Source organism: Girardinichthys multiradiatus, chromosome 5, assembly GCF_021462225.1.
Source record: "Girardinichthys multiradiatus isolate DD_20200921_A chromosome 5, DD_fGirMul_XY1, whole genome shotgun sequence".
Classification (NCBI taxonomy): domain Eukaryota; kingdom Metazoa; phylum Chordata; class Actinopteri; order Cyprinodontiformes; family Goodeidae; genus Girardinichthys; species Girardinichthys multiradiatus.
This window is the reverse complement of record NC_061798.1, coordinates 42212776-42341987: the sequence shown is the minus strand read 5'-3', so window position 1 is coordinate 42341987 and position 129212 is coordinate 42212776. Positions and strand designations below refer to the sequence as shown.

Below are 129212 nucleotides of genomic sequence, written 5' to 3'. Positions count from 1 at the left end.
GATTTATTTAACTTCATATTTTAGTTCTTATGCTCTGCTAATCTGGAATAAACTCCCAGAAAACTGTGAAAGCGCTGAAACCCAAAGTTGCTTTAAATCAAGATTAAAAACGTATTTGTTTAGAGTGGCCTTTGACTGTGCTATCTAAACATTATTAATTAAGTTTTCAGTTCAACTTTCATTTTCTTATCAATCATTATCTTATCATTAATTTTTCTTTTTTTATCTTTTTTATTATCATCTTTGCATTTTAATTATTCATTTTTATTCTCTTTAATTATTTGTGTTTATTTATTTGTGTGATTATTTAGTTACCTTTATGCCACTGTAATGTACTTTTCCTATTTTGTCTCTCTCTTTTTTCATGTACAGCACTTTGAATTGTCCCGCTACTGAAATGTGCCTTATAAATAAACCCGCCTTGCCTTCATAGTTGTTTTATGTCGTCTACTTTGTCTACAATTATGTCAGAGAAGAGAAATTTCGAGGAGGGACCGTCGGTAGAATAAAAATAGTTTAATGAAGATGTTGCTGCTTTTAAAGAGCAGCAAGAAGCAGCAGTTGGAAAATGTTGCCATTTTGCGCCCTCTAGTGGTTACTTTTAAAATAACAGCAGCAATTTCACAGTTTGTATAACTCCCTGAAAGACCCGCCTACTAGGCCGCAGCTTATTGGTCAGCCTTTCCTGTAGAGGTACAGGACTGGTCCGAATGTGCTATTCGTCAAGGAACCCGGAACATAACGACCACAGTCTGCAGTAAGTATCCCCTCAAATGTCACATTTAATGAATTTTCGTGTAGAGGAGCGTTTGCGTAAAGGAGGAAAAGCAGGTTTAAAAAAAAAAAAGGTATAACATTTTTGTTTAAACTTTCTGCAGAAATGCCGACATCTCCTGTTAAAACCCGGATCCCCCTCACCAGCATCGGTCTTCTTATCACAGAGGTGAAGGTAGGATCCCCAGAAATAAAATAAATTGTGTGTGTTGGAGTGAAGGAAAACATGCACACGTTATTACCTGAAGATTCAGCTTATAACACTAATTCCATTATATTTTTATAATAATACGTGCATCTAAAAAAATGTAAAATATCTGAAAGGAAAAAAAAAAAAAAAAAACCGTAGTTATTCAATTTAAAATGTGAAAGCAGTTAAAAATCCAAGTTTCGAGTCTCCAAAAAAATTACAATATTACATAAGCCCATGGTTCACACAGAAATGTGATGCTATGGGCAAATATGGCCTGCAAAATATCATGAGAAGGACTGCTTTCTCTATAGTTGTCCAGCAGACAGTCTCTGATATCCTCCGCATGAAGGGTATACCACCAAAGGCCACTGTTAAAACGCTAGCTGTTCAGTGTGCCTGATGCAATCATACGGAAAGATTAGTGGAAGGAAAAAGTCTTGTAGAAATAGCTGCACATGCAACAGTGATAACCTCTGCTTTGAGAAGCCTGTTCAAGACTAGAAAACATTCACAAAGCGTGGACTGCGGTTGGAGTCGGTGATTCTAGAGCCACCACACACAAATGAATCCAGAAGACAATAGGAGACAACCTACCCTAACCCAGGACATGGGACATGTTAAACCACTCTTGAACCGGGACAGCATCAGAAGCGTAATACCTGGGCTAAGCAGAGAAAGGACAGAATTTTAGCTTGGTGGTCCAAAGTCCTGTTTTTAGATGAGAGTAAAGTTTTTATTTTGTTTGGACATCAGGCTTCCAGAGTCTGGAGGAAGAGTCAAGAGGTATAAAATCCCTGTTGCTTAAAGTCCAGTGTAAAGTTTCCATTGTCAGCGATGATCTGGGGTGCCATGCCACCTGTTGGTTTTGGTCAACTATGTTTAGTTCAGTCCCCATTCAAAAGAACCGTCTACCGTGAAACTTTAAAGCGCTTCGCTCTGTTGACAAGCTTCATGGAGACGCTTCTCAGTAGAATCAGAATCAGCTTTATTGCCAAGTTTTATACAGACAAACAAGGAATTTGACTCTGGTACACTTTGCTCTCAATAATAAAGAGTATATTTTTTAAATGTACATATATACACAACTGACTTTACAATGGAATATAATGTGAGATCAGTCAGAGTATGCATGGTGGTGTTCTGGAACTTTGACTGTCAAGTGTTCGTCAGAGTAACAGCCTCTGTGGCAGTTGGTAGCAGACAGCGCTCTGTAGCACAGACTGGAAGGTCAAAGCCTAAACAGTTTGTGTGCAGGGTGTGTGGGGTCTGCAGAGATTTTAGCTGCCCGTTTCCTGACCCTAGACCTGTATAAAAACAAACAAAAAAAACGTGTAAATGTTCCTTCCTTTTCACAGTTATGCACTACTTTCCTATCTCACAAAATTAGCATATCATTAAAAGGGTCTCTAAACGAGCTATGAACCTAATCATCTGAATCAACGAGTTAACTCTAAACACCTGCAAAAGATTCCTGAGGCCTTTAAAACTCCCAGCCTGGTTCATCACTCAAAACCCCAATCATGGGTAAGACTGCCGACCTGACTGCTGTCCAGAAGGCCACTATTGACACCCTCAAGCAAGAGGGTAAGACACAGAAAGAAATTTCTGAACGAATAGGCTGTTCCCAGAGTGCTGTATCAAGGCACCTCAGTGGGAAGTCTGTGGGAAGGAAAACGTGTGGCAGAAAACGCTGCACAACGAGAAGAGGTGACCGGACCTTGAGGAAGATTGTGGAGAAGGGCCGATTCCAGACCTTGGGGGACCTGCGGAAGCAGTGGACTGAGTCTGGAGTAGAAACATCCAGAGCCACTGTGCACAGGCGTGTGCAGGAAATGGGCTACAGGTGCTGCATTCCCCAGACCTGGGCTAAAGAGAAGCAGCACTGGACTGTTGCTCAGTGGTCCAAAGTACTTTTTTCGGATGAAAGCAAATTCTGCATGTCATTCGGAAATCAAGGTGCCAGAGTCTGGAGGAAGACTGGGGAGAAGGAAATGCCAAAATGCCAGAAGTCCAGTGTCAAGTACCCACAGTCAGTGATGGTCTGGGGTGCCGTGTCAGCTGCTGGTGTTGGTCCACTGTGTTTTATCAAGGGCAGGGTCAATGCAGCTAGCTATCAGGAGATTTTGGAGCACTTCATGCTTCCATCTGCTGAAAAGCTTTATGGAGATGAAGATTTCATTTTTCAGCACGACCTGGCACCTGCTCACAGTGCCAAAACCACTGGTAAATGGTTTACTGACCCATGGTATCACTGTGCTCAATTGGCCTGCCAACTCTCCTGACCTGAACCCCATAGAGAATCTGTGGGATATTGTGAAGAGAACGTTGAGAGACTCAAGACCCAACACTCTTGATGAGCTAAAGGCCGCTATCGAAGCATCCTGGGCCTCCATAAGACCTCAGCAGTAGAGGCTGACATTTTTTCGGGACTCCCACGGGTCACGGGATTCCCACGGGAAACCCGCGGGACGGGAGACGGCATCAGTAAAGATCCCGTGATTGGGACGGTACAGGATAAAAAATGAACGGGAGCAGACGGGAGCGGGAGCTAACTAATAGGAGGGAAAATAAACTAGGATCAATTGTCCTTGGAAATGTAAAACTGAGACTTTGTTATAACCTTTAAGAAAAAAAAACTTGAATCGTCGCCGCCATTGTGTAGTTTTTTTCCCAAGAAGCCTATACTATAATGTGAGTCAAACGAACTACACGACCCACAAGCCAACAGTGCTTCTGCTCGATGTTTTCCACCTGCATTCAGAATGGAGGGAGCAAACGCAGGTGGAGAACTGGACGTGGTAAAATTGGATTTGTAACGTAAAGTCAGAAATAAGGACGTATCTATTAAACTCATAGAGCTGACAGGAAAGTCGCAAATATGACCGAACTTCAGAAGAGTTGAATGTAGCGGTTTTAACACGCAGTCTGCTGCTTGTAAAACGTGTTTAGTTGTAATCAAGTTCACCAGTGATTAAGGGACACTTGTAAGACAGATTCTGGATTAAATCAACCCTGCATCTCTTCATTCATCAAACCAAAAGTACCATCACATGTGTCAAGTCTCATCTGACTAACAAAATTGCTGCATGTGCTCTAAAGATTTAAGAGGTAAGGTACGGAAGCCCGTGAGGGGACATGGGGAAATTTATTACTTTTGCGTCTCCACGCAATACTTTTGCGTTCGGCATTTTGGAGCAACAGCACAGATGATAAACTGCTCATAAAACAAACACTGATATGTCATTGATATGGTTTATTTGTCATATGCAGGTTAACACGCAGTAAACAATGCGATAAAATGCTTAGGATAAGAAGAACCGTTCAAATCACGATAAAAACAAAAACACTAATGGCGTACAAAAAAAAGTACACATCATGCAGCAGTAATAAGGAAACAAAGTGTCACAGATGTGGTTTCGTGCAGTTTTATGGTCCAGAGTTCAGTAGTTTGTTTGACAGCTTGTGGATAAAAACTGTCTTTTAGTCTGATTTGAAGATAATTTTATTTAAGGCTGATTTTAAAATAAAACTCAATAAATCTCAAAACGAGTGTAGTGTTTGTTTCATTTTTGCAGTTATCTGGTTTGGAAACTATCCCACAAAGTATTGCGAAATAACGCAAAGACTATTGCGTGGGGACACAAAAAAGAGAAAACAATTCCCCCATGTTCCCTCGCGGACCTTGTAGAAAGTCTTCATTAAGGGAAGATATTGAATAAATATGTTGTGAAAAAAACAAAATTGAATGTACCATTAAATGTACAATTTATTTAATACATCATTAAATATTAAGTGTACCACTAATTACGTCATGTCGTCTTTAAAATTATACTTAATTATTCAGTGGCATATTTAATTGCATTATAGTCCATTTCATGATATAATGGTACATTTATTGTTTCTAATGATGTATTAAATAAATAAATGGTACCTTTAATTTAATGGCACATTTAATGTTACATTTCTTTCATGTTACATTTACTTCACTTATGGGACATTCACAACATTTATTTATTTAATGATGATTTTATTGTATTAATTTTGTCCAGTTTGACCCTCCATTCTTGATGCCTGTATAGGAGGTCATGTCAGAATTTGAATCAGGTGTTCTGGAGCAGACACACATCTAAAACTTGCAGGGAAAGGGTCCCTGAGGACCAGGGCTGTGAACCATTGAGGTACAGTTTCTAAATTATGAAGATAATGCCTTTTTGTCCTTTTGTTCAACAAGTACAGTTCTCTTACTAGGTGCATTTTTCTTTCGTTTCAGCAACTTGAAACATAAAAGTAATGTCATTGTTCAAAGGAAACAGTCACTTAATAAATAAGTAAAATACAACTATGTACATTTTGTTTATTCAACTAAGATAGGCATGGTCTGTTTCCTTGTTTAATATTTTATTATTTCTTCATTATTATTCTTTTTACTTTAACTGGCCTTTACTACAGCTAAAAACAGGGACCTAACTGGTCCTTCAAAGAAAGAAATTGCCAAAAGACTAAATGAAGAAAACAAAAATGGGAGTGGCACAGGAGTGGGAGTCGTTCTGAATGGGAGCGGGACGGGAGTGGGAGTCAATTTACCAGGAGTGGGACGGGACAGGATTTTTTTCGTTATGCTGGCCTGGGATTGGGATGGGCCAAGACATTTTTCTGTGGGAGCGGGATGGGACAGGAGAGAAAATCCACTCCCGTGTCACCCTCTACAGGTCCTTCTCAAAATATTAGCATATTGTGATGAAGTTCATTATTTTCCATAATGTCATGATGAAAATTTAACATTCATATATTTTAGATTCATTGCACACTAACTGAAATATTTCAGGTCTTTTATTGTCTTAATACGGATGATTTTGGCATACAGCTCATGAAAACTACAAACTTCCTATCTCACAAAATTAGCATATTTCATCTGACCAATAAAAGAAAAGTGTTTTTAATACAAAAAACGTCAACCTTCAAATAATCATGTACAGTTATGCACTCAATACTTGGTCGGGAATCCTTTGGCAGAAATTACTGCTTCAATGCGGCGTGGCATGGAGGCAATCAGCCTGTGGCACTGCTGAGGTCTTATGGAGGCCCAGGATGCTTCGATAGCGGCCTTTAGCTCATCCAGAGTGTTGGGTCTTGAGTCTCTCAACGTTCTCTTCACAATATCCCACAGATTCTCTATGGGGTTCAGGTCAGGAGAGTTGGCAGGCCAATTGAGCACAGTGATACCATGGTCAGTAAACCATTTACCAGTGGTTTTGGCACTGTGAGCAGGTGCCAGGTCGTGCTGAAAAATGAAATCTTCATCTCCATAAAGCTTTTCAGCAGATGGAAGCATGAAGTGCTCCAAAATCTCCTGATAGCTAGCTGCATTGACCCTGCCCTTGATAAAACACAGTGGACCAACACCAGCAGCTGACACGGCACCCCAGACCATCACTGACTGTGGGTACTTGACACTGGACTTCTGGCATTTTGGCATTTCCTTCTCCCCAGTCTTCCTCCAGACTCTGGCACCTTGATTTCCGAATGACATGCAGAATTTGCTTTCATCCGAAAAAAGTACTTTGGACCACTGAGCAACAGTCCAGTGCTGCTTCTCTGTAGCCCAGGTCTGGGGAATGCGGCACCTGTAGCCCATTTCCTGTACACGCCTGTGCACGGTGGCTCTGGATGTTTCTACTCCAGACTCAGTCCACTGCTTCCGCAGGTCCCCCAAGGTCTGGAATCGGCCCTTCTCCACAATCTTCCTCAGGGTCTGGTCACCTCTTCTCGTTGTGCACCGTTTTCTGCCACACTTTTTCCTTCCCACAGACTTCCCACTGAGGTGCCTTGATACAGCACTCTGGGAACAACCTATTTGTTCAGAAATGTCTTTCTGTGTCTTACCCTCTTGCTTGAGGGTGTCAATAGTGGCCTTCTGGACAGCAGTCAGGTCGGCAGTCTTACCCATGATTGGGGTTTTGAGTGATGAACCAGGCTGGGAGTTTTAAAGGTCCCAGGAATCTTTTGCAGGTGTTTAGAGTTAACTCGTTGATTCAGATGATTAGGTTCATAGCTCGTTTAGAGACCCTTTTAATGATATGCTAATTTTGTGAGATAGGAATTTTGGGTTTTCATGAGCTGTATGCCAAAATCATCCGTATTAAGACAATAAAAGACCTGGAATATTTCAGTTAGTGTGCAATGAATCTAAAATATATGAATGTTACATTTTCATCATGACATTATGGAAAATAATGAACTTTATCACAATATGCTAATATTTTGAGAAGGACCTGTACACCAAAGCTGTCAGCACTCATACATCTATTTTCAAAAGGCAACCTCTAGATGTGAAGCTGGGCACTCAGTGGAGCCTTCCTGCTAAACCGTAGCATTGCCACTAGAGGGCAGCAGAGCTGTTTACAAATTCTTGCCCGATGATCCCCAGGAGAATAAATGTATGAAGGCCAACATTTAAATCCTGCTGATTAAAAAGCACACAACCTTGAGACGGAGCATGTTAATGCAAAGTATAAATGATTTATAATGTATAAATAAGATAAATTACTCTCTGCAACATGCAGCTCTTCATCTCTCTTAAAGTCACCAGATTGTGTTTACTGATCTGGAGAATTGCTGAAGCTCCTCCATTGCAGGGCTGTGCTTTTCAGCGAGTCGTCAGTCACACCAAACCTCCTTCAGTCTAAAGAGAGCCGGCTATGCATCCCATAGTGCTCTGGTGTGGTTAACACACTTACACTGAAGGCAACTAAAGACACAATATATGTTTCCTTAGAAAAGTATTCATACCCCTTGGACATTTTTACTTTACAATTACAAACTTGATTTTATTAGGTTTTATGAGACACAACAACAACAAGTTTGCATAAATGTGAAATGCAAGTAAATCATTCATGGATTACAAATAAAAAATTTAAAAAAGTGTGGTATGCAACTTTTTTTTTTAGCCCCCTGATACCCCTAAAAAAAACTGTGATTATCAGAAGTCACCTTAGTCCATCTGTGAGTAAAAAAAGACCCCAAAAGTACGGAGTCAGAAGGGCTGAAATGTACGCCACACTTTTCAGATTTCAGATTCAGAAAAACATTTTGTAACTTTTACTTTTGCAGGGCTATGTAGAAACAACATAAGTTTTAAAAACTGCACTTTCAAGATTAACACATTTTGAGGATTTTTGCATTAACTTATTGAAAGAAAGTATTTTAAGAAAATATTCAACTGATAAAAAGGTTTTATTGGATATATTTGAAAACCCATCACATAAATTAAGATGCAAAATAGACCTTAGAAATGACAAATAAAATCCAGAACAAAAAAAGGTTGATGCTACAGAGAAGCCGCTCTCAGTTTGGAGCTCTGCTTCACTCTAACTTGTTTATTTAGACAAAACAGAGGGTGGCGTTACGCAACTTACACGCCGGAGTCTCAGAATGAAAGAGGTGAAAACAAGACCAGCCACTAGAACAACACGTTAATGTGTGTTGGCCATACCTGACAATCACACAGACACCGATGTGGTCCTCGACAGCCTGTCCTGTCAACTCAGAGGTGCAATAAAGAGGCCAAGGAGAATAAACTAGGGCCTTTGCATGCAGCAGAGGCACCAGTATCGCCAGTGGCAAATTCCTGATCTTCATGTTGCGATAACCTTTTCTGAACCCTGTTTCTTTCACTTTCATTTTGACTGCTTGGCTTGACGGTAATCTTTCTTTATTCTGTTCAGGAAATGGTCATGTTACTTCTTTTAATTGCTGTGGTTTACATTTGTACTTTTGTTAGTGCTTTTTATCTTGTGATTGTATGTATGGTTTCTCTTTTCTTTTAATGAGCACAGGAATCTCTTATGTATGTATGTGTGTGTGTGTGTGTGTGTGTGTGTACGTTGGTGTTTTTATGTGTTTCAGAAGCAGCTCTTTGGCATCAATGAGCCCTTGTCTGTGCAGCTGACCGGGTGGAGGAAGCACTTCAATAGCTACACTCTGCAGGGGCGTAGAAATGTACATAATTTACCTAAATGCAGCACCTAACATATAAAACCAAAACAGATACCCAGTGGAATAATAGAGTATTTGTATACCTTGAACATTTTCACATGTTGTCACACTGTAACCAGCAACTTTAGTTGATTTTATTGGGATCTGATGTGAAAGACCAACACAAATACTTGTAAAGTGCAAGGGAAAGGGTACATGGTTTTATAATAGGTTAATTTTTATCTAGTCCTTGGGTGTAAATACTTTGTAGAGCTTCCTTTCAATCCAGTTCCAGCTGTAAGTATTTTCGGTTGTGTCTCATGGCTTCTGACCCCTGACCTTCTGCTCTAATATGCAAGTATAAAATATAGAGAAAACAATATTGGTTGCTCCAATAGGTTAAGAAAAGAGAAATATTCAAATTTGTGGCATATCTTCCGACCGTTAGCCAAACCATTGCAATCAGGAACAGTTTGGTCTTACCCAAACACACAGAACCAACTGCACAGAAACCAGGAACCCAACTTCTCAGGTGAAAGTTGACCCAATAATCAAAATAACAACCCACATTTTATTAAATGTAACCCAGTTTGATTAGACTGCTTAGATTCAAGTAAAACATAACACATCAGTTTACCAGAAACTGCTAGAAGTTAGTAAGAGCCTCAATGTAAAGACAATTCCTTTATGTAGAGGAAGCCTTCAAAGAAGGAACAGGATATTGTTTCTGTGCCTGAGCCCCACCATACAAAGTCATAAATGTCGAAATATTTTAAGAATTCAAAGCGTAGCAGTTTTCTTAAATAATCTACAAGGGTTGGACAATGAAACTGAAACACTTGGTTTTAGACCACAATAATTTATTAGTATGGTGTAGGGCCTCCTTTTGCGGCCAATACGGCGTCAATTCGTCTTGGGAATGACATAAACAAGTCCTGCACAGTGGTCAGAGGGATTTTAAGCCATTCTTCTTGCAGGATAGTGGTCAGGTCACTACGTGATACTGGTGGAGGAAAACGTTTCCTGACTCGCTCCTCCAAAACACCCTAAAGTGGTTCAATAATATTTAGATCTGGTGACTGTGCAGGCCATGGGAGATGTTCAACTTCACTTTCATGTTCATCAAACCAATCTTTCACCAGTCTTGCTGTGTGTTTTGGTGCATTGTCATCCTGATACACGGCACCGCCTTCAGGATACAATGTTTGAACCATTGGATGCACATGGTCCTCAAGAATGGTTCGGTAGTCCTTGGCAGTGACGCGCCCATCTAGCACAAGTATTGGGCCAAGCGAATGCCATGATATGGCAGCCCAAACCATCACTGATCCACCCCCATGCTTTACTCTGGGCATGCAACAGTCTGGGAGGTACGCTTCTTTGGGACTTCTCCACACCGTAACTCTCCCGGATGTGGGGAAAACAGTAAAGGTGGACTCATCAGAGAAGAATACATGTTTCACATTGTCCACAGCCCAAGATTTGCGCTCCTTGCACCATTGAAACCGACGTTTGGCATTGGCATGAGTGACCAAAGGTTTGGCTATAGCAGCCTGGCTGTGTATATTGACCCTGCGGAGCTCCTGACGGACAGTTCTGGTGGAAACAGGAGAGTTGAGGTGCACATTTAATTCTGCCGTGATTTGGGCAGCTGTGGTTTTATGTTTTTTGGATACAATCCGGGTTAGCACCCGAACATCCCTTTCAGACAGCTTCCTCTTGCGTCCACAGTTAATCCTGTTGGATGTGGTTCGTCCTTCTTGGTGGTATGCTGACATTACTCTGGATATTGTGGCTCTTGATACATCATAAAGACTTGCTGTCTTGGTCACAGATGCACCAGCAAGACGTGCACCAACAATTTGTCCTCTTTTGTACTCTGGTATGTCACCCATAATGTTGTGTGCATTTCAATATTTTGAGCAGAACTGTGCTCTTACCCTGCTAATTGAACCTTCACACTCTGCTCTTACTGGTGCAATGTGCAATCAATGAAGACTGGCTACCAGGCTGGTCCAATTTAGCCATGAAACCTCCCACACTAAAATGACAGGTGTTTCAGTTTCATTGTCCAACCCCTGTAGCTTCTTAAGCACTTTTCTCCATGCATCCTGTTGCTCTTCTTTCAGCAACAGAAAGAAAACGATCGGTTTACCAAGATACAGAACATCATAACACCCAGCTTTAAGTCTTCTGTAGCCTCTAAAAGGTTTTCTTCCAGGCTTTCCTTCTTTTTGGTTTAATCTATCTTCACATCAACTTTGACCAGCTCCTCTGTCTCCACTAAAGCCTCCCCACAGCATGATGCTGGCACCACCATATCACACCATAAGAATAATGTCTTGGTCTTCTTGATGCTGTTTAATCACTAATGTTCTCTAACAAACCTCTGAGGCCTTCACAGAACTGCTGTATTTATACTGAGATTAAACTGCACACAATTACCCAGTGCATGATGCTACCACCACCGTGTTTCACCATTTCACCTTAATTTTGGGCTTATCTGACCAAAACACCTTGTTCCTTGTGTTTTCTATTTTTTTTCCTATTATTATTTTTAGGGTCAAGTGGTCTTTATTGTTTTTCATTGTATTTTTTCGATAGCAATTAGAAAGAAAAGGTGTGAAAAGAGGGTATGAGAGTGCAGAAAGCATCAACGGGCCGGGATTCGGGATTTGATCAGTTTGGATCGAGGACTGAGGCCTCCATACAAGGGTCAGCAGCACTGCGTCCGTTCCCTGTGTTTTCCAATCAAGTGACGTTAGAAAGCACTTGATGTAATTGAGGAGTATCACAGTAAATGGGGCGGAACACAAGTACACGTTACACAAAAAAACAAAGTTTGAAAACCCAGCATAATTTTTCTTCCACTTCACAGTTATGAGCTACTTTGTTGGTCTGTCACATAAAATCCCAACAGCATGCATAGTCTATGGTTGTGATGTGATGGAAAAGTTTGAGGGGTCCTAATACTTTTGCATGTTACTGTGTAAAAAATAACTTCTCCTCTTTCTTGCAGTGTGTCTTGGCTACTTATGGGATCTTGGTGATCACGGCTGCTGTTTACCTGATGCACAAACGAAACAAAGATGGAAAACAGACGTCTGCTTCCACGCACTGAAGCCATTAACTGAATATTGTATCATGTCAATATAAGCTACACTAATACCTCCCTGGTCATTGTGTTATTTAATTCAGGCTGAGCAGAGCGACATTTAAGTGTATTTAGCATTTTTCTCACAAGATGATCATCCTCTGGAATGAGTCTGCAGCGCATGATTGTATTTTCTCATGCCAATCAGTGACCTTCAAACTGAAATGGGAATGGAGCAATATTGCATGAGAAGGACTTGTTGAGCAAAAATGAAACTGATAGTAAGAACACTCTTTGTTAAAGATCAGTCTATACATGGTTTGCAGACTTTCAAGAAAGTACCAAGTGAAAAGTCAATGTTAATTGTCTTGTGTGATTTTTCTATTATAAACCATGTGCAGCACATTGGTCATGAGGAACCTCTGACGTGATCTGGAAAAACTGAGAACAATCACTGTTCTCAGAGTGTACTTCTCGGCAATTTTGAAAGGGAACCAGCTTAAAATAGTAATTAAAACAAAGAAGTCACCTTAATGCCAGCACTTGATATCTCAAACCACAGCGTTGAGTGTTTATTTCACTTTTCATGCATATTTGTGGCCTTGTGGTTATATTTCTTTGGGCCAAAAGCGTAAACTACATAACTGTAGAAAACTGGAACTGAAAGGGATCATTAGAACCTCAATGAATTTTAAGAGGATTTTCTGAAGTCAAGTTCTGAGTTTGACTCACTGAGACATAACAGACATAGCTGACCATAAAAAAAATCACAGCTTGGTTCGTTTTAATTCACTGATTTGTATTTGATATACATGCATTATATAAAATTATTTCTAAGTCTTAGAGTGGCATAGACATTTGCACACTTTTTGTTCCACTGCCTTATCTCACATTTAGTGGCCAGTTTCAGTCTGTTGCAGACAGTCTTGGTTTTGAAAAAAATGGACCCATTTTTAATTAATTCCTGGGTTTCTCATATCAGAGCTGCATGTTGGAGCAGTTGCTAGCAATGTTGCCTTGCACCAAAAGGTGCTGGGTTGAATTCTGGCCTCTGCATGGAGTTTGCATGTTCTCATGCCTGAGTCTAAATTGTCCGTAGGTATGAGTATGCACATTCATTGTCTTCTGTGTCTGTTTGTTGGCATGTGATGGACTGGCGACCTGTCCAGGGTGTACTCGGCCATCTGCTCAATGACGGCTGGGAATAGGCGCCAGTCCCCCGTGACCCTGCAAGGACAATAGGGTACAAACAATGGAAGGATGTTTTCGCATATCGGGGCATTTAAAAAATGTATGGGCTTTATCAGTTTCAAACTGATCTAAATCTAACCTCAAGTGTGGAAGAAAATAACAGATTCCACACTCAATATTTATTCAACAATAATGGAGCCAAAATAGAAAAGGTGTGCATCTTGAAGACCACTTGTTGCTACGTCTTAAGCTGAAAAGGGTTAATTTCCAAACTATTAGACATATACAAGTCCAACAAACTTAGTCTGCATTTAAAAAAAAACGCTTTTTAAAACCTGTTTTCTCCCTTTCCTCAAGAACCCTTGCTTTGTCAGTTATGGTCACAAAACACAAAGTAAAAATGTATTATATATTTATTTATTGTATTTTTTTATTTTTCTCTGTGCCATAAATGTCTAGTTTGTGTAGCAGCGTGACATTTTTAACTGATGGAGAAGTTTATTTTTTACCACACACACATATACGCTTAGGGCTGCTGGCAGATCACGTGATTTATAGGAATCAGGCCTGCCGATAGAGAAAGTGAAAGCAGTAACACCTGATCTGCGTTCATTTCTTCCGTTTGACTCCGCCTTTAGAAATATCGTAACCGAGTCCACGGCGTTTCTGTGAAAAGTCATTCCACCTTTTGCTTGCAAGAGAGAAGCTGCTGTTTCAGACTCCTGCTGTCGGTAAGTAGCTCCGAAACTTTAGTTGTTCCCATTTTTAATCAACATTCTGTAAAAAAGGTGTTTTATTTGCGTCAAACGTGTGAGTAGTGACGCGTGGAGCCTTGACAGTTTGTTAAATTGAGGTTATAGCAGCGCTCATAGATTCATTATGTTTCACATTTAATTGGAAAGTTACTGTAATTATTTACTAATTTCTGACTGAAGTTACCAACTCCGTGTAATTCCGTTCTCCTACAGCATTTGAACGCCTCGACAATTTGTAAGACAACACAAAAATACGCATCAGTTCCAGCAAGGCGATGGGGAGAAACATTGTTTCCACGTTTAATCCCATTTATTTAGCAGAAAAATTTTCTTTTCTTTTTGAAAGAAGGACGGAACCATTCAGACTGACAGAAACCTCACAGTCTTATTCAAAGCTAAAAGCTTTCTGAACAAAAGTCGTTACACAAATGGGGGATCTCTGGATGTGGCAAGGTTACTGTAAAAGCGATGAAACGCTGATAAAAATATGCAGCTGTTTAGTTTGACTGTGTGCAAATAAAAGTGAAACCAAAGTAGAAGTCATAAAATCAAAACTTTATGGTTTAACGCTCCTGTCACCACATTAAACTTACTGTTAGACATGCACACTTCAAGATAAAATCAGTACTTGTGAAAAGGTTAAGGCTGATACTGTTTGTGTTGTTACTGTTTTCTTGTTTAGTTGATTTGGTAAAAAAAAAAAAAAAAAATGCTTGTGTGGCCATTGACTGTTATTATGCATTAATAACTGGGGGGTGGGGGGGGGGTTCCTCCTTCCTGCCTCTATCACTTAATAATCCATGTTAAATACTACCCCCATTCGATTTCCTTCAAGATGTGAATACTTTGGATGGCTCTACATTTTTTTTAGCTTCAATGAAAGCAGTTTATTTTATTTAGGTCTAATATCACCTCACATATTCTGCTTATTAATTTTTGTTGCCTCGAGTCATACATTCAGCAGGGTGTAACAAATCCGGGTGTAATTATGGAGTCCGATTCTAATTGAATAAACAGATCAGCTCTTTTTTACTTAGTTAAGGCAAATAGAAAAACGTAAGCCAGTTTTGTGGAGGCATGACTTGTGGAGAATAATACATGGCTTTATCTCAACTCTTCTTAACCATTGCAATGCAGTTTATACTGGTGTCAGTTAGGCGTCCCTTTCAAGTGTTCAGCTAGTTATATGCTGACATACCTTTCTGATTTACTCTGGCCTCATCTTCCTTCCCTTAAAACAGTCAAACAGCTGATTTTAATTGTCCCAAAAATTAGGCGGAAACTGAGATGAGATCGGGCTTTTTCTGTTGTGGCTCCCAAATTTTTGAATACATTGCCCATGTAATGCAGGCTTCTTCGCTTCCTGTTTTTAAGTCTTTTCAAAAAAAAAAAAAAAAAATGTGGGTGTTTGTCCCAGTGTGAGTTGACATCCTCTTTTTTAATGTCTGTTCTATTTTATGAGTTATAACACATATAAAAAAGAGAAAAAATGGGCTGTAAGTTTGTTTGATGGGTGTTTTTATGATAGTTTTGGCTCCAATAGAAAAATAAGAAATTACCAGATTAGCAGCATATGTCTATAAGCTTTATCTGATCCTTGTTAAACTCATGCTGTTGGTTGTTGCCTTTGTTGTGCAAGAAATCGTCGGAGGTTTTAGTTTTCATATTTATGCCACTTGAAAGGGGGTGGGAAAGAAATTTAAATTTTCAGTGTTTAAACCAATGAAGGAATATTGGGCCAGTTCTGATCTTTGCCCAATTGATCGGTGCTACAGTTGTCTCTACTTATTTTGGCTGCAGCATAATGATGTTAAAAGGTCAAAGTTATTGGTATTTAAGTTTTTATCATAATTTGAACATTCACAATCAGTACAGAGCCAAAGTTTATCTAAATCGCAATGTTTGAAACAATTTATTTACTGTTTTTCAGTGTTCAAGGTCTGGGAAATTTATTTAAACAGTAGAACAACATTGTTATTTATTGCAACTCATAACCTCTCCAACTATGTGAATAATGTCGGACATCGCAGATTTCCTGCACATTCATTCTGCTGAACGGAGTGAAGAAATCAGCAGCTAAAGGTTTTTGATTGTTGAAAAACCAAAACTGAAATAGAATAAGCACCAGGTGACACAAAAAAAGGAATGACTTGTGTTTAAATAAGCAGTGATTTGTGGTCACATCTTGTTGCTGCCAGTTTTCAACTGTTGAAGTTGTTTTTGTAATAGGATCAGGCTGCAGAATTAGAGATTATCTTTGTTTATGCTTCTGTGACAGATGACAGAAGACATCCACGCTCTACCCTCCTTTCAGAACTTTGTGGTCCTCATAATTCATCCCAATTCAAATTAAAGCTTCATGGAGCCTCAGAGGAAACCTGGTTGCCGATGACCAAACAGAGAAGAGCCGATGATGGAGACCCTGCCTATGAAAAGAGAAGGAACCGGTGCAGCGGGAGGTCTGGAAGAGGATTCTCCATTCTAGGATGGTCAGAGACAGTCTGGACAGAACATCTGATCAGAACCATAAACGGGAGCCAGCAGCTGAGACGCAGAGCCAGAGTCACAACCCAGAGGAGTCCCGTTGGCCTGAACAAACACCAGGAAGAGTTAATGCAGAAAGCGAGGACCCTGCAGGAGCAAAGCTAGATTTTCTGCTCTGGTGCAAGCTCAGATTTGAGGAGGAGCCTGAATCCTGGAGCCTGGTAAGTATGCACTCTGGGTTCGCTTTCTGTAAATCGTTTATTGGCTTTTATTACTGCTGGCTGCTTATTTTATAAATTTTGACAGATGGTGAAGGTCAGATAAAGAAAGTAAACACAAAAATGTGTTTCTTGACTGTAACAAGCAGTAAGAACAACAACAAAACAGATAAAAAGTATAAACAAAAGAAAGCAACAGGTAATATAGCAGGGTTACCAATTTTGTTTTGACAAAAAATATAATTTTATATATGTAATGATCCATAATGCATTAATATTAAATATTTATCTCAGTGCTGCCGCTGGTGAAGATGTGGTAATTTTTTTTTTTTTAATTCTAGCTGATTTGTCCAGCATTCAGGCATTCAATAACATGTGATTGATAGAGTTCCTAGTTCCTTGACTGTTTTGCTCTGCAAAGAAGGAGTCTTAAATAATTCCCCTGTTGCAACCTTTATTTATACAGACAGAATAACTGACAACAATAGCAACAATAATCAGGCAACTAAAGCCACAGGAGTTTAAAACTAACTTGGAAATTAGCTATTAACAGACAAGGCCTGAGCACAGGCACATGACTTGTACATAGGAATAAACAGGTGGTTCATGCATACATATGTATTGTCATCCATGTTTGAACATATGTGACCATGAGTCCATATGTGCAGAGAAGGGAAAAAATTTAACTTTTAGTTGCCAAGAGTAGTACTTTGAGCGGCCCTAACAGCACCCAAGCTACATCAAGTGAGCAGAGCCAGACCCGCCCCGCAAAGGCCAAAACGCTTCCTGGAACCGGGATAAGCCAAAGAAGCCTTCACCCCAGAGAGACCGCAATGAGGATCCCAGGGGACGGAGGGATGGATAGCGCACATGAAGATTTAGTCGCATCAGGGTCCACCTGACGAGAGCAAGGAGATCTCTGATTCAATGCCATCGGATGCCCGCGTAGCCCTGGGAGCCCACAGCGTACCAGGAGGAGATCAGGACACCAGGGAGGCCGGGAGGAGTCCCTTGAAATAGCCCACCAGCTACCCCAGGACAGAATCAGAGATAGCAGGGAACCACCGCACAGGCTTCTGCTTATGTGAATGTTATTATATGCAGTGTAGTGTCTAAAATGGGAGTCTAGCTGGACTGCCCAGACGTCAGCACCCCAGGGAGCCATATCAGCCCCAAATGCCCTAAGTGTCTGGGATGCAATAAAAGTTGGGGCGTGGTGGAATGACAGCGTAGACATATTTAGGTTTAATCTAGTCTTAATTAAATAGAAGATATTCCAGAAGGTTGCAGTCTGTCAAGTTATGTCCTTTTTTAATTCTTGAATTCCTAAAAGGTTTATTGTTTTTTTTAGCTGGAGGTGATGTGAGGGTTGTCCCAGAGAGGTGTGAATTTGCATGGAGTGGTAGAATATTGTTGCATTTCCAAAATTCCCACCAGGCTGTCACAGAAGTACTAATATTTATATTTTTTTTAAAACTTTGGATGTTTAATGGAAGGTCTGATAAACGGAAAATTGTAAAATTTGGATTTCTTTACAGAAATGTCTTTCAATGTCTAACCAGCCTTCATCTTGACTGTTTTGACCTTATAAATTTCAAGAAATATTGCAATCTGCTGGCCAGATAGCAGTTATGAAAATTAGATAACTCCAAGCATTTTGTAAGTTTTTTGGCTTATCCGGGGTGATTTATCTTCCAATAAAAATGGTAAAATACACAGTTTTTTAAACTAGGTTTGGGGGTTTTATTTGGAACCACTGAAAATATTTGAAAGGACCACCACTTTAATTGTCCTTATAAGTGATATGGGTAGTGACTTCCATCAAGTGAGATCTATTGTCTTGAAAAGGGGAATATGGTTCTGATTTATTAATTCTGACCACTTAGTGGAGATATTTATACCCAAAACTTTGATACTCCCGAGTTGAAGTGGAGCTGAGACTGTGCGTACTTTATTTAGTGTCTCAGTTCCTACATTATCTCCAGAACTATGGAGAAGTATGAAATTTGGTTCTTCCAGATCTGGCTGATAATATAAAAACATAAAAACTGAGTTTGGAAAATTCCTCACATCTTCAACCCATATTTCTTATTACCTTTTTCAAAAGACAACATTTTTTTGAAGAGATTGCTTAAAAAACGGCTTTTTAGATTTCCTCCCCAGGTATTTCTCGAAATATTTAAATATAAATGTATTTCATCCCATCAGTTCAAAACATGAAACTCATAAATATTTCAGCACGCACAGAGTAATATATTTCAAAAGCCTTTTTTTTGTAGTGTTGATGATTATATCCTACAGCTAATAAAAAATAATAATTCTGTTTCTCAGAAAAATTTGATTATTACATCAGACCAATGAAAAATGATATTTGATACATAAATGTTATGAACTTCACAATCATGGGTACTGACTTGACAGCTGTACAAAAGACAGCTATTGACAAGCTCCACAAGGAGAATGAGCCATTGCTAAAACATCCGATTGTTTACAGAGTGCATATTAATGGAAAATTGAATGGAAGGCAAAAGTGTTGTAGAAACAAGAGAAGTTATAATACTGGCTCATTCTTTTCCACATTGTTGGGTCTGATGTTTCTTCTCTTCCTCTTGGCAATAGCCCATATTGCCCTACATGGAGTTTGCCAGCGAGTCCAGCATGGATGCGTCTGTGTGTGGTGGCTCTTAAAGCACTGACTCCTGCTGCAGTTGCCATCTTGTATATCTCCCCCCAGAAAAACCTCCTCTTGAGGCTGCTGTTGTTCCTGCTGCTGCTACTTCACTTTTTCCTCCCATTAAGCTTTCCATTAATGATGGTGTCAGTGACTGTCTGCTGGAAAAAAAACTAATTGCTATTTTCATAACAAGCTTGTCATTTACTGCTCAGTAAATCTCTAATGTTTAAGTAGCACTTCATAGTTTTACTCTAATAATCTAATCTGACTTTAAACTGAGGATTAAGACCAGAAAAGAGTTGTGGGCTGCACAGTGGCACAGTTGGTAGCGCTGTTGGCTAGCAGTGAGAAGGTCCTCGGTTCATCTCCCGGAATGCATGGAGTTTGCATGTTCTCCCTGTGCATTCGTGGGCTCTCTCCAGGTACTCTGCCTTCCTCCCACAGTCCATAAACATGACTGTTAGGTCACTTGGTCTCTCTAAATTGCTCTTAGGTATAAATGGGTGTGTGCTTGATTGTGTGTCTCTGTGTTGCCCTGCGATGGACTGGTGACCTTTCCTGGGTTCACCCCGCCTCTCAACCGTAGACCTCTGGAAATGGGCACTAGCCCCTCCTCCAGTATAGAAAATGGATTGAAATGGATATAAATGTTGTTGCCTCCCTGCATTGCATTAAATATTTAGGAAAATGTTTTAATTTTTAGTCTGGAATCCTAAAATAGGAAATCTGTAATAGATTTTTCTTACATTATTCTTACAGCAATGCAACAAGAATAATTAAACTGTTGTTTTTATTTTTTTGTTTGAATGTTTGAAGCCTTTATCGGAGTGGATTTTGAACCATATCGTAGAGGCTTTCGTCGGCAAACCTTTTAGACCTGTGCAGAAAATAGTGTTAGTATTATATTGTTTTATTGCCGTCAGCAATAAATGTGATCTCAAAACGAACTATAAAAATAAAAACTTAAACTTGATTCATTGCTTAAGGGATAGGTGAAAAGTGAAAGTAGAAATCAAAGCCTGTCTTTCTGCTGTGAGTTTCTGTTAAGGTTTAAAAGAGAGTATTTAAGATTTCACAGTTTGATAGACTCCAGAAGGTCATTCCAACATTCCAGGAGGCTGCTTTTGTTGTTCTAACAAAAGGAAAGTAACATGTAAAGGTCTGAAGAAGCTAAATGGAACGATGATGGATTGAAAGACTATTTCATATCAAATTTACGAACAAGGACTTGAAGAGCAGCTTTAAGGAGTCACAGCAACGAGTTTAAATACTTTGTAAAAAACATTAGAAGTTCTTGCTGGAGCTTTCACAAAATGATTTTTATTACTCAGATCATTCTGCAAATTATTAACGTCAATAAACAAACCCCTCGAGGCTATGGAGGTAAATTTGTCTCAATATTATTCAATCAAACAAAAAACTAATCTCAATCAAAAAATATTAAGTTGTGATCAAAACTTTCAGAGTTGTAACAATTTATTTTTTTTAAATGGAATATTTTATTTTGGGGAGAAAAAAAATAGTTTGAAAAAACGTTTTTTGATTAAAATTACTCGTTTTTTCTCACAAAGAGAAAAAAGTTATTTGCAAAACATAAACTTTTATTTGCGCAGGTCAAAAATCTTTGGTTACGAGTCTCGCTCTTTTGGTTTTGACGCTCTCTGTTTTTGGTTTAACTCATCGAATTTTGAGTTCTGGAAACATGAACTTCCTGGGCGGGGCCTAAAGACGAACGATGTAAGACGTTTCCCTATTGGTTAGCGCTGACTAAAGCGGCCGCTCGAACTGCAGAGCTTGCAGCGTCGCTTCACTGAGGAGACATTAACTGTACAGAAGAAAACTGCGGTCAAGTGAGCCGACAGTCAGAAATACGCGGTCATGCCAGCCGACACCAGTTCTCTTTTAAAGATTAGCGTCGCGCATACAAGGTTCATTACAGTAATGGAGCAGAAAGGACGCCGATCCTGGCAACGGTTGAGAAAATAAGAGGAAAACAGAAAAGTAACCTACAGAACATTTATATTAATTACATTTTTTACAACTTTCACATTCATGTTTTATGTAAAAGAATAAATATTTAATATTTTACTGTACAGTTTTGGAGAAATACACAACTCAATGTACCTCAAAATGCTCAACCATTATATGCATTTGTCCCACTTTCAGGAATTTATTTCTCCAAAACCAAGAGAGGTGACAACACAATCTCTTCAGATTATATTAGAGGGTTATCTATATTATAACCAGAATTAGTATTTCATAATTTCACTGTAGATTTCTGGAGAAATACACAACTACCCCAACAAAGTACCACAAACGCTTCTTTTTGGTGCGTTCGATGAGGTCCTGTGAGAAGTGGTCTGGACAACTTAAAGTGCAAGAGCATCCAGATCTCCTCTGACTTCTCCTGGACCGGAAACGCCCCTCGCCTGTTGAAGAAGGTACAACAACAGCTCTTCTTCATCTCCTCAGCTGCTTACAGATGTCTACAGGGCCACGGTGGAAAGCACTCTGTGTCTCAGCAGGACAGTGTGGTGAGGGAACTGCACAGGAGAGGAAGGAAGTATCACAGGTTGTGAGGACAGCACACAGGATTATGGGATGGCGTCTGCCCGACATGGATTCTGTTTTATACTACACTTGGGGTAGTTGTGTATTTCTCCAAACCTTTACAGTAAAATGATGAAATATTAATTCTGGTTATAATATAGATGACCCTGCGCCTTGTATGCGCGACGCTAATCTTTAAAAGAGAACTAGTGTCGGCTGGCATGACCGCATATTTCTGACTGTCAGCTCACTTGACCGCAGTTTTCTTCTGTACAGTTAATGTCTCCTCACTGAAGCGACGCTGCAAGCCCTGCAGTTCGAGCGGCCGCTTTAGTCAGCGCTAACCAATAGGGAAACGTCTTACAGCGTTCGTCTTTAGGCCCCGCCCAGGATGTTCATGTTTCCAGAACTCAAAATTCGTTGAGTTCAACCAAAAACAGAGAGCGTCAAAACCAAAAGAGCGAGACTCGTAACCAAAGATTTTTGACCTGCGCAAATAAAAGTTTATGTTTTGCAAATAACTTTTTTCTCTTCGTGAGATCAAAAAAAGTTTTTTCAAACTATTTTTTTTTCTCCCCAAAATAAAATATTCCATAAAAAAAAAATAATTGTTACAACTCTGAAAGTTTTGATCACAACTTAATATTTTTTGATTGAGATTAGTTTTTTTTTTATTGAGATTAGTTTTTTGTTTGATTGAATAATATTGAGACAAATTTACCTCCATACAAGGCGCCCTGACAGAGACATCTCTTAAAAATAAATGGAAATAATTCTTAACATACTTATAAATACTGTGCTGTGAAAAGGTATTTGCCTCTGAGAGTTTTCATTTTTCTGCCGCAGATCATAAAGGACAGCTTCAGTAAATACAAAATGCATTTTTTTAACAATTAATTTACTCACTTGCTAATGCGTTGGTACTCCAGTGAATCATTGTGGGAGCCATTAAATAAATACTTTTTCACACCACTGTGAGAGATGTTTTACTTAATATAGTTACTTAATGTTGGAGAAATATCGAACAGTGTGATTTTGTCCCCATTCAGCTGACCTGGAGGGTCTTGTCAGGTTATGAATAGAGTTGTACAAAAAAACATGAAATAAAGACAAAAACAAGCCAAGCATCCAGGAAAACAGTTTGATTATCTAAGCTAGAAAACTCATACTTACTGTAAACTACAAACTATGTTGAGCTCTGAGTACTTTTTTTTCATTGTAATGTGTGGCTGGAAGTTCCTCTGCAGCAGTGATTCAATGTTTGGACAAAGCCATATGTGGTTGGCAATAATGTGGGGATTTTCAGGCTCGCTTTATCATCAGCTCTGCAGATCTTGGGTTTGGATGGAAAATGAATTAAAGTAGTTCCTTCTGACATGCTCGACTTTGCATAATGTTGCTTTCTGATAGGTGCAGAAAACCAGATTTTTCACCAGATATCTGTTGTTATTTTTCACTCCCGATTGTGGATCTCTGCTAAAATACACATTACAGTTTCAGAGCAATAATGCCTCAAGTCACTGCATAGAGGCCATGAAACACTGGAGCAAGTCACAGTTTTCTAGTTGCTGAGAGTGACTCAAACATGCAGCTGGATGTAAGTCAAGATTTAGCAGCTAGCAGGTCTGATTCTGAGAGAATCACCAATCAGATTCAGATCCTGGAGTCCAGAGAACAAGTTTATTCCTTCCATCCATCCATCCATCCATCCATCCATCCATCCATCCATCACTAAACTAGCCACTAGATGTACTCTAAAAATCTCATAATTCTGATTTAGAAGGAACTTTCGTACATCAAAGTGGCAAAGACTGGGTCCTTTGGACAATAAAGGACATAAAAATACTTTAGGTGAAATTATGTTATGAAATTATGTTGGCTTATCTGAGATAAATGTGATTTTCAGAAAATATTTAATCACCTTCAACTCTACTGTCTGTTGGTCCCTGCATTTTACGATCAAAATTTTCAGAGAAACTAAATTACTGCATTCTTCTAATGCAACCTAATACCTGTCCCTCTGTTATCTGAGAGGGAAGTAGCTGGTTGAAGGAAGTCAGGAATTCACCCTGTTTATTCAGACTAAAATGAGTCCCTGGATTCTTCCGTTCAGGGATGTGACCTGTGCTGTTGCAGGGCCAGCTGTGAGGAAAGCCTTTTGTTAATGGCTGTAAGGACATGTTTGATTTATTATTCATTTTGTTCTGCTGCAGCCAGAGACAAGTGCTGACGCTGACAGCTTGCCTACACACCTCCGTCCATTTACCAGCTCTGCAGAGTATCAGCTGGTAAAACTCACCTACCTGCAGCTGCAGCAAAGTGGTTACTACTGGGGGCCGATGACCATGGAGGAAGCACACAAAAGACTCACTCACGCACCCCTGGGAACGTTCCTCCTCAGGTACCATCACACCTTACTTTCACTTCGTTATCCTGGTTTTACTGCAGTTTTTCTGTTGTGTTTGTCTGCTGGTTTTTAGTCGGATCAGTTGGAGGAATACCAGGAGCAGAAATCCCAAAAGACAGAAATTTAACCTTTTTCTTAGAATTTAGTTTAAAATTTATTTTAAAAAAATCATTATCCAGTTAGCATATAGTTGAAAACACGCTCAGACACACGTAAAGCCCTATTAGATGAGATATTCCAAATTGTTTTGAAATATTGAGATTCAGATCTTTTCACAAACCTCTGAAACGAGTCTACACTCACTGGTCACTTTATTAGGTACACGTCATTAGTATACCACCTCCTTTTGTCTTCAGAACTGCATCAATTTTTCATGGCATGGATTCAACAACATTCCCCAGAGATTTTCATCCAGATAGACATGATATGATCACACAATTGCTACAGCTGTGGTTGCAGCTCATCCATGATGCCACCAGCCTGAACTGTTGATACAAGGCAGGATGGCTGCATGCTTTCATGTTGTTTCCGTTGTCTATTTACAGATGGTATTTCACAGACCTTGGTTGTAACAAGTGGGTATTTGACCTACTGTTGCCTTTCTGTCATCTCAAACCAGTGTTACCATTCTCTTCTGATATCAACAAGGCATTTTCTTCCACACAACTGGAGCTCACTGAATATTTTCTATTTTATAGACCACTCTCTGTGAACATGAAAGATGGTTCTGGGTGCAAATTCCAGTAGATTAGTAATTTCTGGAATATTCAAACCAGACCATATAGCACCAACCATGCCATGTTCAATGTCACTTAAATCCCCTTCTTCCTCAATCTGCTGCTCGCTTAAAAGTGGTGTATCTAATAAAGTGGTTGCTGAGTGTAAATCACTTGTGGGTTGAAAACACCTCAGAATCCCTCAAAATGAACTGGAAAATGTCCCTGGAAAGACAAAGGTTTGGGTTTCCTTCCTGGACGTCTTCTGTGCTAAGGAGGTGTTTCAGCTGAAGCGCATTAGATGCTTTGTATTTGTGCCTTTACATCCTGGAGCAAATATCCATACAGATTTACAATGATATATTTGGGAGACAATTAATAGTAGTTTTCAGAATTGGTGAACATGTTACTTGTTTCCACACTAAGGTGCAGACTTATGGGACAGTCCTTGTTGCCGTGTTTTCACAGGGACAGTGGCCAGCCGGACGTTTTCTTCACTCTGAGCTACCAAAGCGAGGACGGCCCCACCAGCGTCCGTGTCCAGCTGAACAACCTGCTCTTCAGTCTACACGGCAGCCAAAAGACTTTCACTTCACTCTTCGCTCTGCTCGCCTTTTACACCAGCTCGCCCTGCAAGTTGACTGAGCCCTATCGCCGGCAGCGGCCCGAGCGCCTAAAGCAGATGTGCAGGAGAGCTCTTGTACAAACGCATGGCGTTGAAAGTATACGCACCTTACATGGACTCAGCCCTGATGTTAAAGCATATGTCTGTGCGTACCCGTACTGTACATAAACAACCCTGTGGACATAGTGCCTTTTGCTGTTTTTAGATAACCTTTATTAAGTTAAAGGTGATGCATTTTTTTATAATGCTGCAGACAATTTGGTACCACATGTAGTGACCATATAAAGTATTTCATCCACAACATCATTGTATGTTTTACACAGTACACACTCCACTTAATCACATTATTTTTTATAGTAAGAAGCAAAGTGATGCTGCATTGACAAGACAAAGATAAATCATTTCTGACCATTTTGCACCTTTAATGTGACATATACCCTTTCAGGGTTAAATAAAATGATATTATGAGACTGCATAAGTGTGCACACCTGCCGTCATTCAAACGGCTTCTGATTAACCCCCCAAAAAAGTTCAGTTGTTTTAGTAGGCTTTTCCTGGTCTGCTGAGAGTTTCTGGAGCATCAGAGGGATCTCAATGTCAAAATGTAGGAGAAAGGGGCATAAGAAGTTCCAAGTCATTAGAAAAACACCCTGGATTATAGTGAGGACGGTTATTATCAAGTACAAAAAAAATAGCGCAAGGTATTGAACCTCATTTCAAAACTGATTTGAACTAATTAGACAAGACTTCAAACAGGTTTACAGCAACATTACGGGAGAATCTTTGGCAAGTACTGGCAGTGTGAAAAGAAAAAGATCTAAATCCTGCAGAATCTTGAAAAAACACATTTAATGTCTCCACAAAGCTTCTGGGAACCATGGTGGTGGCAGCATCATTATTTGGGGCCTTTTTTTCTCCAGCCAAATCTTTTGTGAAGGTGGAGGCAGCAGTTCCAAATAGGAGTCAGTGTTTGCACAAAAATCCTTCAAGCTTCTGCTAGAAAGCTAAAGATGAAGAGGAACTTGATACTTGATCTTTCAACACAACAGCAATGCAAAGCATGCATCCATATCAGTATAGCTTCACCAGAGGAAGATTAAATATTTGAATATGCCCAGCTAGAGTCCAGATGTGAATTGGATTTAAAATGTACGGGTTGATCTGTCGCCGTGGTTACAACCTGCCCTCACATTCCAAAAAACATTTTGCGAAGTGGAGCGACATGATGGCCATGCTGATGGACTCAAACCCAAAAAGACAGAGTGTAAAGTTTCAGATTAAGGGTATGCCAATTCATCCATCCATCCATCGTCTATACCTGCTTATCCTTGCAGGGTCACGGGGTGCCTGGTGCCTATATCCAAGCGGGGTATACCCTGGACAAGTCACCAGTCCATCACAGGGCCTGCCCATTAATGCAACAAAATGATTTCACTTTTTTAATTTTTACTTTTGCCCCTACAAGGTTTTTGTTTATTTCTTACAGCTAAATAATTTGTCATGGTCTCCTCTTTTCTACAACACAAAAAAGACATTTTAACAACAGTGTGCAAATGTTTTAGATCAACTATATTAAAAATCCTGATGCAAACAAGTAAACTTCTAATTTAAGATGTTTTCAGGCCAAATGTTGCATCATTGTACCTCATCTAAATACGGTTATGTGGAGAAGCCGATGCAAGTGTCTTTTAGGTTAATACATCTTTGATCAGGGGTGTGTTTATCATTTTATTTCAGAAAGACGAAAAATGAATTTCCAAGGCATCACACGGATAATTACATGATAAGTTACTGTGCAACTAATGTTACAAAATAAGAAATGCAAATCTTACATTTCATCGTATTTCTCATGCAGCGTTTTCATTATTGCTGCCCCTGAAATATGCTCCTCTACACATTTGAAGATGGGAACACTTCAGTTAAATTAAGATTCGCAAGAAGCTTTGTTTATTTTTTTGGCTTTTTTTTTTTCCTTTTTAAGGCTGTTTAGCACCCAGTGTTAAATTTTGTTCTATCCTGTGTGTCTACTTATTTACTATTCATTGGACATGAGATCTTAAGTACAAATCAAACTGTTATTGTGCACTGAGTCTGAACATCACAACTTGGAGTCATTTGATTTAACTGATGTGTGCAATTTGAAAATTAGACTCCTAACACTTGAAATAATTGTGTGCCTGTATCTGTATAAATGCATATTTTGGTACAAAATGCAGCTATTCAAGAGCATGATCCTTTTTCTAAAAGTTTTTGAATTGTGTTGATGAATATTTTTCTGGAAAATTTCTTATAATATGATTGCATCAATATTTATTTTAGGTCATGCTCTTTTTAATTCTTTGTTAATTTCTCATTCAACCACTCATACAGCTGGATAAATAAAACAGATTGACATAGCTGAGAAAAGTTCAGCTGTTTTTTTGCCTTGAGTTGCTTTTTGTGTGACACTTTCAGGAATGATGGATCTGACTGGGAAAGAAATGGAAATATACGAACCCACCACATACCGCAATATACTTGTGGTATGAAAATATGCATGCAAGGTGGACAGGGTTTTTTGTGTAGCACTGTTGATCTTTGATTGGTGTTTCTTTGAAAAAAAACAGTAGCTGAAGCTCACTCATGTTTGATGCAAAGCGCCTGTGAACAGTGATTTTTAAGTATTGCTCAATTCTCAATTGAATTTAGGTGTGGACTTTGACTAGACAATTCTAACACATGAATATGCTTCGATTTATACAGTTTAATTGTAGCGCTGGCTGCATTTTTAGGGCTGTCAATCTGTAAAGTATTCTTTGCCGCGGTCTCAAGTATTTTCCAATATCTAACAGTACTGACCTGGATATTGCTCCATCTGTCTTCCAATCAACTCTGACCAGTTTCCCAGTCCCTGCTGTTTGATCATCCCCACACCATAATGCTGCCCACACCATGCTTCACAGACTACATTACACACAATCCATTTACTAATTAGGTAACTTCTAAAGGCAATTAGTTGAGCTGAATTTTATTTAAAGGGTGTCAGAGTAAAGGGAGCTGAATAGAAATGCACAGCACACTTTTAAGATTTTTCTGTAAAAGCATTTGAATACAATGCAACATTTGCACTTTTATATTATTCTCCATTTTGTGTTGCTTTGTCACATAAATTCAGATAACATACATGGGTTGGACAATGAAACTGAAACACCTGTCATTTTATTGTGGGAGGTTTCATGGCTAAATTGGACCAGCCTGGTAGCCAGTCTTCATTGATTGCACATTGCACCAGTAAGAGCAGAGTGTGAAGGTTCAATTAGCAGGGTAAGAGCACAGTTTTGCTCAAAATATTGAAATGCACACAATATTATGGGTGACATACCAGAGCTCAAAAGAGGACAAATTCTTGGTGCACGTCTTGCTGGCGCATCTGTGACCAAGTCAGCAAGTCTTTGTGATGTATCAAGAGCCACGGTATCCAGGGTAATGTCAGCATACCACCAAGAAGGACGAACCACATCCAACAGGATTAACTGTGGACGCAAGAGGAAGCTGTCTGAAAGGGATGTTCGGGTGATAACCTGGATTGTATCCAAAAAACATAAAACCACGGCTGCCCAAATCACGGCAGAATTAAATGTGCACCTCAACTCTCCTGTTTCCACCAGAACTGTCCATCGGGAGCTCCAGAAGGTCAATATACACAGCCAGGCTGCTATAGCCAAACCTTTGGTCACTCATGCCAATGCCAAACGTCAGTTTCAATGGTGCAAGGAGCGCAAATCTTGGGCTGTGGACAATGTGAAACATGTATTGTTCTCTGATGAGACCACCTTTACTGTTTTCCCCACATCCGGGAGAGTTACGGTGTGGAGAAGCCCCAAAGAAGCGTACCTCCCAGACTGTTGCATGCCCAGAGTGAAGCATGGGGGTGGGTCAGTGATGGTTTGGGCTGCCATTTCATGGCATTCCCTTCGCCCAATACTTATGCTAGATGGGCGCGTCACTGCCAAGGACTACCGAACCATTCTTGAGGACCATGTGCTTCCAATGGTTCACCAGATCTAAATATTTTTGGGCCACTTTGGGGTGTTTTGGAGGAGCGAGTCAGGAAACGTTTTCCTCCACCAGTATCACGTAGTGACCTGGCCACTATCCTGCAAGAAGAATGGCTTAAAATCCCTCTGACCACTGTGCAGGACTTGTATATGTCATTCCCAAGACGAATTGACGCTGTATTGGCCGCAAAAGGAGGCCCTACACCATACTAATTAATTATTGTGGTCTAAAACCAGGTGTTTCAGTTTCATTGTCCAACTCCTGTAGTATCCCATTGAATCTTGTGGTTGTAATGTATAAAACTGAAAAGGTTCTGAGCACCTTTGGACGGTACTCTATATGTTTTCTGTACATTTCAGGAGTTGAACTCAAATCCATTTTAGAAGGAACGATTAATAAACTTGGTCAACAGTGTGTATCTATTTCTGTGCAATCAGTTTATTATCAGATCAGTTGTTATCTGGCGTGGGAGACCCTGTGGTCTTATTACTGGGTTAATCCTGTCCTGCATTAGGCTGACTGCCAACTGAAGACTTTTCTGCCCTTTATATCAGGCATCCTTTCGGCTCTGTTTCAGCTCTGTGCAGTGTGTCGGTACACACTGTGTAGCTTGTACATTTTTTGACATCAAGTCATCTGTTCCACTTCCTGTCCTAAATCTGACTGAGGATGGCCCCTTTAGACTTAAATTAGTAGCAAGAATACACACACGCACACACACTTTTCTGGTCCTCAATTTATTTTTCTCATTAACCTTATCAGGTTGATAAAACCCCCTGACAGTTTAAGTCAAGAGCAATCTACAGTCAAATTCAGTAAATTTATTTCTGTTAATTATGATGATTTTCCGCTTACACCAAATGAAAATAAGACATTTTAGTTTACAATATTGCATCACACCAATAAAAAACATTCATATACAGAAATATGGGCTTAATGAAAAGTATGTTTAATTCTGGCTTTTAATCTGACAAACGAGCCTCGTCGTATTCTAATTTATTAAGTGACCGTAAGTGGGGAGCTCGATTAAAAGTATGGTGGTCCAGAAGAAGCACAATTCAGTAAATAAATAAATGTGTCCTAAGGGGATTAAATGTATTTGTTTAAAACAAGTACATAGCTAATTAAAACTAAAAAAATATTTTATTTACAGAAAGCATATTTGTCACTATTTTTGTCATAATCATAATTATGTCATAATGGTTTCATGCTGCAAAACATAATTTAATTTTGACTTTCAGCCGCCTCATTAAGTCTGTGGGCGGGGCTACCACTGGTCTAGCCGATAAAATTGGTGACTGGTTGTGCATGTTAACCAATCAAATGTTAGGGTCTATTTGATGACCTGCAGTGACAGTTTAAAATATTTCATGGTCAAATGCAAGAGAGGAATGATGAAATAAATATCGAACTAATTTGATAATGTGTCAACATGTAATAAGAATATTTTTATTATTACATTAATAAATACATTTCACAGTTAAATATTTATAATTTTTTGTAATTATTGTCACACTTAAATATTATTGATTATTGGTTAAATCTATTAAAAAAAACGTTATTTAAATTAAAATGTGCGCCTAAATAAATTACAATATCATTTGAGAAAAATTAAACTCATATATAAATAAATTATAATATATTAAATTCACTACACACAGCATGAATAGTTTAACAGATGACTGCTACTTACAGTTCATGAAAACCCAAAAGGGAATTTCTCAAAAAATTATATCACATAAGACCAATAAAAATTGACTTTTAATACAGAAATGTTGGCCTGCTGAAAATGATGTCCATGTACAGTAAAATATATGCGCTCCTACTAGATCTGGGCTCCTTTTGCATGAATTTCTACAGCATTGCTTGGGTGTGGTATGGAGCCAATCAGTCTGTGGCTTTGCTGAGGTTAGGGTTAGAGGAAGCCCAGGTTGCTTTAATAGTGGATATCAGCTTCTCTGTATTGGCTCTGGTGTCTCTAATCTTCCTCTTGACAATACTCCAAAGATTCTTTATGAAGTTTAGGTACAGGCAATTTGTTGGCCAGTCAAGCCTAGTGATACCATGGTCATTAAAACAGGTATTGGTTCTTTTGTTATCTTGGATAGGTGGGTTCCTGGTAGATGACTGCACTTTGACTTTGGACTTAATTAAACACATGGACCAACATCTGCAGATATTATGGCTCCCCCAAATCTTCATTGATTGTGAAAACTTCACACTGGACCTGAAGTAACTTGGATTCTGTTGATCCACTGTTCCTCCAGACCTGGGACCTTGATTTACAAAACAAATTCCTATTTTTACTTTCACCTAAAAAGAGTATGTTGTCTTAGAAGTAGCTTAACACAACAAATGGCATAGTTGTAGCCCACTGGTACTGGATACATCCATGCCTTGTGTATGGCTTCCCCAAACTCTTGAATGGGCACTACTTTACGGTCCTCTGAAGGCTGCTGTTGGGTCTGCTGCTTATTGAGCTATCTCTACCACACTTTTTCCTTCCATGAAACTTTCCATTAATTTTCTTGGATACTCTGTGAATGCCTGCTTCATTACTAATGGTCTCTTTGTGGCTTTACATTCTTTTGGGTAGTCAGAGGGCCTGCTGGACAACTCTCAACCCAACAGCAGTATCCCATGATTTTCTGGTCTACCGCAATATTCAAATATTCATGGATTAAAAAAAGACTTTATTTTTTAGGTTTTTTATGAATTAATTTATGTACACGTAAAAATAGATTTAATAATTTCAGCACTGTGTCACTGTGCTGCACTAAATCATACAACTTGACCTGTTTTTGTGAAGAAGGTGACCCAGAACCCTCTCCCACATTCAGTCGCGCGCTGTGAATGCACGCGCCTGGCCGGACTACATCGTAACGATTTGTATCAACTTGTGCTGCCGCAGAACAACAACTGGACTGACACGTTTTGAAGTGCCCCTTGCTTTGCTTATGTAATAAATATAGCCGAACTGTGGCAGTTTGGCGTGTCAGTGCGCTTGCGTGGACGTGGCGCGAGCTGGTCCATCGCGGCGCGGGGACTCAGGCGGCGGCGGTGACACGCCAAACAAACATCCACGGACCGCAAGGCTCGTGAAGGTTTTCAGCGGTGCAGGGGGGCGGTTTTGACCCGAAGGTGCACGAGGGCGCTGACGCTCCACCGCTATTCACGCGCGGAACGCACGCAGACCCGGTGAAGTCGTCACGGGGGGGTTAGAGTCTGTGGAATCTGTCGCGAGCTATTGCGGACTGCGTTTGCCAGCGGAGGTGCGACATCGACCTGCGCTGGAGGCTGTGGCCGAATCCGGAGCATCCCACTCCAGCGCAGCAGCATCCGTTCATCCCGACATCCGCCAGCTCCAGGTCCAGCGGGAGGCCAGGGAGCGGCGGCAGGATGTAGCGGCGGATTAACGGAGGAGAGAGGGGCGCTCAGAGGAAGAGAGCTGGACCGAGTGGACCGGGGCGGGACGGAGGGGACATGGGGAAGGACCAGGAGCTTCTCCAGGCCGTGAAGACCGAGGACCTGCTGACAGCTCAGCGGCTTCTACAGAGACCTCGGCCAGGAAAAGCTAGTTAGTGTCCATCTATTTCCTATCCTTCTGTCCATGACACACACACACACACACACACACACACACACACACACACGCCTGTCATTTCCAGGTCAGGACAGTGCAAGCTCAATCTATTGTAATGCCTTTAACCTAAATGTTTAACAGTGTTTGTATGGGTGTGCTGTGCTCGTGCAGACGTGTGTGTTTGACGTTGAGAATGCGATAGTGATGACGTTGCACATGTGTGAGAGCAGTCATCATCAGGATGTAATTAGAAATTAAGCGAGCTTGTCACCCCATCCTCTACAATTAGGCATTTGAGTTTCCATCTGCATGAATGCACAGAAATATATGTACTAATATGTCCTGTCCACAGTGGGGATGATGTGCAGATGTGGGAGAGGTAGAAGGTCCTGCACTGCTCTGGGACATTGAGGGGGATTATTGGTGTGTGAAGATGCCAGATGTTAGTGGGAATAAATGTGATGATTGTAAAAGTACACATGCAGACATTTTCATGGAGCGTGAGTGTGCTCCTAACATGGATTCAGCTGGGACTTGAGGTGATAATTAGATTTCAATTACAGCTTTGAAACTGCTCTCCTCCTCTCCCATCTCATCAGAAGCAACCCCCCCCCCCCCCGCCTTTTCCTCCTCCTCTTCTGTCACCTACTTTCCTCTCTGCTCCCCCTTCACCTCCTCTCGTGCGTATGTGTGCATGTTTGTCTATGATGAACATCGGCGGCAGTGCCATGGAAAAGGAAAATGCTTCTCTCCTCAAATGCCAGAACAAATCAGCTCCGAGGGCTCAGGCCGCTGCACACTGACAAAGCAGGGGGCTGAGGGTGGAAGAGGAGGAGGAAGAGGAGGAGGAAGAGGAGGGCTGTGGTGGCACGTGAGGGTGCAGGACAGAAGGATTCACACAGTGCAGGGAGGCGAGGAGACAGGGTGTGTTGGAAGGAGTTTAAAATGTGTGTGTGTGCACAGGTTTCTGTTTGAATAATTAAACAGTAAGCCAGGTCTCCCTGCTGGAGGATTGTTGCCTCCACAAACACACAATTCCAAACAGTCTGCACACACACAACCACAGGCAAGCATGTTCAGAGACACACTTCACACGCTGGGTGTTAGTCATGTGCTTGGCTGGGTTTGTATTATTAATAGAATGCTAATGAAGTTCAGAGCAGCAGTGCAGCAGGTTAGAGGGGTGGATGGGGAGTCATTTAGGTGGTTATTAGTGATGCTAAAGTGGAATTTGGGTGGGATTGAGGTCACTAAATTGTACTGGTTTTCACAAATCACAAAATGTGTTTTAACTTATCTGTTTAGTTACTATTAACAGTTTAGACCAGGTTTAACAAGTCCATATATGGCCATTTTCATGCATACCTAATTCTAAAATGGTCCTACTTAAAGATGCACTGATCACATTGCATTTGATCTATAGGATTTATCTATGTGTTTTTTTTATTTTTTGGGGGGGGGGGGGTGCGCAAAATCAGGTTTCTGACTGATTGGTGCATCTCTAGTCCTGTTGCCTAAAAAGCATTCAAGTTCATAGTTTTTACAAGTAGAATAAATGTTTTATAAATCTCAAATTGTGTTTTAAAGAATGTCTATTCAGTGTAGAGTCAGCATGGCCTAGTGTTCAAGGTAGCGGTACCATAAATTACCAAAGTTTTAAAAAGTTACAGTTTTAAAACTGCTAAGATTTCCCATGGTATCCTTTCTACAGATTAAAGCGTTGTTAACAGGGATACCAGAGTAAGTGACCAAGGTTTTCTCCAAATGTATGGAATTTAGAGGGATGTAGCGCTCACCCTCCCCTACGCACTGCTGGTAATTTGACCAAAACTCCTGCTACACTTTCCCTTTTTTATTGTGAGTCCCAAAATAATTGAGACAAGACAACAACTCAATAACTACTTCCGTTTTTACTTCAAAATAAAAGTGTAAAACCAAGACACAACAGAGTGTCAAGATTAAAGCTGTAAGAGTTTGCAGTGGGGGTAAGTCCTGTTTGCAGCGCTGCTTATAAATACCAGAAGTCAGAAATGAGTCTTCGCAAACACAGACTTTGGTTTAAAACAGAATTTATAAGTGAAGTTAGCGATGTAAAGACATCTATTTGAGACAATAAAACAGGAGGATCAAGGTCTCCTGAACTGACATATCAGAATTTCTCTATGTTGTACATTTGAAACTTGAAGACTAATTGGGTCCTTTTACAGGTACAACAAATGAAGAACAGACTCTAACTCCAGCTTGCAACAGGTTGAGCAATAAAACCCCTGTGGTGTAAAAACCTTAAAAATAAAGGCTTTGAATGCCTCAGCATCACCTCTGTGTGTTTGTGAATGCTCGTTACAATGCATATCAGCCTTTCTGACTTATTTAGGAAAGCTCTGTACACATACAGTTTGAAATAGGATTTATAAAAACACAGGAAGAGGCCAAGCTGGAGGTGGAAAAGCTGAAGACAAAAATTACTGGGAGTGACCAAAATAAACACTATTTGAATTGATGAAATGTAAATATATTAGAGGGATAGCTTAGTTTGAGACATTTGGAGAGAAAGAGTGGTACGTGTGAAGAATAGTGGATAAATTGGATAAAGGATGTTAAAGTCTTGCTGCCAAGGTTTGGGGAGAAGAGAAGGACCACAGAAGAAGTTTATGGATGTTGCAAAGTAGGACATGGATGGACACAGCTGTGGAAACTCCTGAAGGGAGCAGTCCAACTACAAAGAAGATAAAGAAGGTGGTGGTCTAAAAAGACCTGATAGTGTTTGTAAAATCAGTTAAAAAAGTGCTTGCGAACGCAATGAATAAAGCAATGAAAAATGAGAGATAGTGAGCTCATTTTTGTTTTCTTACTAACTGGACTTCTTATTCATTTTGAATGACAGTGTTTTAATTATTCTTTGTTTAATTATGGCAACCATATGCTTCAATAACTAACACAACCCAACATTTAGATTGGTTTTTGTTCCTTTTTTACAATCTGATGATAAAAGTAACTATTTGGTCCTACTGAAGTACTGGTTTTTCAATGGCAACTAGGAAAAAAAAAAACACTGGTGCAAATATTGTACCTTACTTATGTCTAACTATTGGAAATATCCAGATAGCAGACGTTTCTCAACTGGTATATCTATCTGAATTTAAAATGTGTTTAAACAGACTGGATTCGAACCCAGCAAATGCAATATGGAGGTCTTACTAAATCCTACTGTCACAATATACAGCGCTGAAAATGTATCTCCGCTGCTATAAATGGCACCCGGCATGCGGCGGGTGAGGGAATACAGATATAAAAATACTGACATATAAGCAACGTGTGGAAGTGCTGTCATGAGAAGAAAAAGGCAGAAAATATCACATTTACTGAAGGCTGCTCACAAATTACAATTTCTTCAGATATTAGTATTCTTATGAAGGTCTGAAACCATGTTTATTGTCATCAAAGCCACAATACTGTTTAATCAGCTGATTTGCTTCTATTATTATGTTGCTTTTAACTCCATAACCCTTAAAACATGTGGAACAGCAGTGTTTGACATGAGTCATAAAAAAGTTGCTGAAAAATATCTGATAATAGATGACAACAAGAAGCTGTGCCAGACTTTTACCACCATCCTCGTTTTAATTAATTAAATAAGGTTCTTGTGACTCTTCTCATGTTATTAAATGTTTTTCTGGCCCCGAATCTCATTCAGATCCTTTGAAATTCAACCCTCATGTTGTATATTGACCTAAATATGGATAAAAAATCTGCTTCATTCACCCCATGTAACATCTGGGGCTTTTCACAGGCCAATTAATGCCCCTCATTCACTCTGAAGATCCATCCATTCATCTGTGCCGATCCCACCTGACCCTGAATAAGCGGCAGGGAACACTCACCAGAGCTGACACAGAGACAGTCATTCAAAAAACTCCTAAAACAGACGAGAGCAACATCCTTATGTAGCATGCAGAGTGGAAAGCATGAATGAAAAATGAGACTTCCCTTGCTCGTTGTTATAATGTTCTTGTGGATTTCATGCATACAGCATCAAGTATAGACAAGGCTAATGTCTACTAACCTCAAATCCGTGATAATGATTGAGTGCAGCTGGTAGACTCCCTATAAAGGGCTTAGTTTGACAGCATTTACAGGATAGACCAGCATTCAGAACAAACGGTAGGTCCAAGGAACTCAGTGAAGATGTAAGAAGGAGAGATGAAGATTTAAACAACTTGAAAGGCTTTTGGAGCCGTTTCTAAAACACTGGAGATCCAAGATCAGTTCCAACAGTTGTATGTAGGTACAAGTTATTCAGATGTTTCACCACCTTGCCAAGATCTGGGAAAATATCTACATTTTGTCGGATGTTTAGGCTACATTCGATTTGTCCTGAAAGTTGAAACTCCGGGGTGGGAATGATGAGTTGAATGGTTTCTGATTGCAGTGGGATTTGCTCTTTGTTTTGTTGCTGTTAGCAACACAAACCAGTAGCAATACATTTCTCTTTCTTTTTATTCACTGAAATACAAAAGGAACTTACAAGTAGATATTTTATAGCAACTAAATAGTTTGTCTATATGGGCAACTTTCACTGTGTTCTCCATGTACTCCGTCATAGTGGATACAAAACCCAGGGTTGCTTTGAAAAGCTTCAACTTTCCCATTAGGACTTCCAACTTCAGGGGGTGCTATTGATGTTTTTCAGGCTTCTGTGTCCACACTGCAGCAAGTTTTTGTACTGAGAGGGTGCAGACCAAGAACGAGGTCCCTTCTCCAAAATTAGACTAATGCCTTCTGATAAAGAGTGGCATGGTCAGATGAGACAGAGATATATCTATTGGACCAGAACAGCAAGAAGGAATTTTAGAGGAATTAGAAGTTGAGTTTTGCAAACCCAGGAACACAGTACCAGCTGTCAAGTCTGGTGGTAGCAGCATCATGTGTGGAGTAGTTTGGCTGCTAATGGTACTGGTGCATTTCAGTGGGTGTGTGGGTGTATATCCATACTTGGCACTATGAGTATAATTTTAATCATTATTGGGTCAGTGTGGATAAAGAAAGTTAATTAATTAAAAGTTCCTTGTTCTTGTTTAAAAAAATCATGGAAGATGTATGTTTAATCATTCCACCCTGGAAAAAGAATAGGTCAAATGCATCATTTAAAGCCCCACATCAGTGACATTCATGCCCATAGTGAGAGTATGTAAGCTTCTCACAGCAACGATATGTGCAGAAATCCATATAAAAAGGTTTGGCTGGCATTTTGCAGGGTTCAAACTTTCTTTCTTGTTTATTTAATCCACAGGCTTTCTTTTACGGTTTATTTGTGATGTTTCCGACCTTAAAATAAAAGACATTTTTAAGTCACAAGATCAAAATTTACATTTGTGCATCAACAGCATACCACATTCCTCAGATAGTTAAACCTCTGAAATACATACATATTTGTACCATTTTTATATGTAGCATGAGATATATGTTGTAAATGTAAAACGTGTTATTTAAATGGCTCAAAGATGATTATTTGCTTTTGTTGGAAGCAAATCAAGAAGTTAGTAATTAGTGAGCTTGTCTGCAACTCTCAGCTCTGGGCCTTATGTTTAAACAGAGCATAAATCCTAAAAGTGTTTTGAAGTCAGCAATTGCAATCTGCAACAAGGGAGCATAGCTTTAACCATGCCTTACTTAAAAGACAGGAAACTGTGCACAAGCAGTTCATAACAGATATTATTTTGGAAATCAGTAAAGAGGGCGTATGGTCGACCCAGAGTAAATATATAATAAAGAGGAATTGCTCTGTGTTCTTCATGAATGTGTCATGTAAGTGAATCACCAGACATATTACCCAGTTTGTGGTGTTTCTGTGGGATTCTCATTAGTTCTGTATAGTTTAAATGAACTCCCTCAGAGAAATAGCAAGGAGTTTTACTTTGAAACAGATTAAGATAAAATTGCATACGCACTTGATCAAAGTGAGCCGCTTCCTGGAGCGTTTGGTAATGGTTTTCTTATCTCAGTTCTGGTTAAAATGAAACTCTTATCTATGTTATGTGAGAACATCCTTATCATAATTTTAACTCTATTTTGTAGCAAACATCTAAAATGGCCTTTTATGACTGATTACTGATCAGTGGAACAGTTCATGGTCTTCATTAGTCACAACTAAAGAAGGTCAAAAGTCTTTTTTTAATGATGTAAACACTGTTTGTACAACTCCTGGCAAAATGATGGCATCCTTTGCTCTTGCAGGACGTTCGGTCAGGCAGCTCAAAAATAAATTAAAATGAAAAATATGATTTATTAAAAAAAGTATTTGAAATTAATGGAACATCTTGGATATGAAGTAATGAAACAGAAATGATTACAATTAATACTTTGTTTCGCCTCTTCCAAGATTTTTATTAACTTGCATTCTTTTAAGTATTTACTAATGAAAAACAATTTTTCATCAGTCGAGTTCAAACATCCTCGTTTAGACAGATGTGCTTTGCACAGCATAGAATGAGTACATTATAAATCAGATAGAGATCCAGGGTGTTTGCCTGTTACCTTATCACCAAACCTAATTTGGATTGATGGAAGTAAAAACAGAGCTATTCTGATCTAGAACATGTTTTCTTTAACAATTTAGTGATGTTTTCTGGCATGGCGTTGCTTTTCTTAACAGGAAGAAGGTACTGCAGGTAAACGAAGCTGGTGAAATTAGACTTAACAAAATAACCTCTTTTTTACCTTCTGCTGTTAACTTTTTTTCTCTTTTGAGTGTAAATGTAAGTGCAAAATAACTTCGTAACAGTGTAATTTCACATGCCTTTCTAATGTGAGTGGAGATGTTGCTTCCACTTTCAATTTCCTACATATCTTCATGGATACAGGAATAAACAATATGATCTGTGTAGATAAACTGTCTCCATATGCTACAATCTTTCTCAAAAACACAGAATGAACATAAGTGGATGAGACTTTTAGAAAGGTGTAATGATGTGGCTCTCAGGTTGTGGAAAAGCAAACTTGTTGGTTTTGCAGAAGGCTTTACGCTTTAGCAGAAGTTAAGCTTCTAGTTATAAATATTCTTACTTTATGTCAAAACTTTCAAAAGACTCCTACCTGTTTTCCATGGAATATAAATGCTTAAAGCTCATATGAAACAGAGAAACTTTTGATGATTCAGTCCTGTTGTCTGCTGAAGCTCCTTGTTGCTCCTGTGTAAAGCCCAGAGTGTCACTAAAATAAGTTATCTCAGTTCTTGTTATTATAAGAGTCTGACACGACTCTCAATGCTCTAAATGTTTTAATAAAACACATAAAGAATAGATTCTCGTGTTTTGCTCTCAACAGTAAATATCTCCAGAGAAAGCCATGTCTAAATGTGGCCAGCAGCAACAGAGGACTGGGGCAACGAGATCAGTGATACCGATAGTGGGACGGATTGGTCCCTATTCATGAGAAAAGTGCTCCTCCACCCATTTACTGGAAGTTTATTAACTATCATCTTCTTGGGGTTTATATGCCTTTTGTAATTTTACAGTATGGTAAAGTGCATCAATGTGACGTTCAGACGTGAATTAACTAAACGGTAAAAACATCGGTCAAAATGGATTTAGCCTGAACTCAGTTCTGAGTTAAAAATAGCCGGGGTGTGTAACTCTATCATCTCTGATCTTACGCAGCTACTCGGGTGCATTCAGTCTGTGCCTCAGTGTCATCTGTCTCTTCATGTGATCCTACTTTCCCTGTGATGCTGAGATCAAGACTCTGAAGGGTCTGCGCAATCTGCTGCAGGACTCCTTGTTCTGTGCACAGAAGAGACTTCTTTATTTTTGTAGATGTATTAATGGGATTTTTATCATGCTGTAAAACAGGAGGCAGTCAGAGCTCGCCCGAATGCACCGAATGATGGTTGCAAGTTTAAATAGGTAACACCTTTTAAGATTGTTGGACAGAAATCAGCTGGAAATCTACCATTGCAGTTTAGTTTAGGATGGTCACGAGATTCAGTTTTTGTAAAGCTCTATTGACCTGATATGTTTTTTAAGAACAATAATTGCAGGATATATATTTTGTAAATTTTAGCATAATCTTTTTTATTGTTTTAGAAATTAAATTTTTTTCTGTAGCACAATTTTACAAATTAGTTTTTCTCCATCACTGCAAAAGCTACTGGACAAGTCATTAGTACAAATCCACCTGAAAAGAAATATCTGTACAGTTTTATATTAAACCAATAAGTAGTTACGTATTGATTTTTCAATTAATTCATGGTATTTTCACTTTATTGCACCATCATACTATTGCATACCGGCCTTGTATTTTAATGATGTAGGATGATTTACTACCTTAGGTAAATAACAGAGCAGCATCACCTGCTGATACATCCGATACTGTAGTAAAAACTGTTTAATCGGCAGTTAAGCAAGGCGAACACACATTTTCTGGACACTGAATCAGAATCAGCTTTATTGTCAAGTTCGTACATACAAACAAGGAATTTGACTCCGGTACACTTTGCTCTCTGTTTTTTTTTTTTTTTTTCTTTAATGCGTTATAAGATATATTTATACCTATATCTTTATGTCCTTAAATATAAATACAAAGGTGCATTTGCAACTTCAGTATGTTGCAGGTGTTGCAAATAGCAAACACCATATATGTTGTACATGTGTTCTACTGTTACAGAACTGACGTAAGTGATACTCAGATGCTGCAGCAATAATAATATTGCGTAACCCATGCTACACTATGCAGTCATCTGTCAGCAATTATGAAGATTCACTCACATCGACATGCTAAATGCTTATTGGGCTCCAACTGATACTCACTGCCCTACTTCTGGATTAAGTAGGTTAATAAATATATGGCATCTTTGGGACACTGCATTTTTACATTTAGTTTTACTTTTATTAGAGGAAAAATGAGACAGTTACATCACAGCAGACGTAAAGTACCCAGAACAACACTGTGAATTTTACACCCTTCACACCAATAAACATGCACAATTCTAAACAGGACTACATCAACACATGCACATAAAAATGTAGTTCAGCGATTCCCAAAGTATGTTGGCCAGTTGCAGCTCGTGGAATAGTTTTGTGTGGTCCCTGAACTTAGTTCAAGAATGGTACATATTTGGGCCAGCAGCAAATGGAGCTGAAGCATGTGGATACTTTTGTTGTAATTTTTGTTATTATTAAACACCCCAAGTTAGAAGGAAGTACTTAGATTTGCCACCTTGTTTCACGTTTTTCATCTTCCAATGTGACCTAAACTTGTGTGCCATCTGTTTCAGGGGCACCTGTTTTCCTCAGAGGAAACACTCAACCTTTATGTCCTGTTAAGGAGCCTCTTCCACCTCTTGCACCTCTACTGACATTCTTTTCAAACACCTGTCAGAAAATACTGAGTTTCCTTCAGTATTACGGGTGTTGTCACCCACAGTTCAAAAGGCACTCATGTTAGTGTAACCAGTGATTGTAAATTGACATTAGGTGTGACTGTGTGTTTGTCCACAGTTGTTTGTCTCATGTATCTCTGTGTCTGCCCTTTAAAGTATTGGTTGTTGACATTTGTTTTGCAATGAACCCCTCTGCAACCCTGACCAGGAATGGACAGAATATGTGTAGTTGAGAGTGATTTTGTGTCAGAAAAAAGGTTTGGATTGGGTCCTAGTCTCTGACTCAAGTTGAGAAGATCAGTTATATTGGCATCTTATTCATTGTTGATGGCAGGATCAGTAAAGGATAAATGGATAAATAAATCAAGGCATTGTCTGCAGGAAGCAACTGTATTGTCAGGATTTAGAATAAAGCTGAAGTGTAAGACCAATCTCTTAGTTTAATCTTCATTCCTACCCTCGCCTGTGGTTATGATCGTCTTAGTGCAAAGACAGAATATCTGTGGGAAGATCAGGATTGTGCTACTGCTCCTCCGTATCAGAAGGAGTACATTGAGATGGTTTGAGCATCTACCTCACTGTGAGGAGATCTTTGGATAGAACCGGAAACCAGATATTTACATAGACTGTATATTACCCAAAGTTGGTAAATATAGTGCATATCTGTCGTGACAGATGGCCACTCACACTTAGCCTGGTTCTGCTGGAAGTTTCTACCTTTTTAAAGAGACTTTTCCTTTCCACTGTTGCTACATGCATGCTCAGTATGAGGGATTGCTGCAAAGTCAATGTAGGCCACTGTCCACTGTGTCTACATGCTCATCCAGGAGGAGTGAATGCTGCAAGTCACTGACTTGATGCAATCTGCCGGGTTTCCTTAAATAGAAAAACCTTTAATCAATTTGAATAATAAACTGAATCTGACTGCACTGTTTGATAGGTAGGATTAATTGAAATGTATGAACCTGACTTGAAATCTGTATGATTTGACTGAATTGACTTTGTAAAGTCTGGGAGGAGTTCGGTGAGGCCATGGAGAAGGACTACCGGTTGGCCTCGAAGCGATTCTGGCAAACCATCCGGCGCCTCAGGAGGGGGAAGCAGTGCTTCGCCAACACTGTTTACAGTTGGGGTGGGAGACTGCTGACCTCGACTGAGGACATTATTGGGCGGTGGAAGGAGTACTTCGAGGATCTCCTCAATCCTGCCATCACGCATTCCGTAGTGGAAACAGAGGCTGGGGACTCGGGGTTGGACTCTTTCATCACCCAGGCTGAAGTCACCGAGGTGGTTAAAAAGCTCCGCGGTGGCAAGGCTTCGGGGGGTGGATGAGATCCGCCCTGATTACCTCAAGTTTCTGGATGTTGTAGGGCTGTCATGATTGACACGCCTCTTCAACATTGCGTGGCGGTCGGGGACAGTGCCTCTGGACTGGCAGACTGGGGTGGTGGTCCCCCTTCATAAGAAGGGGGACCGGAGGGTGTGTTCCAACTACAGGGGAATCACACTCCTCAGCCTCCCTGGTAAGGCCTACGCCAGGGTATTGGAGAGGAGAGTCCGACCGATAGTCGAACCTCAGCTTCAGGAGGAGCAGTGTGGTTTTCGTCCCGGCCGTGGAACACTGGACCAGCTCTATACCCTCTACAGGATGCTCGAGGGTTCATGGGAGTTTGCCCAACCGGTTCACATGTGTTTTGTGGACCTGGAGAAAGCATTCGACTGTGTCCCTCATGATGCCCTGTGGGGAGTGCTCCAGGAGTATGGAATCGGGGGCCCTTTATTAGGGGCCATCCGGTCCCTGTACGAGCAGTGCAGGAGTTTGGTCCGCATTTGCCATGGGAGACCCTACCAGGGACATTTAGGCCCCAGACAACATAGCCTCTAGGATCATTTGAGCACTCAAACCCCTCCACCACGTTAAGGTGGCGGTTCAAGGCGGGGGGTGGCTTGTCCTCTTCAGGTTGGAGGGGAGTTCCTGCCTCAAGTGGAGGAGTTTAAGTATCTCGGGGTCTTGTTCACGAGATACTAGGGTGGCCGGGCACTCCCTTAGAGATAGGGTGAGGAGCTCGGCCATCCGGGAGGGGCTCGGAGTAGAGCCGCTTCTCCTCCACATCGAGAGGAGCCAGTTGAGGTGGCTCGGGCATCTATACCGGATGCCTCCTGGACGCCTTCCTCGGGAGGTGTTCCAGGCACGTCCCACTGGGAGGAGGCCCAGGGGACAGCCCAGGACACGCTGGAGGGACTATGTCTCTCGGCTGGCCTGGAAACGCCTTGGGCTCCCCCTGGAGGAGCTGGAGGAGGTGTCTTGAGAGAGGGACGTCTGGGCGTCTCTGCTGAGTCTGCTGCCCCCGCGACCCGGTCCCGGATAAGCGGAAGACGACGAGTACGACTTTGTAAAGTGCCCTGAGACGACATGTGTTGTGAATTGGCGTTACATAATAAAACTGAATTGAACTGAATTGAATTACTAATATAATTTTAATTCGTCAACATTGAGTGAAATGAAACATTGAGCAAAATATTTTCTTCAGATGTTTCTGCCCTAATGTAGGTATTTGGATTAAATGCATTTTCTCTCACTTGAGTAGACCATTTTGGGCTTCCTTCCAGAAGCTTCTCAAGTTTCTCATTTTGGCCCATTCCTCCTGACAGAAATCATCTACCTGAGTCAGATGTGAAGGGCTGCCTTGCTTGGACAAACCTTCTCTGCTCTGCCTACAAATTCTTTACAGGGTTGATTTTAGAGTTTTGTGATGGCCTCTCTAAAACACTGACTTAGTTGTCCCTTAGCCACTTTGTAACTAAGGTGGCATTACTCTTTATGTCATTGCCCATTTGAAAGACCCATTTGATCCCAAGCTTTAACTTCCTGACTTCATGTCTGATATGTTGCTTCAATATTTCCACATAACATTCTTTATGATGTTCTCATCTACTTTGTAAAGTGCACCAGTCCCTCCTGCAGCAAAACGCCCTCACAGCATGATGCTGCCAACTTCCTTCTTCACAGTTAAAATTGTGTTCTGAGGCTTTCATACTTTTCCCCTTTTTTCTTCTAAATGAAACGCCGGTCATTTTGGACAAATGTTTTAATTTTAGTTTCGTCAGACCACATGTATCCAGAAATGAAGGTGCTGGTTCCTGAGTGCATTTGCAAACTGAGATCTGGCTGTTTATGTTGCTTTTGGATTAATAACCATCAGCTCATGTGGGTACAGGACTTGTTTTAGATTATCTTACTGTCTTTAGTGAACATCTTCAGAAGGTATTTTGCTTTTGTTCTAGGGTTGATATGCACATGTATCGCTAAACACGTCTATCTTTGGGAGACAGAACCCCTCTCCTTGACTGGATATTCCCATGGTGTTCATATTTGTACATAACTGTTTAAACAGATGAAAGTGGCACCTTCACGCATCTGGAAATTGTACCCAAGAATGAGTAGAACTTTTGGAGGTCTTCAACTCTCTTCCTAATATTTTGGCTGATTTCTTTATTAATGTTTTTTTTATTCTTTCAAACATCAACAGATCCATATCAGAAGCATGCAAAGCCACAACATAAATCTTTGGGGCTTTTCTAGATGTTGAAAGACACAGTAACCTGGCTGTATGTAAACTTCTGACTTCTCTAGAAAGTTCTCCCTCTCATTATTCTGCCATTTGGCACATATAGTGACACATGGAGTGTACCGGAGTATATACAGGGGTTGGACAATGAAACTGAAACACCTGGTTTTAGCCCACAATAATTTATTAGTATGGTGTAGGGCCTCCTTTTGCGGCCAATACAGCGTCAATTCGTCCTGGGAATGACATATACAAGTCCTGCACAGTGGTCAGATGGATTTTAAGCCATTCTTCTTGCTGGATAGTGGCCAGGTCATTACGTGATACTGGTGGAGGAAAACGTTTCCTGACTCACTCCTCCAAAACACCCCAAAGTTGCTCAATAATATTTAGATCTGGTGACTGTGCAGGCCATAGGAGATGTTCAACTTCACTTGCATGTTCATCAAACCAATCTTTCACCAGTCTTGCTGTGTGTATTGGTGCATTGTCATCCTGATACACGGCACCGCCTTCAGGATACAATGTTTGAACCATTGGATGCACATGGTCCTCAAGAATGGTTTGGTAGTCCTTGGCAGTATGGCGCCCATCTAGCACAAGTATTGGGCCAAGGGAATGCCATGATATGGCAGCCCAAACCATCACTGATCCTCCCCCATGCTTCACTCTGGGCATGCAACAGTCTGGGTGGTACGCTTCTTTGGGGCTTCTCCACACCGTAACTCTCCCAGATGTGGGGAAAACAGTAAAGGTGGACTCATCAGAGAACAATACATGTTTCACATTGTCCACAGTCCAAGATTTGCGCTCCTTGCACCATTGAAACCGACGTTTTGGCACGTTTAGCATGAGTGACCAAAGGTTTGTATATTGACCGTATATATTGACCCTGTGGAGCTCCCGACGGACAGTTCTGGTGGAAACAGGAGAGTTGAGGTGCACATTTAATTCTGCCGTGATTTGGGCAGCTGTGGTTTAATGTTTTTTGGATACAATCCGGATTAGAACCCGAACATCCCTTTCAGACAGCTTCCTCTTGCGTCCACAGTTAATCCTGTTGGATGTGGTTCGTCCTTCTTGGTGGTATGCTGACATTACCCTGGATACCGTGGCTCTTGATACATCACAAAGACTTGCTGTCTTGGTCACAGATGCGCCACCAAGACGTGCACCAACAATTTGTCCTCTTTTGAACTCTGGTATGTCACCCATAATGTTGTGTGCATTTCAATATTTTTAGCAAAACTGTGCTCTTACCCTGCTAATTGAACCTTCACATTCTGTTCTTACTGGTGCAATGTGCAATCAATGAAGACTGGCTACCAGGCTGGTCCAATTTAGCCATGAAACCTCCCACACTAAAATGACAGGTGTTTCAGTTTCATTGTCCAACCCCTGTAGTTCCAGCTGTATATCCCTTCTGACCTGAGAAAACCCTCAGAATGAGCTCTAGGTTTCCCTTCTGAACCTATCTAGCTATTCTTAATTAAGTGGAGTTTAATGGATGAAATAGATAAAATCTGACATAAGCTGGGGACACACATTTTTACCCTCAATTCCCAGTTGGGTAAAATCTGCGTCAGTTTGCACTAGTAGCAGTCAGTCAGCAGGAAGAGGTGACAAACATCTGTTAGTGCGAGAGAAGGTGAAGACTGGAATTTGCAAGTGTGAGGGGAACCGACTCAACCCGACCTCAGTTGCAATTAAGCAAACATGTTTAAACTGGATGCAATCATATTGAATTTAAAGGCAATATGACTTAATTGAACAGATAGACATTTCTAAATGAAATATCCTTCACATAATAAATCAGTTTATCATACACTCTTAAGGTTTATTTCTGCAATCTTGCCCACAGATGATATTATCATCTTTTAAGAAAGAAATTATAAAATATTTAGACCACAGCCAACTTTGACAATCATTCTTAAACCCACAAACGACCTCAAATACATGTTCCAAACTCTCAGCATAAGTACAGGTCCTTCTCAAAATATTAGCATATTGTGATAAAGTTAATTATTTTCCATAATGTAATGATGAAAATTTAACATTCATATATTTTAGATTCATTGCACACTAACTGAAATATTTCAGGTCTTTTATTGTCTTAATACGGATGATTTTGGCATACAGCTCATGAAAACCCAAAATTCCTATCTCACAGAATTAGCATATTTCATCCGACCAAAAAAAGAAAAGTGTTTTTAATACAAAAAACGTCAACCTTCAAATAATCATGTACAGTTATGCACTCAATACTTGGTCGGGAATCCTTTGGCAGAAATGACTGCTTCAATGCGGCGTGGCATGGAGGCAATCAGCCTGTGGCACTGCTGAGGTCTTATGGAGGCCCAGGATGCTTCGATAGCGGCCTTTAGCTCATCCAGAGTGTTGGGTCTTGAGTCTCTCAACGTTCTCTTCACAATATCCCACAGATTCTCTATGGGGTTCAGGTCAGGAGAGTTGGCAGGCCAATTGAGCACAGTGATACCATGGTCAGTAAACCATTTACCAGTGGTTTTGGCACTGTGAGCAGGTGCCAGGTCGTGCTGAAAAATGAAATCTTCATCTCCATAAAGCTTTTCAGCAGATGGAAGCATGAAGTGCTCCAAAATCTCCTGATAGCTAGCTGCATTGACCCTGCCCTTGATAAAACAGTGGACCAACACCAGCAGCTGATACGGCACCCCAGACCATCACTGACTGTGGGTACTTGACACTGGACGTCTGGCATTTAGCATTTCCTTCTCCCCAGTCTTCCTCCAGACTCTGGCACCTTGATTTCCGAATGACATGCAGAATTTGCTTTCATCCGAAAAAAGTACTTTGGACCACTGAGCAACAGTCCAGTGCTGCTTCTCTGTAGCCCAGGTCAGGTGCTTCTGCCGCTGTTTCTGGTTCAAAAGTGGCTTGACCTGGGGAATGCGGCACCTGTAGCCCATTTCCTGCACACGCCTGTGCACGGTGGCTCTGGATGTTTCTACTCCAGACTCAGTCCACTGCTTCCGCAGGTCCCCCAAGGTCTGGAATCGGCCCTTGTCCACAATCTTTCTCAGGGTCCGGTCACCTCTTCTTGTTGTGCAGCGTTTTCTGACACACTTTTTCCTTCCCACAGACTTCCCACTGAGGTGCCTTGATACAGCACTCTGGGAACAGCCTATTCGTTCAGAAATTTCTTTCTGTGTCTTACCCTCTTGCTTGAGGGTGTCAATAGTGGCCTTCTGGACAGCAGTCAGGTCGGCAGTCTTACCCATGATTGGGGTTTTGAGTGATGAACCAGGCTGGGAGTTTTAAAGGTCTCAAGAATCTTTTGCAGGTGTTTAGAGTTAACTCGTTGATTCAGATGATTAGGTACATAGCTCGTTTAGAGACCCTTTTAATGATATGCTAATTTTGTGAGATAGGAATTTTGGGTTTTCATTAGCTGTATGCCAAAATCATCCGTATTAAGACAATAAAAGACCTGAAATATTTCAGTTAGTGTGCAATGAATCTAAAATATATGAATGTTAAATTTTCATCATTACATTATGGAAAATAATGAACTTTATCACAATATGCTAATATTTTGAGAAGGACCTGTATAACCAAGAATATTCATTTTATGGGGGAGTAAAACAGAAATACAACCATTCTGAATTTTTAGATTATTTTTAGTGAATGCCACCTACTGGTATGTTTGTTTCTTCAAACTGTCTCCCTAATGAGAGTTTCCACGAGAGGTTGATGCACTCAGTTAACGTTTGTTGGCCTGAAAAATGCTGTAGTTAGTGATCCAGCAGCAGGTCCAGTAGTTAGGCATGTGATTGTCGCTGCTCTACCAGCCAGTGGCTGCAGCTTTGTTGGTTCTCGCCTCTAAGAGTGGCAGGTTTCTAACTGGGAGTTACTGATGGCATTATATGTCAAAATACATCCAGCATTTAACCATTGTTGACTTGATGGAGGGTTTCGCAAAACGGTATCATGTTGATGCCCTCCAAAATAACTGACAGGCTGGGACTGACACGGTGTGGTGGTTGCCATGGTGACCGCAGCCTGGATGCAGAATTATGTTTGATATTATTCTGAAATATAAGACCAAGGACACAGATGGAGAAACACAATGGGGAGCCTCTGGAACAAGCTGTCCGCATCAGGGAAGGAAAGTGTGATTCAGGGTATTGCAATAAGAGCAGAAAATGTGTGAATAAAGTGAGGGAAATATAAAGAGGACAGAGTGAGACAGTCACTATATAAGCTAGATCTGCTTATTACGGAAAATTCTGCTTGAAAGTTTTTAGGTGTTTAAATTTGTTTTTCCTCTGTCTGAATATGGGCTGAAACAGTAATAACAAAATGTGTATTTCTGTATTGAAGAATTTGCTAACTGGAAATGAGCAACAAGTCACTCGGTTTTCATCCTGCAGACGTCCTGCAAACCACTGAAGCTTATGTTTTTGGACTTGCTCTGAAATCTCTCTTGGATGATGATGTTGGTAATTTGGTCATGCAGAGATGGTCCAAGAATCTGTTGGATTAACTTAATTTGAAAAACTTTAAGTTTACTCATGTTTTGTCCGAGAAAGGTCCAGATCTAAGATCCATAGGGAAGGATATTTGATATAAAAGTACAGAAGAGGTTCATCCTGGGGAGATATTGGTCTTCTTCTTGACTCAACATTGGAGGGACATGAACACAGAACCCAATTTCAATTCAATTCAATTCAATTCAAAAATACTTTATTAATCCCAAAGGGAAATTAAATGTTGTTATAGCTCATATTATGAAGGTTTCCTCAAAGAGCCGTTGTAGATGCTGATGGCTGTGGGCAGGAAGGATCTCCTGTAGCACTCCGTCTTACAGCAGATCTGAAGCAGCCTCTGACTGAAGACACACTCCTACAAAACACTCGTTGTTGTAGGACAGTCTCATGAAGAGGATGCTCAGAGTTCTCCATAATGTTCTTCATTTTATGAAGAATCCGTCTTTCCACAATTATCTCCTGAGGTTCCAGAGGAGTCCCCAGAACAGAGCCAGCCTTTTTTTATCAGCTTGTTGAGCTTTTTTAAGTCCCTGGCTCTGATGCTGCTTCCCCAGCAGATGATGGCAGAAGAGATCACACTCTCCACAACAGACTTATAGAAGATATGCAGCATCTCGCTGGAAACACCAAAGGACCTAAGCTTCCTCAAGAAGTACAGTCTGCTCTGTCCCTTCTTGTAGATGGCTTCACAGTTGCATCTCCACTCTAGTCTGTTGTCCAGGTGAACACCGAGGTATTTATACTCCTCCACCACCTCCACTTCTTCTCCCATAATAGAAATAGTTTTTGACTTATTCCTGTTTCTCTTAAAATCTAAAATAATCTCCTTTGTTTTAGTCACGTTCAAAATGAGATGATTGTTTCCACACCATGCCACAAAGCGGTCCACCACCTTCCTGTACTCAGCTTCTTGTCCATCTCTGATCCACCCCACGACTGCAGAATCATCCGAGTATTTCTGCAGATGACAGGAGTCTGTCTTGTACTGGAAGTCTGAGGTGTTCAGAGTGAAAAGGAATGGTGAGAGTACAGTCCCCTGTGGTGCTCCTGTGCTGCTGACTACCTGGTTAGACTCACAACCCTTCAGTCTCACAAACTGTGGTCTGTTTGTCAGGTAGTCTTTGATCCAGGAGATTGTTGAGGCCTCCACCTGAGTCTTCTGGAGTTTCTGACCAAGCAAATCAGGTTGGATTGTATTAAATGCACTGGAGAAATAAAAGAACATGATCCTCACAGTGCTGCTGGCTTTGTGCAGATGACAGTGGGTTTGTTGAAGCAGGTGTTTGATGGCATCTTCAACTCCAACTCCACAGCAATAAGCAAACTGAAGGGGGTCCTGAAGGTTTACTGTTTGCTTACTCAGGTGGGCCAACAGGAGTCTCTCTAGGACCTTCATGATGTGAGATGTCAGGGCAACAGGTCTATAGTCACTGAGGTCTGATGGGTGAGTTTTCTTTGGTACCGGAACAAGACAGGAGGTCTTCCACAACACCGGAACCTTCTTCTGGGCCAGGCTAAGGTTGAAGAGGTGCTGCAGAATCCCACAGAGCTGCTCTGCACTGCCCTTCAGGACTCTAGGGCTGACATGATCTGGACCTGCAGCCTTATTCCTATTCAGTCTCTCCAGTTGTCTCTTCACCTGACTTCTTGAGACACACAGGTGGAAGGGGGAAGCAAAGGATGTATCAGCATCTTCTGATATGGTTGAAGGCAAACATGTAGAAGCAGAAGGGTCTAGGGCTGATGTGCAAGATAAAAAATGTGAGGTGTTACTGGACAGCTGTGGGTCCTGTGGGTCAAAGGAAGGTGGAATGTCTGTTTGGCTATGAAATTTGGCAGTGGATCTCCACTCAGGCTAAAATGATATCTACAATGACTTTATTCAAAAAAGTACTTGAAGTAAAACCATTTTATGTAACTGCCTAATGTTCTGCCATCACATTTTCTATAGCCTCACATCAGAATCAGCTTAATTTTCCAGGTTTGTGCACACAGACAAGGAACCTGACTTCATTTCCACTATGTCCTCGAAATTGAATATAAATATATAAAAAGCGAAATAAAAAAAAATCATTTTGCAAATATGCTTATATAGTGTTTTTACAGAACAGAAAGACAAAGTTGAATATGTCCAAGTATGCATAGTATCGATTCGGGCACTCTGACACGTTTCACATGGGACAGTTATTGCAGTTGCACAGCAATGTCTGTCTACATTGAATCTGATGGTGAAAGCCTGGAAATGATGAGAGGAAAATCTGAGAAAAATATCCAGAATCCAGCAGGTTTGGGGATTTATCATACAAAACAGAATAGATCATTCTACAGAAAACCAAGTTAGCATAATAGTGCAGTGTCAGCAATATCTTAGCAGACAGATGAATTTCTAATTCTTGAAACAGCTTTATCTGTGGACATAATCTGTCATTATCATTGGAGCAACAAACAAATTTATCATGACACACAAGCTGGAGTACGGAGGTTAGAAAAGAAACATGAGGATCTATAATAATGCGCACCACAGATGCAACGGTCTGTTGGCTCTAAGCGTCATAATGCACAGATTTTCTACAACCTCTGACAGGAAATCAAGTCCGGTTTCAACAATGCTGAGACATCCTTATAAAGGCATCATGGGCTGGTGGACCTCTACATTCTGCTTAGAACATCACAGAGGAACGCGTGTCTATTAATTGATTTATTAATGAAGAATATACTTCATAAGGGATATATACAAAAAAAATTTGTTTTTCTATGAAAAGAAAATGTCCAGGAGGAGTTTCTAAAATATAAATAATGAGATACAGAGTGGCTGGCAACCATGTGCTATGAGGACTTTGCTCTTTTCCACTCTGATCTTAAACCCAAAAGGCTGGGCGGAGATGTCCATATTTTGCGTCATCGTCAAAAACAGCACTGTTGTCAGCAAACTTAGGACTCATCACAAACTGGGTTTTCCATAAAACAAGTATGGTAATTAAAACACATCATTAGGGCCAAATTCGTTTGCTTCTGCATGAAGCTGTCCGGACTTCTGGTGATGTTTTAAGTTATTTTATTCAGAGATTAAGAAAACTCTGAAGCAGGGGTGTAAAGTCCAGGGGCCATTTGCACCCCTCTAAATGACTTTGTGCATTCCCCCAACCACAATTCTAAGATGGAGTAAATCTGGAATGCAAGCTCAGCCGGTTGAGGCAGATGGACACTATTTTATCTTTTTGGGCAACAGTTTTACACACAAATCAAGTCTTCTTATAATATAAAAAGGTTGGATAAAACACAAATTATTTCTCCTTCATTTACCAGGTTTCTGCATCCATCTTGTTTCCATATTAAATAAAACCACAAACATCCAGCAACGTTTACCTGCTTGGACACCAGAATTTTTGTCTTAACTTGACGATTTTGGTCTTAATGGCTAAAAGTTTGGACACTACTGCTTGAAAGTGTCCATAAACTCTGAAGAGGGAAATTTATTTTTGTAGCAGAAAACGGATATATAAGAAAATCAGGAAAATAATAGTTGGGTTCTTCCAGGTGTTGCTGCTGCGGTGTGGGCTCTGTGATACATTTATAACGACACAAATATTGAAATTCATCAGCCAGGGCTGGGGGAAGGGCTGGTCCTCATTTTTAATCCAAAACAGAATGGGGGGAACCTAAATGTGCACACTGAACACCCAAGCAACATCCCAGCAGGAAAATGATGTCAGCTCCACAGTGTAAACAGAGATAGTTGAGCCACCAATCAGCACACGCTCTTTAGCAAATTACAGAGAAAATTAGAGTGTGAAGGAAGGATGAAGGGATGAAGAGCGAGAGGGAGAAGCTTTTCCGCAGATTACAGAACAGCCACAGATTATGGCCTCCGGATTATGAGGGTTTGACCAGAGCATAGAAAAAAAGAGAAAGGAGAGGCAAAGAGACAAGCAAGCTGTTTTCTCCAAGTCCATTTCAGAGTGTTTGTTGGATTTATTCCACCTGAAAGATGCTGTTTCTCCAACATTAGTCACACAGAGAGGCCGTTACAACAATACACTGAATTACATGTAGGACAGAAAGACACTGCAATGATTTTATATATGTGTATAGATAGATAGATAGATAGATAGATAGATAGATAGATAGATAGATAGATAGATAGATAGATAGATAGATAGATAGATAGATAGATAGATAGATAGATAGATAGATAGATAGATAGATAGATAGATAGATAGATAGATAGATAGATAGATCTTTTATATTTGTTTTTGTAGTTGACTGAGTAAAGGAAAAGGAGACAATAAAATCAAGAACAAATTAAATTCTGTAAGTGCAACAAATTCAATGGCTGTTAAATTCAACCCTAGATTGAGCCCTAAAATCTAAAATGGAATGATCCCCTTTAAATACAGATAAAAAAAAACAATTTGCACAAAGTTTGTAAAAAAAAATCTAATACTGACTATTCAGCTTTCTTAGGTTTTGAAAAAAAAATTTATTAAAAAAATTATAATATTAAAACTCAAAAGTGTAATAACTTATTAAACCAAGGTTATTCTCTATAAACTCTTAAAATAAGATCTAGTGAATTTATTTATTTCATTTCAAGTTTATTTTATCAGAGAAAAGACATAAAACAATGTTACATTTAAAAGAAACCATTGTCCTGTCTGTAGGCCATCTAGCCACATGACAGAAAATCACAGCTTTTATACAAATCTTTTTCACTGGTGCCAATGATCTGCGAGGATGCTGCATGAGCTAAACTAGAAGAAGCTCTGCAAGGTTGCTTTGAGGCTACAGACTGGGACGCACTGTGCCAGCCACATGAAGAGGACATCAATGCCATGACTAAGTGTGTAACCACTATATAAACTTCTGTGTGGATAACATCATCCCCACCAGAATCATGAGATGCTTCCCCAATAACAAACCCTGGATCACCAGTGACCTGAAGGACCTGCTTAACAAGAAAAATAGAGCCTTCAGAGAGGGAGACAGATAATTATTGAGGAGAAGCAACTTAAAGTCAAGATAAGAGACAGCAAGGAGGTGTACAAGAGGAAGCTGGAGGGCAAGCTCCAGCAAAACAATATCAGAGATGTGTGGTCTGGGAGGAAGAAGATCACAGGCTTCAAGCAGAAGGATAATCAGACCGATGGAGGTCTGGACAGAGCCAATGAACTGAACACATTCTTCAATAGGTCCAGTTCAGAAACAAGCTCAGCATCCTCCTCTCCTGCTCACAGCCAAACAGACATCCCACCCTCCTTTGACCCACAGGACCCACGGCTGTCCAGTAACACCTCACATTTATATCTTCCACCTCAGCCCTAGACCCTTCTGCTTCTACATGTTTACCTTCAACCATATCAAAAGATGCTGATGCTTCCTTTGCTTCCCCCTTCCATCTGTGTGTCTCAAGAAGTCAGGTGAAGATGCAACTGGAGAAACTGAATAGGAATAAGGCTGCAGGTCCAGATCATGTCAGCCCTAGAGTCCTGAAGGTCTGTGCAGAGCAGCTCTGTGGGATTCTGCAGCACCTCTTCAACCTTAGCCTGGCCCAGAAGGTTTCAGTGTTTTGGAACACCTCCTGTCTTGTTCTGGTACCAAAGAAAACTCACCCATCAGACCTCAGTGACTATAGACCTGTTGCCCTGACATCTCACATCATGAAGGTCCTAGAGAGACTCCTGTTGGCCCACCTGAGTAAGCAAACAGTAAACCTTCAGGACCCCCTTCAGTTTGCTTATTGCTGTGGAGTTGGAGTTGGAGTTGAAGATGCCATCATACACCTGCTTCAACAAACCCACTGTCATCTGGACAAAGCCAGCAGCACTGTGAGGATCATGTTCTTGGATTTCTCCAGTGCATTTAACACAATCCAACCTGATTTGCTTTGTCAGAAACTCCAGAAGACTCAGGTGGAGGCCTCAACAATCTCCTGGATCAAAGACTACTTGACAAACAGACCACAGTTTGTGAGACTGAAGGGTTGTGAGTCTAACCAGGTAGTCAGCAGCTCAGGAGCACCACAGGGGACTGTACTCTCACCATTCCTTTTCACTCTGAACACCTCAGACTTCCAGTACAAGACAGACTCCTGTCATCTGCAGAAATACTCGGATGATTCTGCAGTCGTGGGGTGGATCAGAGATGGACAAGAAGCTGAGTACAGGAAGGTGGTGGACCGCTTTGTGGCATGGTGTGGAAACAATCATCTCATTTTGAACGTGACTAAAACAAAGGAGATGATTGTAGATTTTAAGAGAAACAGGAATAATGCAAAAACTATTTCTATTATGGGAGAAGAAGTGGAGGTGGTGCAGGAGTATAAATACCTCGGTGTTCACCTGGACAACAGGCTAGAGTGGAGATGCAACTGTGAAGCCATCTACAAGAAGGGACAGAGCAGACTGTACTTCTTGAGGAAGCTTAGGTCCTTTGGTGTTTCCAGCGAGATGCTGCAGATCTTCTATAAGTCTGTTGTGGAGAGTGTGATCTATTCTGCCATCATCTGCTGGGGAAGCAACATCAGAGCCAGGGACTTAAAAAAGCTCAACAAGCTGATAAAAAAGGCTGGCTCTGTTCTGTGGACTCCTCTGGAACCTCTGGAGATCATTGTGGAAAGACGGATTCTTCATAAAATGAAGAACATTATGGAGAACCCTGAGCATCCTCTTCATGAGACTGTCCTACAACAACGGAGTGTGTCTTCAGTCAGAGGCTTCTTCAGATCTGCTGTAAGACAGAGCTGAATGTTTATGGTCCTGTTTGCGATAACTTACTTTGTATTGTTCGTAAAATTTTACATTTCAAGAAGATTTAAAAAATAAAAAGTGTCCATGTTCATCAAATCATCTAAGCTGGAGGGCCAAATTTGAATAATTCTTGAACTGTGGTCAGGGGTCACTCAAAATCATTCCAAGGGCGATAAATGGCCATGCTTTTGACACCCCTGAACTGAACTGTATTTTATGCTTTTCCTCTTAATGCATCTAGTTTTAAAACCACATTAGGACATTTTCAGGTTCTGTCAATTCTCATTAATACAGTCAAATTCATCCCATGAGGTTAATTTTTGTATTAAAAATGTGTTTTTGTTGGTGTGTAGTCTTAAATTTCGTGTTTTCATTATCTGTAAGCAGAAAATCATCATAATTAACAGAAAGGTTTGAAACATCAGCCTGTGGGTAATTAATCTAAATACAGTGTTTTATTTAGTGAACTGAGTTACTGAAATAAATCAACTTGCAATAATTTTCAGATTTACTGAATATGACTGTATATGTGATGTTATTTACATCTTAAAAGAAAAAACAGAAACCAAGGTATCAGAAATGCTTGTTTAGTTTATCTTGATTTCCACCTAACCTTCTTATGGCTGCAGTGAAGAAGTTCTTCAAAGGCAGACTTGTTGCTTTAATGTTTTCACAGACAAACTGTTGATTTAACACCAACAGGAAGGAGTCAAACAGCAGAATGTGTCTTCAGTTGGCACAGAATTCAAGTTTAAATTTTATTTGTTTTTTAAAATTATTCTTATTTTTCTCTTTCAGAGCTCCTCGGAGCAGCGAAGAGGGTCAATGTCAACATCCAGGATGCAGACGGGTAAGGGCCCAACAGCTTGTTTTGTTCCCTCCTGTCATCATCACTCCCTTCCTTTATTCTTATACACATTTTCAGAGAGACAGAAAAAACAACTAAACACACAGTAGCTAAAAGGAGTAGATCCTTCAAACCAAGAACACATTAAGCTGTCATTTATCCATGTTATAACAGGTTTAATAGGTGTTTTTCTGTCCGATCACAGAACGGTGTTAGTTTTTAAACAATATGGCCATATAGCAGCATAAGCAGTGTCGCATTAATGTTGGTGTTTAGTCCACACACAGTAGTGATAAAGTCTCTATATAAAGTCTTCATACCCCCTAAACCTTTCACATTAGAACTATAAATTTGATTTATTTTTATTGGATTATATATAATAGACCAAACAAACTAGAGGATCATTTTGAAGTGGAAATTCAGTTTTGACAACATGAAATAATTGAATGCATATTAAGCACCTCTGCCCCCCAACCTCAGAAAGGAGGACACAAAGACAGGTGCATCACCAGCCCTATTTGAATTGCACCTTCAGCCCTAACTCAATACTTAGTGTGGGATTGCTTCTGTCTTAGTAAAGGAGCAGCCAATCAAAAAACTGGTTCTGCCCTGTTTCCCCTGATTGACAGGCCAAGTCATTCAGTTGAAAAGTGGTATTATGAAATAAATAGGCCATGGGGAGAAATTACCCTTTTAAAATAAAAGCTGGCTTTTTTAAATAAAAGCTGACTTAAAAAATGACATTTTGAAATAAAAAACTGGTGGAATTATAGAAAAATAGCCTCAACAATAATTTCAATGATTAAAAAATTCTATATGAAACTTTTATCATATTACAAAGCTGATTATAATAGGAAAATGAAATATATTTCATAATAATTAGCTGAGAATTTAATATGTGTTCAATTATTTCACAGTGTCATTGTCACATTATATGGCTATCTATTATTTATTGATGTAGATACTTATTTCATGTTTCATTTATTTAATTTTGAGCACTTTGGCATTCCATAAACCTGAGCCAGTTTAGGCTTTATTAAAATGATACTTTTAGGCCTAGCCTTAAAAGTTGACTGGAAAAAAAGTAATACATGTTTGTTTTTTTTTACATTTTTGATCCCCGCAAAAAATCTGAAAATTAGAGCTAGATTAAGTCAATCTGTACCTTCAGAAGTCACCTACTTTAAGTCTAATTTATTCTCAGGATAAGTACACCTGTTCTCTAAAGGCCTCTGAGGTTTATTAAGCACCAGAGAGGCCCATAGTAACTCTGGAGGAGCAACAATGATCCACAGCTCAGGTGGGCAAATCTGTTGTCAGGACAACTTTAGTCGTTTACATTAAAAATCCGGCTTTTATATAAAGGACACAACAAGCAAGTGGAAGAAGGTGCTCTGGTCAAATGAGACCGATATTAAACACCTGCCCGTGGGGGGCAATGGTGATGGAAGTATCATGTTGTAGGGGGCTTCTCTTCAGTAGGGACACGGACGTGGGTCAGAGTTGATGGGAACCAAAGGAAGTAAGAATGGGGCGGGGTGTCACCCTCCATCTGGACAATAACCCTAAACACACAGAGAGAACTACAATGAGATGGTTTGGATCACAGCATATTCTTTTTTTAGAACAGCTCAGTTAAAGTCCCAATCTCCTCCAGTGGGGGGTTAGTATGAAAACAATGTGTCCCTTTCCTTCCCCTTTATAATGATGTGCTTCTTTGTCCTAGTTTACCACATAAAATCCAACTGAAACACATAAAGGTTTGGGTTGTAACATGACAAAATGTGGAAAGTTCAAGGGGTATGCATGAATAGGTTTGCAGAACAGTATGTAGATCAGTACCACTGTGACAGCACCTGGTATCTCAGAGTTAAACTGAAGCTTTCACCTCTAAGAGATGGAGGAGAGCGGTAAGCAAGACTAAAGTGATAATGTTTAAATACATCCATTGTTATTAGATTGATTTAGCCTGGTTAGTGAGTGCAACAGCTGGAAACCCCACTGGTTTTCCGGCTCGTAACTGGAACACAGTTATGTTGGATGTGACGTGATTCCCAGATCCAGGTTTAGATTTTTCTGGGTAAATGGAACGCAGCAGAAATGGAGGAAGGCAGAAAAGGTTGGATCACGACAAGACACCTGTGTGATCCTGAGAAAGAAAGAAACTACCTGGAATACTTGCAGCTTATCCGCGTTCAGCTATCCGCTGTGACTCACACATCCTTCACTTAAATCTGGATTTTTCCAAATGAAACCTTAAGGATGGTAAATAATTAGTATATCAAGGCAGATGGAGACTTTCCAAGTTTTAATTTGGTCATGCGGCGTTATGTCGCTGTATTTGGATGTATGCACATGCTTGGATTGTAACCGCCTTCCATTTCGCTCCATCAAATAACAAGAATCTTTGTATTGTGTTGGTGGAAATCAGATAATTGGACTCCCTGTTTAATGGCTAATGACTCGTTGATTTGACTCCAGGGACCGGCTCTTATATTCACAGAGGACCTATTAGACTCACACAAACCCACTCATAGATGGCCTGTGTGTACTCTCCACTCCAGGGTAGTAAGATTGCTTATTAATGGAAGTAGGTCACCCCCCCCCCCCCCAACATGTGAGCCCGGCTGCCTGCCTCACCCCCTCCCATCTTTCACATAGAGCCGTGGGGTGGAGCAGCTGTACGATGGAGATTAATTCAGCAAAGTTACAGTCAGAGTTCACGCTGATGCATGTACGTGAATATGTTTATTTTCCTGCTGAATATGTGTCTGTGTGAAGGCTGTCGCCGCTGCACCACGCTGCCCTGAGTGGGAACAAGGACCTGATCTCTCTGCTGTTGGAGGCTCAGGCGGCTGTGGATATCAAAGATCATAAAGGTAAAAATGTACACAGATCCCCGGGTTCACACAAAATAAACACAAACTCAAATCATAACATTAAAATAAAAAAACTGGAATCCTGAGTGAGCTTGTTGAAAATGAAATAACCTTTTTTTCCATGTGTGTCTGAAAGAGAGAGGAGCGACAGATTTGTTTGCACGGTAAATAGTAGAAAACAGAGAATAAAAGCTTCATGGCTGCACAACCAAGAGCCAAATGGCATCAGAGCAGGAAAATATCTCCAACTAACGATGCCGGATTCTGGTGGAAGAAAAAGAGGAAATCTCAGGGCAGATGGGAGTTATAATCCCTGCAGGATGTTGGCCTAGTCTCTCTGCACTCTCAGTCATTCGTGCCCCCGCGTGTCTCTAAATACAGACATACACCTGTCCGGCGTATTTACCACACGGCCTCACCTCCTCAGCGGGAGTTTTTCTGTACCAGACGTAATGGGGAAACCGATCCGAAGTTCATTGATTGGATAGGATCGGAGACCCTGGCTGTGTTGCTCCATTTCCAGCGACATGCTCTGCCAACATTATGTGACATAATTTCAAAAATACTGAAGTCAATTTTTTAGGAGGTTTTACAATTTGCTGACAGAAATTCTGAAGGGCTTACCGCCACATCCTTTCATTAAACTTATTTTACTTGCAGATGATCTTAGAGGGAATTATGAAATATTCAGCTTGCGTGGGCCGGATTTGTTTGTCTTACACCTTTAACCCTTCCTCTGTTAATATTATACAGTATTACTGTCTGCCTCAGATGTTTATAACGCTTTATTATGCTTGCATATAGTTTAGGACTTTTTGAAAACTTGTAATAGGTTTTTACTTTTATTAGTTTCTATTGCCACTGCAGCTTAGTACAAAATTAATAAATAAACCTGCAAAAAGCTGCAACAATTTACAGAATCTTTATGTTACAGTTTCATCCACACTTAGTGGCACCCCTGACAAAGAGCTGTTGAAAAAACCTCAAAATAGATTGATCCTTTATTTCAGCAGCACAATCTCACAATCTTAGAGGGAATATTTAAACTTCAATTTGAAGTTGAATGCAGGTGAGGTGTGAAAAAGATGCACAAAGTTTTTTTACAAAATCACAAATAACTGCACCTCAGACAGACAGAAAATTCCTGTGAAATTCCTGAAGTTTGCAGATGACTCCACTGTTATTGGTCTGATCCAAGACCATGACAGGTCTGCACACAGACAGGACACTACACTGGTGTGGTCAGAACCACCTGGAGCTTAACCCACTCAAAACTCACCATCCTCAACAACAGTGTGTCTACTGTGGATCACTTCTGGTTCCTAGGAACTACCTTTTCTCAGAACCTGAGATGGCTGTCACATATAGACACTGATTGGAAGAAGGCCTTGCAGAAAATGTTCTTCCTGTGTCAACCTTCCACAGGGGCTGCTGTGCATCTTCTACACTGCCATCATCCAGTCTGCCCTGTCCATCACTGTGTGGTTTGGTTCATCCACAAAACAGGACAGGTCCAAACTACAACAAACAATCAGGTCTGCAGAGAGGATCATCGGAGCTGACTTGTACTGACTTGTACTATGGTCTATGGCAGTGGTTTTCAATCCCGGTCCTCAGGAGCCACTGTCCTGCATGTTTTAGGAGTTTCCCTGCCTTCACACACCTGACTTAAATAAATGGGTAATTAACAGGTTTTTGAGGAGGTAATGCAATTATTTGATACAGGTGTGCTGGAGCCGGGACACATCTAAAACATGACGGACAGTGGGTCCTGAGGTCTATGGTCAGGGGTGGGAGTCTGTGAGCAAAAGGTTGGGGGGCCACAATTAATTTCAATTTTAGGAAATAAGAACTCAAAACATTTTCACTTAAAGGCTAATGGGAGGTATAGGAGTGTCCTTTTCCTGTGTGTGCATTGGATTGCACCGTTTTCTCCCACGACAGTCAGCCTTAGTAGTGCGTCATCTAACTGATGGTTGTGTCAGTCTCTAAATATCACGGTTCCAGTGGGAACCTAAGGTGGAAGCCTCTATTTGTTGGCCTGTTGTGAAAATGGCTGAGTTAAGGTGAACTGAAGCCTGAAAAGTTACTCCTTACCAAGGTCCCACCTTCCCAATGACCATTATATTTATGCTCTGACCATTCATTCATTATTTCAGAAGATTTCCCTTATATGCAGTAGAAGTTGTGTGGATTGTTTCTTGTTTGTTAGTCTTTGTGTTTGGTTTTTGTTTCTTAATAATCAGTAGTTGTTTACTAACAATACATTTCAACTTTGATTCTAGTATTTACTCAAGGTGATTTTCTTAAAATCTTAAGCTGATGTTTCATAGCTTTGGTTGACTGAAAATTAATTGTCCTCATGCTGCAAAACAACAGTTGGATTTGATGAAACAAAGAGGCAATTCTCTTACAGAAAGCTCTGCTGATTTTGTTTTACCCCGTTTACCATCCTGTTTACTGTGTGCGGGGCCAAGATAAATTTGGGTGCCTTTGTTTGTCACAGTTCCAGTTGTTTTCCTTTTTAATTAATGATCAGACTGTAGATATTCCCAAATTAAGATAGCATGCTATTTTCTTGTTGTCATTTCCTGACTTACGAAGACAAGCATATATCTGCCTTACCTAAATTGTAGGTTCTCTCTGTTTTTGTCTTGTAGAATGTTTCCTATCATATTTATACCCTGGAGACACAGGACAACATGGCTACCCACTCTGACCTGTCCTGTACATGTTGGGATTTGTAGATTTGGTAGTTTCTCTACTGTCTAGTCACGGGATGGATATAATACATATAAAATAGGAACTTCTATTGTTATTTTTAGGAGTAGGCTAAAAATTATGCAGGTAAAGACTTGATTGGATGATGGGCTTGTAGCGCACATAGCAAGTGTTTTGTTAGATTTCCACCAAACAATTGGGGCCCAATGGGTCACAGGCTCTTCACAATAACTAGTCAGCTCTGCTTTGGTTCCTTTTTGCATGGTGTGACGCCTCGTTTCCGCAGAACAGTTTATGCCTGAGTATATAAACATGTTCTGACATGAAAACAGTTTTGAAATTTACATCAGCATTTAATAAGTGGTTCACTCACTGCGGTCCCCCCCCCTAAACAATCGGTGCCACTGAAGAAAAAAGTCTTGTGTTTAAATGTCACAAAGCATCTAAACAAATGCTTACTACAAATGTTTAACTATTTTCTTGAAGGCCTCCAGCCCTGCAGTGGACTGGCAGCTTTCTGCAGTCTGTTCAGGGTGTGCCCTACTTTTTTGCTAGTTGGCAACTGGGATAGACTCCCTACCCCAACTGCCTTACAAGACTCTAAATATTTATTTATTTTTAACATTGTTATTTTGCATAGTACATTTTTGACTTTAATGAGAGCATCATGTCATTTCAAGTAAAGACGCTCAAGGGCAAGCCAAGTCACTGGTTATCAGTATTCAAGTCAAAGTCGAGTCATAAGTCTTTTCTGATATAACCAAGTAAAGTCTCAAGTAATCAGATCTGTGACTTGAGTCTGACTCGTATAAAGCCATCATGTCCAAGTCCACACCTCTACTGAATACTAAATAAACACATGACTAACAGGTTCTCTCTAAACGTTGGACATCCACAAACTTCTTGCTTTTTTGGCTGTTTAAGGTTTAAACATCTTGAAAATTAGACTTTTAGATCTTGCTCAGGTTTAACCTAAACAAATATAGAAAGTGAGACTTGGTTAGTGTTTTATATCAACCCTAACCCACTGTCAACCACATTTAGCCATCAGTAGAAGTCTTTTTGTGCACATTTTCCACCTTTTACTTTTCAACCATAATTTAATGTTGTTTTGTACGTCATTTCTTCTCTGTCTGTTATTTGCTAGTGTATTTCTTTTCCTGATTGCTCATACTTTCTTCAGATTCAAATTCAAACTATAGAAAGTTGGATATAATCCCTCCTTTTGGCACACTCTCTTCTGCCTGGCTAAGGTTAATCATTCAACACAATCCAGATCCAAACAGGATGTTAGGGTCAGCCCTGGTGATTAACCGACCAGTCACAAATACACTGAAAATACAAGCCCAACAGTAACTCTATGCATTACATTAACGTTCAGCATGGACTCCTGCTTTACTTGCACTGCCATACTTGCACAATGATCACCTGCACTGTTGTATTGCTCTTGCATCTTTTACTGCTCTATATTTACTCTCACTCACTTAAAACTGTGCACATATATTTATATTATATTGTAGATATGTTTATACTGTTTAATTTGTATGTCCAAAAACGTACTTGGCAATAAAGCTTTTCTGATTCTGATTCTGATTTTTTTATTTTTTATTTTTTATTATTTTTTTTATTTCAGACAATGATTTCGGTAAATAAATCAATTTCAGAAATGCTTATAACAAACGAACAAATATCCAAATACCATACAAAAAAGTGTTTGGTAAACATTAAATTAAATTTCCAGTTCCAAATAAATTAAATTAACTTAAACACAAATAGCAACCAGTAAAATAAACATAAAATAAACATATTCCAACAAGCAAACTTGTCAGTATATTTAACCTGAGATCTGACATTGATTATTAATTAATATAAATTGTCTGAAAAGGGGTATGAAGAAGTAAAACTTATTTTTAATACCCCTTCTCCCTCTAATTGCACTTAAATTAACTGAGTAACCTTCCTAATTAACATCTATGTTTTTGATCCAGAATTCACAAACCAAAAACTAATAAATAAATATATATACACAATTATCTATATATATACATATACACACATATACACACATATACACATATATATATCTACACATATATACATACATACACATACACATACATACATGCATATATACACATGCATAAATACCCACACGCATACATACACATACACACATACATATATATATATATACACACATACATACATATACACATGTACACATACAGACAAACATGTACCTCCACATATGTACATGTAACTGCACACATGCATACCTACACTCACAGAAACACACCACACATTAGGCCTAAATCCACATTCACATTCTTGTATATCGGCACTTAGAGACCCCCCCCCAAATCATCAGAGCCACAATCCAACACCACAGCTCCACCACCACCAGCTCCCCCCACCAATCCCAACCCCACACCCCATAGCGCAAGGTGGCAGACAAGATCCCCAGGACCCCCCTGAACTACCAAGCCGTCCACAAGAGTCCCCTGAACCCCGACCTGCCCCCCACCACCACGAGGCACAGAGCGAGGAGCAGCGAGAGAAGCCAGGCTGCAACAACTGCAGCGTCAGGCTGCAGCTACAGAGTACCAGAAGCAAAGAAGAGGGCCCCGCACCCCCATGCACCCCATGCAAACACACAGCAGAAACACAGACACGCACACACACACACACACACACATACATACCGTGCTCAGATGAGATACCATTCACCTCGCCTCTTCATCCCAGTACATGTTGAAAAACATCAGTTGTAGTCTTTTTTTAAACAGACTCATGCTTGGACATTGCTTCAGCTCTTTTTGGAGTTTATTCCAGACCTTCACACCACTGACTGAAATGCACATTCTCTTCATGGTGGTTCGAACCCTCAAGGTTCTGAAATTGAGATTTTCCCTATAGTCATAACCCCCCACTCTATCAGTGAACAGCTTTTGAATATTTTCTGGTAGTTGTTTATTTCTATCTTTATACATCAGCTGAGCTGTTTGAAATTCTACCAGATCTGGGAGTTTGAGGAGGCGGGACTCTATAAATAGTATGTTAGTATGGTCGTGGAATCCTGCCTTATGAACCATTCTGATGGCCCTTTTTTGTAATGTGCATAACGGTCGCAGTGAGGTTTTATAGGTGTTGCCCCATATTTCCACACAATAGCTCAAGTAAGGTAATATAAGTGAACAATACATAATATGAAGAGCATCATGATTTAGAAAATATTTAGCTTTGCTGAGAACAGCAATACTTCTGGATATTTTTGTTTGAATGTATTTTATATGAGGTCTCCAGCAAATCTTATTGTCTATCATTACTCCCAAAAACTTAATTTCCTTAACTCTCTCTACTGCTATATTATCTATTAGGATCTGAACATCTGTTCTTCTTCCGCAGTTTCCAAACAACATAAACTTGGTTTTATCCAAATTTAATGATAATTTGTTCATATCAAACCATATCTTAAGTTGACATAACTCTAAGTTGATTTCAGCCATAAGCTGATCCAAATTATCACCTGTACAAAAAATATTAGTATCATCTGCAAACAAAACAAATTTAAGTACTTTAGAAACTTTACAGATGTCATTAATGTAAATAATAAACAATCTTGGCCCCAGTACTGACCCCTGGGGAACACCACAAACAATGTCCAAGCATGGTGACCGGCAGTCACCCATTTGCACAAATTGTTGCCTGTTGCTTAGATAACTTTCCATCCAGTGCAGAACTACTCCCCGGATGCCATAGCGCTCCAATTTCTTAATTAATATTTCATGATTTATTGTGTCAAAAGCTTTTTTGAGATCAATAAATACACCAACTGCCGATTTCTTATTATCTAAGGCGCCAGTGACTTCCTCTATCAATTCCATGACTGCCATTGCTGTAGATCTTTGTGATCTGAATCCATACTGACTTTCAGAAAGCAGATTATGTTTATTAATGAATGTATCTAGTCTACTCACAAATAATTTCTCCAAAATTTTGGAAAACTGTGGAAGTAGAGAAACAGGCCTATAATTTGTGAAATGGTGTCTGTCCCCATTTTTATAGAGTGGAATAACTTTGGCAATTTTCATCTTTTCTGGAAATTTACCCGATTGAAGTGACAGATTACAGATGTAAATCAGAGGCTGGACAATTTCCTCAATTACCTTCTTGATTATTGTCATATCAATACCATCACAATCAGTTGACCTTTTGCTTTTACATTTATTGACGATATCTATAATTTCTTTTCCTCCCACAGCAGTGAGAAACATAGAAAAAGGATTTCTACTGATTAATGTTTCATTCAGAGCTCCAGTTGTTGTAGGATCAGGGATTTTTTCTGCCAGTTTGGGTCCCACAGTCACAAAAAATTTGTTGAAATTATGAACAACGTCATTACTCTCCTCCAATTTGCCATCATTATCTATAAAAAATTCTAAAGCAGAGTCAAATCCAGGATATTAAAAACCATGCAAAAGTCTGAACTGAGTTGAAAATGGCAGATTTGAAGGTATAATGCAGCATGACTTGGAGTTGAGATTGTGTGGGAGAGAAAAAGATGGGGAGAATGGACAGAGCTGGGAGCTTGTCATAGTTTCCATAAGGAAATTTGAACCTCTCACTGGATTTCCCAACTCAGGGGGTTTCCTGAATTGTAGCAGACATCAGAGAGCACAGTAAAGTTAACAACTAGCACGAGGAACTGGTGACACACATTTGAAACTAAAGATGCATAACCAAAAGAAACTGATATAGGAACTTGAAAAGTAATTACTGGATCAAGACCAATTCCTAAAAACATAAAACAGTTGCGATACGTCAGCACTGTCTTGAAAGAAGTTGTTTTCCAGTTAAAAAGAAAATGTCAGCTTAGTTTCACTGACCTGGCATTTCAGCTGGGCTTCGCCTTTTGGCAACATTTCCTTAACAAAAACATAGCAAAGAAGGAGGAAATTAGGCAAATTGTTATTTCCACAGCAGGGCTTCTGATTAATCTTTGGAAGACATTGGGGGTATTTCCAAAAGCTTCAAAGCCATTTTGTAAGGATTATCATATTTACATAAAATCTTAACAACTGTTATCTGTGAAGCACTAATAAAAAATGTATTATTCTGGCAGTCAGGACAAACGTCTCCCTTCCAGTAATAAACATAAAATAAGTCAAACTTCGACGTTCCATGTAGGTAATTCACATCTCCTTATATTGAATCTTAATTTTTTTAAACTCCTTTAGCAGATTTGTATCTTTATTCTATGACCACCTCCCTCCTACCAACTGAGCCGGGAGGCCCTCTTTACTTAGCCTGATAGAGATGCACAGAAAAATCGGCTGCTGAATTAGACAATTATTAACTTGATTTGCTCTGATGGGTCGAAACAAGTCTGTGGTCTGTTCAGGCTGTGAGAGAGAGCAAGGCTTTGAGCAGAAAACAGAAAGGCTGGAACATTCAACCTCTTTCTGTCAGGAGACATTGTGAATTTGGAAATGTTGACAGCCTTTTGGCAATCTTAGAGTTGAGGTAGGTACACAGAAGTGTTCATACCCCTGGCAGATTCAAAGGTTTAAAATAATCTTTCTATTCCGAACAGTGTGTATTTTTAACACTGAAGCATTGTTAATGTTTTGGAGCCCAGTCAGAGTCTCAGCTTAAATATGAATCTGGTGGGAGCTAAAGATTAGGGATAGGGCAAAGAGGCTTTCCAACTTCAGAGACCTGGACCTAATCACTAAAGATAAATGGTCAAAACACCAGAGGAAACATGTAGAAGCTAGTCGCAGTTATAAGAATAGTTTGAGTTTTGTAATTCTAACAATGTTTTTTGCCAATGATAATAGATGAGGGAATAAATACTTATTTAAAATAAATGATTTCAAAAATTACACCTTATATATATATATAAATATATATATATATATATATATATTTTGCTATCAGAAATAAACTTATTGGTTGAATGAAAGCAACTTTAAATCAAAATCTTCCAGGTGCATGAATAAATTTAGCTTAACTTTATCAACATTCTCTTGGTAACACACATGGAGATCGATGTTTTAATGCTAGTCATGCTAACATGCTAATTGCTAATACTAGTAAAGTTCTAAAGACATTTTACAATAGAAAATCTGATATCCTCAAAAAAATATTTTCTATGTAGTTACCTTCTTGTAAAATAGCTCCTGAAAAGAAATGAGAAGCAGCTGGAATTGGTTTCAAAGCAGATAAAAGCTTTATAAAAACCGAGAATGTGCATTATATGTGCATTATATCTGGTATCAAAACTGGAGGTTGAGTGGTTAAGTGAGAAAAATTAACAATTAGGGTTGTGCAATATGCCGCAAAAATGTGGGCATTGCAATAATAATGTGTGCAATATCACAAATAAGGCAATAATTGTTTCCTAATTAATTCTAAGTGTCACCAGTTAACACTTTGGATGTAAAAATAAGATCTTCACCCATATGGGTGAATCTCACTGCGGTTGATGCACTCACCTGACACAGATTACAGTGCCTCAGGTGTTAAAGGTCACAGAGTATCTTAGAAGCACATCCGAAAACGAGAGGAGGGAAGAAACTGGATTTATTGCAGCTATTGCAGATATTCTACCAGTTTGACCAATAATATTGCCATTTCTAATATTGTGCCGCTCTATTCACAATCCTAGCTTCTCAGAGGTTCTGTGTAACATCCTCTGTTTAGGGGTGTTGACAGTGACTCTCAGTTGATTTTCGCAGTGTTCTCAGAATCACCTTTAACATTTCTGCAAGAATTGCCCAGGTCCCTGCAATGTTCATGGCATACGGTATATTATGACACTGAAAACAGGGTTTGCTGCCCTTTGTCTCAACTTCCTGACTCAACAGTCCCTGGAGTGAGATGTTTGGACAAAGAATAGTTACAAAGGGCCATGAAGATGTTAACAATAAGAAGGGAAGTGTTTCCATGAAGGTGAACTGTGTGTCTGAAGCTGTTCAGAGAGATGGAAATCTTTGCCAACTTTATTGTTGCAATTAACAATTGTTCCTTATCATACATCTTATATTGTCGAAAATAATTGTAAAGAAATCCCCAGTGCCAAAATTATTGCCGTTCCTGCTGTCAAGGCTCTGTACAAGCCCTTACCTTCTTCCTCACTGTGCATGGTGGCAAGATAAACGTGGGTCCTCATTCAGCCTTGTTTACCACAAAGTTATTATTATTCTGACTGTGGAAATGGACAGATTTTGGCAAACAAGTGTTTTCTTGTGGCCATTTTCTAACTTAAAAGGATCAACATGCATATGCCTTACTGAAATCTAATGTTCTGTTGTCTTTCCCATTATGATTAGTGCCTATGAGAAACTGACCTCTTTCCCAAATTATGCTTGTATGTAATTAAAACAATAAGTCATAAATGAAAAATTTAATATTCTTAGTCACTCTGATCAACTTAAAAGAGACATTACGTTTAATCTTTTGGATCTGATACTGGGTGAAGGGTAATCAATGTTGCACCATTGATTTTGTTCATAACTATCTTTCTTCAAACATTATTTGTCCAATGAACAAATGTACTCCAATTGAAGGAATATTTTTACAAAATTAACAGTGAGATTCTACTACTGAAATAACCGATGAATGTATTTTAAGGGTTTTTAAACATCTTCATCATTTTACCAACAAGTGTGGAGGTTGTTACATGGTAATTAAGTTTGTAACACAGAAGCAAGCTAACATTGTTATTTTAAATGACTTTGCTTAAAAAGGGATTTCCTCATTTGGTAATTATTTCAGCTTCACTGAACTCCCATATTTTTAGTGTTGTTTTATACAGGGCAATAGCAAAGAAATCATCTTCTTTACCAGTAATTAAGTTTAGTGATTGAATGCAAGAAACCAATTAGTGTTTGCCTGATGTCTAATTGCAAATCGATTGCTACAAATGAGAAACTGTATTTGCATGTGTTCTAGTGCTCATCTTTGCGTCTGTGTGCATGTGCTTGTGGGGTCTTGTATGTCTGTCTCTGCGTGCTCTGTACGTGTGTGTTGGTTTGTGTAGGAATGCGTCCTCTGCATTATGCTGCATGGCAGGGGAAGACTGAACCAATGAAAATGCTGCTGAAAGCAGGCTCATCAGTCAACGGACAGTCAGATGAAGGACAGATCCCTCTCCACCTGTCAGCTCAGCACGGACACTATGATGGGGTAACTCTGTGTGTGTGTGTGTTTCTGTGAGGTGTGTGTGTTTCTGTTATCTAGAGCCAATGATGCCTGCATGAAATGGGTTTTCTACAAGAAAGGAGAATACAATATACCAGTAAAGTTTTTGTTTGTGTGTGTTACAGTCAGAAATGTTGCTACAACACCAGTCCAACCCTTGTATCTCAGATGCAGCTGGGAAAACTCCCCTGGACCTTGCCTGTGAATTTGGACGTGTCACAGTAAGTACTATAAACAAAAAGGACATTCTGAATTTAATTTATTTAAATTAACTATTGTCTTTATTTGGTGTTTAAAAGAATGTCTCAGTCTCCTAATAAAATGTCTAAAAATGACAAAATCAACAAAACAAATTGTTGTTATAAAGTCACAATTTAAATACAAAAATCTATCTAATTTTTCTCTTCAACAAGGTGTTTCATTTTAGGTCTATTTGCACCAGAGTTTGTGACATATTTAAAGATGCAACAGTTTTTTTTGTTTGTGCCATTTTGTATTTTTGTTGATACAGTGCCTTGCGAAAGTATTCGGCCCCCTTGAACTTTTCAACCTCTTGCCACATTTCAGGCTTCAAACATAAAGATATAAAATTCTAATGTTTTGTGAAGAATCAACAAGTGAGACACAATTGTGAAGTGGAATGAAATTTATTGGATGTGTCAAACTTGTTTAACAAATAAAAAACAGAAAAGTGGAGCGTGCAATATTATTCGACCCCTTTACTTTGAGTGCAGCAAACTCACTCCAGAAGTTCAGTGAGGATCTCTGAATGATCCAATGTTGTCCCAAATGACTGATGATGATAAATAGAATCCACCTGTGTTTAATCAAGTCTCCGTATAAATGCACCTGCTCTGTGATAGTCTCAGGGTTCTGTTCAAAGCGCAGAGAACATCATGAAGACCAAGGAACACACCAGGCAGGTCCGAGATACTGTTGTGGAGAAGTTTAAAGCTGGATTTGGATACAAAAAGATTTCCCAAGCTTTAAACATCCTAAGGAGCACTGTGCAAGCAATCATATTGAAATGGAAGGAGAATCAGACCACTGCACATCTACCAAGACCCGGCCGTCCCTCTAAACTTTCATCTGGAACAAGGAGAAGACTGATCAGAGATGCAGCCAAGAGGCCCATGATCACTCTGGATGAACTGCAGAGATCTACAGCTGAGGTGGGAGAGTCTGTCCATAGGACAACAATCAGTCGTACACTGCACAAATCTGGCCTTTATGGAAGAGTGGCAAGAAGAAAGCCATTTCTCAAAGATATCCATAAAAAGTCTCCTTTAAAGTTTTCCACAAGCCACCTGGGAGACACACCAAACATGTGGAGAAGGTGCTCTGGTCAGATTAAACCAAAATCGAACTGTTTGGCCACAATGCAAAACGATATGTTTGGTGTAAAAGCAACACAGCTCATCACCCTGAACACACCATCCCCACTGTCAAACATGGTGGTGGCAGCATCATGGTTTGGGCCTGCTTTTCGTCAGCAGGGACAGGAAAGATGGTCAAAATTCACAAATAAACGTATCCAGGTGTTGGAATGGCCAAGTCAAAGTCCAGACCTGAATCCAATCGAGAATCTGTGGAAAGAGCTGAAGACTGCTGTTCACGAACGCTCTCCATCCAACCTCACTGAGCTCGAGCTGTTTTGCAAGGAAGAATGGGCAAGAATTTCAGTCTCTCGCTGTGCAAAACTGATAGAGACAAACCCCAAGCGACTTACAGCTGTAATTGCAGCAAAGGGTGGAGCTACAAAGTATTAACGCAAGGGGGCCAAATAATATTGCACGCCCCACTTTTCAGTTTTTTATTTGTTAAAAAAGACACATCCAATAAATTTCATTCCACTTCACGATTGTGTCCCACTTGTTGTTGATTCTTCACAAAAAATGAGAATTTTATATCTTTATGTTTGAAGCCTGAAATGTGGCAAAAGGTTGAAAAGTTCAAGGGTGCCGAGTACTTTCGCAAAGAACTGTATATCTATGGATATTTAATCTATTAGCTATGCTTATATTACCCTATATATTCAATGATCGGCGATGACGATCATCCACCAAATGTTAGTTTTGTGAAATCAAATAGAAAAAAAACAACAGTAGAACTCCAGGCTATGTTTAATAGTAAAAGTAAGAGCATTTGCACACGCACAATGCGAAGGGAACTCAATGGATTGGGACTGAACAGCTGTGTAACCTTAAGAAAACCACTAATCAGTGAGGCTAACCGGGAAAAAAAAAGGCTTCAATTTGCTAGGGAGCATAAAGATTGGACTGTGGAGCAATGGAAGAAGGTCATATGGTCTGATGAGTCCAGATTTACCCTGTTCCAGAGTGATGGGCGCATCAGGGTAAGAAGAGAGGCAGGTGAAGTGATGCACCCATCATGCCTAGTGCCTACTATACAAGCCTGGAAGGGCAGTGCTATGATCTGGGGTTGCTGCAGGTGGTCAGGTCAGGGTTCAGCAACAGAATGTGTTCAAAGAATGAGGTCAGCTGACTACCTGAATAAACTGTATGACCAGGTTATTCCATCAATGGAGTTTTTCTTCCCTGATGGCACGGACATATTCCACAATGACAATGCTAGGATTCATCGGGCTCGAATTGTAAAAGAGTGGTTCAGGGAGCATAAGACATCATTCTCACACATGGATTGGCCACCGCAGAGTCCAGACCTTAACCCCATTGAGAATCTTTGGGATGTGCTGGAGAAGGCTTTGCGCAGCAGTCAGACTCTACCATCATCAATGAAAGATCTTGGTGAAAAATTAATGCAATACATTGCAGAAGCTTATCGAAACAGTGCGAATGTGCACCGTAATCAAAGCTAAAGGCGGTCCAGCGAAATATTAGAGTGTGTGACCTTTTTTTTTTGGTGGCGACTGTTATTTTGGCTAGGCAGTGTACCTGGAGGCACTCCTGTGGATGTATTCGACCTCAAACACTATTCTCCCTTGTGTGACATCATGGAAAAATCCAAGGAATTTAAGCAAGACATCAGGAGGAGAACTGTGGACCTCCACAAGTCTGGTAAATTTCCAGATGAAGGTGCGACAGCATACATCAGCTCAAGCATTTGCATGCAAGTTTCAACACCGTAGCAATTTTCAGCCGTCATTCTAGAAGGAGATGGGTTCTGTGTCCAAGAGATAACCCTGTTTTGGTGCAAAATGTGTAAATCAACCATAGATCAAAAGCAAATGACCTTGTGAAGATGCTTGCTGAAGCATGGTAAGAGTGTCATTATCCACATTGAAACAAATCATATTGAAACATGGACTGAAGCGCCAAATAGCTAGGAAGAAGCCATTACTCCTCCTTACACCTTGCAAATGTCCTCAGGGACAAAGACATTAATTTTTGAAGACATGTCCTGTAGTGGGTTGGAGCTAAAATTGAGAAGTTGGCCTTAATGACCATCCTTACTTTACCAGGAAAAAGAGGGACGTTTGCAAGCCTAAAAACATCATCCCAACTGTGAAGTACGGTGATGGCAGCATCATGTTGTGTGGATGTTTTGCTGCTAGGGGGACCATTGCACTTCACAAAATAGATGACATCATGAGGAAAGAAGATTATGTGGATATCTTGAAGCAACTTCTCAAATGTCTAGCTTGGAAGATTGGGCAAAAATAAGTCTTCCAGATGAACAAAGACCCAAACTAGTTACATACGGATTCAAGGGCAACAAAGTCAATGTTTTGAAGTGGCCATCTTAAAACCCTGATCTCACCTCCATAGAAAATGTGTGGACAGAGTTGGAAAGGTGTGCGTGAGTAGGGCTGCCTCCAAACTAAACTCAGTTACACCAGGAATGGGCCAAAACTCCATCAAACTACTGTAAAAAGCTTGTTTGTCCAAAGTCAAAGGGTTTAAAAGGCAATTCCACCAAATACAAAGGAAAGTTAAAAAGGTTGTGTTTTTATACAGCATGTAAATACATATGCATGTAAATATCTGGTTTCAACTGTATGTTGAACTAACCCATATATCTGTATTATGTGTTTAAAGGGCCAACTAATGTTGTGTCTTTCTGTGTGTTCAGGTGGTCCAGCTCCTGCTCAGCAGTAACATGTGTGCAGCCATGTTGGAGCCGAAACCCTCAGACCCAAATGGAGTCTCCCCGCTGCATCTCGCTGCTAAGAATGGACATATAGACGTCATACGGTCTGAACAACTTCTCCCTTTGCTCTCCCTTTCTCTGTCAATCTTCGGTCTGCCCATCTCCTAGCTGAAAATTATGAAAAAGAAAACAGAATGTGAAAAAGTATTTGTAACGTCCATCTATCCATCCATTCATCTGTGCAGTCTCTCATCCATCCATCCATCCTGACAAAATGTAAACAAAATGTAAACAAAACTTTCATGTTTTTACTTAAATAAAATTCCAAGAATTTGGGAAATTTGAGCATGGAAAAGTATGGATTTTTAACATGAAATCCTGCCATTAATAACTGTAGTAAAAATCCACATTCATCACAGCTACCTAATTGATCTGATCACTGATTTCCTCTCAAGTTTTAAATCATAAGAATGATTTCAATTAATTAACAGCAGATTCAGGTTTTCTGTATAAAGTTTTAAAAGTAGTCCTCTGATCTCTGTCTGTGTTTGCAGATTTAATTCCATTGAAAGCAGACAAACAGTTAGCACTGAATCAAAGCCAGAACAAACACTTTTAAAACCTGGAGCCCTGTTACTCAACACAAAAATGCGCAGACTGTTGAACACAATCCACATGAACTTCCAGACTACAGTCTCACTCTTTTCCTGTATATTTTCCACTTCAGCACGAAATTAAACATAAAATTAGGGCAGAAAACAGCTTCTAATGGTAGATAAGCTATTCAGACACAACAGCAATCAGCAAACTGAAGTCATGTTATCTCCTGTTGGCATTCATTAACCTACTAAAAAATCCCTTTCTAACTACACTGACTGCTTTTGTCTGATAGAACAACACCACACTGATGGCCATCGAGTTTAATAAATTGGATTTTCACCAGAAGGGACTTTTTTACGCTGCTCAGATGTTGTCCTGACATGACTTGTAACTCCTGAACAACTTTGTTTTCTTGGTTCTTGCTCTTATTGGTGCACTGACCACAGCTGGAAGGTAGCCAGCAAAAACATAACAAGAAAAACAGAAAATCAATCTTGCAGCCTCCTTAGAGATAACTGAGCGATAATGAAAAAAAAAAAATCAATTAAAAAGACTTAAACCAGAATAATTCTTAAGAATAATTGAATAAAAGCAATTTTGTTTGGATTGTAACCTTAATCTCTGTCTGTTCTAGCCCATTTAGGTCTATGTTTTTCATGCCTCTACTTTGTTGAAATTATAAAATAAACAAATATGTATTTTAAGTTGATCTTGTGTTGCAGGTTGTTGATCCAGGCTGGTATAGACATCAACAGGCAGTCTGAGTGTGGCACTGCCCTACATCAGGCTGCCCTCTGTGGGAAGACGGAGGTGGTGCGGCTGCTGCTGGATGTAATTCTGACTGCTTGTTTTTCTTAAATGTGTTTGTTTTTCAGCTGAGCAAATTTACATCTCCATGTGAATCATTCTTTACGCTGTGCAATGCAAAGACATTTCTGGAACATGTAGATTTGATGCATAAATACAGACAATCTGGCCAGGCTCTTGCTGCAACCACACTATCCCTGATACTGATTAGTAGTCCAGCTTTGGTCATTTTTATCTAATCTGCTTCATTCTAGAGTGGCATCAGTGCAGGAGTGAGAAACACTCTGAGTCAAACTGCCTTGGACATCGTTAACCAGTTTACCACCACGCAGGCCAGCCGGGAGATTAAACAGTTACTGAGAGGTGAGGCCTGAAACTCAAACTGTTTGAGATATTGACCACAGCTTTGGGTAATGTCTCATTTTTATCATAGCTAGGAGTTAAAAGTGTCAAAACTGAAATACAGTCACAGAAAAACGCTCATGGGAAAAACAAAGTTCACCTGCTGCTTCCATAAGATTTTACAGGAAAAGTAGCTTCCAGGTGCTGCTGAACAAGGATACTTGATTAGCTGATCATCCTCAGATGTGACCACATGGTTAAGAGAGGACTTTGTTGGTATTGAGAAAATTGACAAAATTTGCCATAACGCTTAGAAAAATTATACCTACATTTTATAAATAGCTAATGCATAAAATTTCCATGTTTCATGGTTAAGTTGAAGGAGCATGTTTCTATCATTTTAGGTTTTAAACAAAATAAATGGTTGTGTATTATGATTGTCACTTTCAAAATGCCTGTGTGAGGTGCTTCAGGGAAAACAATCTGCTGACATGAACTGGGGGACAGTTTACACAACGTTTTCTGGTGAAAATGGAAAACTTGTTTCTACTGTTTGTTTACACAGCAGCGCACGTTTTCTCTGAAAATGGCACAATTTAAAAAACAGATCACAGAGGGTAATGGTTTGAAAACGTCCCGGTCTCCGTTGACGTGTAGACAGGAAAACTGCAGTCTTTCTCACTGGGAAGCCCTGGCTCATGTGCAGAATGACTGAAATCAGTCAAAAAAATCAGCCCAACATGACAGTTTAAAACCCACAGAAGACGACGATATCGACAATAAAAATAGTGGATTGCAGAGTACTTATTTGCGCTGTTGGCTCTTTTGAATCTAATGACGGTTCTCGAACAAAGAGCTAATTTTCTCCCCCTTTTTGTAAGTGTTTACGCATGTTGTTGAGCTTCAAAGAACATACCGCCAACTAGTGCCATGGCAGGGGAATTACACCATCTTCGCGTCTCTACTGTTGCTGTGTGAACGGATATTGTAATTAAAACGTTTTCATGTGGACTTGTTAACAGTAACGGGAAAATATTCCATTTTCAATGAAGCGTTAGTGTAAACGGGGCCTGAGTTGAACAAAATTTAATTTTAGCCCGGCCTATATGAAAAAGTACAGATCACTCAGCATGGGACTCTACCTTTAGACACCATCAGGCATCCAGTCAGTAAATCCCTTGTCTCATTTTTTAAGCCTCCACATATGACTCTGACTTAGGAATGTGTTTGCACAAAAACTCTTGTCACTGAAAAGTCCTACATCTGTTTTTCATTTGACAAAGAGTCCCAGTCCGAGTTCGGGCTGAACTCGCAATGAGCCACACGGGAGAATGAACACATCTAATCTTATCTCCAGACACTACAGAAAAATATTAAAAATGGAATCGGTCATAATTATGCAAATTAATAAAAACATGAACAAAAAACTTTTTCCTTGAACAATCAGCGTCATTCTGTTGTGGAGATTCCTGGCAGATTTTTAAGAAAACAAATAATTGTTAAAACTAAACTTTTTCGTACCCTTCAGATGTAAAAAAAAACAACCAGATCCATATTATTTTTATGCCAATGTTTTTAACAGCCACTGTGGAACATCTAAAGAATTAAACACCCTGTTTATGTTTAAATGTAAGCTGGCACAAACCTTTTTCTCTCTAGAAAAAGAAACCTGAAAAACCTAAAGCGTTTCTTGTCATCTGGGCTGTTAGGGAATGTGTTTTCTGAAATATTATTTATTTTTTACTGTGAAATATATAGATATTATAAGAGGTAATCTGCATACACCCCTGCTGCCTTAACTTCTGTGGTCCTTTACTTTGTAGATGCATCGGCTGCGATGCAGGTCCGAGCACTGAAGGATTACTGTAACAACTATGACCTTACCAGCCTCAACATCAAAGCTGGAGACATCATCACGGTACAATCAAGTCACAATAGCCACAAACATTTTATAACCACTGTAAAATATTTTCTGGCCATTTCACATACTATAAAAGCCATTTTTTTCCATTTGTTGTTGTTTTGGTCACTTTTAGGACCTGTTGATTATTTTTAAATTAGAAAATTATCAGTGCTGTTTGAATAATAATATCTTTGACTTCATTTATTGAGTCGTAAACCACATTTCCTGAGTCTAGCCGAAAGGTAGTTCATAGGAAATGACTAATTGATGAAGTGGGTAAACTGTCTCCAAGATTTTATTGGGGGGGTTGTCTCTAAACTCCCCAATATATGACAACATCATACTAATTCTGTTACAGTAATTGTTTTTAGTGTGAAACCCCAAGATTATCAGCCCATCTGAAAAGTCCCCTTTGAAAATCTTCTGTAGGCACGCCCTAAATTTTCATGCTGAAGATGCAACTTGCTAGTTCTCTGTAGCACTAGCCACTAGCTTTTTGCGATGCTACCTAAAAAAATCTGCTGATACCGCTCGTCAGCTAAGCAATCGGCGCATCACCCAGTTCATTATTTTTGCCACTAAGCTCTTGAAGGTCAGATGATTGCTGGGAGGATCCTACAGCCGATGTTTGTGCGCAGGTGTTGGAGCAGCACTCTGATGGCCGATGGAAAGGCTGCATTCATGATAACCGCACCGGAAACGACCGAGTGGGTTACTTCCCATCCAACATCGTGGAGGTCATCAAGAGGGCAGGTGACCACCCACATGACAGCTGTGTGTGTGTGGGTGTGTGTGTGGGTGGCTTGTGTGAGCTTTTTGCATGTGTTCTGTGGTAGATAGCAGCAGCTAATGGCCTCCATCAACCTGTCGATCATCTCCATTGATCAAACACTGTCTTCTACCGGCTGTTTACCTCCCTCTTCTAAGGTTCTGCTCCTTATGTCTCTTTCCTTAATTTATGCAACAACCTCAACCCCCTTTCTCTTCCTACAACTGCTTTATTAGACGCTTTTGTTACTTTTGTGTGTTTGCTTTATTGCTTATATAGATATATTCCTTCTGGATATATACAGATATTTTCTGTTCTCTGATTTTAATTTCAATCAGTTCTATTTTTATGCATTTTTTTAACTTTTTGACTGATCAGTTGTCGTTATGTTGTTGTTGTGTTGTTGTTGTTTTTGTTTGCAACCACACCCCCTTCTACTCCCCGTCCTCCTGGCTTATGTCCAGGCCACTCCCCCTCCCAGCAGTGCCACACCCTCCTCCTCCGCCGGCCCAACCCCTGCCCCATTGCCTCTGCCAACGGACACCCATACCCCCCCACCAAAGTTCTCCCTCTACATCTGCATCTGCCTCCCCCTCCTCCCCTCCATTCCAGCGCACAGTCCCTCCCTCGCTTCTCCTCATTCGGGTACGTTCCTCTTCCCATCTCTCCTCCTTCTCTGTCTACTCCTCCTCTCTCCACTTCTCCTCCTCTCTCCACTCCTCAGGAGCAGCAAAGTCAGACAGGTACATACTGTAAACCACAGATAAGCATCCTTTCTTTTTTTACTCTCTTTGACCAGAAAACACATTGTCTGTCAGCTTGTTGCCTGGCTTTAGCTAAAGTATCAGTTCACGCAGATGGCAAAAAGCCCTTTCCCTCCTCCACTGTTGTTGAGTTTTTGTTTTAAACCTTAAAACTGAGATAAATATATAGTTTTACTGCTATAGTTGAATCATTTTTTTATTTCATTTTTGTAATACAATGTAAGAATTTTAGTCCCACTCCTTTGTAATAGTAATCTGGGTGAACTGACACTTTAACTGAAATATTCTGTCAACAACAGCAATTAAATTACTTCACATGATAAAAAGTGCTGTGCAAAAGTCTTGAGTCATGCTTTATTGTTTTATATGTTCCTTCTTACCATCCAGTCTTTCCTACAACCTGTTGAACTGCTCTTCATCAACAGGTTTTCAGGCTTTCTGAAGGGTTTTTAAAACTTTGCTTTAAATCTTTGCCACTTTTTCACTCATTGACTCTCCAGTCCCAGTAGAGGTGGACAGTATGACAAAACAGCAAAACAACAGAAATCGGTAAGGGGGTAAATACTTTTTTACGGCACTGTAACTCCGACATATACATTTAAGTATCAAAAGCCTCATAAACTCCACTTTAAACCTTACTTTAAAACCACTGAGTGTTATAGCAGGTACGAAGAATATCAGCCAAGGCGAGTACGACGAATCCCCTAAGTTGTGGTCGTATGAAACATCCCATGGTAGATGGTGTCTTCATGTACCCAAAAATGTTTGGCACAGAATGACCAAAACTCCACCAGTACATAATGGAGCGAAAGGTCCAGTTGTCAAAAATATCAAAAAGATCCAGTCTGTCAGATAGAAACCAGGACTTCTGCAGCAAGGTGATTTCCAAAAACCTTTAGCTCAAAAGTTAACATCATGACTTTCAGATACCATTAGTTGGCTAACGAGTTAAAAATTAATGAAAAAGCAACCAGTCAGTCATCAGTCCTTTTCTCTACCGCTTCTTCCATAGTGGGTCACGGAGAAGCTGGTGCCTATCTCCAGCAGTCTATGGGCGGGAGGCGGAGTACACCCTGGACAGGTCGCCAGTCCATCGCAGGACAACACACAAACAACCACACACACTCATTCACACACCTAAGGGCAATTTAGAGAGACCAATTAACCTAACAAGCATGTCTTTGGACTGTGGGAGGAAGCCGGAGTACCCGGAGAGAACCCACGCATGCACCTAAGCAACCAAAGTCTAAAGAAATATTTAAAGACCTTCAGAAAGTCCAGAGATCTGTTGTCCAAGACCGCAGTAGCAAACTGAAAGAAACTAGGTGTGGTTTAAAACTTTTGCACCGTACTTTATATATATATTATAGTAACATTAAGAGGCCGTCTTCTACACAGTACTAGTTAAGATTGCACAGAACTCATTTCATTTGAAACATTTGACTTGCACTGTATATATTTCTATTATTCACATGAAACACCACATGGTTGTGTTACCATACAGGATAAGCATAAATTCATTTTAACATCAAATTATTAGAAATTGCATCGTCTCTCATTACTTGCAGTATTTCTGATAGATACAGTATTTTTGAGTCAAGCACAAGCAACATGATTAAATACTGAAGCAAAACATAATGAAGCATTAAAGTTAGTTTTAGTGAATATTTTGCCACTTGTCAGCCATTATTATGTAGAACAATGACGCAGGTCATTGTATCTGTTGGCTGCATCTCTCAGCTTGTCTACATCATCTGTTTAGGTGTAATTAAAATGTCCCCAAGGGAACTGTAATGTCTGAAGGTACTGCAGTGACTGAGAGGTGCTACAGTTTAAAATCATTTGAAATTGGTCTGGACTTGACATTTGACAAATGCTGGACAGGATGAAGTTATTTTAAACCTAAAGCTTTAGAAGAGGCCGTATATTTCAATGAGTAACATGGGGTTATAGGTGAGCAGATTTATGTATAGATATGTGTTGCACTCATTGTCATAAAGACGTTCTTGGTCTTGCAAATGAGCAGAAACCAACATCAGAAATGCTTTGACTTCTTCTTCAGTGGCTGTAAAAAAGAAAATCTGTGTATATGTACGTATTTGACAGGTTCTCGGACTGCAGAGCTGAGTCCACAGGGATCTCCCACGTTAGGACATCAGAGTAGCACCAGTGAGGACATCTGGGTGCTGCGCAAACCAGTGGCAGGTAAACTAATGACTCTGTCTATAGGGAAAAGGTTTAATTTCTGCCTTCTGCATTACCTATGATACTGTGTTAAAGCTCAAATATCTTTATATTTTATCTGCTAAAGACCCAGCTTTTCTTGCAAAATTTAAAGTGGTTTGGACTTTCTGAGGCTTTTTCTTTTAACCTTAGCTGATTTTTTCTTCATTTTCCCTTTCTGGCTTGTGGTAGCCTAGTAGTTAGAGAGAAGGGATTTTGCATCCTAGAGAGGCCCCAATTTCTTTGGTTCGGAACACAGATTGCCATTCAGGGTCCTTGAGCAAGACTCTTGAATGATCTCCGGGCGGCGATCTCCAGTGCTCCATAAGGGATATGGAGTACTGGGCTATTATTAGTATTTTTAATATTATTATTAGTCTTTTTACCTGACTATAATAGTCCAGTGTTTGTTTAGAAATAAGGTCAGCAGATGCCTTCGCCACGAAGCCACATCTGCCCTTGTTGTGGGAGATCTGGCCGACACTTCCATGCCTCCTCGTTGCCACCAAGCACCAAACCCTAACTCAGCAGGTGCTGAGGTGCAGAGAGCTCATCTGGTGGTAAGCTCTCCGCACCGGTGGCCTTTGCCTCCTCTCGCCGTAGTCAACACCGTTGTGGGACGAATTCCAAGCCTTTGTCTGCCATGGTGAAGTCTCCCAGGTCCACAGCTGCTCCCCCCATGCCATTTACTTCCTTGCCTGCTCATGTCACCTTGACCAAGGCTGACGCACTTGAGAAGCACTTAAGGTGGTTTGCTCATCAGCTCAGGAGCTCCAGGAGATCCATTCACCTGCATCCGTCTGTTGAGCTCGTGGAGAAAATGAGGGAGATGGAAAAGAACTGGGAGGTAGCAGCAGAGGTATTTTACTGCTGCCCATCATCATCTTCACCATGTCTTCAGAGCACTGCAGCATAGCCCACTTCATGTCTCCAGAGCGCTGAATCGGAGCCCTCTTCATGTATTCAGAGCACTGTATTGGAGCCAGCTTTATGTCTTCAGAGTGCTGCAGCGGAGACCCCTTCATGCATTCAGAACTCTGCAGAGGAGCCCGCCTCATGTCTCCAAAGCACTACTTTTTTATTGTTAAGAGGTACATAATGGAAGAATCTGGATTTTCTACTCAAAATGTTTAAATACTTGACTGGAAATAAGTGTAAAGAAATGTAGTCACTCAAGATCACTTCGAAAGAAATTCTGGCTTTTTGCAGGATCTTTGCTCAGTCCTGTTGGTGTTAATTTTTTAAGGTGGAGAGCGCAGTGGCAGCGTGTGCAGCCTTGGCAGTGTTCGCTCCTCCAGCAGCCTGCAGGGATCTGGAAACACCCATGTCCTGACCACACCGGCCCCCAGTCCTCACCCAGCCTCCACACCGGGACTCAACACTCACGGCCTCAACGCTCCAGGGCTGCATGCGCAAGCCGAAGGGGTCAAGGTAAGACGCCTCCTAAATCTGTTTGCGTGCACAGGTTTTTACCACATTTCTGCTTTTAGGTTTTGCAAAACAACAGACACATCGTTTCCTGGAAACAGCACAATATTTTCAGGATGTAAAAACAACAGTGTTTATCATGTTAACCACAGCTACGCTTCCTGCTCAGGTTGTTGTTCTGTCGGTGAGAGCGGCATCACCTTTTTTTTCAACAGTTAAACCAGGTGCATTTTGGTTTAGGCCTCCAGTTTTTTCTTTCACTTTTATTTTAACTTTTTAATTTTGTAGGTTGAATTTCCATCATTCAGAAATCAAGAACTGTATTTTAAACGGGCAAAAAGTAAAATGTTCCTTTTGTGAAAAGGTTCTGCACAAATGATAGATTTAAATGTGATAAAGCTGTTGTGACACTATCACTGCATTCAGAATTTACCAGATTTAAGTCTGGTCCACATTTAGTCATTCACACCTAAAAAATAATTAAGTAACTGTCAGTGTGAAGTTTTGCTTTTACTTTATTTATAGAAGATCTTCTCTGATATATGGTTCCTTGCAAAACTTTTTATACCCCCCGAACTTTTTGTACCAATTTAATGTGTTTCACCAACACAGTGTAATATATAATTGTAAAGTGAAGAAAAAACAAGACATGGTTTTCAATTTAACTGAATAATAATAAAAAGTGTGGTGTGCATTTGTACAGCTGCAAGTTGTTTGGGGTATTTCTTTACCAGCTTTGCACTTCTAGAGACTAAAGCTTTTTCCCTTTATAAGCAAAACAGCTCAGGCTCATTCAGATTGAAATCAGAGTATCTGTGAACATCGGTTTGTGAATATCAATTGTATTGCCACAAATACTCAATTAGGTGTGGCCCTTGGCTGGGCCATTCTAACTCATCCCACTGTAGCTTTGGCTGTATATTTAGGGTCTTCATCCCAGTCTCAAGTTTCTAAAAGGTTTTTCTCCTGTATTTAGCTTCATCAATGTTTACATCAGCTCTGACCAGCCTCCCTGTCTCCCTCTGAAGAAAAGCTTCCTCCCTTAGGGCTTTCTTCTTGCCAATTTTCCAAACAGGCCTGTTTTGTGAAGTGCACAACTAATAGTTGTCCTGTCGACAGATTCTACCACCTGAGCTGTGAATCTCTGCAGGCTCACCAGACTGAGGGTCAGGGTAGGGGCTGCTTCAATGATTAGTGTTCTCCTTGGTGGACAAGAGGACAAGCGAGCATTCTTTCAATGCATTACTCAGAAGACCTTTTTTTTTTGCCTTATGGGGCCCAGCTGTGGTGTTCCGCCCTGGGCACAAAACCATATTGCCCATGCAACAAACCACAACTGCTCTCCACTTTCAGAAAATGCATTTAACAGTGCTAAGTAAGACTTCATAACACCAGCTGGTTATTACCCTAATTCTGCTTTATTTTTATCCACTACTCTATCTCTGACTGGTCTTTTTTGGATTTTCTTTAGTTAACAAATCTGTTAACTGTTAACAAAAACTCCCAATTTTACTTCTACTTCAGAATTGGTTGCCATTTTGTGTTTGTATTTTACATCTAATCCCAAAATAAAGAGGTATGAATGTTTTTTGCAAGGCATGGTATTGTGTCCGTTCCTATTGTAGTTTGACTGCTTAGTCTGAAGGATCCATTTTCAAAAAGTCATATAAAACAGAGTCTTTCTGCAAAGAGGATTATGTTCTCATTTATGTATGGCTATAGACCAGAGAGGTTTTAGCATCTCTGTAGCAGCAGAAAACTGCAGGAGCTGCAGGTGGAGGGTTGTAAACCAGAATCTGTGTCTTCCCTGTTTGCTATAACACAAATCACCTCCGGGATTTGTACAACTACGCTTCACTAAACGTTTGTTTGCGTGTCTGCTTAGGTGTGTGTTTCTGTGTTTTAGCTCCTGGCCACTGTGCTGTCTCAGTCGGTGAAAGCAAAGGAGCATCTCTTGGAGCAGTCGCAGTCTGTTGAGCAGTCAGCGAGTAAGCATGTCATCCAAACACAGCCGTGTCTTTGAATGTTACATTTTTAACACACATTAAGGCAGCATTTGTATTTGTGTGTATAAAGGGCCACTACCCTACCAATTTAAATGAAAACCTTTGCTTGATTTAAAGTGATGACAATTCAGAGTGATCAAGGCCTTGTTCATGAGTACAGCAGTTCCCTCTGGGCTTTTTCTTTATCTCGCTTTTATTCAGACTGACCATCTAAAGACCACCTGTCGGTTCACATCAGACACCAGCAGCAGTGCCCTCCTTGGTCCTTTTATTTCTGTACTGTAATGTTTTATTAATAACTGCTGCTTTAACATGCAGACAGATCTTCAGATGCATCTGTTCTCAGCAATCTGGGCTTTTTAAACTTTAACAGCAGTGACAAAGATGTATTAGCACAGCAGTGAAGAACTCCGGCTTCTTCCCACAGTCCAAAAACATGACTGTTAGGTCGATTGGTTTCTCTAAATTGCCCTTAGGTGTCAATGAGTGTGTGTGTGGTTGTTTGTCTTGTGTGTCTGTGTTGCCCTGCAATAAACTGGCGGCCTGTCCAGATTGTACCCCGCCTCCCCGTCCATAGACCACTGGAGATAGGCACCAGCTTCCCCGCGACCCACTATGGAAGAAGCGGTAGAAAATGACTGACTGACTGACTTAAGAAAACTTTATGTATTAGTAACAATGGTTGTCAAACGAGTCCACATCTGTAAAATATTACATTTCTTTGTGTACAAAATAGGACTATGAATAATAATTTCAAAGGGTTTCAAACCTTTAATGTGACATATATCTTGTGCAAATCCACAGAAAAACAAATCTTGTTACCTTGTTGTGTGTTCACAACTTAAATTAATATTTTGTTGAAGTATCTTTTGACTTAATTTGCAGCATTCGGACTTTGAGTTGAGACCTGCCATCAGTTGTCCGTTCTAATAGGATTTTCTTGACATTTCCACATTTGAACCCTTTTGCTAAAAATGTATCATAATCTTGTCTTCTTTAAATAATATAGCAAGGCACAGTGAAGATAATCATCATAAATCAGAGAACACATGCGACAATGGTCACATTAAAATACTGGACGTCTCTCCAAAACTGGTGAAAAGATGGAAACTATTCAGTGAGGCTTCCAAGAGGCCCACTGGTTGCAGAAATATCCAGCTTGTACTGATTAAGTTTTGTCGGAGACAACAATCTAAAACAAAATGATCTCAAGTAAAATCTGACCTCCCAGAACCTTCTGGGAGAATGCATTATGGTCTGATGACACCTAAGTTAAACTTTTGGCTACAATTACAGAATTTATGTTTAGCACTAAAACCACACTGTATCATTAAGAAAATCATACATGGAGGTGGCAGAATAATGGTCAGAGTTTACTTTGCTTCACCTGAAGAGAGCAGTGGGCAAGATAAAGAGTTTTTGAGAACTTTTGCAAGGCAGAGTGGGCAAATAATGATAAGTCAAGATGTTGTTGTGCTAACAGACTCCCACTAAAGATGAGTGACTGTAGATATAAAGGTGCTTCAACAAAAGATTAATTTAAAGGTGTGTACACTTCAGAGATCCACTATATACGGTTTTGCTAATATTGTAGAAACGTATTTCCCAGACCTTTATTTATTTTTCTGACATTTGAGACTTTCTGTGCTCTGTATCTCTAAGGCATTTCACAGAAAAAGAAAACAAATTAATTTAAGCCAAAACACAGTGCAGTTTAGTTCAGGCATAACCAGTGAACCATATATAAAGAAATGCACAGAAAATGGATTGATTAATTTATTCATTTTAATCTGTCTGTCATCTTTTGACTTTTCTTCCTGGTTGTCAACGTTCATTTGAACTGGAAGGCTCCTCAAGTCGCACAGTCCACGAGCAGCGGTCTTTTGAACGCAAGACCGAAGAGGATGATGGGAAAGTGAGTAATTTTCAAAGACAAAGTGCTTTTTTTGTCTGTTTGCATCTGTTTCTCCTGAACCCGTTCCCTGGATCAGGAGAAATGCACCTCACAATGATGGGTTTCAATGGGTACACTTGAACGGCTGAGGGTGTGTCACCATGGAGATAAGCAGAGTGACAGATGCTGTCTCGCCTTATGTCCATCCGCCCACACCCCCCTGCTGTCACAACACTCTGAGACACCCACGGACAGCTGGTCAGCTGAAACTGAGGGTTGAATAACCGCTGTGTGCTCAAGAATTGAGGTTTAAACATCTGCACTCAGCTGGTGACACAATAGTGTTAACCTAAGTTTTATACCTAGTAAGGATTAGATAACTCTTGTTTTTGAATAAACCTTAAAAGGAGGGTGTCTTCTCAGATCAGTCTTTTCTGTGCTCTAGAAAGAACCCTGTCCTCTCTTATAGGAGCAGTCGGTAGTGTTCTGTGTTTTCTGTTGTAGAAGCAGGCAGTGGTGACATGGCTGGGCGAGTTTCAGCTGCAGTTCTACACAACTCACTTCCTAACAGCAGGATATGATCTAGACACCATTAGCCGCATGACCCCTGAGGTAAGGTCATGACCAGTGGTGCTTTCTAACACCCCTCCATCAATCCATCACTGACCTGGATCATGCCATCATGGCCCTTCTGTCTGTGTCACCCATTCATCTTTATGTGGGTCCTGAGCCTCAGTCAGTCACTCTTCATTCTGTTTGCTTCATTCATGTACCTGTATATACACATCCGAGTGTTCCAGCGTGGTATAGCAGAGGAAAATTCACAAAGCCATTCAATTTGCTCCATTTATGAACATGCTTTACATACGCTAGCTGCTTGATTTTTGCACTGCATGAAGAGGATTACACTGTAGAAATGGCAGATGCAGATAGGCCCATCAAATCCAACAGATTAAGGAATGAAAGAAATATGCACCTATTTTCTCATAGGGTAGCAGTTGTCCTCGCTTCAGCAACAAACACAGAGGGAATTAAAGCAGAATTAAAGCTGCTGGAGTATATAAAGACATGTTTTACATCTTAACTTTCAACAGATTTTGTGAAATGCAAGTCCTTGCACATCCTTCAAGAATGTATTTTGCTTGTGATGTGCCCCTGTTTTGCATAGTGTTTGCATTGGGATGAAACGTTTAAAATGAACAGTGTACTACTGCGTCAGAGGAAGATACTTTTGAATCTTCATTAGTGCAGACAGAGTGTCTGCATAGCGTAGCATGACATTACGGTATTCATGGGGTCGTTGGTTTGACATTTGAGTGGTCTTTGCGTAAATTAGTTTTTAGTGTTGTGCATGCAGCTACAGCATCCCTCCCGCAGTCCTGGAGGGGTCGAACAGACCCCTGTGTGCGCTGCTCGAGTTTTCCCGTCTCTTTCGTGGTTTTCCCACACGCCGGACTGCAGGGAGCCCTCCACATCACATTTCCGACCACTGCCCTAGATTTTTGGTTCTGCGGGGGTCAGAACAACCCCGCATGCAATTCTTTCTCATGCCTCTCGTGACACCTGCCCCACTCTGTACGAATGCTTAGCCAGGACTGCGGGAGGGGTATACAAACCTGTGCTGTACTAATTGGTGATATTATGTCAGAACAAAAAAAATACTTGTTCTTTCCTGACCTTGAATACATCCTGTTATTTTCAATGGGCTGGCAGTCATCTTGCAAGTGGAAAGTTGTGAGTTGGATTCCACCTTCCTCCCACCTCATGTCAATGTGTCCTTGAGAAATGCTCCTAAACCAAGTTGTCAACTGATTTGCGTATCCCTGTATAAATGTGTGAGTGTTGAGAGTGAAGCTGGGTGATTGTGGATTTAGCTCAAAAACACTGAAGGTTCAGTATGACTACAGAAGCACTAAGTTAATCACTTAATACATTACAAAGGGGTCTTGACTTGGCTAATGCTCCTAAGTTCAGAACAACTGCCAAGCTGAGCATAGACTCGGAGCCATTTGAAAGCATTGCACAATAAGGATGCGTCTTATATACATAGCTGATTTATTTGAGTTCTGTTAATTACCGTCTGCATGTAAAGAACTTTGTTAAAACGTTGTACAAGAATGTTAAAAAACCAACATGAATTTGAGTACACTGTGGTTTGTTGGTTAGAGAAAAAATAAAAATAAAATATCAGGTAGACTCACTAGAGGACATGATCAAAATTATGCCCTTTTCTTCTCTTTCAAAATTACCAGCCACTTTCAGCAGATGGTACTTTTTACTTTCAGTCTGTGTCACAAAGATCTCTTGTTTTTAAGAATCCCAAAGATTTTTTTCTGCCTGTAATTTACATAAATACACATAGATACATATGTATGCATACCCTCTAAATGCATCCATAAAGCATTATTTTAAATTTGAGTCCAACTGCATCAGCGTAGAAAGACATTTTTCCTCAACAGAGCTTTATTAGAAGCAGATCTTGTTTTGCAGTTTGAAAATTTGACAGATGCACTAACTGGTTTGCACAAAATAGCCTTTGTCCCTTTAGTTTATGTTTCTGCATGAGGTTTCAGTGTTGTTGTCCATATGTTCAACTATCTGTGCTGAAGCAGACACAGCAGTGTAACATAATCCAACCCAAAAACAGTGGACCCTCATCAGTGGTTACACTAACCAAAGTATTCTAGAAGGCATGTCACGTGCAACTCATTTATCCATATTACAAAAAAGGTCCTGCAGTGCCAGTGGTGGGGACCTGATGTGAGAAGTGTGCTTTCTGTTTCAGGACCTGACGGCAATCGGTGTCATGAAGCCTGGACATCGAAAGAAGTTACTGTCAGAAATCAGCAAGCTGCCCTCAACAGACTGGCTACCTGATCACAAACCTGTAAGGCTTTCCCTGGTGGATGTGGGTTTTTGGCAGCTATAGTATTATGTTTTGAATCACTTTTAATTTTCTTATTTTTCTTCTGAAGATCCAAACTTTCTTGAAACTTTATTACATTTTCTTGATTAATAGTCTCCTTAGGCTTTTGGAGGTTTTTTTTTTTAAGTTCTTTGTAAGACTTTGGTAGCCTTTTCTCAAATTTTCTGTCCCGTAAACTTTGTTTTCTGTGTTTTATTTAGGCTAACCTGGCAGACTGGCTTTCTCACCTCGGTCTCAGCCAATACTACCAAGTTCTTGTCCAGAATGGGTATGAAAACATTGACTTTGTTTCAGACATCAGTCTGGAAGACCTGCAAGAGATTGGCATCTCTAAGCTTGGTAAACCAATAAATATATGCTGCTTTGCAAAAGTATTTCAATTCCTTAAACATTTTCACATTGTGCCAAATTACAACCACAAGCTTCAATGTATTTTATAGGGTATTTCTGCACCCCCATTGTTGGCCAAAAAGTTCAGTTTTGGTCTCATCTGATCAGAGAAGCCTATTCCACCTTTTTGCTGTGCCTCCTACATGACTTGGGCCAACCTAATTTTCTTGTGCCATTCTTGCATTAAGTACAGTGTTAAGTGCACAATTGTAGCAGTTTTCCTTTCATTTCACAATTATGTTCTGCTATCTGTTGGTCTATCACATAAAATCCAAATAAAATACACTGAAGTTTCTGGTTGTAACATGAATAAATGTGGAAATATTACAGAGTTATTAATAGCATTACTAGACACTGTAATATCTGTTCTTATCTTACAATAAATTCTCCTCTATCACACCACTGTTGTCCCTCAGGACATCAGAAGAAATTGATGCTGGGAGTAAAAAGACTGAAGGAGCTACAACGAAGAGAAAGTGGCTCTGAGCCTCCTCAGAGTCCCACTTCACCTCCTTCCAGCCCAGGAGGGAGCACTTCCTCAGAGTCACGGAGAGAGGCAAGGAAACTGAGGGAGAGTGCCCCAAGCCCACTGGCCAAACCTCGCCCAGGTCTCACATCTTCACAGACCCCTCCCCACACACCGACCCAGACCCCCCCACAAACCCCACCACATGGCCATACCCAGCAGGCCTCCCCTAGGGCTCGCCCGCGACCATCCACCCAGACATCCTCCGCCGATGGGTCGGTACCGCTGCTGCGGCTGCCCTGTGAGGAGGAGGAACGACAAAGGACTCACAGCCTCATCGGCTCAGAATCAGACTCCCGATATGCCACTGTGTGCCGAAGCAGCTCCACGCATACTGCTGCACCTAATGATGTCACCGTTAACCGCAGCCAGTCATCCGTCACCCTCCGTCCCAGACGAAAAGGCCGGCCCCCTACGCCACCTAAACGATCATGTTCTTCCATTACTGGTGGTGACGGGGAAGGTGAAGGACAGGGGGTGGGGCTTCTGGGGCTGCCAACCTATCGAGAGAGGCGAGCCAGTGACTGTGGCAGCTTGGGAGCAGCTTTAAGAGCTCAGGACTCTGCTGGCCTTCAGAGATCCGAGGGGACTTCGGGGAGTGTTCGCAGCCTCGCAGCCATGCTGGAAACATCAATGGTGCCAAGGAATGTGGCAAGTGGGGCTAACTTCCTACAGGTGAGTATGTGGAAACTTGGAATTTTACAATTTCAACCTAATGTAAGAAGTTTTTGTAACAACCATGTGACTTTTAGGCAAGTCCTCCCCTGCTCCGTCGCCAGGCACGAGCTGGAGGTCTGGGAGCATCTGAGGATGACGTTGCAAACCGGCGCAGGACCGTCAGTGGACTTGAAAGCCACCCTGATGAGCATTCTGATCAGTTACCACAACAATCCGTCCAGCAACGTCCAGAGCCTCGACCTCGCTCCATCGTGGTCACGTCCGGATCCGAGATCACCGATGGGACAGCAACACTCAGGAGGAAACCACGTCCTCCAGCTACAGAGACTGAAGGCCCCACATCAGTGGCTACCACTGTAATTACCATGACAACCGGCTCGGAAACAATACGCAGACGACAACGCACAACGGAGCAAACCCAATCTGTCACTCACAGCAATAATCAATCAAACTCCCCTGACGGCACCCAGAAAAATGTGGGAGAGCCGCAGCAGAATGGCGGCGTGGTGCTGAGGCGGAGGCCAGTGTCCGAGGCCTCCGAGAGGACAGAAACCGGCAGGGAGACCTGTGAGTGGATGGAAGCCAGGAAGTCTCTGAAGCCACCAGTCTCACCCAAACCTTCTACAGTCGCCCTGAGAAAGACCCAGGCCGACCCGCCTACTCCAACTCGAAGGGTCCCAATACCTGGACCTGAAAATATGGAGCCAGCACAGAGCCCTGGTGAGAACCAAAACCACAAATACAACTCTGTTCCATCCACTGAGTCAGACCTTCATATTATCTTTTAAAGTGGTCTTGATCGAAAGTTCTTCAGGCTTTCTAAAAGCTTTTTTTCTGGATTTTGCTTAGTTATTTACTCATTTTCTGTTCAGTATCCAACAGGTGGATAATCAAATCTAATTCCACAAGATATTGCAATATATATCAGGTTTTCAGGTTAAAACCTTTACACGACTGCAATGGGTTTTATGAACACTAAGGACAAAAAATAAGTATCAGCCCAAACAAATGTTGAAAGACCTTAATAAAGCAAGGACAACTAATGTTCAAGAACACTTAAAAATGCTTAAACCTCTGGCTGCATGAATTGATTAAATTCTGTTTGTGTATAAAAGGATTTTATGTTTGATTTTTCTCTGACCAGAGCCAAAGCGTGCCCCTCCTCCGGTATCCCCAAAACCCCGTGGGCCTCCAACGGCTCCCAAACCAGGAAAAGCAGTTGTATCTTCAGTTGCCACGAGCCCCAGTCCTGCTGCTACTAGCCCGGTTGCAACCAGCCCCATTCCAGCTCCAAGACCCTCCTCTCCTCTGGCTGCTGCCCCGCTTCCAGCTCCTGAAAATCCCTCTGCTCCCTCTCTCTCTCCAGGACTCCCTCTCACTTCCACGTCTCCAGCCCAGAGTCCCTCTACTCCGTCACCGCACCCTGTCAAACCTCCCCGCTCCTCCATTGCTGGCCTCTCTATTGACCTGCTGGGAGGACGGGAGGCAGAGGAAGAAGAGGAGAGGAGGAAAGAGAAGGAGCACCAGAGGAAAACAGAACAGGAGAAGGAGGAGAGCAAAATGGCAGAAGATGAAAACCAGGGTGAGTTGGAAAGGAAGACTTTGAGGAGAGGAGAAGCGAAAGAGGAGAGTCAAGAAGAAGGAGGACAGCAAGAGAAGAGGATTCAGCATCGTTTGGAAGAGACCAGCGCCTCCTTGGCTGCAGCTTTGCCGACTGTAGAGCATAAAATCAAAGAGGAAGACAGACCAAATGAGTGAGTATTCATGAAGTAAAGATGATAAAAGATAAATGACACTAACATCAAAGGGACACATGTTAGCATCCTAGTCGATTACAAAATATGCAGAAACTATTTTAGCTTTCATTGCAATGCAATACATAGTTTAACATTGCAATGTGAGATTAATAATTTTACAAACCCAAGGCTGTTGCAAAAACACTACTGCACATATGATGCTAACCTCACACAAGTGCAAACAAGTGGCCTGACTGTCTCAAAAGTTAGCAAATTAAGCTGTTAATACTAAAGAGGATGCCTGAAAGTCCTACTAACATGTTTAATTTTGTGCATTGCAATGAACAACTGATCCTGGGAACATCTGTCTGTGGGACGGTATAAAAAGTGTAGTGTCATCTCTAATTGTCTAATGTTACTGCTTTTGGCTTTGGTCTATCAGCCCACAGTTACTGCTCTACAAAGGAGTATAAGGGCTAGGCTAAGAGATTGTTTTGGGGGAAATTAAGAGAATAAAGTCGAAATATTACGAGAATAAAGTTGTCATTTTTACAACTCTTACAATAAAGCCCAGAGTTCAATATATTAAAATGAGGAATGTTGAGCATCTTGTGAAGTTATACTTCAGTACTGGTTTCACAGAAAAGGACATTCTTAATCTTTTAGCACATTGGCATCAAATTATTACCAATATCTGGACTTTGAAAGGATTGTGCATACGACTGTGTCTGTTTTGAAAAAAGAATGACACAGACTAGGAAGAAATTGCTTCTTTTTGGAAGTGGAGCTGTCATCAGTTTTTTCTCGTAATGTTACAACTTTATTCTCGTAATTTAAAAAATGAATTCTCTTTGCCTGGCCCTAATACTCCGTCATAACTGTACGGTCTCAGAAAGTCTGGAAATTTTGATTTCAGTATTGTCCGTGTCAGGAAACATTTGGTAAAAGTATGGAGATCCATCCATATGATTTTTTTCCAAGTTCAGTAAGTCTGACCCCTGTAGAAAATATCTACCATGAATTTATTATAAACCTTTGTCTCTAAAATGACTATGAACTCTGGATATTTTAATCTAAAAAACAGTAGAGCTCTGATTTTACTCCTATGCTGATATTGCTGTTTGAGCCTTATACATTTTCTTATCTTGATTCCCCGTTTCCAGCAAAAAAGCAGCGGTCTCCATTCTGGATGACATCGGCAGCATGTTTGACGACTTGGCGGACCAGTTGGATGCAATGCTGGACTGATCTCCCATCCATGTGGTTTTTTTTTTTAACAAGGTCCTTCCCCCTCTCCCCAACATCGTGTGTAGGTGTACGAAGAAGCCTTTCCCAAGGCTAAAGGCTGGTGTTTTTCAGAGTGCAAATCTGAGAGTGTCCCTCCTTTTTTGTAAGAGCTTCCCGAGTATCCTCATGCAGGTACTGAGGAGGAGGAGTGCTGTTTGTTGCTCCTTCTTCTGCTGCCTGGATGCTACTCCCACACAACCTCTGACCTCCGCAGCCCAGATGATGATGCCTCCACCCCCCCTCAGATGGCTGCGTGGACCGAGAAGCACAATTACTTCGCTTATCCTTTTATCTGTGCAATCTGACCAGGACAGTTTGCAAGGACAGACTCAGAGACAAATCGATGAGCATATTGCTTACAAAACTAAGCACATAAATAGTCTGAAAGGCTGATTGATAACTTGATAGAAAGCAGATGGATTTTTTAAAAAGCACACAGAATGACAGGATGCTGTCTAAGTCCTCCAATCTGACAATATAATCCCTTTTTCCAGATGAATTGTAGCCTTTCTTTCTTCTCTGTGTGAGTGGAGGATTCCTACCCCACGTGTCGTCTCTGTTCATGTTGTCGTTGGTGCCCTTGCTGTTATCGTTGGCCTTGTTGTCGTTTCGAGTGTGCGTAGTCCCTGCTTACACGCTTGCATCAGTTTCCTCCTTTTCCCACCCGGATTGATCAAACTAAACGCATCTGTGTCCATAAATTTCTAGGATACACAAAACAAGCGCAAACACATGCACACACACACATTGGTGGGACTTACATTGGTTTAAATATTGCTGGTGTTGTTGGTGTTTATCTATCATGTGTGAAGGGATTGCTTGGAAATGATTCATGAGAAATACATGCAACGACACACACGCTCATGTGGTTTATCCCTGTGTCCTGCTGCAGTGAACAGTGTTTTCAAAAGATATTCCTATATTTCAATGCTTTATATAGTACATCCAGTAAAAAAGACACATAGTTTATAGTAGACCTGGATATTTGAGCTGTTAGAGCTCCCTCTATTGTCGGTTAGTGAAACTGCCCTTAATCTCCCCAACTTCTTTCTCTTCTCCCCTCCTTTATTTTAAATCTGTCTAATTTGGTAAATCTGCAAATATCTGTGCCTTCGTAGTCTTCTTTATATATACTTTTATTTTGTTTTGTTTTTCTTGCTGTCTACTAAAATGTTCATGGTCTCTTTAAAAACCCTATGTGTCCGTTTTGTCAGACAGTAGCTTCTCAGTTGATTTGTGAGTCCTGTATAAGCCCTAAAATGAAATCCTCCATGTCTGCCGCCCTCTATGAGCTCTATAAGCTGTAATAAGTTGGCTCCACTCTTCCAGGAGCTCCCTGTTTTCAGTGATTTTCCCCCAGACCAGTTTTCATCCCAGTGAAGAGTCCACTTGTATTTTTATGCTCTTTGAAAACAGAGATATATTTCAGAGACAGTTCTATGTGAATAATAGTATTATTAATAAAAATAACTACGATGATAATCATGATGATGTTAAACATTGAATGGGGCTGAGCTGATTTGAGCCTGTGTATCTATGGTTGAGTTCTGGATGTGTTGTGACTGCTGTTGTGTCATGGTTGGGTTTAGTTGGGTGTTTCTGCTGTGACGATGCATTCCTGTACAGCTGTCATCAGAATAAATGTATAAATTAAACCTAACGTCACTCTTTGAATGTTTTCTTTTGATCTGCAGCATACTTTCCTGCTTTTCAAACTGTTTCATTGATGCCGTGTTAATACTTGAATTATATATTATTTTGTCACATCACAAGCACAAACTTCAGTGTTTTTTTGTTGGTATTTTGACCAGCACATAGTAGAGCTTAATTGTGAAATGGAGGCAAAATTATACATTTTTTCACATTTGTTTTTAGAAATATATGTATTGAGCCCTATTTACTCTAATACCTCTGAATCAAACTTAAGTCACCTACTTAATAAATGTAGTCTACCTGTGTGTAGATTATATACACCAAAACTGACAGGCTGGCCAAGGAGAACATGAATCAGAGAAGCAGCCAAGAGGCCCATGGTTACTCTGAGGGAGCTGCAGAAATCCCAACACCTCAGGTGGGAGAATCTGAAGACTGGAAGGCTGTCAAGTCGTGCTCTGCACAAATGTGGCCTCAATGGAAGAGTGGCAAGTATTACTGACATTGTTGAAATTAAGTCCAATTAATGTTTCGCCATAAGCCACATCGGAGACACAGCAAACATGTGAGAAGGTGCTCTGATCCAATGATACCAAAATGTAACTATTTGGTCTACATGCAAAACACTGTGAGGAGCAAAACTAACACTGTATGTCATGCCCACTGTGAATCTATCTATCTATCTATCTATCTATCTATCTATCTATCTATCTATCTATCTATCTATCTATCTATCTATCTATCTATCTATCTATCTATCTATCTATCTATCTATCTATCTATCTATCTATCTATCTATCTATCTAAGAATTTAGAGTTCAATCTTTGAAAACTACATCTTCCATGATGCTTTAAGACTTTGCCAGTGACATTACCAGCTACAATGTTCTTGTTATTTCATTGCTATATTTGCCTACACTCAGGGGTAATGTTGAAGTGAATGTAGGGTGACTTTACGAACAAAACCCGTGACAAGGAAAAGAGCTGTTATATGCGACTGTTTTAGGAAATGATTTATGTAAAAGGAATCTAGCTAGCTCGTCCGCTAACCACCTAGCATGAATACAGGGAGGGGCTTGATACGGAAGCCGGGAAGTTAACCGCGAGGTGGAAAGAGGTCTTTCTTTTCGCAGCAGCCTGAAAAGAGATCGGAGCCATTTCTCCGCAGAGATGCCTTTCTCTAAATATTACAGCGTCATATTTAAAAATACAGAAACTAATGTTTCCTTTCTGTCGTTGGGTAGCGGCAGTGAAGCGGGCAGAAGTAAAAACCGGTGAGTATTTTTCACGCGTGAAGGTTTCTAGTCGCCGTGGTGTAGGCAAACACGTGGCCGTCCTGGAAGAACAGCTCCCATAGTTTTATTGTAATTATTCTGAGACATTGCCTTCCAGTTACATTGTATTAAAGAATATAGCATTCAATGTTACGTTTGATCATTATGAAACTTTATGAAAGGTCTGCGACATTTATAAAAGTTTCATAATGATTTGAGCGGAACAATTACACGTTTTTGTGCTCTTTTAAAACTCTTATTAATAACCATTTCAGGTTTTATTTGATGAATTGTGTATCATTAGCTTGGCATTGATTTTCTTCACAGACTGAAAGATGAGAATGAAAAATGAATATTGCTGTGAGCTTAAAAGAGTCGCAGCTGGATGAATCCAATCCAAGGATGATGGGATAATCCTGGGATTAACGTTGCTGTGGAGCAGCTGGTGAGTCTCATAATAACGTCGTCTGAGCTGATTTCAGCCTGTGATGACAAACTAAACAAACTTTTCTGACACCTACTATGAGAGCTGAGCTTCAGCTCCTGATTCTGGCTTTATTCTGAGGCTACCTCATTAGTTTATTAATTCACTGAGCTGTCACTTTGACCTAACTTAAAAAAACTATTTTACAGGTGATGATGGGGTGAAAACTGAAGCTGTCTGATGGGATGGAGAGCAGGTTGGTTCATTTATGCTGCTGGTTGCAGTATTTAAAGCCAATGATGACAAATTAAACAAACTTTTCTGACACCTACTATGAGAGCTGAGCTGCAGCTCCTGATTCTGACTTTATTCTGAGGCTTCTGCTATCTTTCTTGACATTTTATGCATATTATTTGAATCCTAACTGACTTTTTTTCCCCTCCCATTTATAGTTTGGAAGCCAACGCAGAAGATCACGGCTCATTCTGGGACTCTAATGGTAAAGTCTTAAATAGGGTATTTGTTGCATGGAAACAGTGCAGCTAGTGATGACAGCTTCTTATTTTTCTGACACCTCGTATGAGAGCTTCCAGCTCCTGATTCTAGGCTTTTACCTGAGGCTGCTGTTGATCTGTAATCTTTTTCTCTTTAATCAGTCATCACACACAATGGTTCAACTTAAATTCAGTTTCTTTTTTACAGGAATGCAAAAATTAACATTCAAATCTGCTTCCCAGAGGGCGACAAAACACACCGATGTGACAATGAATGCAGTCAGAATACATCTTATCTGAAGAAGTGACCTTTTCTATAGTTTTATTTGCTGAATAAAGTCTGAATTGTGTAGAAAGTGCTCCCTGTGTTGTCTTTATTAAGTTTAATGTTTTGGTTTATTATGAGATTTTAGATATAATTCTCTGACCAGTGCTCCAAATGATTAAAAAACAATATTCTGAGCCACCTTAGCAGCTGCAAGGGTCCGTTTTAAAACTGAACCACATAGGAAATTCTGTCGTTCTGTATAAAACTTGGTGAAACAGTTGACATACAGGTCCTTCTCAAAATATTAGCATATTGTGATAAAGTTCATTATTTTCCATAATGTCATGATGAAAATTTAACATTCATATATTTTAGATTCATTGCACACTAACTGAAATATTTCAGGTCTTTTATTGTCTTAATACGGATGATTTTGGCATACAGCTCATGAAAACCCAAAATTCCTATCTCACAAAATTAGCATATCATTAAAAGGGTCTCTAAACGAGCTATGAACCTAATCATCTGAATCAACGAGTTAACTCTAAACACCTGCAAAAGATTCCTGAGGCCTTTAAAACTCCCAGCCTGGTTCATCACTCAAAACCCCAATCATGGGTAAGACTGCCGACCTGACTGCTGTCCAGAAGGCCACTATTGACACCCTCAAGCAAGAGGGTAAGACACAGAAAGAAATTTCTGAACGAATAGGCTGTTCCCAGAGTGCTGTATCAAGGCACCTCAGTGGGAAGTCTGTGGGAAGGAAAAAGTGTGGCAGAAAACGCTGCACAACGAGAAGAGGTGACCGGACCCTGAGGAAGATTGTGGAGAAGGGCCGATTCCAGACCTCGGGGGACCTGCAGAAGCAGTGGACTGAGTCTGGAGTAGAAACATCCAGAGCCACCGTGCACAGGCGTGTGTAGGAAATGGGCTACAGGTGCCGCATTCCCCAGGTCAAGCCACTTTTGAACCAGAAACAGCGGCAGAAGAGCCTGACCTGGGCTACAGAGAAGCAGCACTGGACTGTTGCTCAGTGGTCCAAAGTACTTTTTTCGGATGAAAGCAAATTCTGCATGTCATTCGGAAATCAAGGTGCCAGAGTCTGGAGGAAGACTGGGGAGAAGGAAATGCCAAAATGCCAGAAGTCCAGTGTCAAGTACCCACAGTCAGTGATGGTCTGGGGTGCCGTGTCAGCTGCTGGTGTCGGTCCACTGTGTTTTATCAAGGGCAGGGTCAATGCAGATAAGCTATCAGGAGATTTTGGAGCACTTCATGCTTCCATCTGCTGAAAAGCTTTATGGAGATGAAGATTTCATTTTTCAGCACGACCTGGCACCTGCTCACAGTGCCAAAACCACTGGTAAATGGTTTACTGACCATGGTATCACTGTGCTCAATTGGCCTGCCAACTCTCCTGACCTGAACCCCATAGAGAATCTGTGGGATATTGTGAAGAGAACGTTGAGAGACTCAAGACCCAACACTCTGGATGAGCTAAAGGCTGCTATCGAAGCATCCTGGGCCTCCATAAGACCTCAGCAGTGCCACAGGCTGATTGCCTCCATGCCACGCCGCATTGAAGCAGTCATTTCTGCAAAAGGATTCCCGACCAAGTATTGAGTGCATAACTGTACATGATTATTTGAAGGTTGACGTTTTTTGTATTAAAAACACTTTTCTTTTATTGGTCGGATGAAATATGCTAATTTTGTGAGATAGGAATTTTGGGTTTTCATGAGCTGTATGCCAAAATCATCCGTATTAAGACAATAAAAGACCTGAAATATTTCAGTTAGTGTGCAATGAATCTAAAATATATGAATGTTAAATTTTCATCATGACATTATGGAAAATAATGAACTTTATCACAATATGCTAATATTTTGAGAAGGACCTGTATTTCAGTACTTCCATTCAAAAAGTGAAACTTGTATATTATATTCATTCATTACACACAGACATGTTTAAAATATTCTTTAAATTCGGATGCTTATAACTGACGACTAATGAAAACCCCAAATTCAGTAACTTCAAAAAAAATTTGAATATTGTGAAAAGGTTCAATATTGAAACGCCTGCAAAGGCCTCTAAATGGTCTGTCAGTCTAGTTCTGTAAGCTACACAATCATGGGGAAGACTGCTGACCTGACAGTTGTCCAAAAGACAACCATTGACACCTTGCACAAGGAGGGCAAGTCTCAAAAGGTCATTGGTAAAGAGGCTGGTTGTTCACAGAGCTCTTTGTCCAAACACATTAATAGAGAGTCAAAGGGAAGGAAAAGATGTGGTAGGAAAAAAGTGTACAAGCAATAGGGATAACCACACCCTGAAGAGGATTGTGAAATAAAACCCAGTCAAAAATGTGGGGGAGATTCACAGAGTGGACTGAAGCCGGAGTCAGTGCTTCCAGAACCACCATGCACAGACTTATGCAAGACATGGGTTTCAGCCGTCGCATTCCTTGTGTCAGGCCACTCTTGAACAAGAGACGGCGTCAGAAGCGTCTTGCCTGGGCTAAAGAGAAAAAGGACTGGGCTGCTGCTGAGTGGTCCAAAGTTATGTTCCCTGAGGAAAGTAAATCAAGGTCCCAGAGTCTGCAGGAAGAGAGGAGAGGCACAGAACCCACGTTGCTTGGGGTCCAGTGTAACGTTTCCACAGTCAGTGATGGTTTGTGGTGCCATGTCATCTGCTGGTGTTGGTCCACTGTGTTTTCTGAGGTCCAAGGTCAACACAGCTGTCTACCAGGAAGTTTTAAAGCACTTCATGCTTCCTGCTGCTGACCAACTTTATGGAGATGCTACCAGTACCTGGTTTAAGGACCATGGTATCCCAGTTCTTAATTGGCCAGCAAACCCACCTGACCTTAACCTCATGGAAAAACTATGGGGTATTGTGAAGAGGAAGATGCAATACGCCAGACCCAACAAATCAGAAGAGCTGAAGGCCACTATCAGAGCAACCTGGGCTCTCATAACACCTGAGCTGTGCCACGGACTGATCGACTCCATGCCACGCAGCACTGTTGCAGTAATCTAGACAAAAGGAGCCCCAACTAAGTATTGAGTGCTGTACATGCTCATACATGCTCGTGTTTTGAGATACTGAGTTTGAGGTTTTCATTAATTGTCAGTCCGTGTGTCATGAATGAATATAATATACAAGTTTCACTTTTTGAATAGAATGACTGAAATCTATTTTTTCATGATATTCTAATTTTATGAGCAGCACCTGTATATCATATCTGACCTTTGAACTCCAAATGAACTGAAGGGTGTGACCAGGGAGAAGGACGTCTGGGGTCCCCTCCTGGAGCTGTTGCCCCCGCAGAAGACAACTGAAAGATGGATAGAAAATCTCATCCTAAAAAATAGTGTCCATTTGCATCAGTGTAATTAATTGGGGGCAAATTTACACAACTTTTGAACTGCAGTTGGGGCCACACAGATCTATATCAAGGGTCACAAATGGCCCTCTGGCTGCACTTTGGACACCAATGATTTAAAGTTTTTAATTTACAATTTTATCTTTTACCAGCTATCTCTCATTATCCTGGTGGTCTCTGGGAACCTGTCCTGAATTATCTGCCTCATTAGAAGAGAAAATAATCTCCCTGCTTGTTCTCCCTCCGGATCACGCCCTGATTTTCCAGCCTCTCCTGCCGCAGCGCTGCCGGGATTTGCATACAGGTGTCCTGAGCCTCGTTTGACAGTCAAACCAGGCGGCCGCTCTCTCACTTTCCGCCCTGCGCATCCAGCATCCAGTCGCTGCCAGAGAGGAGCGCAGGGGAGTGCCGACCGATAAACACTCGCACGCCACCTTCGCCTCCTCTTCCTTCGCTGTAGCCGGAGAGAAGCCACTCTGAGCGGATAGTTTCGCCGTTTGAAGCCCGGTCAGCATCCTCCATCCACCGGTCCGGTCCGGCAGGCCTGAAGGTAAGCCTGGCAGCGTCCCTGCATGGAGGCTTTCTGCTTTCCTTTATTATTATCGCGATACATCAGGCTATGATGCTGTGGTTTATTTGAGGCCTCCTCATCCCACAGAGCAGCAGAGATGCATTTATGGAAAACTGGAAAGCATCCCTGCTTTTTTTTGGGGCGGGGGGGGGGATGGGGACAAAATTAAATGATGGAGGCCTTCCAGATGCGGGTGTAAAAATCAGCAGGCGACCTACACAGATCCGTTAAAAAAGATGAAGAGATGATGATGAAGCTCTCAAACAGGGCGAATGAACTGATCCCTGGTTTCCTAAAACTCCTCTTTATCACGACTGAAATATGCCCTGTAATAAGGCGGAATTTATTACAATAATTCAAATGAAAAAACGCAATTAAATGATATGAATTTACTCCACTGCATGTATCTAACAGGGATTATGGTGCTGAGCCTGCTGTATAAATATTTTATAGGTTGAGCCACAAGCCCCTGGAATGTGGCTCTAGAGTAATAACCCATACAGTAACAGAGAAATGGCTCTTTACGAGCACTATGATGAAAGATTACCTCCAGACGTAAAGTAATGCTTGACATATTTGATATTTCTGCAGTATTTTATTTGGTTCCATTTTTATTCTTTATACCCGTGGATCTCAACATTGGAACACCCCTATAGGTTGATGAGCAGCAGGTCTAAAAATGTTCTGCGAAGATCCAATAAAAAAAAAAAAATATATATATATATATTTATTTCTAACATATACACCGCTATCTCCACATTTACCCACCCCTAGTTTTATTCTTTAATTACTTTAATTGCATGCTCATTGTTCTTATCCATTTTGAAGAGTAAGAGGCCTTTGCATCACCTCAAAACCAACAGCCTTAGGGAAACAGGAAGTCAATACTTGTGCCGCAGGTTATTCAGTAAAACAAAAATCATTTAGCATCTAATTGGGGCGCTGAAAACTCATTTTAATACAAACTCACAGTATGTTGTTCTTTTTATTGGGCTCTGCTATCAAAAATGCAGAAACAGACAGATTGTAACTTCATCTGTTTGTTTTTCAGACAGTTATACATTATTTTTTAATAAATAGCTTCTTCTGAGTTCATTTTAACTCAAAGTTCTGCCAGTTATTAAGACTCGGGTCAGCAGAGCAGAGGCCTTAGTACATTTTGACACGTTCCAACCACAAACATTCATTGTGTCTCGATTTCTGCATCAAAACGCCACATAAAAAATAAAAAAAAATCTGAAAAGTGTGTATGTATTATGTAAATATGTATTCAGCCTGCTTTACTCTGATCTCCTGAAATAAAATCCAGCGTAAAGACAGCTGGACTGTGAAAGAGGAAAGATTCTCGGCCCAAATGCAAACCTACCAAGACATGGATGCACCTAAACTGACAGGCAGGGCAACATTAATCAAGGAAGGAGCCAAGAGCACCACGATAACTCTGGAGGAACTGTAGGAATCCACAGCTCAGGTGGAAGAATCTGTTAATGGGACAACTTTAAGTCATGCTCTCCACAGTGGTGGTGGGAGCAGCAACAGGGAAGCTGACCAGAGTTGATGGGGGGAGCTAGACACCGGTGGATGCTGGAGATATATAAAAACAAACCTAAAAACATTAGAGACTGGGCCCAATGATCCTGAACAGACAGCAAGAGCTACAATTTTTATTATTAGTAAGATTAGTAAGATTTAGAAAATCCTTGGGACACTTGCTGCATGGCCCCCGCCCCCTTCTTTCTGCCTGTCTCCTGTCTAAAAACTGTGAATTAAAGCTAATAGTGCCACAAAAAGGTTTGTGGTTGTAATGTGACAAAATGCAGAAAGGTTCAAGGGGTTTCAATAACTTTGTGGGGCAGTGGATGTGTGTGTTTTGAATATTTAAGCATCTACCTGCTATTTAAGGTTTTATTTTGTTGCGTGTGTGGACCACAGCAGCTGCATCATGGCGGAGATAGACGTTCCGCAGATGAAGAGAGAAGTGGAAAGCCTTCAGTATCAGCTGGCGATCAACAGAGAGAAATCCTCCATCACCGTAACAGAGTGAGTGGAGCGTCTGCCGTCCACACACACCACCCTCTTCCTCTCTCCGTCGGGGATTTACTTGCTCATCGTGATGATGGTTTGTCTCTGCAGGCTGGTGAAGTGGATCGAAGGTTGTGTTTGTGAAGATCCGTTTCTGAACCCTGAGCTGATGCGAGCCAACCCCTGGGTGGAAAAGGGCAAGTGTGTGATCCTCTAATGGTCACACACTCACACAATCAATCACAGATGCATATAATCTACAAAAACAAAATAACATGCACTCCCACACAGCCTCGCTGCACTATTTCACTCCCTCTCAAACACATTATTGCTTTGATTTTTATTTATTTGGAGATTCCTGGATGCTATTGCCTGATGTGTGTGTCGGAGTGAGTGTACAACACAGAGCGTCACTTCTTGGGTTCTGCAACGTCCTTCTTATTGTCTCTTTGCACTGTCGATCCAAATAAAGACTGTTTTCAATTAACAGAGCGTGTTGATGTCGATCCATTTGTGCAGGAGGTGCATTATAAAAGCTCTCTGATGTAAACGTTGCGTCTGACGGCGTTGGACATGCCCTCGTTGAACCGGAACCACACATCACTGTTGCCCACAGCCGTTCCCATCGCAAGAACAGCACACTTCTCACCTGCGGGGAGAGGAGACGGATCACTTGAACATCAACTCTAGTCTCCATAACAAAGCAAAGAGACTGTTAGAAATCAGACATTTAACAAGGGCTGCAGGATTTTAGAAAATCGTGTGATGGCGATAATAACGGTAAATATGGCGATGATGATATCGGTTGCAATATTTTCTTCTTCCCTCTCTTTCTCATCTGTGTTTCCATCACTGTGACCTTTAGCAATTTGGGTCGTGTCCTTTGTGAGCATCTGCTGCCATGAGACTCTGTCCAACTGGCTTAATATTACATTAGCATGAAAAATGCAAGTTCACAAAACTTGGAATATATGATATTGTGCAGATTTCCATTTAACCCTAAGGAAATGATCTGTTCGAGTCATTTTCTGCAGTCAGGCTGCTGGAAAAAAAAAAGAAATGTCCCACTCCATGAATTTCAGAGTCCTGCATAATAAAAAGGACAAAATCAAAATGTTTTGTTTCCAGTTTCTAAAATGATTTAAATGTAACCTCTAGAGTAGAAAAAAAAATGGATTCCTTGTTGAATTTTTTTTCTTCTTTTTTTTTGTTTTAAAGGAAACCAAAATGGAAAAACTGAGTAACAAAAACTAAGTACACCCCATGATTCAGTACATTGCTGCACCACTTTTAGTAGCAATAACTATAAGTCACTTTTCACATCGTTGTGGAGGACTTTTGACCTCTTCTTCTTTTCAGTATTGCTTCAGTTAACTGAGGACTGCAGATGTTTCTGCACAGCTCTTTTAGGGTCCCACAACAGCATTTTGATCAGGTTGGGGTCTGGACTTTGACTGGGCCATCCCAGCACCTCAATTCTGTTCTTTTTCAGCCATTCTGTTGAAGATTTGCTGCTGTGCTTGGTATCATTGTCCTGCTGATGACCCTGTCTAGACGAAACTCCAGCTGTTGGACAGATGGACCCACATTTGACTGTAGAACACTTTGGTATACAGAGACGTTCAGGGTTGACATTAATGTTTGCTAGGTGCTCAAGTCCGGTAGCTGCAAAACAACCAGTGACATCATGCTTGGTATTTGGGATGAGGTTCAGTTGCATTTGGTTTTCAACTCATGGTGCAGTGCGTTAGGGTCAAACATGTCAACACTGGTCTCACCTGGCTGAAGGACATTGTTCCAGAAGTCTTATTGTTCATTTAGATCCAATTTTGGAAAAGAAAAGTGATGCTTTAATGTTTCCCTTTGGGGAAAAGAAGCTTTACCCTCATTATTTATTCATTTTTTAACTTTCCTACCTTGATGTTTAGCATTTAACTGAGCCCTGTAAACATATTAGATCATCGGACCTCGATGTGAATTTAATTGGACAGCCACTACAGCAAAGAACAATCAAATCATTTGGAAATGGCCTTATATATGCCTACAGACCACAGAGCAGCAACAGTTGCTTCTTTAAGGTCATTGCTGATTTCTTTCTGCCTTGGCATGTTGTTAACATACACCTGTATGCTCCAGAGCAACAATGTGCCAAAACTCCTGCGTTTATAGAGGTGGTCACGCTTGCTGATGATCAGTTAATCGAGTAATTTAATTACAGGGACCAGATGACCAAAAGCTAATGTCATGATACACAAAATGCTTGAATTGAAAGAGGGTGCAATTCTTTTTTTTTTCTTTTTATATCACATTTTAGTTACAATTAGTTCACTTTCTAAAGGTTTTAAAGAGCTAGGCCACAAAAAGCCTAAAAACAGCTTATGAGTGCAGAAAGTTGGTTAAAGTTCCCCTTTTCTGGGTACATTTTTCTGCAATATAAACGGTATTTTATGGTACCAAGATGTGGTATGTGTCACAAAAAACCCTCAATATATTGAAAAATCATGAACAAAAATAATTACATGTCACATTGTAATAAAATAAAATCTGAGGGTCAAATACTATCGAATGGAAGCTCAAATCAGAGAGCTCCCTGTTTAGTAGTGTACATGGCAGGTTTAATGCAAATCCAATAGGTTTAGTTCCAATTTGTCCTCCTAAGTATTCCTGACTGCTTTGTGTCGTTCATGTTTTTCCAGAGAAAACAGCTGCATCCTGCAGACTTTTAAAGAATAAAACAGGACAATGACAATTATCCAGGAAAGCAAGGAGAACTCCATGTCCTTGGAGGGCACCAGCATATAAAATGTACTCCAACTGAGCGTTCAGTAATCAGCAAGGGCAGCAGGACACTCCGGATTTGGAGCAGCGGCTATTTTAGTTCAGAGAATCCGGCTCTTGTCCCTGCTTTGACCTACAAACAGCTCTAGCTTTGCTTTTCCACCCTAATTACCCTGCTGATCGATTGTTTTCAGGGACGTTCGCAGGTTTAATTGGTGCTCTTTTAATCGCCCAAACCACGCGGTGCTGAATCTGGGCTTCGTGTGTTCAGCAAAGAGTACAATGTAATCTGTAATCCATATAATAAATCACATTAGGTGGATTTTATTTTTGGATGTGCATATTTCAAAAATGTGTCTTAGGGCGCAGTGAAAAATGTACTTAAATATTGTTCATTTGTCGAGTTTACAGCCTACGACATGAGCATTAAATTAGAACCATGACATAACACACATCCTTTATCAGCTTTGATTTGTGTAGGCCTGATGTGACACATTAACATCCCCCCAGGGCTTGAATAAATGAAGCCACACCGATGTGACTTTGCACACATCGTCTACAGTACCTGAGTCTGAGGACGACTGTGGCCCCTGAGGTTTGGGGGCGACCACTCGACCGAAGAAATCCACCTCCGGCTGCAAAACACAAGCAAAGAGCGAGGAAGGGGTTAAAGTTAGGTAAGAAGAAATTAAAACAGGTCGCTATCAGTGAACATTTACGCACGCCACCATTTTTATTAGCCTAATTTCACCATCAGGGACTGTAATCCCAGTGGCTCTTCATTATCCTCATTTCTGCCCCCTAGAGGCTCAGCCACGTCATTATTCAACCATAAAAAATACAGGATCTGATTTCAGTGCAGCAGTTGGCCTCTGCAGCCATGATTCTCAACAAAAAATGCTGCAGGTTCCCAATGTTTTCAGCTCTATAGGTGAAGCAGCAGAGTTCTGCATTCTGTACATTGATCAGGTTTTTTTCTTTTCAGCATGTTGTACAAATCATTTGCATCTGGACCAACTTCGATCAGCTCTGTTTCAACATTTACAGCACTACTTGTCAAATCAGGATTATATTGAACAAAACTGAACACTGATTCTTTAAAGTTTGTGAACTCTGCCACTTTTATACAGAGTCAAAATGCTGTGTTGCTGTGATCACCATTTAAACCAGACCCAGTTTAAAACTGAGAAATCAGCTGATGACCAGAACTGATCCATCTTGATCGGCCCAGATCGGAGATCTGATTTTCTAATCCGTGAATGAACCATGCTTAATCTCTGCCAGCTCAGTTGATGAAACACTGTTCAGCGACCCACAAGTAGAGCTCAGAAAACCTGAACTCATTTTATAAAGTGAAACTCATATTATATAGATTCATTACATATTCAGTAAAGCATTTTAAGCTTTTGTCGTTGATTTTTATGGCTTACAAATAATGAAAACCAAAAATTCAGTGTCTCAGAAAATGTGAATACTGTGAAAAGGTTAAATACTATATTCACAGAAAGTTGAGTGGAAGGAAAAAAGTGTGGAAACTCAGAAAACTCCACTCAGACCTGAAAGAGGAAGAAAGCAATTTTCACACGTGGAGACTTAAACCATAGCTGTTGATTCTGCCACAATATAAACTCCACAGAAAGGTGCAACTGTAAGAAGGTATAGGAGGTTTTCACCAACGCATACTTCCTGCTTTCTCACTGATTAAGCAATAGCATATGAGAGGAAACAGACTTAAAATCTGTTAATGATCCTCATGGTTGTGTTTAATGTCATCTCACAATGCAAATGATTTAACCCGGTTCTGACCACAATAATATATAGTTCACCTGGATCCATTTTGATTTTACCGCTTCAGAATTATCAATAAAAAAAAAGAGCAGTGAGTGGTTCTGCCCAGTCCGCCCTGGTTCCGACACCAAGAGGAGTGATTTTTATCAACAAACTAAACATATTTAAAAAAAATTTAATATTCATTGATGCTCCCATGGAACCAGCAGAGGAGAAAATAGTAAAAGTAACAATTCTAGCAATACTGTCATCATTAAATGGAATTTGTCACGACAATAATGGTGTGAAAAATGACCATCCCTAGTCCTACTTCCCTAGCAGGGAGGGGGCAGAGAACCACTCTGATTCTTGGAAAAGGTTCCCGCTCTCCAAGGCCTTGATAATAATAGCAATCAATCCCTCCTCTCTCATTAATAACCAACATAATGTGTGACTAAAACACAGAAACGCCCAGAACAAACTTTATTAGAATAAAGTTCTGTTTTCACATGAAGCTGTTTGCTTTCTGAACCTCAGCTGCCAGATAATCTCCAACTATCTGCAAATCAACACATATTTCCTGAAAACAAGACATCGCGTGTTTTTGTGCGTCTCACCCTGGTCTCCACTGTGGTCTGTTTCACAATGTTCTCCAACCTCTGCTGATGGTTCCGGGTCCGTTTCGGGCCAGCGCTCTTTATTTCTTCCTTTTTCTGTGCAGCACATCACAAATACTGTTCAATACAGTTAAGAGTTTTGTTCTGATTAAACGAGCTTTGGCATCTCACCGCTACAGGGTTCCTCTGCAACATCATCTGCTCAGCTCTCCTCATCTTCTCCTGCTCCATCTCTCTGCTGATGGTCTGTTTGGCCTGATACGTCAGCTGCCGACGCGGCGGCAAGCCAGAAAACCTCGCCACGTCCTCGACACGCCTGCACACACAAGAAACAAACCTTAAAACATAACACACAGGTCTTATCTGCAGATTTCATAAATCATCAAACAAAACGCTCAAAATGGCTTCCAATTTTTATAGGCTGGTATGGGGCTATACCACTTGTTTGGCATCTAGACTAAAACACGTCTTTTCCTATTTTATCTAAAACTCCAGGATTGTAAGGGCTTGTAAATAAGCAGCCATCACTAAATGTAGATACTTTAAAGCATATCTTGTAAACATTGGTCCCTTTATTCTGTTTGTACAAGAAAAGCAGCAAAAATGGTGGAGAAATTAAACCTTTTTGGATTTTTTGCATGAGGGTGCATTCAGTTTGTGAGTCAAAACCTAAAATACCGATGAGTAAAATGTTAAAACATAAATAAAAACATCTCTACTATTATTTATTGTTATTTGATGTTACTTTTACATACTTATCCAGATCTGGAGCATGATAAAAGCAAAAAATTCCAGACTTTTCCGGGCTGTGTAGGAACCCCGTTTCAGGCAGTTTGTGAAAAACCAAAATACTGATGGATAAAATGTTGAAATCAATCAGTGTGCCATGTGGCAAATAAAAGAAAAATACATGTCAAGTTAAGATAAATCAATACAAAACTACTGTCAGCATTAGCAGACATTTTTCCTTTGGAAAACGGAAGAAGGAATAATGTTAGAAAAATCATTTTTCCATGCTCAACATTTTTTCCACCCTTATCCAGACGTAAAAAGTGATAAAAGCTCATTTTAGATTTGTCCAAACTGTATAGGAACCCAGAAACTAAGAACTTTATCTACATTTTTTTTAGGGATGCGCTGATATGAAAATCTGGGCTGATATTTACATCCAATATTAATATTGCTGTTATGACTGATAACCGATATTTACCAATATTTTGTATACATTTCCCAATGTGAAAAATCAGCCCAGTTTTTACTTATGAGACGGATACCAACGTGTTTCCAAAAAATTGGCCGATACATTGTGCATCCCTTATTTTCTTTTTAGATACATCTATTTATATCAGTTCTCTGATGATTAGGTAAAAAAAACAGGAAAAGGTTACTGCACATAGAGGAGTGAGTTAACAGATAGGTGCCTGAATGCAAAAAAACATGTTGAGGGTTTAAAGGTTTTGTGGTGCCGACAGCGTCTAAAATTAGTCTTATAATTACCAGAATCCGACATACAGATCCAGAAATAGCAGTCCAATTAAATATTCCCACTTGTACCAAACATGTAGGCTGTCTGTGATGTTAGGCTCCAATTTCCAAACTGGCCTCCTCCACCTTTTTCCCTGCATCAGTCAGAGAGTGGTGTTGTGGTGTGCCAGCGAGGGCAGGTACAGGAAGGTGTAGATCAGGAGCAGCAGTAGCAGAGCTAAAACCAGCGGCAGGCACCAGTCATTGGTGACCAGCACCTCGTCACAGCGAGCCTGCAGGAAGGAGCTGTCCTGGACGCCTGGCTGCTCGTCAGCCTGCTCCGGCATGCCTGAGGAATCCCAGTCTGTCAAACTTCCCGTCCCAGATCAATGAAATAAGGATTCAAAAGTAAATAAAGGTCCTAAAGGTGAACACAAAGTCCAGATCCGACACTATTCGAACACATTTCTGCTCTTTAAATGTTTAATTCCTCCATATTTCTGCTGAGTCCAGCTGTTAGTCAATCCGACTCCACCCCAGCAGCAAGGCTTTGCTGTTTGCTACTCAACCATCACACACACACACACACCCCCTCCAGGTAATAAGGGGATTATTCTCTAAGCTGTTGTGCAGAGAAACCACCGTGTGGACAAGAGCAATGATCTTCAACACCACAAAAGGACACACACAGGAGCCTTAGCGCGTTTCCCTCCCCACCGAGCGGCGGATGGCGGGTTGTATGGCGGGTTGTGTGCGTGAACTCACGGCTCCAGGACGTAGGTGTACTGCCCCTCAGGTGTGCGGTCCTGCCTGTAAGAAAGGTTGTAGGCCAGCATGGTGTCGATCAGCTCGCGCATCTGGTCCTTCTCTCTGCTGCTAAACAGCTGCGGATTCACCTGGAAGAAACCAAGGCGGCAGTTTCAGCAGATGTATAGTATAATAGTGATCTAACACATGTTAAAATGCAACGTTTTTCAGGTATTGAAAAAAAGAGATGATCAATCATTCTTCTATCTTCAATGTGACCCATGTTCTGTACAACTCATCTAAAAATAAGTTTAAAAATGTATTTGTCACAAGAGAAAATTGGGTCTTTGTTTGCAGAAAGGCGGACTTTGCCGCAGTCTGTTATGGAAAAGAAAGAGCTGAGCTGAAAAGCTCTCGATTTACCGGTCCGGCGATCTCAGCAACACTTTAAATTGTACCGGGTATATGCCCCATTAAAGGTGGAAAAAAGTTCTGAAATGATTTATACTGGACCCATCTCTAAAATACGACATTTTAACAAGGGTATGTACTACAATGTTTCCATGTTGGGTACGAATACAACAAATTATTTTAACCTACAGGTCGTAGTTTTGGACAAATGATGTCAAGGAGCAGCGTGAGGATATCAAGAGTCAGGCTGAGCTGGCCGATCCTTGATCTGATGCTTGCCGGGATGTCGGCCAACATGGTGGACAAAGCGTTCCTGCTGCTGAGGAGATGAGTGGAGGCCTGCAGAAGACACCAGCCCAGCATGAGATCTTCAGTGTTTCTATTAAAAAACATCCTAACTAACTCTTTGCTCCTTTTTGATTAAACTTCTCAGATTCATGCGGAAGACTGGTACCTCGTGGTGGCTGTGGGGATAGCTGATGCGGGGCACATGCGGGTGGGCAAACAGGAAGTGAAACGCCACGGACAGGAAGGGCAGGTATTTCATCAGAGAGAAGTTCTGTCCATGCAGAATCGCTTGGTTCAGCCTGTCAGAGAACGTCAGCCAATCCAGAGCCTCACACACGGCCTGCAGGTTGGGGTCCCTCACGCGCATGGACAAATAATTATCATAGAGGCCCTGAAGAAAAGAAGACAATTATTTTTAGGCGACTTCCCTGCAGAAACTGAAGGAAAAAAGCTGTGGTGTAGTTGGATTGGCTTATTACCAGAGACACCTTTTCATATTCTCCACTTGATGAAGCGAGGTGCAGAATGTGCTGGAACCTCTGAAACCCACTTCCTGAACCAGGTGCCTCTTCAAAGCCTGCCCCGATACGTTTTCTGATAAACACAAATCATCTTCACTCAATCAGTTGATGTGAAAAACTGGATCTAAGGAGGCAGACAATTAAAAACTACATTTCCTGCTCTTTACTCATCTGTAAACTTGTTAAGTTTCTATTTTGGGTCGAAGACTACCATTTATTCCCTGACTGCTTGTTGTGCCTCAACACCAACAGGCCAAACCACAAGATGGGAACATTTCCCAACATTTGCTAAAACACACAGAGTAATAAAAAATAAAAAAAAACATTTCACAACAAAATCTGACATTTTATGTTCAAATATCAACAATGAAGGGTATTAATTCCCTTATTTTTAATGTATAGTAACATTAAAACTTGATTAAGTATCGAATATGAAACCAACTGTCAGTCAAGTTCTTTTTTCTTTTAAGTTTTGGTCGGAGCTCAGTTTGGTGGAGAAAAGCTGCAGCAGCGGAGACATCTTAAAGTCTTCCTGGGATGTTTTGACCTAAATGTTTCACAGATTTCCAGATCTCATCCAGTCTCTGTCACTATTTGAGAACCAAAAGGGCAGAATTAAACTTAAAACAAGACTGACATTTATTTTCTGTCTTTAACAAAGATAACAAAGACAAAAACAAGGCAGTGGCCAAAACCATCAGATTGTGGGTCAAAAGGTCCGTGTACTTTTGTGTTCGTTCATTATTCAATTTTTGGAAGTGAAATCAAATTCTGGAAAAGGTGTCAGTTTGGATTTCTGATTCGTATGAATCATCAGAATACCTAATTTGAAGAATGAAAGAATGAAACCGTTTCAGACAAGCTTTTATTGCAAATAAATTAAAAAGACATCTACAAATACAGGTTCTCCCTGCAAGCACTTTATTATATTTGGCACAGTAGAAATGGGCCCACCGACCGCACAGGTCACACTGCACCTGAAATGATAAAGTGACAGATACTGATTAATCAATTCTCAAAAATATAGACATGTAGTGTAATTACAAGCACAAAATAGTCCGCAAAATAGACTGTGTTTGTCGTGACTCACGCTGCACAATGGGAGTATTTTGTGATTTGCATAACAGTAGCGACATTACAGACGTCAAACTGAAGTCATTTACAAATATGTTACAAGCTCACTGTCATGTAAACTTAAAACAAGAAGTAAAACATAAAATAAATTAAATAAGACTTACCGTAACCTTCGACGAAACGAAACTTCCACAGGTAGGACGTCTCGATAAGAGGTCTTTCAGGTAAGTGACCTGTGACGTATCATCGGTGTGACCATTGCTACGAGGTAAGTTGCAATGGCTGCTCTCCAAGCCTGCATCGTTCCCCTGAAATAATCTGTCCCCCTTCTATCTGTATATTGTGACTCCAGGAGGCGCTGTTGCTTCACATGGGCCGTGTGGTTGCCTCAGCAGATTCTCCTCACCAGTCTGCTGTCCACTAACCCTGACCTCACAGGACTCGTACCTGTGGTGAAATCCATGTAGCGTCCATAGTCTAACACCGGTGCTGTGTGACCAGGGGAACACATTGTTTCAGGGATTTCTCATTATTCGTTTTTTCTCGTATTATTTTGAAACAGAAAAAAAAAAAAAAAAAACAACAAACAAACCATACACGTTTTTTTAAAGCAAAATAAACCTATTCTGTTTTTTTCTTTAATTCATACGAATCAGAAAAACCAAAACTGACACCTTTTACAGATTTTGATTTCACTTCCAAAAACCAAATAAGAAATAAACCCAAAAGTACACGGACCTCAAAACAAGGTGTTTTAAAAACTAAAATCACAAAAGTCTTTACTTGCTCAACAATAAACTAAGGATGCAATATTTCAATTAAACAAGTCAAAACAGTCAGATTATTTTCTAGGAAAATGGTGTAAAAATCATCACAGATACAAAATTTCAAAAGATTTGGGTTTTGCACGTTTGCCTTAAAAAAAGAAGGCATCCAGTTTGCTTTAGGCTCTTGTTAGTCTATAAGAACTTTTCTTTGAAAACGCTTGTCGTATTTAGTCAAAGTTGATGAATGAATTGAAAGCATATTTGGGTGAACCAAAGTCTGCTTTTGAGTAGAAGTCACTGGATAGATTTCGTAATGTTTACTATGAAATAAAAAAATATATATACATATTTTGACATAAGATTTTTATTTGTCTGTAATAAATTTGCCCTAATTAAAAATAAAAAGTCTCCATCTGCATCAACCATTTGAACTGGCACAAAACCAGTCCATGGGCCCCAAATGGGCCCCAAGCCGCACTTTAGACACCCCTGACCTACAGGGTTTCTGCACGTTTTTCATTACAAAATGTCCTACTTTTCCAAACTAAAATTTGTCAGAGTTTATAAATACAGAAGCTCACTCTGAATTGTGTGGCAAATATTTTTACAACCGTCAGGCTTTGAATATAGAACCTGCAAAGAAAAACCCCAATGTGAAAGAAGAGCAAGAGAGGGGTGTAAGCAGGTGGAGGGGTGGATGTTTTAGACAAATGGAGGGGAAATGACGTCAGGGGGAAACCAAGTTTTCTCCATACTGACAGGTTCCTGTGGTTTTTCCTGTCTATGATCATTTCAACCAACCAAAACTCTTAGTTCTGATTTGATGATTTCTGCTAAAAACATTATTCTCTGAGAAGATTGCAGGCTCTTCTGTAGGTTCTCTACTAGACTTCAGCACTTTAAAAGCTAACAAGTCCACAGTTATCTGTCAATAACACCACTGGCAGTACAGACAGTTTACCGTTTTGTACGTGGCAACTGGAAGATCTCCTGCCACACATAGAACAAGCCTTTGTTCTGGTCCTTCTGCCCAACAGAGACGCTCTGAATGGTTCTAGAGTCCAGCTGCTTCAAGCCACGACCATGCAGGAACTGCCCAGACAAAAGGAAATACCCTGACTAAATATGGCGCAATGAAATGCAGCACAGGTAGAGGTTTCTTCAGAGAACAGGCGGGCACCTGTAGAGTGTTGATGCAGGAACGGATGTCATTATCCGTCTTCTCACACAAGGACATCAGAGCACCCGTGTCTGCTTTCAGGCCCTGCTGGCTGGAGATCTGAGACGGGAAACAAAAGACACCAAATGAAGACGAAATGACAGTTTGACCTTTGAAACCTGCGTCCTGATGTCAGTGTGTGTTTAGATCATTAAATACTGACCTCTGCCAATCTCTGAGTGAGGCGGGAAGGTTGAGTTTGAGGGAAAACCAGAAGGAAAGCTTGTTGCCTGAGAGGTCTGAGAGCGGGAACATAACTAAAAGAAAGAAAAGAAATGTAGATTTTGTTTTTTAGATCTAACCTGAAGCGTACAAAAATATGCAAGATTCATCACAGTCATTATTCATTAAGCAAAGATAAAGCCAAAATAATGTACGTGAAAAACTAAGTACACCCCATGATTCAGTGGGTTGCCGACTTCCCTTTAACCTGTTAAGGCCAAGGGGTTTTAGTGCAATTTCCGCCTGAAATTACACACCTTAAATAAATCAAGTATAGCTTCACATAAGTCCTACATGCAAACTTTTGATACCTGTGTAAAGGTAAGACATAAAAGAATATTTTTCCAGTGGAACCACTATTGTACCTGTTACTATGTCTGATTTCTTTGTGATTAAACAAAGAACAAAATTAAATTTTTTGAGCCTCACCAAACATTTTTTTTAAACGAACATTGCAAAACACTATGGAAATCCTTTGGAATTCCTAGAACACCCAGGTTGCATTCATCAACATCTTCACTATAACTGCATCAAATTTGGACTGAATAAGTTGAATTATATATGTTACACAAAAGTTCTGGAAGGCAATGTGCCAGGCGGAAATGGAAGTTAGGCAAGGGGTGCCAAATCTGTGTTTTTCACCTCATAAAAAGGAAATAAAAGGCATTCTGGTCAAATAAAAGTGCTGATTCTCATTGTAGGAGTCCTTTATTTTCTGCATATGACATAGCCTTTGCCCATGACATTTACCCTGTGTATCATCACAATGTACAGTTGCAGTTTAACTGGAAGCGAACGGAGTAGCGCGCCAGCTAGCAGCCGGTGGACAGCAACCAGCAGACTGTAACGTGCAACCAAATTACGTCACCAGAGAAGGTGCTAGAAAGACAAGTTATACCTTGTTAGACAGGTGAGTGTCTCTAGTTTGTTATGATATGAGACATGTGGGGGTGCTGCAAAGAGAAAGGTGCTTTTTGTACCGTTTTGTTTACAGAGTTAGGAACGTCTGAGGGACCTTACAATGGGCCTGTGTCTAAGTTGCTGTAAAACTAAAAGGTATTTGTGCAAAACTCATTTGGAGAATTTTTTTGTGAAGATTAAAGCCTTCTCTTGCGATATATTAAAGAAAAAAAAATCTGTGGAGTTTACATAGTTTTACAGACTGCCAAAAAGGGGCGTGGGCAGCAATATCTTTAAATATATGTTTTCTCACATTGTGGGGGAATTTTGGCTTTCTTCGCAACATTGGTTCAGTTCACTGGGTTTGGTACACGTTTATTCTGCACAGCATCAGGTTCAGGTCTGGACTTTGACTGGGCCATAACAGCAAATTGATTACTTTCTTTTCCATACATTCTGTTGCAGACTGATGGGATTGGATCATTTGGTCCTGACCGTGACCCAGTTTGTGGCAAACATCAAGTGTCGGGAGGTGGGACTCACATTTTACTCTGGAATATGTTTCTATAAAGGAGGGGTTCACAGCCGAGTCAATGACTGCAGGGTAGCCAGGTGGCTGCAAAACAAGCCCTAATCATCACCCCTCCACCACCGTGCTGAACAGCTGGGATGAGGGGTTTGTATGCTGTGGGACAATGTTACAAATCTAGAAGCATAATTTGCTGTTATAGGTCATTGTTTATCTTACAGGTCGTTACAGATGCAGATGATTGGACGAAGCAGTATAGACTCCTTCTTCTTTTTCTTCTTAGCCGTGTCTGTCCCAGCCTCCCCACCGTGTCCATCTTTCTTGGTCAGCACCGACAACAGTATGTTGATGGCGGCCTGAGGAAGAAGGAAACATGTAAAACTGCTCGGAGTCACCCAGCATCTCATTTATGGTTTACTGCAGCCTCCTGAAGTTACCGCGGGTGCTCCATCGATCTCGTCAATAATCAGGCAGTTCGGCCTCTCGTTGGATCCTAAAACCGATTTCATCTGAGTCGCCGTGTCAATGCGTTTCTGGAAGACTTCAGCGCTGCGATCATCACTGCAGAAACAAACTAACTATGATCAGGGCAGAACGTCTCGTTTAAGTCCTTTAATGTTCAGCTTTGATTGCTGGAGGTCTGACCTGGCGTTGATTTCCACCACATTGTACCCAGCATGCTTTGCTATGACATGAGCCAAGGTGGTCTTCCCTAAACCAGGAGGACCCGACAGTAGCGCCACCTAGAGAGAAACACGAATGTGTCATGTTCTAAGTTCACTTGATGGAAAGCGTGTTGATGGCTCAGCTGCTCTACCTTGTATTTGGGTCGTTTGTACTGGTCCAGTTCAGCCTCAAGTATCTCCTCAGTCATCTCAACTTTGCTCTTGAAGCGGTTTTGATTCTGTCCTCCCTGATTGGGTTTGAATGAATTCTGATGGGCTGCCTGTCTGTCAGAGCGAGCGGGACGGGACTTCCTCTCTCTTCCGAACACCACAGTGTCCCAGAGCTTCAGCCACTTCAGCAGACATCGGTTAGTGAACTGCGAGGAAAGAACAAACATGAGCTCCTGAATCGTGGGACGGGAATGTTCAGAATCGATCACGTAAAACAGAGATCTCTTACATCGTCACTGAGGAGCTCCGTGTAGTGACGCGGTGAAAACCTGTCCACCCACAGCCGAGATGCTCGTCCCTCTGCCTCTTCAGGATCCTCGTTCTCCTGGTTCTCTGGGTTTTCAGACTCGGCAAACACATCGTTCACACTGCTGCAGTGGGAACCAGTCAGAACAGCAGTTGTTAACAGAAGTTGTGACATCCATCTCTTTTCTCTGTGTGCTTATGCGAGAGAAAGAGGTTTGTTACCTGACCAGCAGCTCAGTAAGACGCTGTGATTCCTCAACAACCTGCTGGTGGCGCTGCAGGATAAAAAAAAAACTGTTGTATACTGTCTTGTTCTGCATTTATTGGAACAACCTGAAATTTGGAATATCTTCAGGTCTATTTGAAGGTAAACTTAAGTCACCAAAATGCATGTGTACAGTGGATCTAAAAACGGCACACACCCCTGATAACATGTCATGGTTTTGGATGTGGAAAAAATGTATTCTTGAGAAATCATTCAAAAACATTTTCCACCGTTATTGTGACGTAGTTAATGTACAAATCAGCTGCAAAACAATCTGAAAAACGTTCTTTTAATCAAAAAAATGTAATAACCTGGTTATTTAGGTGCGAATGGTAAAGAAGCTTTTCAAAATCGACAAAAAGCCCTGTTCCAGCTTCAAAAAGGCCACCACACAGCATGATGCTGCCGTCACCATGCTTCGCTGCATATAGTCTTCGTTTGGTAATGTGCTGTGTTGATTTTAACCCAAGCGTAACTTTTGGAATTGTGGCCGAAAGTTCAAATAAGCCCGTCTCTGTTACGTCCACTGACCTCTAGGGGCTCTTTTACTAGAGCAGTCTTTTTCTCTTTTGTTTATTTGCAAGCCTGCCACCATGTTGTCAAACAGCTGATGTCACTTCCTCCTCATCAGTGGGCTTTAGTTACCTTTGTTGCAGTGATCTCTGTGTTTGGGATTTCCTGTGTAAATTACCATTGTGTACTCAGTTACTCTGTGGTTAAAACCTTGTTTTGACAAAGTGTTTTATCCAAGTTATTTTGTATTAGATGGGAAGTTTGGCTTGGTATCTCAGCCAGGAAGCTCAGGCATTGTACTTTTATTCTGAGAGATAAAAATTGTTTTCTTTTGAGACAGAATGGGGTATTTATTTATTGTTTTGGCCTTGGAAACCCTGAAGGTAATTTGCTTCCTTTTGTTTGTTAGGTTTTGAGTAAAATCCTAGCTGTTGTGAAAATAAAACCTTTTTAGACTTTTATTTTGAGTAGTTCTGAGTTTTCGGTTGCTAGATTTGTTTTATACATTTTGTGCTACACCCTGAGTCTCCTAGACTTTGTTCAATGGGGTTTCTACATTTACTCACAACCTGCAATATGAACCAAATTCCAGACTTTCCAAACTGTATGACAACCCAAAGTAAAATTTGTGGGAAACTGTCCCCCATGGACTGTGGCTTTACTGTAACAATCCACTGGGAGTGCCTAATTTCTGTATGTCCCAGACAAATCCCCATGCCTTGTTAACATATAGTGGCAGTTGTAATCACTCACCCTCTCTGCCTCCTGTTCTCTCAGAGCTCTTATTGGCAACGCGAGTAGTCCCAGTCCACCATCGGAGTTCGGTACTATTCTTGACTCCACAGTCTGGAGAGTCAGAGGAAAATAGTGAGAAGCACACATATCCAGCCAGGAAAAGCTGTCAGACTCTGAAAGGCCTGGGCTTACGTTAAGTATGCAGGGTAAATGATGTGTCAGTTACCTTTATATCCATCTCTTCCTTCTGTCTGAGGTAGACCCGATTCCCCGATGAATCTGTCACACTGATAAACTCTCCCTCCAAAGGTGGCCGCTTCAGCACACGTGTGGACGCTGGGGTTGGCGTGACAGGTCGCCTCGGTGTCTCTGGGATTTCCGCAAAGCCACTGATATCCAACATAGCAGGAGTAGACCTGCAACACAAACCGATCCTTTTTCCATCTCTTTTTAGACATGCAGCAGTTTCTAGTTTCTGGTGAACTTTTATTAAAAATAATGATGACTGTTAATTCAAACCTTCCCAATGTAAATTCTGCTACCTGAAGGTTTTCGACGGCTCGTAGTGCTCAGGAGAAGACGGAGGCGTGATGTCATCACGCTGTGGCGGGACATTCCTCTCCTGGGTTTGTGATCTGTTGAAAAGCCGCTTAACCACACCCGCATCGTTCTTCTGTCGTTTTGCCTTTGGAGCTGAAAGGTTTTAAGTTTAAATCACATGGTAGCAATAATAAACACACGGACAAAACTGAAATATTAACGGATTAACTTACTGACGGGCTGATCACCCAGAAGGTGCTGTATGTCGGAAACGTCATCTCCCTGAGCCCGTTTAGGACGCTTGGCCGGCTGGGAGGTTTCCTCTGGAAGGTTAAATTATAATCTGTGATGTTCTTGTCTCTTTGGTGGATATTGCTTTAAAATCTCCTCAGCTTCAACAGACTCAGACTATAAACACATCTCAACCACAAGCACTTTACCTGGAACAAACTGTTCAGATTAAAAGCCAATGTGTTTTACAGATTTGTTTTCCCAAATCGGGTCAAATCTTTAGGATCTCCTTCCACTCGCTTCTCCTGATAGCTGCTGAAATCTTTGGCCTGTTTCCCCTGACAGAACTGGTGTAACCGAGTCAGGTTTTCAGCACTGCCTTCAAATTTTCCATGGGCTTGCAATTATGATAGCCACTCCAAAACTTTGTTGTTAATGTTCTTAAGGCTGTATGATCAAGGTTATAGGCAAAGCAGGTTGTGCCCAAGTTATAACGTCCAGCTGATGTCCTCAGATATTGCTTCAAAATTTAAACACAGTGTTCTTTCTTCATAATGCTATTTTGTGAAGTGCACCAGTCCCTCCAGCAGCAGAACCCACATCAGCAAAGTCTCTTGCTGTTGTTCTGGAGTTTAGACACATATTTAACACCAAAACAACTTCATTTATGGGGCATAGAACCCGTCTTCTACTGAATGGTATGATTGAGGGTAATTATTTAGCAAATGAACGCGGCACCCTCAGGCATATGGAAATTGTACCTAGGGATTAATCAAACTTGTAGAGGTTCACAAATCCCTTTCAGATATCCTGTCTGATTTCTTTTGATTTCCCAAGATGTCACACAAGCAATGTGCTTGAGTTGTTGTCCCAACATATAAATCTGTACACATGCCTCCATTTAATTCAAAGGTGCTACACTAATCAGAAACTTAAAACGCCATGACACTATGATCTGGGCTTTACCAAAGGGTTTAAAGGCTCAGTAATCTTAGTGCATGTACATCTATAACTTTTAAGTAACAGTTTTCTAAAAACAAAACTTCCCCTCTGTTATTCTGGTGTTTAGCAAACGGAATAATTTGACCTAAAACGTGAAAGATCAGTCTGATTTACTGTAAGACAGTGAGAAACAAACATGTTTTTGTGTCTTTTTCAACAGTGTAAATATCTGGTTTCAACTTCAAGTTCTGTGTGGTTTGGTCTGGTCCAAACAAAGTCTTAATAACAAAGAATCAGTTTCACAGAAACACGGAATAGATTAAACATGCAAAAACAGTGGCAAAAGGTTTACCTACGTAAAAAGTCTAAAAATGCATAACTACAACTTCTTCCATTTTACAGGAAGCACACATAAAACAAATCTTTCACTCAATAAACTTTACCAGATGAAGCTACAAGTTTCCAGGTGAACCCGATGAACATATGGGTTAAACCTACTTGCTAAACGAGAAAAGCAATCCCCGAAGCTGTCATTTAACGCTGGTTGTATAGTTTATGGACTCACCCTCCATCTCTGCTAACACTTCGAGCTCATCAGCAAACTGCTCCTCGAACTGGTCCTCAATCCCAAACAGCTCGTCGTATTCATCCATTTTTATATCGCGTTAGCTGAAAAGTGCAACCAGAAAAGACAACGGCTGCTTTATCCAGCCCCTCAAAAACTAAGAAAACGTTTTACATTCAGCTTCGGTGGCAGCTCCTTTAACAGAGGAAGGTTCGCGGTCATTTTTGTTGTGATGTTTTACATCCGGGTAATTTGAGTAACCTGCCACCTGATTGGCTATCTCACTTTCTTCTATTTCCTGTCAACAAATGCGGAACAAATGCTTTGAAAGAAGCTTTCCTAAAGTTTTATTAATTTCTTTTTAATTTATTAATTTCTTTTCGTTTTATTGCTTCTGTCTTTTATTTTATTTTAAGTCGTATTTGTCCACTGATTTGTTGTTCGAACTGTAATGAGTATAGTACGTTTTAACAAGCTGTTGTTTTGAATGTCTATTTAAAACAGGTCGATTTTAAAAAAGTGACCTAGTGTCCCAACGTAGTCTACCTGTATAAATAAAGGTGACATAATAAATACAAAATTTTTAAATCTCTAAAAGCTGCAATTTGGATTTTATAGCGAGCTTTTTGTAGTTTCTTTGAGAGCAGTTTGGTGAAACGACCAGTAGGTGGTGCTGTCGAATAGTTTACTGTTTGGCTGGCGCCTATCTCCAGCGACCTTTGGGGGAGAGGCGGAGGAATCCCTGGGCAGGTCGCACATCACAGGACAAACAACCATCCACACACACTCATACATAAGGGCAGACACCAATTCAACTAGGAGTCATGTTTTTTTTGTAGTGATAAAGTAATATAAAATTGTTTTGGTTTTTATTTTTGATAATTAACTTTTTGCCCTATGTTGAATCACCACCTTACTTTGTTGGAGGGCTTGCGCACCCCTATGATCCTGAGGGCTATGCTGTGCAGAGGTTTAGCTCCAGGTAGGGTCTCCTATGGCAAATTGGCCTCAGGGGAGAGGCAGACTATAAACAATTAAATGATTCTGATTATATGGCAGACCAGACAAAGAGTCGTACCTCGCCTTGAAACCTAGATGGTGTACTGGAGGGGTGCCTTCTGGGGATTCAGTGGTGTGGGAAGACTGGCTTCTCCAATCTGAACCCGAGTAGTGTGTTGTAGTTGGACATATTTGGAAGGCATGGAATGTTCACAACAAATTTTCGAGTACAAGGTGGTTCATAAGGGTACTTGGTACCAAGCCAATTTGGGTCAAAGGGCTAGGAGGAGAATATATCCCATCTGGCCTGTTAAATGCCTTGGGATCCTCCAGAATCAGCTAGAGGATATCGCTCAGTAGAGGGATGTCTGGGATTCCCTTCTGGGCCGTCTCTCCCTGCAACCCGATCTCGGATAAGTGGAAAACAATGGATGGATGGATGGATGGATAACAACCTTTCGTTTTATACATCTCAGCTTGATATTTTTAGATTAGTTTTATATTACTGTATAATGTGGTAAATGTTCCTTTATTCTAGAAAATGTACAAGTTGCACATGGCTTTCAACCTCTTAAGCCCAACCCACAGTACTGGGGGCAGAATTCAACTTTCGTTTTCTTCTACTTTCTTTACTGCAAGTTCCATTAGTTAAACATAAACATATGTGGCATCCATTTAAATAGTAGAATCTTGGCTGAAAGCTGATATAAACCATTTCTACAAACCCCAAAAACAGTTCAAACTAAAGGCAGTTTAATCAGAAAATAAACAAACTCTGCAAAATGATGTAACCGCAAAACTCGGTCTCAGCTGTTCACCACACAGCTTCTACACTCACAACCAGCATGTCTGCAGTAAGCAGAGAGCTCACAGATTCCAAAAAAATACATTTTGTTGCAATCCACCCAGGTTTTACTCAACTAGCAGCAAAGGAAGCCTACATTTATCAGTCCCATTTGAAAAACATAATTCTGAACATAATGATGGTTTAGATAGAGTATGTCAATTCTTAAGAAAATTCAGTTAGATTTGCATATGTCATTTTGAGCTCAAATTTCACAAAACCCCTTTGGGCTATATGTTTATATATTTAATTTATGAAAATATACACACCCTAGCACACTTAAGTCTGTATATTTTGCATACAGTAAGAGATAGTTTAGGGTAAATTAGGCAGCTGGGATAAGGCAGAAGGTGGAAGCCAAGTAATATTTAAGAATAATAAAAACAGCATCTTACTTTTTGCATAACTGTGTTTTTGCTATAATCCTACATCAGAATTGATTTTGAATCCTGCTTGGACCATGTGTCTATTTCCACTCTGATACTACATATGTTTGACACCTCTACCACAGAAAAGAAATAAAAAAGTAAAGTAACAATTTCCGTCAGGCTGTAAATTTTTTTATCTGATTTTTTACTTTTTGGTTAAAATGTTCTCATTTAAAATAAATCTACCTTGTTTAATTCATTTAAATGTATAAAAAAAATATATATATATTGCACAAGAAACTTATTTGTATTAAATATATTCATGAGGCATTTTTATCTCAGAAAAGCAATATTAGTAGCCTGTTTTAACTGTTATGCTTGATTTATGACATAAAAACTACATTTAAAAGACATTCAACTTTCATAGCAGTGAAATGTTATCTCCAAACTACACACAAATACAGCTTTCTGGCATATATTTCTCATGTACAGCTTGTATATTTTGTTGTGTCTGCCTGTGTGTGTGTTGGAGAAAGAGAGAGATTAATGATGATGATGTGTGTGACGTCAGGGTGTCTCCATCGCCACCATCTGCTCCTTATAGTAGGCAAACACCGGCCAGCAGTTTGTGTTATTTTACATCGGGGAAGCATGAAAGCAAACTTACTCAACACTTTTATCTCGGACTTCTTGTCCTCTTGTGTTGGCGTACCACTTAAAAAATGTACAGGGGCATTAAGAGTTTTGAGTTTTAAAGTCAGAGACTAGTTGACCAATTGTTTAGACTTTGTAACATCTATTTAAGATGTTTAAAAAATACATTTTAAGCATCTTCAGCAGTCACGGGTTGTTTTGATATAATGCAGCATAAGGAATGCTGCATTTTGTCAAAGTTTATATACTTGGCATTCTGTTGATGAGCTTCAAGAGGTAGTCACCTGAAATGGTTTTCACTTCACAGGTGTGGCCCCTGGCAGAACCCTTGGCCAGAGACGTATTCAACTCTCACCTCCAGGAGAGCTTTGACCAGGGTCCGAGGGATGTTGGAGACATAGAGTCCGAGTGGACCATGTTCTCCGCATCTATTGTTGATGCTGCCGCCCATAGCAAGGTCTGCGGTGCCTGTCGCGGCAGCAATCCCCGAACCCAGTGGTGGACACCGGCAGTAAGGGACGCTGTCAAGCTGAAGAAGGAGTCCTATCGGCTGTGCTTGGCTTGTGGGACTCTAGAGGCGGCTGACGGGTACCGTGGGGCCAAGCGTGCCAAAGAGGCAAAAACTCGAACCTGGGAGAAGTTCGGTGAGCCCATGGAGAAGGACTACCGGTTGGCCCCAAAGCGATTCTGGCAAACCGTCCGGCGCCTCAGGAGGGGGAAGCAGTGCTTCGCCAACACTGTTTACAGTGGGGTTGGGGATCTGCTTACCTCGACTGGGGACATTATCGGGTGGTGGAAGGAATACTTCGAGGATCTCCTCAATCCTGCCATCACGCATTCCCTGGTGCAAACAGAGGCTGGGGACTCGGGGTTGGACTCTTTCATCACCCAGGCTGAAGTCACCGAGGTGGTTAAAAAGCTCAGTGGTGGCAGGTTTTCGGGGGTGGATGAGATCCGCCCTGAGTACCTCAAGTCTTTGGATGTTGTGGGGCTGTCATGGTTGACACGCCTCTTCAACATTGTGTGGCAGTCGGGGACAGTGCCTTTGGATTGGCAGACTGGGGTGGTGGTCCCCCTTCATAAGAAGGGAGACCGGAGGATGTGTTCCAACTACAGGGGGATCACACTCCTCAGCCTCCCTGGTAAGGCCTACGCCAGGGTATTGGAGAGGAGAGTCCGGCCAATAGTCGAACCTTGGCTTCAGGAGGAGCAGTGTGGTTTTCGTCCCGGCCGTGGAACACTGGACCAGCTCTATACCCTCTACAGAGTACTCGAGGGTTCATGGGAGTTTGCCCAACCAGTCCACATGTGTTTTGTGGACCTGGAGAAAGCATTCGACTGTGTCCCTCGTGATGCCCTGTGGGGGGTGCTCCAGGAGTATGGAATCGGGGGCCCTTTAATAGGGGCCATCCGATCTCTGTACAAGCGGAGCAGGAGTTTGGTTCGCATTTCCGTCACTGAGTCGGACCTGTTCCCAGTGCATGTTGGACTCCGGCAGGGCTGCCCTTTGTCACTGGTCCTGTT

The 129212-nt window shown here is 40.6% G+C and overlaps 4 protein-coding genes, 1 long non-coding RNA gene and 3 other non-coding genes across 11 annotated transcripts; 7 read left to right on the top strand and 1 right to left on the bottom strand.

Annotated features, from left to right (window-relative positions):
* The first annotated feature begins 12952 nt into the window (after positions 1-12952).
* Positions 12953-28064, top strand: LOC124868645 (suppressor of cytokine signaling 1-like). Of its 2 annotated transcripts, XM_047366116.1 has the most exons (5): positions 12953-13278; positions 13865-13957; positions 16260-16686; positions 24121-24308; positions 25499-28064. In XM_047366116.1, the coding sequence occupies exons 3-5, from the start codon at positions 16468-16470 to the stop codon at positions 25821-25823; spliced, it is 732 nt and encodes a 243-aa protein (XP_047222072.1). In that variant the 5' UTR covers positions 12953-13278; positions 13865-13957; positions 16260-16467; the 3' UTR covers positions 25824-28064. The 2 variants fall into 2 exon arrangements, with proteins under 2 accessions (XP_047222072.1, XP_047222073.1); XM_047366117.1 differs by lacking the exon at positions 13865-13957.
* Positions 28065-32574: 4510 nt separating this feature from the next.
* si:dkeyp-9d4.3 (caskin-1) lies at positions 32575-98158 on the top strand. Of its 3 annotated transcripts, XM_047365911.1 has the most exons (22): positions 32575-33270; positions 58295-58346; positions 61125-61222; positions 71988-72133; positions 72274-72369; positions 76202-76323; positions 77542-77650; positions 77881-77989; positions 79792-79886; positions 80510-80624; positions 81105-81383; positions 83511-83609; positions 84874-85058; positions 86962-87043; positions 88909-88976; positions 89460-89567; positions 91741-91842; positions 92082-92220; positions 92688-93472; positions 93550-94195; positions 94620-95229; positions 96375-98158. In XM_047365911.1, exons 1-22 carry the CDS (start codon positions 33177-33179, stop codon positions 96457-96459), a joined length of 4224 nt encoding a protein of 1407 aa, XP_047221867.1. In that variant the 5' UTR covers positions 32575-33176; the 3' UTR covers positions 96460-98158. The 3 variants fall into 3 exon arrangements, with proteins under 3 accessions (XP_047221867.1, XP_047221868.1, XP_047221869.1); XM_047365912.1 differs by lacking the exon at positions 89460-89567; XM_047365913.1 differs by lacking the exon at positions 81105-81383 and having other exon boundaries at positions 32577-33270.
* Positions 98159-99229: 1071 nt separating this feature from the next.
* On the top strand, positions 99230-100702 carry LOC124868850. Its single transcript, XR_007038406.1, has 5 exons — positions 99230-99425; positions 99753-99870; positions 100059-100105; positions 100302-100348; positions 100552-100702. It is a non-coding gene; the product is annotated as an uncharacterized LOC124868850 (long non-coding RNA).
* On the top strand, positions 99906-99994 carry LOC124869233. Its single transcript, XR_007038534.1, has one exon. It is a non-coding gene; the product is annotated as a small nucleolar RNA SNORD60 (small nucleolar RNA).
* LOC124869235 lies at positions 100141-100229 on the top strand. The gene has a single exon (XR_007038536.1). It is a non-coding gene; the product is annotated as a small nucleolar RNA SNORD60 (small nucleolar RNA).
* On the top strand, positions 100390-100472 carry LOC124869236. Its single transcript, XR_007038537.1, has one exon. It is a non-coding gene; the product is annotated as a small nucleolar RNA SNORD60 (small nucleolar RNA).
* Positions 100703-104226: 3524 nt separating the features above from the next.
* Positions 104227-107073, top strand: gng13a (guanine nucleotide binding protein (G protein), gamma 13a). Its single transcript, XM_047366815.1, has 3 exons — positions 104227-104543; positions 106497-106604; positions 106698-107073. Exons 2-3 carry the CDS (start codon positions 106507-106509, stop codon positions 106801-106803), a joined length of 204 nt encoding a protein of 67 aa, XP_047222771.1. The 5' UTR covers positions 104227-104543; positions 106497-106506; the 3' UTR covers positions 106804-107073.
* Positions 106912-125058, bottom strand: chtf18 (CTF18, chromosome transmission fidelity factor 18 homolog (S. cerevisiae)). Its single transcript, XM_047366814.1, has 22 exons — positions 124824-125058; positions 123319-123408; positions 123088-123238; positions 122772-122961; positions 122564-122656; positions 121255-121307; positions 121016-121157; positions 120708-120932; positions 120536-120633; positions 120328-120451; positions 120110-120246; positions 118403-118496; positions 118201-118299; positions 117982-118112; positions 115138-115252; positions 114825-115049; positions 114560-114709; positions 113978-114108; positions 111920-112064; positions 111749-111844; positions 109930-109999; positions 106912-107235 (listed from the first exon to the last, which is right to left on the bottom strand). The coding sequence occupies exons 1-22, from the start codon at positions 124909-124911 to the stop codon at positions 107114-107116; spliced, it is 2769 nt and encodes a 922-aa protein (XP_047222770.1). The 5' UTR covers positions 124912-125058; the 3' UTR covers positions 106912-107113.
* Between the last annotated feature and the right edge of the window lie 4154 nt (positions 125059-129212).

Excerpts from the sequence above, each read along its gene's own strand:
- LOC124868645 (XM_047366117.1), top strand. The coding sequence starts at position 16,468 with ATGGTCAGAGACAGTCTGGACAGAACATCTGATCAGAACCATAAACGG. Across the intron at positions 16,687-24,120 it reads AGCCTGAATCCTGGAGCCTG|CCAGAGACAAGTGCTGACGC; the intron begins GTAAGTATGCAC and ends GTTCTGCTGCAG. Across the intron at positions 24,309-25,498 it reads CTGGGAACGTTCCTCCTCAG|GGACAGTGGCCAGCCGGACG; the intron begins GTACCATCACAC and ends GTGTTTTCACAG.
- si:dkeyp-9d4.3 (XM_047365911.1), top strand. The coding sequence starts at position 33,177 with ATGGGGAAGGACCAGGAGCTTCTCCAGGCCGTGAAGACCGAGGACCTG. Across the intron at positions 83,610-84,873 it reads GCTGCGCAAACCAGTGGCAG|GTGGAGAGCGCAGTGGCAGC; the intron begins GTAAACTAATGA and ends TAATTTTTTAAG. Across the intron at positions 93,473-93,549 it reads GTGGGGCTAACTTCCTACAG|GCAAGTCCTCCCCTGCTCCG; the intron begins GTGAGTATGTGG and ends TGTGACTTTTAG.
- gng13a (XM_047366815.1), top strand. The coding sequence starts at position 106,507 with ATGGCGGAGATAGACGTTCCGCAGATGAAGAGAGAAGTGGAAAGCCTT. Across the intron at positions 106,605-106,697 it reads TCCTCCATCACCGTAACAGA|GCTGGTGAAGTGGATCGAAG; the intron begins GTGAGTGGAGCG and ends TTGTCTCTGCAG.
- chtf18 (XM_047366814.1), bottom strand. The coding sequence starts at position 124,911 with ATGGATGAATACGACGAGCTGTTTGGGATTGAGGACCAGTTCGAGGAG. Across the intron at positions 123,409-124,823 it reads AGTGTTAGCAGAGATGGAGG|AGGAAACCTCCCAGCCGGCC; the intron begins GTGAGTCCATAA and ends TTAACCTTCCAG. Across the intron at positions 111,845-111,919 it reads TGCAGAGGAACCCTGTAGCG|AAAAAGGAAGAAATAAAGAG; the intron begins GTGAGATGCCAA and ends TGTGCTGCACAG.